At 32.2% G+C, this 123,748-nt stretch overlaps 2 protein-coding genes and 1 long non-coding RNA gene across 6 annotated transcripts; all 3 read left to right on the top strand.

Moving 5' to 3' along the window:
• Positions 1-3,057: 3,057 nt before the first annotated feature.
• Positions 3,058-71,005, top strand: LOC139515473 (sortilin-like). 4 transcript variants are annotated; one of them, XM_071305049.1, is made up of 24 exons: positions 3,106-3,398; positions 7,639-7,698; positions 8,151-8,218; positions 8,953-9,061; positions 10,889-11,056; positions 12,891-12,917; positions 14,338-14,408; positions 14,778-14,860; positions 18,104-18,234; positions 28,633-28,716; positions 31,178-31,238; positions 31,658-31,908; positions 34,511-34,613; positions 34,968-35,044; positions 49,012-49,303; positions 50,956-51,073; positions 51,467-51,541; positions 55,104-55,220; positions 55,606-55,738; positions 61,802-61,954; positions 64,557-64,663; positions 65,239-65,350; positions 66,492-66,629; positions 67,887-71,005. In XM_071305049.1, exons 1-24 carry the CDS (start codon positions 3,171-3,173, stop codon positions 67,899-67,901), a joined length of 2,781 nt encoding a protein of 926 aa, XP_071161150.1. In that variant the 5' UTR covers positions 3,106-3,170; the 3' UTR covers positions 67,902-71,005. The 4 variants fall into 4 exon arrangements, with proteins under 4 accessions (XP_071161157.1, XP_071161166.1, XP_071161161.1 ...); XM_071305056.1 differs by lacking the exon at positions 12,891-12,917 and having other exon boundaries at positions 3,058-3,398; XM_071305060.1 differs by lacking the exon at positions 61,802-61,954 and having other exon boundaries at positions 3,103-3,398.
• Positions 35,774-46,749, top strand: LOC139493813 (uncharacterized). The gene is made up of 4 exons (XR_011657088.1): positions 35,774-36,030; positions 39,697-39,858; positions 41,725-41,832; positions 46,677-46,749. It is a non-coding gene; the product is annotated as an uncharacterized lncRNA (long non-coding RNA).
• Positions 71,006-86,272: 15,267 nt separating the features above from the next.
• Positions 86,273-96,135, top strand: LOC139493797 (ATP synthase subunit gamma, mitochondrial-like). Its single transcript, XM_071282047.1, has 7 exons — positions 86,273-86,386; positions 89,479-89,513; positions 90,202-90,333; positions 90,729-90,930; positions 91,394-91,537; positions 92,579-92,799; positions 95,924-96,135. The coding sequence occupies exons 1-7, from the start codon at positions 86,352-86,354 to the stop codon at positions 96,022-96,024; spliced, it is 870 nt and encodes a 289-aa protein (XP_071138148.1). The 5' UTR covers positions 86,273-86,351; the 3' UTR covers positions 96,025-96,135.
• Positions 96,136-123,748: the final 27,613 nt, after the last annotated feature.

Here is a 123,748-nt window from a genome sequence, read left to right as displayed (position 1 = left end):
TGGACAATTTCAAATGAACCAAGAATTGTTAACTGATCCTCAGACACGAACACCATATTGTCAGCTGATCATTATACACCCGTAGTACCAACTGATTCCTCTAAACCATCCAGTGTCAACTTATCCTTGTAAACCACCACCTATTGTGAAATGATCCTTATTAGCCCGGGCCGTATCTACATTTTGTGTCGAGCGGCAGATATTTTACGATATCTATACGAAGAAATCCCAAATATCTGTGTGTCGTTCTATTACAGTTATCCCCCCTTTCTAAAGAAAGTTGTAACCCCTGTCAGTCCGTCTTTCCTCGTTATGATATGTCGTCTCCATGAACATTCAAACAATAAATAATTTCTATTAATTGAGCCAGATAGCTGTTCGTTCTAAACAAAATGACAACAAAGCAACCAAAATTAAGCTTTTTGTACCGTATAATGTCTATTTATTAAATTATGAGTAGGGTCTTCTTTCGTAGAATTAAGTTTGCAATTTGGGATTATTTTATTTTGCCCATGGTCACGAGGAAACATACCGTCGTCGATTATACCAGACAAGTGCAATTAAAATACCGAATTCCAAGGCAAATTCAAAAATAGCACGTCAACAAAAACTAACATTATCAAACTCTATTAACCAACATGACAAGTGAAAAACAACTGCCATATTCCTTACTTGGTACAGGCATTCAAGTCCGACAAAAATGTTGGTTCAGACATGATTTTATAGCTAGCTAATCCTTCTATTTGTATGACAGCTATTTCTATATAGTTCCGTTATAAAGGATAAAATTGGGTAAGCAACACAAAAAAGGCAGTACATGTTTAATGTGACAATGTGAGAAATCCAGCAGTCAAAAACTGTGTTAACAATTAAACATACATCACAGATATACAACACAACTAACTAAAAAATCAAGCAAACATACAAATTAATAAGTGCTTTTATTATGGCGATTCAACAATGTTCAACCGAGTTATGTACTGATGCAATAAAATTTCTTGCAGTTAAACCGAAAATCAATCGTTTAATCATTTGTTTACAACAAGAATCAAATTGTTTTCTCTGTAATCTCATACATATATTTTATAAATGTTTATCTCAACATATGCTGTATTCAATATTTACATATTAAGAACGCATTTTAAGTCCTGTGTAGTAGAATACAGTAGAGTATTTTGAATGTCGTTAAATGTCGAGAAATACTCACTGAGTAAAAATAGTCAGCATAAAATTGGAGAAAAAAATCAAACAGTTTCATTTGGAGTTATTACCCTTGAGGTTACGTATTGACCCTATGAATTTTAAACCTAGCTAGAGTGACATTTACTATGAAGGTCTGGATGGGGGTCTCTCAGTTCTTTATTATTTTATTTTATATCATTTTTCTCTAGGCCTATGAATTGTGTTGTATATCTGTGATGTAAGTTTACAAAGTTTTGACTGCTGGATTTTAAACATTGTTACGTTATCCACAGGCACTTGTCTTAAAAAAATTTCTATATACATTACTATAATATGTGTTGGAGCATCTTTTCTAGCCAAGGGTAACGATTAATTTGCCAGGAGGGAACAAGGGAAATGGATCGCAACCCTTGGTTAGCGAAATTGGAGTTGGAGGTATTGTCTTTGAAATCATTATTTTTTGCAGTTTTGGTCTGTTATCGTGAAATTGTTTCTGGTGTTTACAGATTTAAGTTTAGAAATCTTGCTTATATTTATATGTACACATTTGTGTGATGAATAGGTTCAGATTATGCGTGAACCAACTGACTCATTGACAGCCTTTTCACCGAAGCAATTTAATAAAAAATGCCTTTGTTGCTAGGATATACATTATGATTTATTCACTTGTAAGCAGAATCGGAAATAAGGATAATACAAAAGTCACAGAAACGCGAGTTATATTTCAGACGGTACAAGAAGGCATAAAACTTTCCTCAGTGCTCGGAGCACAAAAATCATGCTCCAATCAAATTGCTGGATTTCAGGTTTTGAGCATGATTTTTGTGCTCCGAGCACTGAGCAAAGTTTTATGCCTTCAAGGCCAGCAATTTGATTTGTTGTTTTTCGAGTCTGAGTACAAAAATCATGCTCGAAAGTTTTATGACCGTGGATGCTTCATTTCTTGTATATTATGCAGATAACTCGTGTTACAAAGTTTCCGTTTGACATATATGTCCACCCTTGCCCTCATTCTCATGGTTCAGTGCTCATGATTGCTGTAATATATTTTTGTGGATAATGTTTGCAATGTGAAATACTCACTCGTAATGAGTAATATAACACAACAAGCAAGGCCTACATGCCCGTCAGACAGTTCACCTGAACGCAGCATCAATTTATGGATTGATGATCAAGGTGAAGTTTTTGTCACTATTTGGTTATCCCTTTGGTCATATAGCCCCGAAGTATGATTAATGAATAACAAAAACAAATTAATATTACAGAATTTTGGAATAGACAGCTGGCATCGGTATAAAATGCTTTCATAAAAATGAAAATAAGGTTCTTTGTTCTTGCTATATAAAAATGTTCTGTTCATATGCAACCGCAATCATCATGGATACAAAGCAAAATTTATAAAACAAAGACTAAAAATTTTTATTTTCACTTTTTAAAATGTGTAACAGATTTATTGCATATTCCTGCATTATAATTGTATGGGTTACAACTGACTTAATTTAAGCATGCCAGGACCGATTATTTAGAATGTTGGTCGACCGACCGAGCGACCGACCGAGAGATCAACCAACCGACAGACCGACCGAAAGACCGACCGACCGACCGACCGACCGACCGACCGACCGACCGACCGACCGACCGACCGACCGACAGACCAACCGACAGCGCACTTGTCTCTGATTATCTTTTTTATGACTCTCAGTATGTACATACCGTAACGATCTATAATATGTCTCTCATCTTGATACTAGGAGTAAGCAATATTTCTTTATAATAAGTTGTTTAGCGAAAGAAATTAGACAAAATAGCATTTCAAATGAACATTAATATTTGAGATTGTAAAACTTAAGAAGAGGTGTCCCTTTATACATCGGAGGCACACAAACATAAAGGAGAAAAAGGGTCGATAATTACAATATTATTATAGGTGTCGCTAATATTTATCTTTCACGTGAAACGGAAACGTCGTTGAACATTACCACGGAAGAATGAAGTTACATCTTTGGTTTGTTTTGGCTTTGACAGTCTGTCAGAAGTGTCATTGCAGCAGGGAGTTTGTACATCATTTCGAAATACAACAAAATAGCATACCCTTGAAAAGTCATGGAAGCCATACACAAACACGATTTCGGCGTGATGCTGACTCAACTTGCCAATCACAAGAAACAACATTTCTTACTGATGTTCTTCAGAAGAAGACACAAATACTTGAAAAGGTATACAATGCAAACAAAGTATTACTTATATATAAAAAAAAAAAACCAAAAAACACACCCAGCAAAGTTTGAGGAGAGAACCAATATATACTTAAGTTTTAACAGTAAAAAGTAAAAAGAGGCCCAGACCAGTGGCAGTGAGTTCTATCAACAGATCTGTATGTACATGTACAAAATGTATATATTTACATTATTATTGATACATCTTATTGCTATTTGGAAATCTGCATCTGTTGACCCAAGAATCTGCACCGCTTGAACTTTTGTCATCATACAACAATACACTTAATCGCTATTTATTCCATTCCAGATAAGTTCTAAAATTACACAACTTTTTCATCCAGTTGAAGCTATTTGGGACCCTGTTTAAACAATTCACCATGCATGATACTTTTTAGTGAGACCCGTTTAAACTACGGTAAATACTTCAAACAAAGTATTTTTTCATTTCAATTTTAATTTCGAAAAAGTGGATCTTACTTTATTATAGCTGCGGAACCGTAGCTTTAAGGTCCTTATGTTATCTTTTGACTATTTCCAGACCATAGATATGGTCCCCTTGTAGTCAAAAAATAACATAAGGACCTAAGAGCTACGGTTCCGCAGCTAACTCTATTAAAGTATTTTAATGATCACTTTCTAAAGTTTTTCCTCCCTCAGCTCACTACTGATGACCTCTATTTTCAGCGGCCTGACCCAAGCAGAAAGTTGTATAAATGACATAAACAAAATATCCTGTTTGTCCTTTCTTGGCTTGACATGTACAGAGTACTGGTAGTGGGCCACATTCCTCTTGAAAATTGATACATATGTTTTATATACAATTGTCCCACTAAAGTCTTGTGCCCTATGGTAAATGTGGGCAAAGTAATTAATAAAATGCTGATAGTATTGCTGCATGCTGATCTCAGGTCATGACTTTACTGATGTCAATAAAGTTGTCTATGCAAATGACAGCTAGTGTGATTGTTGACATTTTGTAAAGGTTGGAAAAGGAACAAACAGGAATTCATTGAGCCTTCTCAGGTACTCTTGCATGTATTGACGAAGGTAACAATATTCAGGCCTTGCAAAAATGAAAAGTAAGGTTCATGTAATAATGCAGGAATGTGTGCACTTATTTATATAGGGTATACAGAAATTGGGAACTGTCTGTCAGTCATTGAACTATCCCTGGTCAAATAATGAAGACAAACTCTATCTCATTATACCAACCAACAATATAAACATTAAAAAGACCAATAATAGTATACTGTGTCTGTTGGATACCAATATAATTATTCATAGATTTCATGGGAACAGGTGAACCACAAATTTAAATGTTCAACAAAATATAATATACAATTTTCTATAAGGTTGTGTGCAGTCTTTGTTAGAACCACAAAGAGGACTTTGCCATGCCCTATAATGTAGATATATAATACATTGTACATGTACTACTATATTGGTTTGGACCTGTGTTCTTGTACTATTAAAGGGCAGATTTGAGGAATTTTACAATATCGGGCATAATATGATTAATGTAGTTGCTCATCCCTTCAAATTTTTGAATTATTACATTTGAAGAAATGTAGTAGATATTGCTTCATTCTAAAATCTCTTTATTAATTATAGACATGAGCAGCCGTCTTTCCCTGATTTGACTTTTGGTGTTTTAGAGCAAAGTTACTTTACAAATGTATTACATGTATCCAGTAGAAAAACAGTCTCTCATATAATTTTTTTTTTAATTTTAATCGCTATGGGGTCATGATATATAATGAACATATTTTACAAGTTTTAATTCAGTGTATAAACATGATGTCTTTTTGTTTGATTTTTGGCCTACATGTAATCAAACCAGGGACTTTGAAATCTGTCTTTTCTGTCGTACCACACATCAGGCATTGAAAGGTAAAGACTGGATGGCTAAGAGTTATAAATGCTAATGACGTTATGGGTATTGTGTTTTAGAATGGTGATATATGACTTCTTGGATACTGAAAATACCTTTGTATGTGAGCTATCATGTTAAAAATCATGTGTCTTAAGTTACTAGCCACTGTAAACATCCATCTGTGACCTGTGATTGCATACATCCATATCATTTGGGCTCTTGTGAATAGCTGTTGTATTAGGTCTCCTTATTTTTGTATCAATAAAGTTGAGATAGAACATTCTACAAGTCCAATTTCTAGAATGTTGTTTTGATTTTTCACATTAAATAAAAGTTGGGTCACAAAACAACCTGTGGACTGATTCAGAACAAGATTTACTCTATTGTTGGTTACAAAAATCTTAGAAGATCATTTACTGAAAAATATACGATTTGATTTGCAACATATCACTGGTCCATCAGCATGATAAAGCCAAGTGAGCTAAAAAACATTAGATAAAACTTAAATTAAATTATTCACTTTTTAAAATAGTCAATCACATGATTTTCCAGTCATGTGATAACACTTACATGTAGATATAATCTAAATCATTCTCATATAAAGTTGGATGGTAACAAATGTTAAAAAAATCCTGTTATATTTACTGCATGACTGAATTTTATTTATTAACTTCATTGATTTGTTTTTAAAAAACCTTTAAAAGCTCAATATATGTAATGTTATTAGGATATATGTGAGCTAAATATACTTAAATAATACTTATATTCCTCCCTATTGTTTGTAAATGTAAATATTGTATAATTCCACAAAGGTTAATAATACCAAACTTTAAAAAATCAATTAAAAAGTTTTCATTTTAAAGGTAGTTATACCGGTACATAACTGATTTCTACTGATCTAGAAATCTGCGTCTGAGTGTATTTTGAATAAACAGTTAAACAGTGTTAAGTTCAAGTTCAAAGTTCATCATCTCTGATACATAAGTACATGCTTATGTGTAACATAAGGCAAATATTTGATTTCTTTTTCAAAAAGAAACAGAAATTACCTCATTAAGTATATGTACTGCATTTAACACACGTAATGTTATTTTTAATTTAATCATTCCCTTGCAATTAAGTTCCATGGTTCAAAAGATATACATGTACTACATTTTGATACATGTATATATGGAACATTATATTTGCAAGGGCCAAGTGTGTAAATTCAATACAAGTATTCTGTATTTCCAAACTTCCAATGTCATGTTATTGTAAAAAATCAAGTCTGTAGATAAGTTTATATATAAATGAATGAAAAAAATCCCTGTATAATGTGATGAAATGATACATGTCTATTATCAGACAATGAGAAATTAAGTCACTGACTTATGTGCAGAGTGTTCTCAGAATTTTGTTTCCTTATAAAACAATTAGAAAAAAACTAAAACAAATTCAAAGGTCAGATGTGCATGTCTGTGTAGTGCACTCTCTAAATGAATAAGAAAGTTTTTAGTTGATATGCATCAATTTATTGACTAATAAGGAAAATATACAACATCTTTTCATTTTTCTTTACAAAGATTCTGCAGTTTAGTATTAAAATTCATAAGAAAACCGTGAATCAAAGGTTTGATATATCCTAGTGTGGTTCTCAGATATCTACTGGACATTCTGCCATTTAAAGATTATTGATGTTTGCTGATACTTTACAAATGTATAACCATGATAACTGAATGTTAAAATTCTGATTTTTTCCAGGACTTTTGTTTTGAAATTATTGTTTTTCTGAAAACGAAGTATTACTGATAATTTTACCAAGTATACCCAGGAACATATATATTAACGTTAGATATACTGTTCTCAGGTATACCATACTGATTGAACTTGCTTCCAATTTCTGTTTGGTTTTAATTTACAATTTTCAGGTGGCACACATAATAAAATTTGAGCAGTTAGCACTGCGAGACCAAAATATAGTATATGAATTCTCACATGTAAAATAAAGCAGCATCTTAAAGAATTCACTAAGATTCAAAGATTTTAAAATGTCATGGAGACAAAATTCAAAAATTAAGTTCAAGAAAAACATGTTCATAGTTCAATAGAATTGAAAACTGAAATAGAAAAGAATGCATAAATAGATGGGAAAAATATGTTGCAGTTATACCCTCCCATAAAAAACAGATTGATAGTTTCAATGTTCCATTGATGCTTTACCAATATGAATTTAAAAATAAGGAGATGGGATATGATTGCCAATTAGAAAACTAAATGAAGTAGTAGTATTTTATAAGCACATATGCATATTTTATACTCTGTGATCTATTTATTGGAATGTTCTATCAAATGATATATATATATAGTGATGTTTTTTTGTTTCAGAGAGTATTTCAGAATGATAGTAATACAGGAATGGCTTTGGCCTGGGCTGGTACCCATGGGGTATGTATAGATTTGTTTTAATTAATATAAATTTACATGCTAAAAGAAAATATTATGAATATTTACATCATCCACTTGGTGTAAGAGAAATAATTTTAAAAAAAAATGAGATTGAATTATTTTATTTTGTTTATGTTCATAAATAACCAGATTATAATGTTTAGAAATTAGAATATAAAAAAAAAAATTAGAAGCTTAAAAAACATTCAGAAATTTACACCAAACAGGACATGATTTGTATTATACAAATCAGCTGCATAGACTGAAAATGAAATCAAAACATTGACACCAACTACACTGAAAGCAAAGAGTACAATAAAATTATTATTGTTATTAACATAATTATTACATGCTTTTGATGGCTAACATGATCTTCCATGTTTCATCTTCTGTCCAGTAAATATGTTGTTGAATGTGAAAAGGCATGACTCAATATATTTTGTCCTTTTCAGACCATGATAGTGGTGACAAGTCAAGAATCTTTTGGTATAGCAACAGGTGCCTCTAATATATATAGAACGTAAGTTACTGGTTTATCTAAAATTAGTAGATTATTAATCATTTATGCCATAATCATTCAGCGAGCTTAATTCATTAGTGCCTCAAACTCTTAAAGAATGTAGGTCAGCAATGAACTTAAGGGTTACCCAACACTTTGATTAAAATAGTCTTCGTTTAATTTGGACAAAATATTTACACAACTTTCAGGAAATGATACATGAGGTATAGGGGCCAGCTGAAGCCTGCAGGTGCAGGATTTTCTTGGTGTGTTAAAGGTCTGTTTTAAATTTCTACTCTTTCGTTATGCTGTTGTCTCTTTGACAAATTCCCTGTTTCTATCCTCAATTTTATCAACAATTTTATCAACAATTTTATCAACAATTATGAACAAAGGGAGATAATTCTGTTCAAACGATTGTCTTATTTCTTTTCCAAAAAAAAAACCCAATATTTCCCCTGTACTTTCAGGTGCAGGGATATGTATTTATATAAAATAAATAATGCTTACCATAATGATGCTGGTTTCAAGTACATTGTATAAATTATAAGATACCTTTGAGTCAGACTATATATTGTCAAGTAAATACTTATTATTACAGCTCTAATGGTTGTGATGTAATGTTTATTTGTCGGCTTAGCAAAATGATTTATTGTAGAATATATGATAAAAGTAATTACTTTGCGTATGTTTTCAAATTTAATTACTTTGCATATATATATGTTTTCAAATTTAATATCTGTACATTTTTACAGAGAAAATTATGGTTTGACATTTGAGAACATTACTAGTAAACTAACTAAAGAGCCAACGTTCATCAGAAAGCATGCTGGGATATTTAGACATACAGATGATACAAATAGGGTAAATATTGTCATGGTGAAGGGGTGAGCATTGGACTACTAACACAGAGGTTCCTGGTTAGATCCCTGCTCCAGTGAGAAAATTTCAGGGACTGGATTTTCAGCTCTCCCTTGATACCATGAGAAAAAAAGATAGTCCTTCGGAAGGGGGGATCAATTGCTGACCCATGTTAAGAGAGAGCCATATCTCTTGCACAAAAAAGACACCCTTGTAAATTTCGAAAAAGAGCAGGCTAATGCCGCTACAAGGCAGCACTCGCACATGAAAGTGGAAAGGGATTTATATAAGTTACAGTGTATTGTTTCCCAATCCACTTGAATAAATATGTTTAATCTAACTTATTGTCCCTGAAATGAACAAACCTTTCAAATTGTGTTCCTAGTTAGATTTTTATTACCTATTTATTATGCCCCATTTATAGTCTATGGTCTGAAAATTGTAAAAAAAATATGATATGGACCTATGGAAATACCGCCAAACCTTCCTTAACAACCACCTGCTGTTACTGACCTATTTTCACCGTCTTAAAAGCCCACAATTTACTTTGAAGGATCAGCAACTTTCTAAAAAGTGGAATTGTACTACCATTTTGATGATCAATGTGGACTTTACTTTCATTTAATCTTGGCTGATTTTTTTGCAAGGGTTGCATAGTCTAGGATTGCGGAATGTTCATAAAAAAAGATAGTCAGGAAGCCTCTTACCAAGCCAAATATCACTTATAGCTAATTACATTTATTTTAAAGTTCAACTCGATTGGATTGAACAGAGCTATTGTCAGTACAATGTAATGTGATTGTGACAAAATTGCTAAAAATGATGATGATGACGTTAATGATTTCATAATATAATTAGCATGTTTAGAAAAATAGAATTTTCGTGACAGTAATATAGAAACAAGCGATCAATCATCAAACTATATTTTTAATTGAATTAAAAATATTTGTAAGACATTGCATGAGGAGACAATTTATATAAAATATTAGTCTATTTAGTATGTGGGGGCTCTACATCCTGGGGTATTTTCACAGGAATAAGATTGGACATAATAATAAGAACCTTGTTTTGTGATTTATGAACAAATACAAAAATACTGAAAGTCCAGGAAAACATTTTACAATATTATGATCAGTTCTCATAATTAGTCATATTGGATATATAGATATACAAGACCAATGTAGAATGTTTTTCTTGCACTAAAAGTTCAAAAGTTATAATGTACATAAATGCATATATATGCTTCTTTCTATTTAAAATGGGGAACCTGTATTAAAAACAACCTGTATTACAAGACTACTTTTGTCTCCTCCTTTGAGTGGTCTTTTTAAAACATGTTTGACTGTATAGCTGAAATATAATATTTGTATTGATACATTTAATAAATAAATAATAACCTGTTTATGAATATTTGTGTTTGATAAACAGGTTGCTGTTGGAGATGACTTATATCACCATATTTCTCATCATAATGATATTGATAGTAATCACTTTTTATTTTACGAAATTTTCATTTGATCTTGCTGACTGATAATTTCCTTTCTTAGCGGAGTCGAGTGATATGTCAAATTATCCCTAGAAACTAAAAGGCATATGGCTTTGTCAATAAAATTTACATGAAATTGGCAACATCGTCATAGGTAAAATAGCAATAAACAGTTTATCGTTGGTCATCTCAACTCAATTCCTTTTCTCACTTTTGCCGTACCAGATCAAGTGAGAAAATCAATCTAGTTGAGATGATCAACAGTAATCTATAATTCTCTTTGCAAAATGTTTTTGTATCATACTTTATAATTTGCTTGACACAGATAATTTCTAATTTTACAGGTCTATTTAGTATCTGTTCGTCCAAAAGGAACTGTACTGTATATAACAGAGGACAGTGGAAAAAGTTTTGTATCTGTAAACCTTGACTTCCAGATAGATGGACAATTACATTTTAACCCTAAAAACAAAGATTATTTGATGGCATCGTCAAGTGTTCTTACAGTAAAGGTTTGTTTTTATTTTATTCCCACATTATCATTATGGATGTTTTTTTAAATAATCAGATTTTTTACAGATATTCAAAAAAAAAAAAAGAAGAAAAAATTGTTATTATTAGATGTTGGACTGGTTTTCAAAATGTGAGTTGCTATCTTGCATGTTTTGATGATAGGAAAGTAATATCAGATGTATCTGGATAGATAGCCAATCATTGAGAGCCATTCAAAGTGTTGATCAATTCATTGTGGAATTTATATTGGAGATAATAAGAATATAGTGAAGAAATGTCTTTAAAAAAAATATAGTGAAGAAATGTCTTTAATAAAAATATAGTGAAGAAATGTCTTTAATAAAAATATAGTGAAGAAATGTCTTTAATAAAAATATAGTGAAGAAATGTCTTTAATAAAAATAAAGTGAAGAAATTTCTTTAATAAAACTATAGTGAAGAAATGTCTTTAATAAAAATATAGTGAAGAAATGTCTTTAATAAAAATATAAGAAATGTCTTTAATAAAAATATAGTGAAGAAATATCTTTAATAAAAATATAGTGAAGAAATTTCTTTAATAAAACTATAGTGAAGAAATGTCTTTGATAAAAATATAGTGAAGAAATGTTTTTGATAAAAATAAAGTGAAGAAATGTCACGCTAACATATTTTAACAAAAATATAGTGAAGGAATGTCTTTAATAAAAATATAGTGAAGAAATGTCTTTGATAAAAATATAGTGAAGAAATGTCTTTGATAAAAATGTAGTGAAGAAATGTCTTTGATAAAAATAAAGTGAAAAAATGTCACGCTAACATATTTTAACAAAAATATAGTGAAAGAATGTCACGCTAACATATTTTAAGAAAAATATAGTGAAGAAATGTCTTTGATAAATAAAGTAAAGAAATGTCACACTAACATATTTTAACAAAAATATAGTGAAGGAATGTCACGCTAACATATTTTAATAAAAATATAGTGAAGAAATGTTTCGCTAACATATTTTGATAAAAATATAGTGAAGAAATGTCACGCTAACATATTTTAATAAAAATATAGTGAAGAAATGTTTCGCTAACATATTTTGATAAAAATATAGTGAAGAAATGTCACGCTAACATATTTTAATAAAAATATAGTGAAGAAATGTCCTGCTAACATATTTTGATAAAAATATAGTGAAGAAATGTCACGCTAACACGAGTCTTGTGATTTAAGATGATAATGTGCTCCTATTTATATGTATGTTAGAGGTTCTTCCATCCTATTGACACAACTGGCATATACCATGATACATAGATACAAGAAGAAGATGTGGTATGAGTGCTAATAAGTCAACTGTCATCTATATTTATCAGGTTTGGATCAATCCCTGAACTTGGGGGTTCACTTAAATAAAAACCCTTTTGATATATACATAGTCAAATATTAATATTAGTTATATTACAACACAGAGTCTGTTTGACTGTCATCATGGTTTACATCTACCTAAGTTTACAAGTTTAAGAAAGAACAGACAGAATAGCTATAAATATACCAGAATATTTACTTTAAATTTCTTTTTCTTGATATTTGCAAAACACTCAACTCAACTTGGAGCACTATTTATTTATCTAACTTACATGGTTTACTAAATCAGATTTCATGTCATGTGGCATTGTAATAAAAAAAACAGAGGAAGATAAATATGAAACCAAGAGATGAATTTTAAGTGTCGGTCAACCAAGACAGCAACTTTTGAATGATTTAGTTGCTTATAATAATAGGAAACATTGTTCAGGGCTAAAAGTTATTTTTGTATAAATCTCTGATATTATGATCCGTGATAAGAATTTTACTGATTCTAGAAAAAATCCAAAGAAATAAAAAGACAGGTAAAGTACTATTTATCTCCCTTTATGTGTCGTCATTGCTTACCATTGTTATGTTTGTTGTATGTGCTAGAAAATTATATGTGAAAACAAATAGTTGTTCAGACTTGTCAAATGGTAAAAAAAATAACAAAAGACACTTACGGCATTGTATGTTTGTATGTATATATATATATAAACCAAATAGTTGTCCAGACTTGAGAATGATTTTCAAAAAACTAACAGCATCCTTAAGCAGTGTATTTATGTGTCAAAACAATTAATTGTTCAGATTATAGAATGGTGTTTGGTCATAAAATATGCATGAGATATTTGCTGCTAGTGACAACCAACAATCAATCAAACAGATTAAAACACTTGCAGCATCAATGTGATGAAATAATAAAAGTAGAGGTTCCTTTTATAATCATAAACAGTATGATTAAAAATATATTTCCATTTACTAATTATTTCATATATATCCTCTACTAATAATAAAAATGGCTGTGTTTGAGACAAAAAAACATTTTTTTTACCAAAGTAAACAAATTACAAACTACTTAGATATAATGAACATTCTATATGGACTGAACTTCCATTTATCAAGGGTCTGTTAAAGGCTCATTTGTAATGCAATGTGGTTGATATCAAGATATAGTTTATCATATATGTATGCTCCATTTAGATATTGTAATTTTTTAAGAAATAATGTCCAAACTTTTTGTGTTTCCAATGTTTAAGAATTTAATGTTGAACACTAAATAAGTATGTTAACAATGGATAGCAATGAATTTCCCAAAACAAAAGTGTTCTCCCGTCAGTAATGTATGCATTATGTAAGCACCATTATTGCATGTTTTATCCTTCCTGTAGTAGCTACTAAACACAATCTTGGTCCGATCACTGTATTGCACTGCACATATTTGCGTTATTTTATGTGTTGTAGGTTGAGATTTAAATATTTGTTACCGTAAAAGTAATACATGTATCCACATATTTTGTGGTAAGAAGATAGCCATATTTTTATGAACAGCATTTACATGAAGTCCTGAAAATGTCAATTCAATATCAAAACTTTAATTTTACAAATTAGCTAATTAATAATTACACTCAAGAACAAATGTAGTATATTTTGGGTAGGTTTGATTTGTTTTGATAGTAAGATAAAGTGAAATAAATAGTGTTTTAATTGACCTCATAAGACATTGCATTGCTGTACATAGTCTGAATATTTTCATTGCAAATGGTTGAAATTCCAGTTTGTAATGGTTTTCTTGCAGCTTCCAGAAGATCAAGTGTGAGTTAATTATAACAAAACTCTAAATTATCCTAGGTGTTTTTTATGCAACACTTTCTTTAATACCTATATTCCATACACACATGGGTAAAACTTTGAAGACGAGATATAAAAAGTTGTTCATATTTACCATTTATGACTTTTCAGAAAATTTTTGTGAGTGAGGATAATGGTAAAAACTGGAGAAGAATTGCAGACTCTGTCCAAGTTTTTAAATGGTAATTATGATTCAAAAACACATGTGATGTAAAAGGAGGCTCAGTGCAAATGGAAAAGCCATTGTTTGAAGGGTTGATTTTGTTTTAAATGACCTTAAAATAAAACACACAGCACATGTACATTAAAAGTCTTAATAGTTATAACGTTGCCACAAGTCTGAAAACTATAACACTGGACAATAGGAATATAAGTGAATGAAAAACATTATGAAGCTGTATTCCATAAATGTAGGTGTACAAGGAAATTTATTATAACAAAAAAACAGTGTTTTATTGCCAATTTTCGTTAGATTATACTAAGATAGGTAATAAGATATGATAAGAGGATAGTATTTTACTTTCCTGACAATAATATTTCCAACATTTCAGGGGTTTCAATTCAAAAGTGGATACCGATCAGACTATATATGCAGCAATTGATTCAGCTAATACTCATCCATTCTTTGCCACATGTAAGTTTTTGTATGTCATACCAATGGAGAGGTGTTTTTGGCTATTTCTCTTATACAGGTATTTCATCTTAATGTCATCATTACATGAGTTTTCAATTTTCCCAAACTGTAATATAGGATGACTGCCATTGCCTCTGATTTTCTCAATGTTATCTTAAATCTTAAAAAATTTGGGCCAAATTAGAAAACAAACTCTTTGTATGGTCTCCTTTCATCTCTAAAATCTATCCCTTTATTGACTCACTGATGATGACTACTTTATTATCTAACCGTTTGAGATAGTATCATCTTTCCTGAAATATTCTACTAGCAAAAATTGAACCAAAAAAAAGAAGGAAGCATTGGGTTCCTATGTTAAGGTACTTTTAGATTGGAATAGGAGTTTGAGTAGTTTCTGAGAGAATTTTGTTCTTGAAAATCCAGAAAATGATGAAAATCCCCTTCAAACCCTATATATTTAAATATAGATTCAACTGGAGGTTCATCTTTTTGTTAAAAAAATTGAGTTGGTCCTCATGTGCAAAAAGCATTTTTCATTTATTTTTTTTTTACTTGGAAGAATTTGAAATTTAGCTTGTTTTTTTTTCTTCGATTTTTTACTTTAACTGGACCTGCAACCCGAAATAGTTGTTTCCTATGTGTATTTAAATAATAAACACAATCAGTAGTTATATGCCCTTTGGTTTACACTATTTGTAAAAGTATTTGGCCACCCCTCAAAAAAAACTGTTATGTCCGATTTTAATTTTCGAAGTTCATATATGAGCTTAAAATGAACATTAAAACTGAGAAACATGACAATATTCACTGGGGTAAAACTGATGACCGTAACTGCATTCACGGTCATCCCAAGATGTCGGATGAAAAATTAGGTCAGTATCTGTATTGTCTGTTACAGTGTTTCTATATCATTTTCTTTACAAAGTATACATTGATACGATGTAAATTTATAAAAGATTCACACAGAAATCACAAATTACTACCGAAAAATGTTCAGGAAACGCGAAATTCAATTTGAAATTATTGCTAAGATGTCCGTAAATCATTATCAAAATATTTTCAAGATGACCGTAACATAAAACAAGGATGACCGTGATTGGTAAACAGATGACCGTAACTTGTAAAAGATGACCGTAATTTGTAAAGAATGACTGTAACTTATAAAGGATGATCGTAACTTTTAAATGATGAACCTCAATTCTAAGAATATCCGTATTTGTATTCATAGCTTTTTGTTGTGTTTGTCTCGATAGGGACTTAGTTAGCGCATATAAACATGTTTCATCAATTTATTTTTAACTATTTGCCGTATTTTGAGTTCATGACAATGATAGTAAATTGCAAATTCTCGTAAACAATAAAATATTTATTGATAACGACTTTAAAATTTTAATACAAATTGACAGAGATACGATGAAAAGTTGAAGAAACAAGAATGTGTCCCTCTGAGGTGTCTCTAGTACATGCCTCATCTACACTTTAATTTTCTATGTTCAGTGGACCGTTAAAATGGGAAAAAACTGTAATTTGGCATTATGATTAGAAAGATCATATCATAGAAAACATGTGTACTAAGTTTCAAGTTGATTGGACTTCAACGTCATCAAAAACCTCCTCGACCAAAAACTTTAAACTGGAGGTGTGACAGACGGACGAACGAGCAGACGAACGGACGAACAAACGAACGGATGCACAGACCAGATACATGTTAAGCGTCATTTAATCGCGCTTTTGTTGCATGTTTTCCTCACTTTTGCATGTGCATGTGCATGTCTTGTTGTATGTTCATTTTAAAAATTATACCCTCTACCGTAAAAAAAGATATATATGGTGAACTTTGTATTTAAAGCACCTCTTATTTTCTCCTACCTATAGGATAATACTCTCATATAAATACGTTTTATATCAACACCATTACTCATTTGATACAAAAAAAGTAGTTATACAAATATGGATATTTCTTAGAATTGACGATCATCCTTTAAAAGTTACAGTCATCATTTAGAAATTACGGTCGTCCTTTACAAATTACGGTCATCTTTAAACCAATTACGGTCACTCTTGTTATGAATTGCTGATTCTGTTACGGTCATCTTGGCGATTTTTTTAAATCGAATTTCCTGTTTCATGCTCATTTCTCGGAAGTAATTTGTGATTTCCTTGTGAATCTTTTCTAAATTTACATCGTATCAATGTATACTTTGTAAAGAAAATGATATAGAAACACTGTAACAGACAATACAGATACTGACCTAATTTTTCATCCGACATCTTGGGATGACCGTGAATGCAGTTACTGTCATCAGCTTTACCCCAGTGAATATTTAGTGTTTAATTGAGGAAACATGCATACACTTTGAAATAAATGGCATTACGTTGACCTCCAAATGTATGGAAAGTCATTTGAAACAAATAACAGTGCTTTGGGCATGACTGTTATATTTAGGCCCCTGTATGGTAATGGTTAAGAATTATAAGCAAGCAACAATCAATCAATCAAATAATTATACCCCTGCTTTGAAAAAGGGGGGTTTACTGTTTTACCTCTGTCTGTTCTTCCATCAGTCCGTCTGTCCCATTAATATTTTTGTCAAATTTTTCTCAGGAACTACAATACAAGGATTTCTGAAATTTGGTTTCAGGGTTTATATAAGTTAGCTATACTGTTTAGGAATTAAGGGTCCAAAACAAGCATTTTTCTACTTTCAGGATAATAACTTGTGTATAAGTATTTCAATTGCTCTGAAATTGTTCCACAATGTTTAATATCTCTAGTAGAAGGTTTGGATTGATATTGGGGGTTAATGTGCCAACAGTTTAGGAATTAAGGGCCGAAAAGGGGCCAAAAACAAGCATTTTTGTAGTTTTTGGACACTATCTTGTATGTAAGAGTATGGATCTATCTGACAAAAGGAAGGCTGGTATTGAGTTTTGGGGTTATTGCCCCATTTATGAAGGCCAAAAAGGGCCAAAAAACGAGCATATATCTAGTTTCCAGATAATAACTTGTATTTAAGTGTATGGATCTCTCTGAAATTGTACTACAAGGCTGCGCTCAGCTAAGCGTTTCATATTTTTTTTACTGAAACTAATATAATGAAAATGTGTCACAATTAAAGCACAGGCCTCTTAATCATGTAATGGTTAATAGAGATCCATTGTGAGGTTTTTGAAAAATCTGTTATGAAACAAGTAATTATTTGTTTTTGTATCATTATGCAATGATTTTTCTTTACATTGCAGTTTTTGTAATCAAGTATGATTTAAAGAAGTCGACTGACCTTGGCAAAAGTTGGACAATTTTAATGAAAGATGTGATATCATTTGGACACCAAGACAAGTTTCTTTATGTAGCTGTACCAGAAAAAGCAGGGGTACTTAATAATGTTTCATGTTATTTATGTTCTTAGATTTAAAGTGGTCCACAAGATTATTTTTTAAACCAGATAGTTCTGTTGATAGACAAATCTTTCTCAGTTGCAGACTTGACTCTCATGTACAAGTAGATGTCTTGACTGTTTTTCATGGATAGATTGTGAGATAGTCAAGTGTCAACTGATGTGAAAACATATTAATGTTGCATATTTTAGAAAAAAAGACTTACTAAACATAAAGATGTCAAAATTTTGTTATTAAGGTCTTTCCTTTCTTAAATGGAAAGACCTTACTGTATTTCGTTTGTTTATCATTAAGGTCTTTCCTTTCTTAAATGGAAAGACCTTACTGTATTTCGTTTGTTTATTATTAAGGTCTTTCCTTTCTTAAATGGAAAGACCTTACTGTATTTCGTTTGTTTATTATTATTATTATTATTCTTTTTCCTCGTCCGTTTTCAAAGTCAAAAATCAAGAAAAGTACGCAACTTATCCAAATGATCTTTAGTATCATGTATCAGGGGTATAATATCTATCTTGTATTAGAATAACCAAGGTTTACTGTTTACTTTATAGGAGTTATCTCCCCAATTACAAAAAACACTGTTATCACTACTCCTCATAAACTATAAGACTTAGCGGCAAATGGTTTTTTTTAAAATGTTTCTTGCCAAAAGTTACAACTTCAAATAACTTTAACCGAAGTGATCCAGTGACCTTTTATAGGAGTTATTTCCCCTTGAATATTTAAATTTTCGATATGCATATAAATCTCATGAACCGTAAGTCATAAAGACTGCGGGTCTTCAGATTTGAGTTCATTGGACCAAAACTAGAAAATATAGGTCAAGGTCAAAGGTCAAGGTCATATTTTAGATTTTCAAAAGTTTTTCATTTCCCTATAACTATTGAACGGTTATAGATACAGAAAAATTAAGCAGTTGAAAATGATTGGTACGTCAAGGGGCAACTTTTTTACATTATGACTATACTGATTTTACCATCATGTAAGGGACATAACTCCCATTGATGGTTTTTAAAAAGCCATTTTTAGGCAAAACTCTTTAACAAAAGGTCCTTGACCCATACGGTCTTTTGCAATGACCTTGTGGAGTAATGACCTTGACGAAGGTCACAAGGTCAAAGGTCAAGGTCATCAAATTATGTGTTTTTTGGCACTATTTAAACAGTTTTATGTGTGTTTGAATTCCAACCAACCAATCAATCAATCAATCAATCAATCAATCAATCAATCAATCAATCAATTAATCAATCAATCAATCAATCAATCAATCAAAGCAAGTTTCCGTTTCATGTGTTTAATACGGGATCCAAGGTCTCTTTTTTTCGCTTGTTTTAATTGACACTTTCCAACGTGTTTAACCAACGTGTTTAACCAACGTGTTTTACCAACATGTTTTACCAACGTGTTTAACCAACCAACCAATCAATCAATGCATGTTTCTGTTTCATGTGTTTCATACGGGATCCAATGTTGTTTTTTTTCGCTTGTTTTAATTCAGCCTATCCAACCAACGTGTTTAACCAACGTGTTTAACCAACGTGTTTAACCAACGTGTTTCACCAACGTGTTAAACCAACATGTTTAACCAACGTGTTTAACTAACCAACCAACGTGTTTAACTAACCAATCAATCAATGCATGTTTCCGTTTCATGTGTTTCATACGGGATCCAAGGTTTTTTTTTTTCGCTTGTTTTAATTGAGCCTATTCAACCAACGTGTTTAACCAAAGTGTTTAACCAACGTGTTTAACCAACATGTTTAACCAACGTGTTAAACCAACATGTTTAACCAACGTGTTTAACTAACCAACCAACGTGTTTAACTAACCAATCAATCAATGCATGTTTCCGTTTCAAGTGTTTCATACGGGATCCAAGGTTTTTTTTTCGCTTGTTTTAATTGAGCCTATTCAACCAACGTGTTTAACCAACGTGTTTAACCAACGTGTTTAACCAACGTGTTTAACTAACCAACCAACGTGTTTAACCAACCAACAAACCAATCAATCAATGCATGTTTCCGTTTCATGTGTTTCATACGGGATCCAAGGTTTTTTTTTTCGCTTGTTTTAATTGAGCCTATTCAACCAACGTGTTTAACCAACGTGTTTAACCAACGTGTTTAACCAACGTGTTAAACCAACATGTTTAACCAACTTGTTTAACCAACGTGTTAAACCAACATGTTTAACCAACGTGTTTAACTAACCAACCAACGTGTTTAACTAACAAATCAATCAATGCATGTTTCCGTTTCATGTGTTTCATACGGGATTCAAGGTTTTTTTTTTGCTTGTTTTAATTGAGACTATCCAACCAACGTGTTTAACCAACGTGTTTAACCAACGTGTTCAACCAACATGTTTAACCAACGTGTTTAACTAACCAACCAACGTGTTTAACCAACCAACAAACCAATCAATCAATGCATGTTTCCGTTTCATGTGTTTCATACGGGATCCAAGGTTTTTTTCCCGCTTGTTATAATTCAGCCTATCCAACCAACGTGTTTAACCAACGTGTTTAACCAACATGTTTAACCAACGTGTTTCACCAACGTGTTTAACCAACGTGTTTAACTAACCAACCAACGTGTTTAACCAACCAACAAACCAATCAATCAATGCATGTTTCCGTTTCATGTGTTTCTTACGGGATCCAAGGTTGTTTTTTTTCGCTTGTTTTAATTGAGCATATCCAACCAACGTGTTTAACCAATGTGTTTAACCAACGTGTTTAACCAACATGTTTAAATAACCAACCAACGTGTTTAACCAACCAATCAATCAATGCATGTTTCCGTTTCATGTGTTTCATACGGGATCCAAGGTTGTTTTTTTTCGCTTGTTTTAATTGAGCCTATCCAACCAACGTGTTTAACCAACGTGTTAAACCAACGTGTTTAACCAACGTGTTTAACTAACCAACCAACGTGTTTAACCAACCAACAAACCAATCAATCAATGCATGTTTCCGTTTCATGTGTTTCATACGGGATCCAAGGTTTTTTTCCCGCTTGTTTTAATTCAGCCTATCCAACCAACGTGTTTAACCAACGTGTTTAACTAACCAACCAACGTGTTTAACCAACCAATCAATCAATGCATGTTACCGTTTCATGAGTTTAATACGGAATCCAAGGTCTCTTTTTTTGCCGCTTGTTTCAAGAGACCCTTTATCAAGTGTTTAATTAATAAACCAATCAACCAACCAACCAACTAATCAATAAATTAATCAATCAATAAGTATAATATATTTATTTATGACAGTATAATTCAAAGAAAATGGAAGGAAAGACCTATCAATTATTCAAGAAGAATTGAACTTTAATTATTATTATTATTCTTTTTCCTCGTCCGTTTTCAAAGTCCAAAATCAAGAAAAGTACGCAACATATCCAAATGATCTTTGGTATCATGTATCGGAGGTATAATATCTATCTTGTATTAGAATAACCAAGGTTTACTGTTTACCTTATAGGAGTTATCTCCCCAATTACAAAAAACACTGTTATCACTACTCCTCATAAACTATAAGACTTAGCGGCAAATGGTTTTTTTTTAAATGTTCCTTGCCAAAAGTTACAACTTCAAATAACTTTAACCGAAGCGATCCAGTGACCTTTTATAGGAGTTATTTCCCCTTGAATATTTAAATTTTCGATATGCATATAAATCTCATGAACCGTAAGTCATAAAGACTGCGGGTCTTCAGATTTGAGTTCATTGGACCAAAACTAGAAAATATAGGTCAAGGTCAAAGGTCAAGGTCATATTTTAGATTTTCAAAAGTTTTTCATTTCCCTATAACTATTGAACGGTTATAGATACAGAAAAATTAAGCAGTTGAAAATGATTGGTACTTCAAGGGGCAACTTTTTTACATTATGACTATACTGATTTTACCATCATGTAAGGGACATAACTCCCATTGATGGTTTTTAAAAAGCCATTTTTAGGCAAAACTCATTAACAAAAGGTCCTTGACCCATACGGTCTTTTGCAATGACCTTGTGGAGCAATGACCTTGACGAAGGTCACAAGGTCAAAGGTCAAGGTCATCAAATTATGTGTTTTTTGGCACTATTTAAACAGTTTTATGTGTGTTTGAATTCCAACCAATCAATCAATCAATCAATCAATCAATCAATCAATCAATCAATCAATCAATCAATCAATTAATCAATCAATCAATCAATCAATCAATCAATCAATCAATCAATCAAAGCAAGTTTCCGTTTCATGTGTTTAATACGGGATCCAAGGTCTCTTTTTTTCGCTTGTTTTAATTGACACTTTCCAACGTGTTTAACCAACGTGTTTAACCAACGTGTTTTACCAACATGTTTTACCAACGTGTTTAACTAACCAACCAACCAACCAATCAATCAATGCATGTTTCTGTTTCATGTGTTTCATACGGGATCCAATGTTGTTTTTTTTTCGCTTGTTTTAATTCAGCCTATCCAACCAACGTGTTTAACCAACGTGTTTAACCAACGTGTTTAACCAACGTGTTAAACCAACGTGTTTAACCAACGTGTTTAACTAACCAACCAACGTGTTTAACTAACCAATCAATCAATGCATGTTTCCGTTTCATGTGTTTCATACGGGATCCAAGGTTTTTTTTCGCTTGTTTTAATTGAGCCTATCCAACCAACGTGTTTAACCAACCAACCAATCAATCAATGCATGTCACGTTTCATGTGTTTCATACGGGATCCAAGGTTTTTTTTTTGCTTGTTTTAATTGACCTTTTCCAACGTGTTTAATCAATCAACGTGTTTAACCAACGAGTTTCACTAACATGTTTAACCAACGTGTTTAACTAACCAACCAACGTGTTTAACCAACCAACCAATCAATCAATGCATGTCACGTTTCATGTGTTTCATACGGGATCCAAGGTTTTTTTTTTCGCTTGTTTTAATTGAGCCTATCCAACCAACGTGTTTAACCAACGTGTTTAACCAACATGTTTAACCAACGTGTTTAACTAACCAACCAACGTGTTTAACCAACCAACCAATCAATCAATGCATGTCACGTTTCATGTGTTTCATACGGGATCCAAGGATTTTTTCCCGCTTGTTTTCATTGAGCCTATCCAACCAACGTGTTTAACCAACGTGTTTAACTAACCAATCAACTTGTTTAACTAACCAACCAACGTGTTTAACCAACCAACCAATCAATCAATGCATGTCACGTTTCATGTGTTTCATACGGGATCCAAGGTTTTTTTCCGCTTGTTTTAATTGAGCCTATCCAACCAACGTGTTTAACCAACATGTTTAACCAACGTGTTTAACTAACCAACCAACGTGTTTAACCAACCCACCAATCAATCAATGCATGTCACGTTTCATTTGTTTCATACGGGATCCAAGGTTTTTTTTTTCGCTTGTTTTAATTGAGCCTATCCAACCAACGTGTTTAACCAACGTATTCAACCAACGTGTTTAACCAGCATGTTTAACCAACGTGTTTAACTAACCAACCAACGTGTTTAACACAACCAACCAACCAAACAATCAATGCATGTCACGTTTCATGTGTTTCATACGGGATCCAAGGTTTTTTTTCGCTTGTTTTAATTGAGCCTATCCAACCAACGTGTTTTACCAACATGTTTAACCAACGTGTTTAACCAACATGTTTAACCAACGTGTTTAACCAACATGTTTAACAAACGTATTTAACTAACCAACCAACGTGTTTAACCAGCCAACCAATCAATCAATGCATGTTTCCGTTTCATGTGTTTAATACGGAATCCAAGGTCTCTTTTTTTTTCGCTTGTTTCAAGAGACCCTATATCAAGTGTTTAATTAATAAACCAATCATCCAACCAACCAACCAACCAACTAATCAATAAATTAATCAATCGATATATATGATATATTTATTTATGACAGTATAATTAAAAGAAAATGGAAGGAAAGACCTATCAATTATTCAAGAAGAATTGAACTTTAATATTGTTCTTACATCTCTTCTGAAAAAAAAAATCCACATCCTTGTTATCAGTTGAACTCGGACACTACAAGTCCAATCGACCCCAAAATTTGCAGTCAGCAGGGCATACATGTACTTAAGGTTCATAAAACAACGTGGTGCAGATATCTCTCAAGACTTTTCCTAGAGAAAAAAAATTGCAATGCCGTATAAATTGCTTGCTAGGTCCGCCAATCTCAGTGAAATGCTACAATAAAATGTCCGCTCCTAGATTAAAATACTAATCTGTGTTACAAACTGGTGCTGAAAAATGTACATTTTAAGAAAATAATCGTTAAATGTGTATTAAAGTTCCACCGGTTCAATTAAATCCAAAACATGCACTGCTGGTGAACTGTGATCAAAATGTCAATTTCCTACAATGACAAAAGAAATTACATTGTGTACATTCCGTCTCTATACATGTTGTCTGTTCAACATCCCGACCTAAAGAGAAATAAAAAGACTAAGTTTTCGTTATTATAAACCCAAGTCACGTGGTGTCTCCTCAATCTGGCGCGCGCGCTGGACCTAAAATAAAATAAAAACTTTCCAAACTAAACATGAAACTTCCCCGGAATAATATAGACCCCTTACACAAAGAAAGAAAGAAAGAAAGAAAGAAAAAAAGAAAGAAAGAAACAAACAAACAAACAAACAAACAAACAAACAAACAAACAAACACACACACACACACACACAATCATGTTTCAAAGGGGGGAAAGACCGTTTACAATTGCTTTTTAAAAGCAATTGATTTATATTTATTATTCTTTTTCTTCCGCCGTTTTTCAAAGTTAATCGTCGTTAAAAGTACGCAAGATATCAAAATAATCTTTGGAACCAAGTATCGGGTTAATAAAAGCTATCTTGTATTAAGGGCACGGTAGTGTACTATTTACCTTATAGGAGTTATCTCCCCAATTACAAAAAACACTGTTATCGCTATAACTCATGAACTATAAGACTTAGCGGCAAATGGTTTTTTTTTAAAATGTTCCTTGCCAAATGATACAAGTTCAAATAATTTTAACCGAAGCGATCAAGTGACTTATTATAGGAGTTATTTCCCCTTGAATATTTTAATTTTCGATATGCATATAAATCTCATGAACCGTAAGTCGTAAAGACTGCGGGTCTTCAGATTTGAGTTCATTGGACCAAAACTAGAAAATATAGGTCAAGGTCAAAGGTCAAGGTCATATTTTAGATTTTCAAAAGTTTTTCATTTCCCTATAACTATTGAACGGTTATAGATACAGAAAAATTAAGCAGTGAAAAATGATTGGTACTTCAAGGGGCAACTTTTTTACATTATGACTATACTGATTTTACCATCATGTAAGGGACATAACTCCCATTGATGGTTTTTAAAAAGCCATTTTTAGGCAAAACTCTTTAACAAAAGGTCCTTGACCCATACGGTCTTTTGCAATGACCTTGTGGAGCAATGACCTTGACGAAGGTCACAAGGTCAAAGGTCAAGGTCATCAAATTATGTGTTTTTTGGCACTATTTAAACAGTTTTATGTGTGTTTGAATTCCAACCAACCAATCAATCAATCAATCAATCAATCAATCAATCAATCAATCAATCAAAGCAAGTTTCCGTTTCATGTGTTTAATACGGGATCCAAGGTCTCTTTTTTTCGCTTGTTTTAATTGACACTTTCCAACGTGTTTAACCAACATGTTTAACCAATCAATCAATGCATGTTTCCGTTTCATGTGTTTCATACGGGATCCAATGTTGTTTTTTTTCGCTTGTTTTGATTCAGCCTATCCAACCAACGTGTTTAACCAACGTGTTTAACCAACGTTTTTAACCAATCAATCAATGCATGTTTCCGTTTCATGTGTTTCATACGGGATCCAATGTTGTTTTTTTTTCGCTTGTTTTGATTCAGCCTATCCAACCAACGTGTTTAACCAACGTGTTTAACCAACGTGTTAAACCAACATGATTAACCAACGTGTTTAACTAACCAATCAATCAATGCATGTTTCCGTTTCATGTGTTTCATGCGGGATCCAAGGTTTTTTTTTTCGCTTGTTTTAATTGAGCCTTTCCAACCAACGTGTTTAACCAACGTGTTTAACCAACGTGTTAAACCAAGTGTTTAAACAACGTGTTTAACTAACCAACCAACGTGTTTAACCAACCAACAAACTAATCAATCAATGCATGTTTCCGTTTCATGTGTTTCATACGGGATCCAAGGTTTTCTTTCCGCTTGTTTTAATTCAGCCTATCCAACCAACATGTTTAACCAATGTGTTTAACCAATGTGTTAAACCAACGTGTTTAACCAACGTGTTTAACTAACCAACCAACGTGTTTAACCAACCAACAAACCAATCAATCAATGCATGTTTCCGTTTCATGTGTTTCATACGGGATCCAAGGTTTTTTTCCCCGCTTGTTTTAATTCAGCCTATCCAACCAACGTGTTTAACCAACGTGTTTAACCAACGTGTTAAACCAACGTGTTTAACCAACATGTTAAACCAACGTGTTTAACCAACGTGTTTAACTTACCAACCAACGTGTTTAACCAACCAACCAATCAATCAATGCATGTTTCCGTTTCATGTGTTTCATACGGGATCCAAGGTTTTTTTTTCGCTTGTTTTTATTGAGCATATCCAACCAACGTGTTTAACCAACGTGTTAAAGCAACATGTTTAACCAACGTGTTTAACTAACCAACCAACGTGTTTAACCAACCAACCAACCAATCAATCAATGCATGTATCCGTTTCATGTGTTTCATACGGGATCCAAGGTGTTTTTTTTTTGCTTGTTTTAATTGAGCCTATCCAACCAACGTGTTTAACCAACGTGTTTAACCAACGTGTTAAACCAACATGTTTAACCAACGTGTTTAACTAACCAACCAACGTGTTTAACCAACCAACCAATCAATCAATGCAGGTATCCGTTTCATGTGTTTCATACGGGATCCAAGGTGTTTTTTTTTTGCTTATTTTAATTGAGCCTATCCAACCAACGTGTTTAACCAACGTGTTTAACCAACGTGTTAAACCAACATGTTTAACCAACGTGTTTAACTAACCAACCAACGTGTTTAACCAACCAACTAACCAATCAAGCAATGCATGTTTTCGTTTCATGTGTTTCATACGGGATCCAAGGTGGTTTTTTTTCGCTTGTTTTAATTAAGCCAATCCAACCAGCGTGTTGAACCAACATGTTTAACCAACGTGATTAACTAACCAAATAACGTGTTTAACCAACCAACCAACCAATCAATCAATCAATCAATCAATCAATCAATGCATGTTTATGTTACATGTGTTTCATACGGGATCCAAGTTTTTTTCTGCTTGTTTTAATTGAGCCTATCAAGGTGTTTAACCAATCAACGTGTTTAACCAACCAACATGTTTAATCAACGTGTTTAACCAACCAACGTGTTTAACCAACCAATCAATCAATCAATGCATGTTTCCGTTTCATCTGTTTCATACGGGATCCAAGGTCTATTTTTTTTCTTCGCTTGTTGTAATTGAGCCTATCCAATGTGTTTAACTAACCAACGTGTTTAACCAACATGTTTAACCAAACCAACGTGTTTAACCAACCAACCAACCAACCAATCAATCAACCAATGCATGTTTCTGTTTCATGTGTTTAATACGGAATCTAATGTCTCTTTTTTTTCGCTTGTTTAAATTTACCCTATACAACGTGTTTAACAAATGTGTTTAACCAAACAATGTGTTTAACCAACCAACCAACCAATCAATCAATGAATCAATCCATTCCATTAATTAATGCAAGTTTCCGTTTTATGTGTTTAATACGGAATCCAAGGTCTCTTTTTTTTCCGCTTGTTTCAAGAGACCCTATATCAAGTGTTTAATTAATAAACCAATCAACCAACCAACCAACTAATCAATAAATTAATCAATCAATATATATGATATTTTTATTTATGACAGTATAATTAAAAGAAAATGGAAGGAAAGACCTATCAATTATTCAAGAAGAATTGAACTTTAATTTGTATTTATTTTTCTATTTTTCTATTAATGCTCTTTTTGTCATTACAAGTAGGGCATTTGACACATTTGTTCACAACCCGTGTTGCAAGCTTGTTAATTTTATATGACAGACCAGTCTTTCATTCTTTAATCAATCGATAGGCTTTGAGGCTCTAAATTCTTTAGGAATACCTTGGAAAAACTAGAAGCTTGCACAGATAGCTTAATTGGTTTAGATGGCTCATTTCTGTAATATATAATTCTTTCTAATGTACTTAAAATCATATAATGAAAATGGATTTTAAAGCTTAACCTAAAAATAGCAAATTAATATCCCAAATAACTGACATTTTCATCTTTTACAGAGTTCTCAAAGAAAAATGTTGGTATCAACAGATGGTGGAGCAACATGGGATAGAACGTACTTACCAACTATGAATGGAGAAAGGGTAAGAATGATTATATTAACGACCAGAGGCCAAAATACTGAGCTCTACAGTAGTCAGATTGTCTGTCTAATTGTCTGTCAGTATTAACAATATCATTCTATGGAATAGTAATTGTTGGCAGGACCTTTATAGGATATTTGATTACAGCGATTTCAATGAGTGTGTAGGCAAAGGTAATATCTTTGGATAGCTTGCTTGCTAGCTGAACCGTGAAGTTTTTGTTAGGTTAAGTAAACAACCCTCCTTTAAGAGTAGCCTAGTCCGACAGATAACCAATCTATCTGTCTGTAGGACTAGGATAATTTGAAAGGAGGGTAGTACACCTTACCTAACAAAGACTTCACAGTTCAGCTAGCAAGCAAGCTAACCAAAGATGTTTTAGCTACACACTCATTGAAATCGGCTGTAAAATATTCAGAAAGGGATGGTTATCAAGTATTTGTAAGGCTTAAATTAAGTGTGTTAGACTATATAAAACTTTCTGTAATCATGTAAAAATAAATCATAGAAATTGATTTAAACACTTAAAAAGATAACCTTGCATTCAGCACAAGAATCCGGAAATTTTTTCATCTCATTTCGGTCATTTTGATACAACTTAAAAAGATTGTCAAAATCACATTACTGCATGAATATGCCAGGGACAGTATAGAAAGTCCCTGAGTATGCTCATACTCGTCGCATCAACAAACTTGTTTAACTGTTGCATCGCATTAACATCATGATTTTACCTACCATTTTCCTAAAAATCGATCAAGAGCATTTAAGAGAAGGCAACAGTTTAAAATCAATATGATTTTAATGACTTAAAACGATAATCTTCTCAGTCATCGCTCACGTTTCTTTCAATTTTGAAGTCAAATTTCATACTGGATATTTTACGACAAAACTAAAACGAACAATTCCGGACTCATTTCCGGGATTAGTTTTGTTTATCAAATTCACAGGAAATCATCGGCTTTTTAATTTTCTACCTTTGACAGTGTTTGACTATTAATGATAATAGTTACAGTTGCTTTATTAAGTATGCAATCATTTTAAATTTATCTTATAAGTCTTATCTGCGGAAGAGAATTTCAAGCATGCGTATTACGAAGTAAACAAAGCATGTGTGTTAGTAGTGAAAAAATACTTTTTTTAAATCAAGTTTTAATTTAATTTTAAATCATAATTGACAATTGTTTTTGCTGAAAAGTAATTAAATAATGAAGATAGTTGTTATGGAATTTTGATTTCTTTATAATATTAGTTCTGAGCTTATGATTAATAGCCAGGTGCTAATTAAAAACACAGGTAAAGAGATTAGCGATCATTAGCCAATAGCTCCCTGAGGCATTAATATAGTTATTAGGAGGGCCCTCAGGATTATAACACTTTACTGGAGTGGCAGTTTAATTACAGGAAATCGATAAAAAAACCAAAAAGATGTTCAAAATGGCGATTTTGAAACTCGATCTCAACGAAATGACCAAATTTATTTCTGTTGAAAAATAAAATTTGTCCTAAATCCCAATTACTCGTTTAGGACAAAATACTTTCAGTTTAGGACAAGACTGGCAAATATGACCATTTCCGGACCCTTGATTCAGCATTTTCTTCATTTTTAATAATTTTAGTTATGACATCCTCACATCAAAAATCTTGTTTAATTCATTTATATTTCATAATATTATGGTTTCCAAACATAATGTGCAAATTTGAAATAGTTATCAAAAACTTTATTTTCTGGAGCCAAAAATGGGTCACCATGCTTCTTTGTAGAAAATAACTATTCAAAAATACTGCCCGACTTTAACAATGAAATAATAAAAAAATTAGAAAGAAGGGTAAAAATCCTCTTTCTACTACAGGAAGCTATCTAGAGTTGTTGGTTAAACATTTTATTATACCCCCTGCAATCAAAGTTTTATAGGAGTATATAGGTGACAGATCTCACACTGTCTGTTAGTTTGTTTATATTCTTTGCAGGTGGAATTACTTAATAGCTAGACATATATTGAGGAAATTTACTCATTTGTAGAACTTGTCCTTAGGATTTGCATGAAGGAATATAATCCAAGTTCAAGGGGAAATAATCAAATTTAACCATACTTATAATATTCCAGGCAAGGGTTCTCCTTGTGTGTGTTCACTTACAGTTCTAATTGACCTTGTAAATGCATCATCACTTAACAATTGAAATGTTCTACAAAATTAGAACACCCTATAAAGATGTGCATCAAGAGAAATAGTTATGATCAACCATCTTGATGATGTACACTTTAATCTTGTAAAGGGAGATAATTGGAAAGGCATGTTTCATTTTCTTAACTTTATCACAGTGCTGGTAGATATTACTAGACAAATAAAAGCTAAAGAAAATATTGGGAAGGACAAAATATGTTTTTGCTTACATATTTAATATATGTATTCCAATTTTCTGTGTTTGACATAAATGAAGGATTGATTTTAATTATTTCAGTTTTTCTCAGTCTTGGATATGAATGAAGGATTGGTATTTATGCATGTAGATAATCCCGGAGGTATGTGTGTATTACTGTCTGTTTTGATAAGTTTAGTGCCATATATTCCTAATACAATGTATTCATAATTTGCTAATGATATTTTATTTCCGTTACTAGATTAACTTTGCTCAACCAAATGTAATGAAACTTATACACAATACATTTTACCACACCACTCAGATCAATTACAAAATTTGAAAAGTGTCACTTTTACCATTCTTCAGTGATGTCCCTTTATAACTTTTTAGGTTTTTGATAAAAACTGTAGTGTATACAACCTTTGAAGAATGTATCACACAACAGATATCATATTAAATGACTGTTAATAAATTGAATAGCATTTATTACATGTTCATTTATTCAACACTGTTTTAGTTGCATTAGTTTAAACAAGAATAAGAAGTTCTGGGTGACTACATGTTATAATTTGATTACAGATACTGGTCATGGTACACTGTACACTTCATCAGGGAAGGGAATGTTATATTCAGAATCATTACAGAAACATTTATACCCTAACTATGGAGATTCTACTGATTTTTTCCGAGTTCAGTCAATGAGAGGAGTTTATCTTGCCAGTCAGATGAGAGATGATAATAGTATTCATACAGTTATATCATACAATCTAGGAGGAACATGGCACCCAGTTCCCAAACCTGAAGGGTCTACATGTAAAGATCCGAAGAAGGTATAGTTATATATTATATTCTATCTTGAGGAACATGGCACCTAGTTCCCAAACATCCATTGAAGGCACTCAGCCTTTTTTCCACAAAATTTATTAGACAAAGTCTATTAAATGAAACTCGGGTTATTTTAAATCTTGTGTGAAGCTTTGCAGTATTTACATGGAAAAGCCTGTGATGATTGCCAATGAGAAAATGAAACAGAAATTAACAACTATAAGTCACTGTACTGCCTTGCCCTGAATGACAAATGTAAAGTTATTCAAACAAGAAAACTAACAGACTAATTTATGTATAAAATAATAAATGAAAAACAAATATGTTACACAGCAACAAACAACAACCACTTGATAACATGCAGGCTATTGATTTGGGACAGGCACATACAGAACGTGTTTGTGATAAAAACTAGTTTGAAGGAGCCAACTCTCTGCTAACCTTAATGCTAGCAAATTTTTCATTTAAGCATGAAAGTTTTCAAAAAAAATCCATTTCAAATATGACTAAAATATAAATTTTGCACTGCTACAAAAATTCCCTATTTTCAAAGCCTCTTTTTTCTTATGAAAATAGTATGGTAACCATTTTTTGGTGCATTTAGAGATACTATTTCTCCCAATAACATATGTCAGATTCAAACTCAACTTATTTTGATATCCTGGTACAAAATTATGGACAGGATCAAATGAGAAGACCTCTGATAAAATACAGAAAATATAAGATATTGTTCTTATGAAATTCTTTTAGTGAATGCAATCTGAAATGTAAATAAAAAGAAGGTATATTTGGCATTTCCAAACTAAAGTATTAACATGAATTAAAAAAGGGGCTTGTTTTAATAACAAGCAAGTATAAAAAGATTGCTTCGCTTGAATCGAAGAACTAAATCAGAACCAGAAATTAAAAACAGATACATTTTTTTTTTCAAATCAAGGAACTAAATTGTAACCAGGAATTAAAAATAGAATGCATCTTTTTAAATCCAGGAACTGAATTATAACCAGGAACTAAAATATAATGCATCTTGTAAAATCAAGGAACTGAATTGTAACCAGGAACAAAAATATAATGCTTCTTGTAAAATCCAGGAAGTGAATTGTAACCAGGATCTAAAATTGTAATGCATCCTGTTAAATCCAGGAACTGAATTGTAACCAGGAACTAAAATTGTAATGCATCTTGTTAAATCCAGGAACTGAATTGGAACTAGGAACTAAATTGTAATGCATCTTGTAAAATCCAGGAACTGAATTGTAACCAGGAACTAAAAATGAGAAGGCTTCTTACATTATCCAGGAACTGAATTACAATGTACCAAGGAATTAAAAAAATCTTCTATTTAAACAAATTAAATGATAACCAAGAATTAAAGAGGATAACTAATAGAAATAGAATGATTTATCTGGGCAGTTTTATTTTCAAGACTAAAATGAATTACAAAGAACTTGTTTGATTAATCAACAACTAAATTAAAATTAAAAAGAACCAGAATGAATAACTTTTAATAAACAAATTGTACACATGAATTTAGTAACAACACATTAAAATAGAAGAAGACTTAATCTAATGCAAACTTATATATACTTGAGATTTGATGACATCTGCTGCCAATATCTAGGTTGATGGTCCAGATTATTTGCAACATTGCAAGAGTCACACAGTAAAACTTTGTGCAATCTAAATTGATGCTTCCAGGATATTTTAAATGTTTTTATTCTTCAAATTAACGGTACATTTAAAAATACAACTTAATAAGTTGTATACATGAAGTTATAAAAAGCTTCCTATAGTGGGACATTTCAACAACATCAAATATGAAAACAAAACGTTATAAATTTCAGGCATCTGAAGTGCTTTTCTGAATTTACCTACCATGGTTATGCAAAAAAACAAACTTCCCCAATTGAAATGTAATTGATAGCATTTTTTTTCTGGATACCAAAAGTTTCCCCTTAATGAACTTGCAGAGTCTACCTCAATAATTTATGATTGGATGTAACATACACACACATATTAGTGGTTCTTAAATATAGTTGTAATTTCAAGTCCTTTACATTTGGACCTTCATTGTTATCATCTAAGACCTTGAAAATTTGACTGTCAGTGGGTTTGTTCTTCTTTGACCTTGATAATTTGACTGTCAGTGGGTTTGTTCTTCTTTGACCTTGATAATTTGACTGTCAGTGGGTTTGTTCTTCTTTGACCTTTACAATTTGACTGTCAGTGGGTTTGTTTTTCTTAGACCTTGAAAATTTGACTTTCAGTGGGTTTGTTCTTCTTAGACCTTGACAATTTGACTGTCAGTTGTGTTTTTCTTTTAAGACCTTGACAATTTGACTGTCAGTGTTTTAAATCATCTGAGACTACTGTATGCTTTATCAGAAGTAAACCATGTATAGTTATTTAAATTGTCAAGTTCTGGGATGGTAAAACACATTGACATTCATACATGGCTCTCAATAACAGTACTAACAAAACATTAGGATTTAATTTGGATGGATCCTGTGTAATAGAAAAAATCCTTGCATTAAAACCTAATAAATTAAAATGGAATTGGTGTATTTAAATGACAAAGTAATAATTTATATTGTTCCTTTATTGTAGGAATGTGCCTTGCAGATTCATGGGACATACAGTAGAAGCAGAGGGATTATATCAGAATTACCTCTTAGTGTCCCAAGTGCTACAGGTGTCATTCTAGCTCATGGTAGGTATTTTCATAATGAATTCATCAAAAAGCAAAAGTTATTATGAAATAGAGCTTGTTATAATGATTTATTTATTAGTTGTTATTTTCTTCAATCTAGCTTTCAGTAACTGCTAGTAATTTTAAATTGGTACTGTGTGTCTTTTGTCCATTTATTGTTTTTTGTTGTTGATTATAGTGCTTCACGCCTATCTAATTTTCCACTTGATTTTTAGTTTATACATATTTTCTGTGACACCACTGTCCCAGGTGAGGGGAAGGGTGTCCCACCTGCATCATTGTTAAGTTTTAAGTTCTCTTTTTCATTAAATAACTCTTTTGTGCACATTGTCACACATGTTTTGTATTATGCAGGTCATGTAGCTGATGCTTTACAGACGACCAAACCAGATGTGTATATAACTACTGATGGTGGATATAAATGGAGAAAGGTCTGTCACTCTCATAAATATAATAAGGAAATTTACTTGAATAAGTAAATGAACTCTTTGATTCAATAGGTACACAGGAAAAATTGCAACATATGTTTATCATATGTTTTCAAAACATATGAAAAACATATGAAAATCATATGTTTTTCATATGTTTAGGACAAACATATGATAAACATATGTTTACAATCATATGTTTACATATGATTTGAAACATATGAAAACATATGTTAGCAAACATATGTTAACATATGTTTTATGACATATGTAAACATATGTTTACAAACATATGAAAAACATATGATTTTCATATGTTTTCATATGTTTTAAAATACATTAATGAAAATTGGAGAAAATGTCTAAATTAGTATTGAAGCCTATCATCCTAACAGCAGAGCTTTCTGATTAATTTAATAAGAATTTAAAATAAGTGAATGAGTTATGATTAATAGATACTAATATGAATAATGAATAAATATTCTTTACTTTTTATAGTTTGTTCTTTATTCTAAATTAATTTTTTTTATTGATTATCCCATTATTCTCTCTCTGTTCTTCATTATTTATTTTTTATTATTTATTCTGCATTTTTTTTCTTATTCCCTTTTCTTAAATCCCTAATTTTGATTCCAGACCCTCGTATTACGTACTTGGCACGTCGAATTCGAAAAACCGGGAAAACTCGGAAATATTTTCACCGTTATTGTTTTGTGCACTATGTGACGCAAACCATGGACGCTCACGCGATCATCTGCAGCAGTCTACAGCTGTTTATTTAAGTTTTAAGAATGGACAGAGATAGATTCTACTTCTTCTTCTACTGATAAACAGATAAATTGAATTGAGTGACTTGTCGATTAACTAGAAGAAACCGGGGAACGAAACATAGAAATGAAAGTCTAGAGAAAGTCAACGCAACGAAATGTCGAAAGTGTTTTGTTTTCATGGATTACGTACAATTATGTACCTTAAAAGGGCAACGAATGGTAAATATAATAATGCACCTTTTTTATTATTATAATTGGCCAAAAACAGGAAGATGTGTGTGCAAATTTTTCACAAAAAAACTATTTGACTGTTGATTGTAAACCGGAGAACCGGTATATCACAATACCAGCTCTGTCTTAAATATACTTGATCACCTACAGTGGCCTACCTTAGAATTGAGACGAATACAAACAAGACTGGAGTTAACCGATAAAATTAGCGGTTAACCGACATAAAAGTGGCGGTTAACCGACATAAAAGTAGCGGTTAACCGATAAAAATACCTTTTGAACCAAATGGTACACCATAATTCTATAAGATCATACACCAACACATAGCAATTTACCCTAAAGATCTTCTTGTTAAATCAGACAGTAGAACAAGACATAAACATACCAACCACTTTACACTCAGCCACCAAGGCCTGCCAACAATTATAAGTTAGAATACAAGTACAAATGTAGTCTATTAAATAATAATGAAGTCTTGAAAGCTATTATACTTAATTTTATTTACATCTATGTCGCAGAATGGCTGCGTCAATGCAAAAAAAGACGTCATAATAATTTGGACTACATGTTCATTTGTATCTTACAAGTTGACTTCAACAATGAGCAAAGTGCATAATGCAAAGTCAGCTTTATAAGTCAAATGAAGGAACTTACAGACTGATAATGATTTTTAAACAAAACAAGGAACAAATAAACAAATATGATATACTAGTATACAGGGTTGGCAAAAACCCAGGTTTTATGAGTAGTGCCCAGTCCAGTGGGAAATACTGGGAAAACCCGGGTTTTACTGGGTTTTACTGGATAATACTGGGCAATACTGGGTAATATAAGATACTGGACTGAATTTTAAAAAGGATTCAGTAATCAAACACAAATACAATACATTTAAGATATATATATAAACCTATTTTTAATTATAAACAAGTTTACTTGTTTGAGTCTTATGAAATATACATGCATGTACAAATGTATAAATTTGAGAAAGAATTATTCTAACCGCTCTGAAATTTTTTTCTTCAACTAAATATAGCTAGTATAAAGTATTTAAAAATTACATGTAAGAAAGTATAAATGTACAAAACTCATTAATAAGTCATTATTCAGATATTAGAACACAGATATGTTTATATAACAATAATCAGCCTTTTCATTTCTATAAGAATTAATGACAAGACCCTCTAGGGTGTTTGTTTAGCAATCATAATTGCATATATATAGCAATTTAATTTACATTCCTCATAAACACTGCAATAAAATGTTTAGATTATTGAAACAAAGCCTTAAAAATTAACAAGGAATTGGGCAAATCTTGTATTTTGCCTACATAGAATTTAAGTGAAGAAGGAATGAACTTGAATTTTTAATCTGCTAGAAATGACTCTCTATGGTTATCTGTATAAAATGTATATATTTAGCTATAATACTATAATGAAACTAAAACAAGTCTTTATTATTTTGTATGGAAATAAGCTTAAAAATTCATATTGCCCAGTATTACCCGTTTCTGGGAGTATTGCCCAGCCCGCCCAGTAAAACCCAGGTGGGTAATACTTTGCCAACCCTGCTAGTATAGCAACAAACTACAACATAAACTTCTAAATAACAGGCTTCTGACTTGGGACAGAAACATACAGCATGTACAGGATGTGATGGAGTCAAACCAGTTTGTTGGTGCCAAATTAAACCCCCTCCTAACCTTGGATAGTGGTGTGAAAAGGGCATAACACATTTGCCATCAGATATGTACAAAGCAAAAAGACATCTAACAAAAACATAAACCAGACAGGGTATTTATACATCACCAAAGGCACAACAAAAATAACCTCTTTAAGTCCAGATTTGAGAGTTACCTCTTAGTTACTGATAACTAGTTCAAAGCTAACAACAAGTTATTTACCACCAAACCTTGCCTGGTTAAGGTTTATTCCAGATACTAGTAGTAACTACAGCATACAAAATAGTTCAGGTTTTGGTGTAAAATGTATGCAATAATTAAAATAGGGCATGAATAAGTCTGCAAGTCTGTGTCTATCAACATGATCAAGGTTCATTTGACCTTGTCTTGATCTCATTTACATGTACACTGACCAAATTTAAACATCATTATGTATACATGTACATGTAACTTCAAATTTCAAAAAAGAGTGGAAACAAAAAATCAACAATTTTATTAATTCATTTGTAAAGGAGCATAACTCTTGAAATGTATAAGCAATTCCTATAGAATTCAAAACTTGATCTGTGTTACAAAGTGTAAATTTTATGTGGTTTAATATAAGCATTGTGTGTAATTTTCGTTGCATTTGGTCAAAACAAACGGAAACTACAATAAGAAAACGGAAACAAAAAAATCAGTCATTTTTCAATTTGTAAAGGGTATAAATCAAGAACAGTAAAAGTGATGCCACCAAATATGAACTTGATCTGAATTTATAAATGTGGAAATAAGCGGTGTGTATATAAGTTTCATGACATTTGGTTGAGGCAAACTAAAATTAGAGAGAAAAGAACAATAAAAATTCAGCAATGCATAACTGAAGAAAGGTAAAAGTAACACCAGTGACCACTAAATTTTTTGGGACATACAACAAAATGTATGTACTGATGGATGGACAAGGTTAAAATTTAACACACCCTTGCTTTTCAGTAATTACCAAACTGTCTCATATAAAACATGTAATACATTAATACATGTCTGTAATAACCATGATAACTAGGCCTTACATGTTATACATGTACAAATGTTACAGGTAAGTTTAATCCCTTGAAATCCCTTGTCTCATTGACTAAAGAAGTTACCATGGTTGATTAAAAATGTATACATTTAATTTGAAAATTAGTTATAAAGGCTGTGTATTAAGTTACTGCACATATAAAGTTTCAAAAATTCCCTAGTGCACACCAAAAACAATAAATATATGTTACTACCGAAGAAAATTTTAGAAATGAAGAGTTGACAACTCATGAAATTATCTGGCATAACAACATTCACTAATGATTAACTTATTTAATATAAAAAAAAGATGTGGTATGATTGCCAATGAGACAACTGTCCATATGATAAGAGACCAAAATGACACAGAAATTAACAACTATAGGGCACTGTACGGCCTTCAACAATGAGAAAAGCCCATACTGCATAGTCAGCTATAAAAGGTCCCTAAATGACAATATAAAACAATTCAAACGAGAAAACTTAGGGCTTTATTTTTGTACAAAAAATGAACACAAAACAAATATGTAACACATAAACAAACGACAACCACTGAGTTACAGGCTCCTGAATTAAGTTATCCCCTTGACTATGTACATTTGTACTGTTAACTGATGAAAAAGATTGGCATTATACATTTGTAAATAATAACAAGAACTAATTTAGTCAGAGATCAAATTTAACCACTTTGATACACCATTGAATTCATACAACAGGCATATGGATTTAATAAGATGGATTAGAACATTTAAATAATTTAATACTTTTATAGTATACATGTATATACTAGTATAATTTTTTTCCGGGCAAGTCTAGATCTGTTGGTCTTGTTTTAAAAGATCAAAATAAGCCAATTTTGCCATATAACATGTATAAAAATATTTAAGGCAATTTGTCAGATATTTTAACTTAATTTCATTTTACATTATTTCTTTTAGCATTTTCTATGGAAGTACATGTACTTCAAGAAGAAGAAGAAGCTAAGCAACAGAATGGAATTCTCTGAGGCATTGCTTTCTAGATTATATGATGGATTCATAGATTTTCATATTGATTTATGTGCATATAAAGAGCAGCCGGCAATTATTTTATGACGAGAGGTATGTACATGTAATAAAAAGGATAACTTTGTTTGAATATTTTGTTGTTGTCAGACTATCTACATGTTACACATTTTGATTTCGTGTAAGCTGTGAAAAAATATTTTTTCTACTGGACCATTTTATTGAAAATAGCATTGGAAGCTCTATATACACTCCATTGCTTGTTCTTTTTATACGACCACAAACAATTTTTTGGGATTGTATAATGGTAAGGTGTTGTCGTTATCTGCAGCGTCCGAAGACACATTGGTTTCCGAACAATAACTTAGGTTTAAGTGCATAAATCTTTATGAATTTTGTTTAGAAGGTCCAATACCACAAAAAAAGGTTGGGATGATTTTGGGGAAGATGGTCGGAAGTCCCAACCGTTTAGGAATTAGGGGCCCAAAATGGGCCAAAAACAAGCATTTTTCTAGTTTCAGGATAATAGCTTGTTTTTAAGTATTTCAATTGCTCTGAAATTGTACCACAATGTTTAAAACCACAAGTACAAGGTTTTGATTCAGTTTAGGGGTCATGGGGCCAAAGTTTAGGAATAAGGGGCCAAAAACAAGCATTTTTCTAGTTTCCAGACAATAACTTGTCTGTAATTGTATAGATCTCTCTGAAATTGTACCACAATGTTCCATATAACAAAGGGAAGGCTGGGATAGAGTTTTGGGTTAGTTGCCCAAAATATGCAGGAATAAGGAGCCAAAAAGAAGCATGTTTCTAGTTTCCATACAATAACTTGTGTTTAAGTGACTCATACATGTAGGCGGATTAAGGTGGGAGGCCCAGGCAGCCCTGCCCCCTCCAACCCCAACCCCCCTCTTTTCTGGGAAAATTTTGGTTGATTATATAGGGAAACACTGAAGCATGTCCGGATCAGTCCCCCTCTTAGGCAGTCACTGGGCCCCCACATATGAAAATTTCTGGATCCGCCATCGAGTGTATGGATCTCTCTGAAATTGTACTACAAGGTTCCATACTACAAAAGAAAGGATGGGATTGAGTTTTAGGGTTATTGCTCCAAGGGGGATTTTAATAAGTTGAGGGGGGGATAGTTTGTTTACAACTTTTTTAAGGGATTCCATTTTTTTTCAAATTTTTTCAAATTTTTGATTTTTGAAAAGTTTCATGCAATAATGTTCAGCAAAGTAAGATCTACAATGGTCAACGTAACCAAATTTGCAATGGACAGGATCCCTTAAGCAGTTGTTGCCCTTTATAGTCAATTTTTAACAACTTTCTCGTAAATTTTGCCATCTTTTCCTCTTTTGTGTATTGAGCAGGAACCAAAGAAGATAAAGAGAAACTTAACAGGCTATTAATAAAATATGTTTACAGGAGTTTTGCCTCTTGGAAATAGATATTGAATTTGTAAGGAATTGCATCCCACACATGTCTACTTTTCTTGTAGATTATTTTTTATAATTTAATGTTAAAAAAAGAACATACTTATTTGTTGTGGTTATTGCTTTTTGACAGCAAATTTTATATATCCATCAATTGGTGAGGTACATTGAAACAATGTTCTTTTATTAAATGCATGAAGTATACAGATGGTAACACAAATGACAACATGTTACATGTATGTTCATGAGTTTAATATTTATATATAAACGTTGTATTTCAACAATTTTGCCTATGAAACAGCAAATCAAGATTTAATTAACCGGAGTTAATGCCTAAATGGATTTTTTTAAACTTAGGCAGAAAAATAGTTTATTATATATACATGATATATGAGAAAGTTCATGCTATACATATATTTGTTGTTTGTTTATAAATTGTTTCCATTAACTCAAAATTAAAAGTATTAATTAGTGAGCATCAGTTTTTGTCTGGACTTTTGGATTAACTTAAAATTTATAATTTTAGCTTGTTACCAAATGAAAGGAAAGTGCAGTATAAGAATCACTGGTGTACATGTTATGATGTTCATGTACATGTAGGTGCAGATGTCCTGTAAAAAAAACTGGTATCAAAGTAAGTTCATATGTAGAATTGCATTTGATTTAAATAATTTAATGTTATCTATTCAAAACTTTTTCAAGTGTAATTGTACATGTATACAGTTGTTTATTTTTCTGTCTTTCTGATGTCAAGTATGATTTGAGGAATCCTTACCAGTCTCATCTGCTTCTGCTGCACACGCATGAGAAATGAGAAGCTCAAATAATTAGTATTTGCATCACAGACTGTATATTATGAATTGTATATTTAACATGATCAAAAGTTGTTCTCGTCTTGAATATACATTAGATATTTGCCACTGTACATTAAAATAAACAAGAAAAATTAATTTAATAATTTTCTTTTAACCGTAGAGCGTTTTGAAAGAACTAGAATATTGATATAAGGAGATGGGGTATGATTCTCAATGAGACAACTCTCAATTAAAAAACTAAAGAACGAAGATAAAACATTTACTGGTCACTGTTGAAGTGTTCAGCAATGAACAATAATCAAAATCCATACCATAAAGTAACCTTCAACTTGTTTAAGGATGCAAAATATGAACCATTGAAAAATTAAAACTACATATTGTATGGCAGCCATTAATTAATATGTTTATAGAATGATTGTAAGGTGTTTATATTTGTCTTGCAGGTGCAATTCTTGCCAGATTTTTTATAAAACTTATACTATAGATACTTTAATATCAGCAATATCTTGGTCAAGTTCACTACTTTTGACCGAATGACTATTTTTGAAAGAGTTATGCCCCTTGAAAATATTAAATAAAGGAAAATGGCCTTGTAACACTCTCATCGGTTCATTTTTTAGCTCACCTGGCCCAAAGGGCCAAGTGAGCTTTTCCCATCACTTGGCGTCCGTCGTCCGTCGTCTGGCGTCGTTAACTTTTACAAAAATCTTCTCCTCTGAAACTACTGGGCCAAATTACACCAAACTTGGCCAAAATCATCATTGGGGTATCTAGTTTAAAAAATGTGTCCGGTGACCCGGCCAACCATCCAAGATGGCCGCCATGGCTAAAAATAGAACATAGGGGTAAAATGCAGTTTTTGGCTTATAACTCAAAAACCAAAGCATTTAGAGCAAATCTGACATGGGGTAAACTTGTGTAACAGGTCAAGATCTATCTGCCCTGAAATTTTCAGATAAATCGGATAACCTGTTGTTGGGTTGCTGCCCCTGAATTAGTAAGTTTAAGGAAATTTTGCTGTTTTTGGTTATTATCTTGAATATTATTATAGATAGAGATAAACTGTAAACAGCAATAATGTTCAGCAAAGTAATATTTTCAAATAAGTCAACATGACCGAAATGGTCAGTTGACCCCTTTAGGAGTTATTGCCCTTTATAGTCAATTTTTAACCATTTTTCGTAAATCTTAGTAATCTTTTACAAAAATCTTCTCCTCTGAAACTACTTGGCCAAATCATTCCAAACTTGGCTACAACCATTTTTATACGACCGCAAAATTTGAAAAATTTTTCGTCGTATATTGCTATCACGTTGGCGTCTGCGTCGTCGTCGTCGTCGTCGTCGTCGTCGTCGTCGTCGTCGTCCGGCGTCCGAATACTTTTAGTTTTCGCACTCTAACTTTAGTAAAAGTGAATGGAAATCTATGAAATTTTAACACAAGGTTTATGACCACAAAAGGAAGGTTGGGATTGATTTTGGGAGTTTTGGTCCCAACATTTTAGGAATTAGGGGCCAAAAAGGGCCCAAATAAGCATTTTCTTGGTTTTCGCACTATAACTTTAGTTTAAGTGAATAGAAATCTATGAAATTTTGACACAAGGTTTATGACCACAAAAGGAAGGTTGGGATTGATTTTGGGGGTTTTGGTTCCAACAGTTTAGGAATAAAGGGCCAAAAAAGGGCCCAAATAAGCATTATTCTTGGTTTTCGCACAATAACTTTAGTATAAGTAAATAGAAATCAATGAAATTTTAGCACAAGGTTTATGACCACAAAAGGAAGGTTGGGATTGATTTTTGGAGTTGAGGTCACAACAGTTTATGAATTAGGGGCCAAAAAGGGGCCCTATTAAGCATTATTTTTGGTTTTTGCACCATAACTTTAGTATAAGTGAATAGAAATCTATGAAATTTAAACACAAGGTTTATGACCATAAAAGGAAGGTTGGGTTTGATTTTGGGAGTTTTGGTCATAACAGTTTAGGAATAAGGGGCCCAAAGGGTCCAAAATTGAACTTTGTGTGATTTCATCAAAAATTGAATAATTGGGGTTCTTTGATATGCCGAATCTAACTATGTATGTAGATTCTTAATTTTTGGTCCCGTTTTCAAATTGGTCTACATTAAGGTCCAAAGGGTCCAAAATTAAACTTAGTTTGATTTTAACAAAAATTGAATCCTTGGGGTTCTTTGATATGCTGAATTTAAAAATGTACTTAGATTTTTAATTATTGGCCTAGTTTTCAAGTTGGTCCAAATGGGGGTCCAAAATTAAACTTTGTTTGATTTCTTCAAAAATTGAATAAATGGGTTCTTTGATATGCCAAATCTAACTGTGTATGTAGATTCTTAATTTTTGGTCCAGTTTTCAAATTGGTCTACATTAAGGTCCAAAGGGTCCAAATTAAACTAAGTTTGATTTTAACAAAAATTAAATTCTTGGGCTTATTTGATATGCTTTATCTAAATATGTACTTTGATTTTTGATTATGGGCCCAGTTTTCAAGTTGGTCCAAATCAGGATTCCATATCAAGTATTGTGCAATAGCAAGAAATTTTCAATTGCACAGTATTGCACAATAGCAAGAAATATCTAATTGCACAATATTGTGCAATAGCAATTAATTTTCAATTGGAGTTATCTTTCTTTGTATAGAATAGTAGTTGATAATATATGTTGGAAATTTGCCAGACATGACTATGATGTCATTTTCTATTTTTATTTGCCAATAACTTTATGTAAATAACTTCATTGGAAATTTGCCAATATAAAATGTTGCTGATGAAGCTTTTTTTCCTTATCTTATCTAAAATGTTTTAGATAATGTATGTTGGAAATTTGCCAGACATGACTATGATGTCATTTTCTATTTTTATTTGCCAATAACTTTATGTAAATAACTTCATTGGAAATTTGCCAATATAAAATGTTGCTGATGAAGTTTTTTTTTATTGTTTTATACAATAAACAATGTATATTCACTTTTACTACCAACCAATCTTTACCATTCAGTGATAACAAGCACTTTATTTTACATTTTAATATTTTATGATGTATTTAAAAGAGTAGTTATTGTTGCAAACTCCATTAGAAATTTGAATTGATATCAGTTTTGGAAAAAGGGAAACGGGGATGTGAAAAAAGGGGGGGGGGGGTTAAATTTTTCTCATTTCAGATTTCATAAATAAAAAGAAAATTTCTTCAAACATTTTTTTGAGAGGATTAATATTCAACAGCATAGTGAATTGCTCAAAGGCAAAAAAAAACTTTTAAGTTCATTAGACCACATTCATTCTGTGTCAGAAACCTATGCTGTGTCAACTATTTAATTTTAGATTTAAATAAGAAGAAATCTTTAATTGATTTGTAAAATCTTGACATTTGTTTTGTGTAAAAAAACCCATGTAATGTCAAAAATTTGATCACAATCCAAATTCAGAGCTGTATCACGCTTGAATGTTTTGTCCATACTTGCCCCAACTGTTCAGGGTTCGACCTCTGCGGTCGTATAAAGCTGCGCCCTGCGGAGCACCTGGTTGGGGTATGTAGTTTGAAAAATGTGTCCAGTGACCCAGCCATCCAATCAAGATGGCCGCCATGGCTAAAAATAGAACCTTGGGTAAAATGCAGTTTTTGGCTTATAACTCAAAAACCAAAGCATTTAGAGTAAATCTGACATGAGGTAAATTTGTTTATCAGGTCAAGATCTACCTGCCCTGAAATTTTCAGATGAATTGGACAACCCGGTTTTGGGTTGCTGCCCCAGAATAAGTAATTTTAATGAAATTTTGCTGTTTTTTGGTTATTATCTTGAATATTATTATAGATAGAGATAAACTGTAAACAGCAATAATGTTCAGCAAAAAAAGATTTACAAATAAGTCAACATGACCGAAATGGTCAGTTGACCCCTTTAGGAGTTATTGCCCTTAATAGTCAATTTTTAACCATTTTTCGTAAATCTTAGTAATCTTTTACATCTTCTCCTCTGAAACTACTTGTCCAAATTACACCAAACTTGGCCAAAATCATCATTGGGATATCTTGTTTAAAAAATGTGTCCGGTGACCCGGCCAACCATCCAAGATGGCCGCCATGGCTAAAAATAGAACATAGGGGTAAAATGCAGTTTTAGGGTTGTAACTCAAAAACCAAAGCATTTAGAGCAAATCTGACAAGGGGTAAAATTGTGTAACAGGTCAAGATCTATCTATCTATCTTTTTTAACAATTTTCACTAATTTGGTAAATTTTTGTAAATTTTTACAAAATATTTTTCACTGTATCTAAAGGTCCAAGTTTATTATAGATAGAGAAAATTCTAAGTACCAAGAATGTTCAGTAAAGTAAGATCTACAAACACATCACTATCAGCAAAACACAATTTTGTCATGAATCCATCTGTGTCCTTTGTTTAATATGCACATAGACCAAGCCAAGGTGAGCGACACAGGCTCTTTAGAGCCTCTAGTTTATAAAACACATAGTATACTGTAAGTAATGCCCTTGAAGGTCTGTTTGAAATATTTCATATACAAGAAAAAGAACTTTTTTATTTATAATTTTATTCAAGTGCCTTTTTTTAAATTATTGCCCCTTGATATATAAAATATGTGCAGCTCAGTGGACATTGAAACTCTGTTCTGTTATTTTTATTTGCAGGAACTGAAAAGTAAAGAAAAAGAACCAAAGAACATTCATTTTAAATTAATACAATATTGAACTCAAAAGTCAATCTAGTTGTCTTTCTTAATTATAGATATAATTATAAGAAGATGTGGTATTAGTGCCAATGAAACAACTCTCCATCCAGGTCTTAATTTGTAAAAGTAAACCATAACAGGTCAAAGTATGGTTTTCAAAACAGAGCTCACACGAAACAGCAAGCCATTAAGGGCCACAAAAGGGGCTGCATACACTAGCACCTGTAATAGCTAGCAGTGTAGACAATTACATATCAATGTGTATGGTGATATAGCAATAGAATTATCACATCCATCAGAGGGAAATAGAATTAATACAGTAGAAATATCACATCCATCAGAGGAAAATAGAATATAGACAATAGAAATATCACAGACATCAGAGGAAAATAGAATATAGACAATAGAAATATCACAGACATCAGATTAGAATAGATTATCAACAATAGAAATGATGTATCTCACAGAGACAAACATATGAAAATAGAATATAGACAATAAAAATTTGGTATGTCATAGAGATGAAAATAGAATATAGACAATAGAATTAGGGTATGTCAAAGAGGCAAACATAGAATGGGGTATGTCAAAGAGACAAAACTATGAAAATAGAATATAGGCAATAGAAATGGGATATGTCAAAGAGACAAACATATGAAAATAGAACATAGACAAAAGAAATGGGGTATGTCAAAGAGCCAAAAATGTGAAAATAGAAGAGACAACAACTTAATAAAAAAAAGTTTTACTAGATATACAAAACAAATTATGGAGCACTGACTGTGATAATTATTTTTCTGCAAAAAAAGGAATGCTAATTTATACAGTTGTTTTTTTATATTTGTTAGAGCTTTTGATTTTGCCATGTATTTTCTGTGGAGTCAAGTATTTGGGGTTATTTACTTTTCAAAACAACAAATCGTCATATTGAAGTATTACACTCAAAATGAGTTCCTGACAGAAAATAAAGATGATGAAGAAGAAAAACATCAAAAACATTACCATTAAAAACAAACCAAACAAAAATACATATACATTTTTGTACATGAAAAAATAAATGCATTTGAAAAATTAAAAAAAAAAACATAAAAAAACATATATTTAGGACCAATATAAAAACATATGAAAACATATGTTTGGGCCGAACATATGAAAACATATGTTTAGGCCAAACATATGAAAACATATGTTTAGGTCTGGGATAAAAACATATGAAAAACATATGAAAAACATATGTTTTTCATATGTTTACATGGATATGTTTTTCATATGATTTTATAAACATATGTTTTTCATATGTTTAACATATGTTTTTCATATGATCAAAAACATATGTTTTCATGTCGGGCCTAAACATATGTTTACATATGTTTTCAAACATATGAAAAACATATGTTAAACATATGAAAACATATGTCGCAATTTTTCCTATGTACAATCAAAATAAAACCATAATGCATGGTAGGAGTTAGAGACAATATTTCTAGAGGCATTTTGTAATTATATAATATAAAAGGTATATAAAAATAGAAAGTTGTGGTATGGTTGCCTCACTCTGGTGTCAGAGACCAAATGATGAAGAAGGTTAGCATCTACAGGTCATCATACAGCCTTCAACAATGAGCAAAACCCATACTGCATAGCAAGTATTTATTAATATATATGCAAAACTATAAACAGAAAAACAAATATGATATACATTAACAAATGACTCCACTGAATTACTGGTTCCTTTGGGACAGTCATAGACAGAATGTGGTAGGATGGAACATGCAAAAGGGCCTTATTTGGTGTTTTCCTTTTATATTTTAGTTTAAAAGCCACTGCAAAATACCTGAAAGTGCTTAATAAAATTAGCATGCAGAAATTATTTGCCAATTTAATAAGTATCATATATCAAGTGAAAAAAAAACCCAGTTTGATGAAAGCTTTTGTCAAATAATTATTCATTATTTCATGGTTTTGACACTCAATCCAAGCTATAGAAAATGTGTAATCTGTTTTACATGTAAATTCGTGGTTCGACTGTACCCACAAAATACACGAAAATTGATATCCATGAATAATGAATCCACAGTATTCGCAAATGATAATACAAAGGCATGTTTGAAATTGTTTTCGAAAATTAACTTGTACAAATGTGATAGGTAGAGTATTCATATTGATAATATATAGGCATGCTTGAAATTGCTTTCAAAATTAACATGTCACCCTTTTCTTATTATGATTGAACATCTTAGAGTGACCACTTAGATAAAAAAAATCTGCAGTATATCTATTACTCTCTATTTCAGGCTTTAGATGGTCCACATCATTATCATATAGCAGACAGTGGTAGTTTACTAGTGGCAGTCCCAGCTGATACAACTCAACCTAAATTAATCAAATTTTCTACAGATGAAGGAAGATGTTGGCATACATATGATTTCATTGATAAGGAGAGTAATGAAACCATCATGTTTACTGGACTGTTAACAGAGCCAGGGTCCAAGGCCTTGACTGTCAGTATATGGGGCTATAAACCAGATACAAGGAAGTGGACTACATTTATCATTGATTTCCAAAAAATATTCAAAAAGAAGTGTGGTATGTTTCATGAATTTGTGATACCCAATCTTAAGTTCCCTGTGTAAATTGACTTTTCATCTTATTTCTTTGGACAAGGAAGTTTCTGTCCTTTCTTTGCCTCTAACCTCCAAATTTTATTTAAAAAATAGGTATGTTCAAAAGTACTTGAAATATTTTTATTTCTCCCAAGAACTGTAAATAATTCATTGTAAGATATGTTTCTACACTTATAGCATATCAATTCAAAAAGGGAAATAAATAATATTTTCTTAGGTCTTTTCTTTTTGTATTGATTCACCATACCCATCAAATAAAACCTAAAGTAACCAGATCTGATGTTATCAAAAAATTGTTTAAGCGACCCCTTAATGTCTTTAGTTTTTTGTGTTGTTTGGTTAGTATATATCATTGATATATAACTGTATATTTTCTTTTCTTCATATATTTGGGGTTTTCATTCATTTTAACTATACAATATAGTTATAGAACCACTAAACTCAGGCCCCATCATAAGTATCATACAAAAAGTAGTACATATTTTAAACTAAATAGTTCAGCTTTGTCAATAAGTAAAATATTTAGGTTGCTTTGGTATCAAATGAAAGTTTAAGGACTTTAGATCCCTGTAGAAGCCTTGTTTTCCTTTTGAATTATTAAAAAATATATATGAAATTTAAATAGGAGGGCATCTTTGCCTTGTAGCTCTGATCAAGAGTACCTTTTTTTGTACTACCAAACTTCAGGGATGGTATGCTCTAATATGCAATTAAGGGTATATTAAATTCTTCAGCACAAGCCAGGACAAGGTATACTGTAGTTCATTATTTAATGACTGTCACTTTAATTGAACTAAAGACAAAATAGCTAAGAATGCTTGAAATTACAGAATTTAACATGGATTGCAATGGGTCTGTGAATAGGTGGTTTTATTCCAAAACATTATTTTGGAAGGCATTATTAACCCTTTCTTCCATGGCATTTTTTTTTTAAATAGTTGATTTGCATAGGATTTTTTCAATAAAAAAAAATCATCAGGTTTAAAGTATTAATGCATTGCTAATTACAAATATTTCATCAAAAAAATTTTATACAGATATTCTTATGAATATCCTTTTCATATTGAATACAAATTTTATTAATGTTGTTGCAGACATTTCATAGTCATAGTATTTCAACTGAGGTACTACACAGGCGTCAAAAGGCGTCATTATGGAGTAAAGGGGTGGCGTAAAAGGCGTCATTATGGAGGAAATGGTTAAACCCCTTGTACATATAATGTTAATTCATTTTCATGATCTCATTATACTTGGCAAGCTAATGTTTTATTGCTCATACAGCTGAAGATAAAGCTGATGTTATTTGTATGACTGTCAACATTACATTTGAGTTATAGATTATCGTTGGTCATCTCAACGAGATTGATTTTGTCGCTGCGAAAGTGAGAAAAGTAACTGAGTTGAGATGACCAATGATAGTCTGTTTATCACTATTTTACCATTGACAATGTTAACATTGTTAATTTCATTGACAACGGCACATGTGCCCTTAGTTTCTAGCAAATAATTTCATATCACTCTACTCTACTATGCTGAGAAAGGAAATAATCAGTCAGTAAGATCAAAGGCAAATTTCTTTAAATAGCGCTAATTGATTTTGTTTTATTTGAATAGATACTGCAACTGATTATGACACATGGGTACCCCACGAAACAAGTAATGAAAAAGGAAATATACAAGGATGTCTACTGGGAAATAAAGAAACGTTTAAGAAAGTAAAAAAAGACTCATGGTATGTAAATAGTGTTGAGTGAATTTAGATTTTCTTTAAATGGGATGTGTATGTTTGTTTGTATTAGAATGATATGTTAAGAATTAAAGCATGCCATACAAAAAACAACCAATTACTATCATCCAAGGTAGAAAAAATAAAAATAGTTATAAAAAAAAGATTATTAAGGCAAATATAATATATATTTATATTGTTTGCAGATGTCAATCTTTATTACAATGCTTGAGCAAAACATTTATTTATTTAAAGCAAGCAAACTAACCAAAGTTGTGCTCTACAAGCAATATGAAATTAGCTCTAATCATTTTATTTTGAAATGATCCCTTATGTTCAAGTTGAATAGTTCATCAAAAGAAAAATTATTTGATATGTCTAAATTTTGTCCTTATGAAGGTGCTATAATGGTGCAGATCACCCATTGGAACATACAGGAGAAGCATGTACATGTGTCAGGGATGATTATGAATGGTAAGATCTGAATAATGGCTAGTGTATTGATATATTCAGTTCATTGTCATAATAGTGACACCAGAGTGAGCCAAATTATTAAAATTTTATATTATATACAGAAATATCATAAGGCTCGCTAGTTATATTTTAATCATTCAACTTTTCAAAATTTTTCTAATTTTCAGCAAATTTTCAATTATTGGTTAAAATTTTTGATGGATATAATTTTGAAATAAAGATTTTATGGATAATAAATTGATAGATGTGGCACAAAAAAGGATGTTGTACTGACTTTTCCTGAGATTTCTTTGAAGTTCCTTATCTCTGGTATTACACATGATGTTTGTCTTTAATAATGGACTAAATGAAAACATTTTTACATGTAAATAAATCTTATATGATTTGCATATTTTGAAATACAGTTAACTCTCGTTGTCTGGAACTCGGTTGACTCGAAATTTCGGATGAGTCGAAGTTTTCACGTGGTCCCGAACTTTGTTCCATATGAATGTATGTAATTTGACTCCTGATGTGTCGAAATTGGATGTGTTGAAATTTCGGTTGAGTCGAATTAAATTTACGATCCCAAGGTGAACAAAAGCATTCAAAATTCATTATTTATCTCGAACTAAAACACATATGTCAAAACATGACCTCCGGCATTTAAATGGATTGAAAAGTTAATCTGACAATACACGTGTAATTAAATTTCCAGTCACTGACCACTGTATTGATTTATGACATGCTATTTCCACGAGTGTTTACCTAAGATTATCTTTTCTAGAATTTTTATGAAATATTAGTGATACATTGTTAATGTTCATGAAAAAGTATTTAAAATGTTTACAAAACAATTAATTGTGATTTACACTAATGAGCTTGGGTGTGTATAAAGTAATGATTATGACTTCCATTGATGATCACCTAAAAACTACTCAATCGGCGTCTTTAATCTTGTTGTATTTTCTTTTATTAAAAGAAAGAGTGAGATACAACAAAATGAAGAGGAATCTTAATTTTCTAAAGTCTTTTGTATCCAAGAATAAACAATTTTGTCAACTTTAAACAACCTGAATAACAAAACTATCGATTGGAAATTACTCTCTCGGATAAAAACCATAGGAAACAATTGTAACTGAAACAATTGAATAAGTAAAACAATTTTATTATAATAACAAAAGACCATGTGACATACAAATACATCGATCTGATACTAGAATATCGATCCCCTTCCAATATTCACCCGGATTTATTTTAGCTTTACCATGCTAAGCAAGAGTTGTATCCCTTGTTCAGTCAAACTTCCGGTTCTCGTTTGAGTCGAACTATGTGTATCTCGAAATATTTCTCCGGTCCAGCTGACTTCGAGATAACGAGAGTCGACTGTATGTTAATATGATTGGCAGAAAAGTCTTCTAGTAGTTGTTATTAAAGTGAAATATTTTTGGGGAAAGACGGCTTCAAGCCGTCAATTCCCTAATGGGGTTGGCCAGAGTATCATTCCCTCACGTCAATCATTTTGTTTTGATAGTTTGGAAACCCCCTCAAAATGTCATACTGAAATTGATGACAAGGAGAACAGATTGACTTTAAATACATTTTTTACACATTTCCTTCTGTTACTCGTGAAATTATCGTATATTGAGCTTTCCCTTACACTATATACGTTTCTTTTACAGTCCGGAAAAATCAGTATTACGAAATATTCTAAATATATCTAACCTAGTGACGTCATTGTTGGAATGCCACACAGGGATATCCTTTATTCATTATAAAAACCAGTCATAGTATTTGTATACTAATTTAAAATCCGTATTTGTTAAATGTAAACCTAATGATGTTTGCTGTATGTAGTGTAGATCATTCACACACCAACATGCAATGCTTTAATCTGAGGCTATAATCAGATAATTTGTAGGTCAACTTTCGCGGTAAACAATGTCAATGGGGATACATGAGATTGGGGAGAGAAACGACAGTTTTCATTGTTTCTGTAAAGTTCTGTTTTTAGAATCTTCCTCCAATTCAGGAGCACCTCCATTGATGAGTAATTATACACTAAAATCAAAGTAAATGTTTCTGAACACTTAAAATGTGACATTTAGTATATGATAAGTAGTCTTCTATATAAAAAAAATTTGTGTACCAACATAATTATTAAAATGGTTAAAAAAAAATAAAAAAAAATTAAATGTTGCTTTTTGTAGTTTATACCTATTGAGATTGGGGAGAGCAACTGCAGTTTTCATTCTATCTGAACACTAAAAATGTCACATAATGTATATATATGATAAGTAGTCATCAATAAAAAAGTAATTTTGCGTACCAACATAATTATTGTAGTGGTCATTTTTTTTTCATTTTTTTTTTAAATATTGCTTTTTGTAGTTTAAAGCTATTTATTCATGAATTTTACAGATATATCAAAATATGGGATCTGGAAACAAACTTCACACAGCTTATATCAATCATATTTGATTTTATAAGTAAATGTATCCCTGTGATGAGAGTTGTAACTTGGAACTTTATCAATGGAAAATTAAAACTGAATAGATTTTACAGTCCTCACTTTCTTGAGAATACTGTCACAAAAAATTGAGAATGGTCTTAGCCTGCCGTTCAGTTGTACATAATTAAAATTCTAAAATATATTGTAGTAGTTGTTAAATTCAATTGAATTTTAGATAATTAACTCCTAACTTTAATCAAATGTTTTGATTTAGAAGGTGCAGATCTCATTGGTCCAAATTGTCTCTATGATGAATTCTTGACTAAGGAAATGAAATAACAATAAACAACAATTAGTTTCATTATTGTTAGCCTTTCTATATGTTCTAGTTGTTCTTTTGCTCATTCTTTGTTTGTAGACTATCAAAAGATACCCCCCTAAAAATTGAAACAATGGCCGTCTTTTCCCTCAGAGCTCTTCAGCTCTTTGATTGTATTACCATGTTGACATTACTACTTTTATATAACACATTCTTTATCTGCCATTTTAAAGAATTATAAGGAATAAGCACCTTTCAAAGGGAATTTCTTGGTGTATAAACTGGACCAAGTCACTCAAAAACAATTTCCAATATTACAACTTACAAGATGTACAATCTTTCCTTTATCTTACAGTTAATGCACTAATGCCAAATAATAGTAATTGTGCAATATTTTGGATTTAGATGAAGTTTCGTATGCACTAAGAATATAATTGAACTGCATCTGAAAATAGAAAAAAAAAATAGATGTAGTATTTATGATTAGGTACAAAGATTGATTAAAAATATCTGAAAAAAGGTCTCAGATATAAAAAGTGTATGTTAAAAGCAGTTAAAAATGTACAATTCACATTAAAATTTAAATTTCCTGGAATTCCATTCACAAAAATTTTGAAAAAGGTTGCAAAAACAATTACATAGTTTAGAGGAATAATAAATAACTGAAGAAGGCCAATGGCCGAAACGTCTGAACAATTGGTTAATTTATACAATTATAAAATACATTTAAGTCAAGCAGATTAAGATAAAACGATATTTACTGCTGTGTGAAAAAACAAAAAAATAATGCATGCATTATATGAATATTTCAGTGATTATGGGTTTTACAGACCTGATGGTAGGGATGATTGTGTAGAACAGCCTAATTTTAATTTACCTAAAGTGGATGTATGTAAGCAAGGTCATGAAGAACAAGTTATAACACAAGGGTATTTATTATTATTTTAATTTAATTTAACTGAAGTTAATATATGGAAGCAAGAGTCTCTCCCTCATTAACATAAAGGTAAATTTTATCTGAAATTTACATCACATAATAAAAAATATTTATTGTTTCTTAAAGCAAGTGAGAATTTGTTATCAGCTCAAAATTTTTAATTTCAATATGATAATAAAAATATGTCCTATTCTGTTTCAAACTTTAACCACACATGTCCATTGCCATAGATATGGGCACATTTCCATAGTAAGACGTTGTAGAGGAAGAAGATTGATTGCTCAATACATAAAAAGACTTTCCAGACTATGAGGCAGGATGCATTGGTTATATTGATAACAGAATTGTAATACAATTTTTTTTATTTTTTTTCACAGATATAGAAAAATACCAAATGATAAATGTGTAGGAGGGTTTTCACCAAATGGAAAACTGATAAATTTAGGTGAGCAGTGTGCATCAAAAGATGAGGGTCAAATAGCTGTGGAAGAAGTACCACAAGAAACAAAGGTAGGGATATTTCATCACTGTATATACTGTGGATTCATTATTATTCGCTGGATACCAATTTCCGAGGATTTGGTGGATACAGGTAAACCACGAAATAAAGTGTTCAAAAAATGTCAAATTTTTTATAGGCTTGTATGCAGACCTCAGCAAAACCACAAAATTAAATATTCACGAACTTACAAGTTTTTCGTTATCCACGAAAATTGGTACCCACAAAAATAAATGAATTCACAGTATCAAGATCTACCAAGGAGTTGTTTTGTCAGTCTTTATTTTTTTCTAAGTTTTTGGGACTTTTTTTTTTGTGGTAATATATTGAACATGAAAATAAATCAGTGGCAAATATTGTGAAGAAAACACTTTTAAAAGTGTATCACTACTGCTGAATTTGGAACCCGGATTATGCAATGCTGACAACAATCATACACAATTAGTATGTTGCAGAAAACAGAATCATATTTTTATAGAATGAATAATCCAAGTATTCAAATGAAATTACATTTCAACAAGTGACCGAACAACACATTGATTCTTTATAAAAATAAATGTCCCCAAAAATGCTATTAACTACAAGACTTTTATTCCTACAAAGCATTATAGATGACAACTCATTTTGCTGTCAAATATGACTGCTTTATTCCATTGAGAAATTTAGCACATTTTTAGCTCACCACCTGGTCCGAAGGCATATCAGCCAACCAACCAAGATGGCTGATATGGCTAAAAATAGAACATAGGGGTAAAATGCAGTTTTTGGCTTATAACTCAAAAACCAATGCATTAAGAGCGAATCTGACATGGGGTAGAATTGTTTATCTGGTCAAGATCTATCTGCCCTGAAATTTTCAGATGAATCAGACAACACATTGTTGGGTTGCTGCCCCTAAATTGGTAATTTTAAGGAGATTTTACTGTTTTTATGCCCCACCTACGATAGTAGAGGGGCATTATGTTTTCTGGTCTGCGTCCTTCCATCCGTCCGTCCGTCCGTTCGTCCAAATTCAGGTTAAAGTTTTTGGTCAAGGTAGTTTTTGATGAAGCTGAAGTCCAATCAACTTGAAACTTAGTACACATGTTCCCTTTTGGTTGATCTTTTAACTTTTAAGGCCAAATTAGATTTTTTACCCAATTTCACGGTCCATTGAACATGGAAAATGATAATGCGAGTGGGGCATCCGTGGACTTTGGACACATTCTTGTTGGTTATTATCTTGAATATTATTATAGATAGAGATAAACTGTAAACAGCAATAATGTTCAGCAAAGTAAGATTTACAAATAAGTCAACATGACCAAAATGGTCAGTTGACCCCTTTAGGAGTTATTGCTCTTTATAGTAAATTTTTAACCATTTTTCTAAAATTTTAGTATTCTTTTAAAGAATCTTCTCCTCTGAAACTACTGGGCCAAATTCAACCAAACTTGGCCACAATCATCATTTGGGTATCTAATTTTAAAAATGTGTGGCGTGACCCGGCCAACCAACCAAGATGGCCGGCATGGCTAAAAATACATAGGGGCGAAATGTAGATTTTGGCTTATATCTCTGAAACCAAAGCATTTAGAGCAAATCTGACCTGGGGAATATTCATATTTTCTTTGGTATTTTGATTTTATCAATAGGCATGTCTTGACTACTTTCTAAATTATATCTATCAGCACTATTATCATTTGTCATATAACTTAAACCTGAAGTTATAGATGACCTTATGCTCCTCTTTTTCTCTTTTTAGCTCACCTGGCCCGAAGGGCCAAGTGAGCTTTTCTCATCACTTGGCGTCCGTCGTCGTCCGTCGTCCTGCGTCCGTCGTCGTTAACTTTTACAAAAATCTTCTCCTCTGAAACTGCTGGGCCAAATTTAACCAAACATGGCCAAAATCATTATTAGGGTATCTAGTTTAAAAATTGTGTCCGGTGACCCGCCCAACCAACCAAGATGGCCGCCATGGCTAAAAATAGAACATAGGGTTAAAATGCAGTTTTTGGCTTATTACTCAAAAACCAAAGCATTTAGAGCAAATCTGACATGGGGTAAAATTGTTTATCAGGTCAAGATCTATCTGCCCTGAAATTGTCAGATGAATCGGACAACCCGTTGTTGGGTTGCTGCCCCTGAATTGGTAATTTTGAGAAAATTTTGATGTTTTTGGTTATTATCTTGAATATTATTATAGATAGAGATAAACTGTAAACAGCAAAAATGTTCAGCAAAGTAAGATCTACAAATAAGTCAACATGACCAAAATGGTCTGTTGACCCCTTTAGAAGTTATTGCCCTTTATAGTCAATTTTTAACCATTTTTCGTAAATCTTAATTATCTTTTACAAAAATCTTCTCCTCTGAAACTATTGGACCAAATTAAACCAAACTTGGCCACAATCATCATTCGGGTATCTAGTTTAAAAATTGTGTTCGGTGATCCGGCCAACCAACCAAGATGGCCGCCATGGCTAAAAATAGAACATAGGGGTAAAATGCAGTTTTTGGCTTATCACTCAAAAACCGAAGCATTTAGAGCAAATCTGACTGTAGTAAAATTGTTTATCAGGTCAAGATCTATCTGCCCTGAAATTGTCAGATGAATCGGACATTTCTTTGATAGGTTGCTGCCCCTGAATTGGTAATTTTAAGGAAATTTTGCTGTTTTTGGTTATTATCTTGAATATTATTATAGATAGAGATAAACTGTAAACAGCAAAAATGTTCAGCTAAGTAAGATCTACAAATAAGTCATCATGACCAAAATGGTCTGTTGACCCCTTTAGGAGTTATTGCCCTTTAAAGTCAATTTTTAACCATTTTTCGTAAATCTTAGTTATCTTTTACAAAAATCTTCTCCTCTGAAACTACTGGATTAAATTAAACCAAACTTGGCCACAATCATCATTGGGGTATCTAGTTTAAAAATTGTGTCCGGTGATCCAGCCAACCAACCAAGATGCCCGCCATGGCTAAAAATAGAAGATAGGGGTAAAATGCAGTTTTTGGCTTATCACTCAAAAACCAAAGCATTTAGAGCAAATCTGACATGTGGTAAAATTGTTTATCAGGTCAAGATCTATCTGCAACAACAAAAGAAAGAGAGTTTTTCACGACCTCAGCTGGCTATACAACCCTTGCACTGGTGGCAAAGGGGGGGATTACGCAACAACAAAACTACTTCACAACTTTCTCATTACTTTGCATTTCTTGTTAGATAAATTTTACAAAAATTCTCCCCTGAAACAACTGTCGAATTTAAACAAACTTGGTTTAAATCACCACTAGGATATCCAGGGACCACTGTGTATGATGACCCTGCCTGCCCACATGGCTGAAATAAAACATAGGTTTCAAATGCACTTTTTAGTATTATATCTCTGAAACTAAACGACAGTACAACAGTTGCATTTATCATGCAACAATTGTAAATAAAAATATCAGGTGAGCGACATAGGGTCCTTGGACCCTCTAGTTTTTCTTGGTTTGCTAATTTTCTTTTAATACAATCAGGATCACATTAAAATATTTGTGGAAGATGTATCATGTTATTGTTTATAACGGTTATAACCATATGATACTTATTTCCATATTTTAAGTCCTAAATTGTTTTATTATGAAAACATTTCCCTTTTTAAACCCTTAGTATAGATTTATGTACTGTATAAATAATCCTATTTCATCTATCGCTAAAATACTTTTAAAACTTATAAAACCCTACATTTCCCTAAGAGTGGACTTAAACAATTGCATCAATTTTAATCATTTAGGCGCTATTTTCTGAAGATAGGTCCGCCGTTCTTTAAAAATACCACAATAACTGTGCGAAAATAAAGTTTTGGATTCTTAATAACATATAATATTTTGTTTCTCTAAACAAATGTGCTTACGCACTTACCCAACTGCGTCAACCATATTTAAACAACCATATGATTATAACATCGCAGAAATACCCTTAAATCCGTTGCCAAAAGGTTCTTGAATGAAACTTTCTTATACCAATGTATATAAGCGCGTATATTCTAGAATTACAGATCGTCTCTTCAGAAAACAGCTCAAAATATGAATCAAAAATGAAATTATTATATTCAAAATCAAGATATATTAAATGTTTTAATATTATCATTATTTAGGCAGTTAAATACTTTAAAATATAACCAACATCTTTAAAATATTTTTACCTATTGTTATTTAATTTAATATTCAAGTGTTGTTTTTTTTCTTATTTAAATATCTATTCTGTCTTTTGAAAAACAGCATATAAAAACTTCTCATTATATCATTACAATATATACGCAAATCTTATATTATATATTGACTTATACTCTCAATTACCTAACACAGTTGCCAGTCTTTTATATTGACTAAAACAATCAAATACCTATTATAAGTACCTTCACCCTTATGATAATGATTAAAAAAAATATCAATAAAAAAATTAAACCTTCACCATTGATTCATAAAAAAAAAATATAAGTCAATTATATACAGTGTATTGACTTATACTATCAAATACCTAACACAGTTGCCAGTCTTTTATATTGACTAAATAAATGAAATACCTATTATAAGTACCTTCACCCTTATGATAATGATTACATAAAAAAATATCAATAAAAAAATTAAACCTTCACCATTGATTCATAAAAAAAAATATCTACATTTTCGCTTAAAAAAACATTTTTAATAAAACATTTTTTTTAATGAGTTAATCAGCATCTTGATCATGAACAATTGTGCTCACATCTGATACACCTATTCCTAATTTGTCAAATTAATGCCGTTTTTAAATATCTTTTGAGTGAGACCTTGAACTTGTGTTTCTAAATTGTGAAAAACAGACCCTACATTGAAATCTTGTCTAGCCGTTTTGAGAAATAAAATAAAGAGTATCAAATAAAAAGTCACTTTACCTTAATATCCTTTGGTCACGGTTAACCAAAAATAACCACATGTAACACAACACATGGTTATTTTGAATAGTAGTGTATTAAAGCCTGTCTGGACCAGTGTCCATAACAGACCATCTCCCCTATACAGTCAAATACATAAGTATATATACAGAATATAAACAGTGTCGAGGTTTCTTTTAATTTGACGATTATTTCACCACCTGGTCTGCATGTAAACATGTTATATGCAACCCAGCGGTCAATTGAACAACCTTTTACAAGGTCATGTTTTTCTTAATAGATATTCCCCTGTATTTATTTTATTCAATTTAATAAACATTTTGAGAATATATAATCATAAATATAAATATATATTTATATATATATTTTAAGCCCATCATATTGTCACATTCCTCCCTTTCTTAAGAAATATAATTTTATATTTTAGTTAAAATCGGTGACAATATGAATGCTTGCAAATTTCCCTAAAAACAACAAAAATTTTCATAAATAAAATCATTTCAAAAGTTCAACAACATCTAAATGTTCAGCAGTGTATAGTTCATACAATTCTTGTGTGAATAACTAAGTTCGTAACATCAAATATCGGAACTTCTTATTTTAAGAAAAAGGCGCAACCATCAACTGCGGACCGTCTTCATAACCCCGACTCCAGTGAACTGCTCCTCTGATCGTCGTTGTCAACTCCAACAATCCATTTGTTTATCTGCAACGCCCGTCATTTAGAAGTACTGCAATTACTCCGACCTGCATGTGATCCACCATTCGTCGTTGAAAACTCCGATCTGCATGTGATCCACCATCCCTCATTGGAAAATCCGACCTGCATGTGATCCACCATCCGTCGTTGAAAACTCCAACCTGCATGTGATCCACCATCCGTCGTTGAAAACTCCGACCTGCAAGTGATCCACCATCCGCCGATGATAACTCCGACCTGCATGTGATCCACCATCCATCGTTGAAAACTCCGACCTGCATGTGATCCACCATCCGTCGTTTATAACTCTGACCTGCATGATATCCACCATCCGTCGTTGAAAACTCCAACCTGCATATATATATATTTTAAGCCAATCATATTGTCACATTAATTCAGACCTGATGGTAAAGCATAAGGCTTTTATGATGTCCACCTTACTTGATAATTTTTGTTTCTTGCTTCCACAGGACTATGCCGACAAATACACAACCTATAAAGTCAACAACATTGACATAAGCACGGAAACGGCGGATGGCAAGGATACTTTCCATTCTATGACTAAAGCTGTTTTCCAACTGCAGACTGAAATGACAGATTCAACCGCTGTACATGCTGAACAGGTAAAAATTAAACGAGGATAGGAAAAATCTCTACCGGTCGACTAGCAGATAATGTCTTTGATAAACTGTGTACCATTCAACAAGCAAAAAGAGCGTCATGAGCCTCCCCGTCGTGAGAATGCATATAGTGACATACAATCTTGTTCTGAAAGTTGAGAAGCTTCTTTAGACTCCGTCTGCGACTTCTGTTCAGAGAAGTTATTAAATTTCCAATGGAACTTGAAAAAGAAATTAAACAAGCAATCCCTTTCTAGACTGGTCTCAGAATCACTTCCTTGTCGGACACTTGTTACCTATGCACCAGTTGTTGACTCGAAGCAAAGTGATATGTCACCCGTTTATACAACAATGAAGAAATATATGGACATTTCAAAAGAAGTAGGACAGGACTTTGCAATACAGACGTTTGATCAACAACTTTACGCAGTTGTCAGGAATATGACAGTTCTTTTCCATTTGTTTTTGATGTGTTTTGTCATTTGATTTTGCCATGTGATTATGGACTTTCCGATTGGATTTTCCTCTGAGTTCAGTATTTTTGTGATTTTTACTGTTCACAACAAGTGAAATTATCTATGCCAAAGGTTTTTCAATCCCATATTTTGAGGCTTGGTGGATTTCACACACTTTCTTGTTTTATAGCTTGTATTGGAAAATTGCGGGCAGATGGAGGTCTTCGGGATCTTATAGTTGATTCCGGTGTTTATGCCGGATGCACTGTTGACCAGATGCTCTTAGGGAAATAGTTTTACCAATCAGTTCGAGATTTTACACTCGTATATGAAGCATTACGATCGCTTCGTTTTTCAGATGGTGTGAATAAAATGATGGTATTGATGTATTGATGCAATACCAAAGGATGTATTGGTAATGCTGTCCGAATGTCAAGCAAAGTTTGCAGATGAATCGGAATCTTACAAATATGTACTAAGGAGCTAATCCATCTGTATACCACTCATGTATTACCATTAACAGTTAGATTCAGGAACTGGGAATATCTCGAGTCCCCGACATTTAAGTACTGGGATATGTTCCTGAACGCGGATGAAGTAATGCTCCAAAACATTTGTGCAGAACGGGAGGGTTTGTGGTCATTGCATTTACATACTACTACTGATATGTTGCCATACTTCTTCATAACCAACAGAACAAATTACTCCAGACGGACCCCGGTTTATATTCTTGATATGCTTGATATTCCTCATAGAGTCCAATTAGCATTTGATTCTGGTGCATTGCAATTCACCAGAAAATCGCCAAGTCTGCTATTGGATCGCCTCTGCAGTCTGGTTGGAGAGAAGGAAAGTGTTGAAGGTCAAATGTCATCTTACTTCCTTCAAGATTTGGTGTGTACGTGCAAAGGAAAATCAGTTTGCAGTAAAAGAGGGACGAAAGATACCAAAGGGACAGTCAAACTCATAAATCTAAAACAAACTGACAACGCCATGGCTAAAAATGAAAAAGACAAACAAACAACAGCACACATGACACAACATAGAAAACTAAAGAATAAACAACACGAACCCAACCAAAAAACAAGGGTTAATCTCAGGTGCTCCGGAAGGGTAAGCAGATCCTGCTCCACATGTGGCCCCAGTAAAAGTTGTGTGTGTTTTGAACAGAACTTGTCCTGTACTGACATCAATGTCAAGCATCAGACCTTTGTAAAAATATCAATACACACCTGACAGATATAGATGATGATGATGATGCTATCCTGACCTATTTAATTTTACGTCTTAACAATGCTAATTCATATTATAAACTTGTTTTGCCTTCAGTTGTTGTCCACTTTTTCTGTTATTTTAATATACATTTAGTTTACTTTGACACTGAAGCTATTTCCGTTTTTATGATAGGACAATTGGGACATTCCGAATGTAAAAAAATGTCAAAAAAACAAAACGTTGATATGATCCTAATATATTGCATAAATCTTATATAAATACATTTTGATTGTACAACAAACATATTGATGACAGTTTTTTACTAAAATAACCATCATGACCATTGCAACTGAAATCAATTAAATCAACTTTCATCCCTCCATTACCTGACTTAAAACTTTTGTATAGTAGCAAGTAGTGTTCAGACTTCATTTTGATGGAAAAAAAATATTACCAAAGTTCAAGGTCATCCTTGTATGGAAACTAAATGAAGTCATAAATAAACAAAATGTATCATATAACGAAAAACGTCAATTTTAACGTTAAAAATGATGTATTTGAAAAAAATATGGTATTCCCAACAGGCTGCACATATGCTAAATGAAATGTTGTCCTCTGTTTGTTCAATATGTTTAATGTTCCTAAGTTTAGCCCAAAATTGTCAGTAAAGGCAAAATTTTGTAATATTCAATTGTTGACCTTTGACCTCAATTATGCAAAATTTCGACCACTTCTCATGCTTACAGCATCATTAATATGAAAGTTGACAATTTTATCTTTTCAATAATATATAATTTAGCCGTGTGTTCGGTGTATGCATTAAAAAAAATATTTTATGATTGTACCGCTGGTCCAAATTAGCAGTAGCTTACAGTTTCACTTGTTTATGAAGTATTTAAATGTGTTAACTATATATTATTATGTTTTTCTTTCAGAAAACTCACAATGCCAGTGCTATAGTAGCTGTGTTTGTGATTGTTGCTTTAATAGTAACAATTATGGTGGGATTCTTTGTTTATAAATATATCATATTACGGAAACAGTAAGTATAATGTGTACATAAACAAGTAAACAAAACTTACGTGTTTCACGGAACCCCCAGTAAAAACTATAAATGAAAAATTGTATTGTTAAGATGATTATTTGTTTATCTGTCGGTATTTTGTGATATTTAGATTTACTTATATTTATAAGCAATCAAACTTGATTAACATCTTCAAGTCTGTAAATACTTTTATAAAAAACATTCATTTGATCTATTCAAATGTGAGATTTATTAACTATTTACCAAATGTTTGAAATTTACATTTGTCACTCAGGTCATCTGGCCTTGATTAAGAAAACGCTAATCACCATAAAAATTATATAAATCCTGAAAATCACCACGTAAACTTGGCATTTGATGAATAATCAGTACCTATCAACTTTAACCAATGTATTTTGTTATTAATATTTTTATTATTATAACATATAAAAATTATTCTACTTAGAAAAACAAATAATATTTTCTTATGTTGTTTATGATCACTGATATTGATAATTTTATCACAAATTTGTTAAATTTTATGGAGAAAACTACTTTCCACTGCTTTAAAAATAATTTGATTTTTTTTTCAGTAATGTGACCTATAGATATTCATTACTAAACCAAAATGATGGTGTAAGTTATGATGATGAATTAGAAAATGCATTAACTAAAGCAGGATTATATCATGATTCAGATGATGAGGTAAATATAAATAAGAAGATTTGGTATGAGTGCCAATGAGACAACTCTCCATCCAATTCACAATGTATAAAAAGAATGGTTAAAGAAGGAATACAAGATATATGTAATTCTGGGAAATACCTATGGCATTTTTTGCTGTTCTTCATCTTAACAGCTTTATTAACAAAAACAGAGTAGACACTATCAGAGAATTATGTGATATTTATACATTATCAATATTTTTTCAAACAAGATTAAGCTTCTCAGCTACAATTTCATGGGAGGACGACAACCCTGAGATATAAAGATCGAGCCAAGAAATATCTTTGAAAGACTTTTTAAAATCTGTTTATAACTTTTTACCTACCCAAAGTCAGTATCATCAGGATCCCACTCTTCTCGACTGAAAACTATTCATTCTTGATATAATGATAAGAATAATATATGGATTATTGTATAAAAAGAAAACAGATCAAAGCAAAATTTATGAACATTCTGATACATATATGTATAAACAGTACTACAATAAATGAAAAGTTTAGTAAATAGGTTGTAAATTAAAGGTTTCGAAAAGTTTTCCTATAGCAGCTGTAATTTCTTTCATGACAATATAATAAATTTGAGCTTTACTTCATATGATTTGCATATGTTTCTGAAAAATACACATCAAATATACCAACAAATTGGAAAGTTAAAACAGGATAACTGCGTGAATAAGGTAAAGGGTTTTTTTGTTGGATAATTGATTTTAGATCTGTGAATTTGTAATAAAAGTATCAAGTAATTAAGGGAGCTACCATTTGATTTTTAGGGGGGGGGCTAGGATGAAAAATTTTGTCCTGCATTTTTTTTTTGCTGTAATCTCTGTCCTGCCTTATTATTTTTACTGTAATCGGTCCTGCCTTTTTTTTTTTTTAGTTTATCCTGACTTTTTTTTACCTAAATTGTCGTCCTGACTTTTTTTTTTTTGCAAGTGTCACATCCTGCCTTTTTTTTTTACTCAAAACTCCTGTCCTGCTTATTTTTTTCAAATTTCATCCTAGCCCCCCCATAAAAATCAAATGGTAGCTCCCTAATATGAAAATGACAACACAAATAATATTATAATATTATAATGGAAGTATTGACTGTGATTTGGAAAATGTATTTGAATTTTCATTAGGAATTAAATTCTCCTGCTGTAAAGAAACAGAATGATACGGCCAGTAATGGTGGATCACGTGTACCAAAAGAACAGAGACCATCAAGGTCAAATCAGTTACAGAGTGACATACAATCATACCATGATGATTCTGATGTGGTGAGTAAACACACAAAATACACAATAAATTGATTATGTACAAACCATCAAGGTCAACTCAGTTACAGAGTGACATACAATCATACCATAATGATTCTGATGTGGTGAGTAAATACACAAAATACACAATAGATTGATTATGTACAGACCATCAAGGTCAACTCAGTTACAGAGTGACATACAATCATACCATAATGATTCTGATGTGGTGAGTAAACACACAAAATACACAATAAATTGATTATGTACAAACCATCAAGGTCAACTCAGTTACAGAGTGACATACAATCATACCATAATGATTCTGATGTGGTGAGTAAACACACAAAATACACAATAAATTGATTATGTACAAACCATCAAGGTCAACTCAGTTACAGAGTGACATACAATCATACCATGATGATTCTGATGTGGTGAGTAAACACACAAAATACACAATAAATTGATTATGTACAAACCATCAAGGTCAACTCAGTTACAGAGTGACATACAATCATACCATGATGATTCTGATGTGGTGAGTAAACACACAAAATACACAATAAATTGATTATGTACAAACCATCAAGGTCAACTCAGTTACAGAGTGACATACAATCATACCATGATGATTCTGATGTGGTGAGTAAACACACAAAATACACAATAAATTGATTATGTACAAACCATCAAGGTCAACTCAGTTACAGAGTGACATACAATCATACCATGATGATTCTGATGTGGTGAGTAAACACACAAAATACACAATAAATTGATTATGTACAAACCATCAAGGTCAACTCAGTTACAGAGTGACATACAATCATACCATAATGATTCTGATGTGGTGAGTAAACACACAAAATACACAATAAATTGATTATGTACAAACCATCAAGGTCAACTCAGTTACAGAGTGACATACAATCATACCATGATGATTCTGATGTGGTGAGTAAACACACAAAATACACAATAAATTGATTATGTACAAACCATCAAGGTCAACTCAGTTACAGAGTGACATACAATCATACCATGATGATTCTGATGTGGTGAGTAAACACACAAAATACACAATAAATTGATTATGTACAGACCATCTTTCTAAAAAGTTATTGTACTGCAGAATTTTTTTAATCCAAAGTTTACCCTTTAGAAAAAAAAGCTATTTTCCTTCTGTTTCATGTTGATTCGAATATCTGCCATTTTAACATTCTGTCTGCACTGGAAAAATTGTAATAACTAAGATGTTAATTTGACTAATTTTAGGACATGATACAATAGACAAACTGTGATATGGACGGAGCAGAATTCTCAACATTCCCAGATCTCATTCTCCAAAGGATGAGAAATCCAGGACAGGGAACAAACATATACAATCCCATTTATACAAATCCATTCCAGTGTTGGGATTTCATTGAATACTCTTCATTTAATTGTATAGCAATGATAATAAGTATTAAGTTATTGTTAAATGATTATATTTGCTTTTTTCTTCATCTTTTTATTAATTACGAGAAGCAAAAAAGTTTTTTTTTATACTTTCAAGAAGGAGATATTAATGTTTTTATTGTTGCTCTATTTATGTTTTAAACTTGTCATTTGACAAAACAGGATAACTTCCACAACACTTTTCCCAACACTCTCTTCAGAATTAAATTTAATGTTATCAACACATTCCATAGAAAATATGACTTTATCATAATACTCTTTAGAAACTAATGTCCTTTCTTGTAAATTTTCATTGAAACAAATTCACTTCTTAATTTTCTCAATAGAAACAATCTGCCTATCTAAACTCTCTATAGAAAAAATATGAAGACACACAGACAACCTTGGGCTAGAATAAGGTTGACAAAGAGTTAACCTTACCAAATAAGAAATTATGTTTTTCTTTACTATATTGCTTCATGTTATTCATGGTATATTTTATGCGGGACAGAAACAAATCTTTAAGTTATATCTATAATGTTAACTGTCTTGACATTATGACGGGGAATATTATTTTTTCTTAAACAGTTGTTTTATAAGAACTTTTAACATGGCTTCATTTAAGTGTAAAGATTACACACTTTTAAAAAGAATGTGGCATGATGGAGTTATGCATAGATATATTAATAAGAGTTCTAATATTGTTTGCAAGATAGAAATTTTGAAATTGTCTTTCATATTGTGTATGTAAAAATTGAGAAAAATGTATATATGTATGCCAAAAATTTGTTGAAAGTTAATAATTGTTAGTAGCACATATGTAGGGTCATCTTAAACTGTACATGAAGTATATACTTTTGTGTACAGTCTACAAACGTGTTTAGAGTGATCAGTGAGTGTACTAATATATAATATTCAGAACATGTCATAGTTATTTATTTTTTAGGGTGTAGAATATTTGTTATGTTATTTATAATGAAAATTCACCTGTTTTTATATGTAGTATCTTTGATACTTGATACATCTAATAATTTTGAGAAAAATAGTAGATCAATTTTATTTTAATGTAGAAAAAAAAAAGATAATTGTTAAAATATTTCTTTAATTTGCTTATAAAATTATATTCACATTGAATTACTGCATACATAACTATACTTTATCTAATGCATATCATTTCATTATGTTTTTTTATTTAAAGACTTATTTTTTGCTTTCGTTTATATAATCTTATATATATACTTTAGGCTGTTCCCAAGAAATGTATATATATTCTAATTGAAGCATTTGCTTTTGGTTATATAATCCTATATATACTTTAGACGGTTCCAAAGAAATGTATATATATTCTAATTGAAGCATTTCTACTGATATATATATACATTACGGATTACAAATGTGTCGAGGTTTGTGATTGGATAACAACACAGAGATGTCAGTATATATTCAGGAAACTGCTGGGGTAATATACGACGTTTTTATCCCCAATTGGAACCTCATAAACGTCATCATAACACCAATTACTATGTGACATAGTCAAAAGCTATACAGAACACTCAGGAATGTCAGAGGCTCACAGAGGAAAATAATGACGTGCTTCAGTCAATAATACATTTTTAATACAAAATCACACAATTTACACTTTTAATACTTAAATTTAATGTTAAAAGTGTTATAATAAATTATTACATACACGATAAAATTATGTTCACAGCAAATTAGAAAATCCTTCACGTATGTCGAACATATCATGTTGGGTGTTTAATATATGTGTTGTATATATATGTTTACTAACTAAAATTTAGCTGCTTCTAATGACTAATATATATTTTTTGGGAACAGTCGTTGTCATAATGTGGACAAATCTGTATCAAGTAAAAAGAATAATATATGACTTGAGATAAATCATATGATTGGCCAAATGGCTTTGGTATACATTTAATATTGCACTATGTTCACATTAGTAATAAAATGAAATCCACATTGTTTGACAATGATTACATTATGTCATAAAAAATTTATACATAAGAACATCATTTCTTTATGGTCTAATGAACTCTAGTCTCTAGTTTCTTGTATATATTTTATGGTTTATTCCTAATGTGCTACCAAACTTTAAAGTTAATGTTTTTATAATAATTGGGTAATTTGTCTAACATGTACAGTCATACCAAACCCCAACAACAGAAACTGTATTAGGTTGGTTCTATAAGATATGTAAAATTTATAGATTTCAGTATTTGTGGATTTTTTTATTGTAAGAATAGTAATTATTTGGTATGAGGCATCTTCTCTCTCCATAATTTGTGAGGACTAGCTGTATATTCTTCATGTGCCAAATAATAACAACATGCAATAAAATCAGCAATATAGTTGTTTACAAATATAACAATGTGAGAAAACTTTGATATAAATAGAGAACTTTTGGTAGGGGATAATTATTTATGCGATTTATTGCATTTTATGCATATAATTGTAAAAATATCTTATTAAAAATTTGAACAAAGTAAACTAAAAATGACATGCTCAAAGATTTCAAAATTTCATGGTTTGTGGGAAAAAATACTTTTGTTTTTATTTATTTATATGCTTAATGTGATTGAGATGAATGAACAAAATTGAATGTGATGAATATATATGAATGTGTATTAGGTTTATTATTACTATATTATACTTTATTTTGAAGAGGTTTTCCTTTACATTTTATGGAATGGGCAATTCTGAACTGTTTTACAATGTTTGAGAAAAATATGAAACTGAAGAATTTTAAATCTTGCTTCCATAATTGTTTTTAATGAACTTTTTTTTTTGCTTATTAATATTTCATGTTTTTCCAAACATATCAATGTTGATCATAGTCCATGGCTTCTGGCTGTTCTATGTGCATGTCTGATTTGAAAATATAAGGCATGGAATTTACCCAGAATACAAACGTTTGAAAAATAATGTTATCTGGGGGGGGGGGGGGGGGGGGGGCAAATTAATAAATTAAAGTAAGTTGGCTAGATGTGTCCAGTAATTGCAGACAATCATTAAAGCTGGGGTCTGAAAGAATAATGTTGTTTATTTTAGACTTGCAGAGCTTCGGAGCTTTAGGTTTTATCAGTTTCATATTTTTTTTATTCACAATTGTCCAGATATGTCTAATGCTTTATGGTTTACAGAATGTCAGATGTACAATTTTCAGCTTTAAAAAAAAATATTTCTGCAGCCTATTAATACTAAAACTGTTAACTAACTCTAGAAGCATAATATGTTAAACTTGCCAATACATAACTCTTTAAAGAAAATGGTCTTTAACCGAAGGAAGATTTAACTGGGTTGAATAATCAAATTCATGTTGATTGTTAAATAGTTGTACATGGAAATAATAAGTTGAACTACATGGTGTTTTTTTAAAGTTTGCAATCAGGAACATTTCTAGCAATATATGTTTTTTCTCCTTTTGTTTTAAAACTAAAAATGCATTTTTTTATGTCCAATTTATTTCACTAATTTAGTGGTATGTTTGATTTTAAAGGTTTAGACGTAATGAGTTCATTTTGTTACAAATACATTTTGTTAAATTAATGAATTAAGTTAGTATTTCAGAATTATTGTGTATGCTTTATACAAAATTATAAGAAAGAAATCCTAATGTGCTTCCAGATATCAAAAGAAAAAAGAAAGCTTTAAGTTTTACTCAGGTGTTTAATTGTGTAACTGAAATAAGAATTCAAGGACACATGTTGTTAATATGGATACAGCAATGTACCTGCTGTATTTTAAATCTACTTCATGACAAAATTTTATGAAAACTGGTAAGGGGTTATACCAGTCTGTAGCTACTAAATGAAAATATATTATATTACACTTTATTTCAGTAAGCTATTTTTTCAGTTCAAGCTACCTTGACATACATGTCCATATTTCTTACCAGTACAGCCCCATTTACCAACAATGAATAGAAGTAGAAATTATAATAAATAAGTATGAAAGATTATTTTTTCTACTGTTTTAAAATTTAATGTAAATTGAAGTAAATGATATTTTTAATTCATCAAACACACAACATTTTTATGTTAACAAAATTTATTTGTAGAAAATTACCTAGTATAATTTTGCATTAATAATTTTTCAACCATAGTTATTAAAGATTTAATTAAAGGTAGTTATTAGCTCATGTTATAGTCTGTAGAAATTTAAGACACAATTTTCATTAATGTTCACAGTTGGACCATAAACTAGTAATTCATTTTCAAATTGTCAATTTTGTTTCTCTATTTCATATGAAAAAAAAATTGGTAAAGGAAATAACACCTGTAAAGGACAAACTGTGTCCCTGCCTACATTTTCATAACTGTGGAAACAGCAAGTTGTAATGAGTAGGATCTAAAGATAATTTTTGTTTCCTAATTGCATTAAACATTTATAGTAAAACGGGAATGTAAAATAGCTAAACATCTCAAGAAAGATAATAAATTTTTGTACATGCATCAAAACCATTAGATATGCTCTTTCCTTATGGTTTGTACAGACAGGGATACAGTTTGTCCTACCTAGGTGTTGTTACCCTTGGCAGATAATTCTTTTATTGGAAACTTTGGTAATTTGAAAAAAGGTCATTACAATAAACATATGAATATCCTTTAGTAGAATAAATTTACACTTGATTATGAAGAAGAATATTGTCATAAAAAATAGACATCATTTTTTACTTGACATATCTGGACATAATATATAATATATTCATTTTCTTTGGTGTAAGTTAAAATGGTTTTGATTTACATTAAACATTTTCTATGCAACTTGACTTTTGTTTTATTGTGTCCTCTTTATTGATTGACCATTAGCTAACAGAAATAGAGGGATATACAATAGTTGTCAGGTCAGTTAACTTTTCCATTATTTGCTCCTTCAAGGCTCTTCTGTTCAACTTCTATTTGTGAAAAAAATGGAAATTGTCCAAATTTCTTCTTATGGCAACACCTCACACACACTAGGATGTATTCCAACGATTGTGCATTTCAAAGTGTTTCTACAGGTGTATCTAATTGTATGCAGGATTGTGAATTGCCCAGTTTACCCATTCAGTCTATATTTGTTCAGGATTGTGCATTGCCCAGTTTACCCATTCAGTCTATATTTGTTTGTTACCTTGATTTGTGTCTTAATTGATTTATGTGATTTGAACATCGGTTATCTACTATTGTTTTTAACTGGATTTTTGTAACAAAAATGTCGGTTATTGATTTGGGGATGTACGACGGGCAGCCGGGCGGTCGGTCGGGTAGTCAGTCGGTCGGTGCGGGCGCCAATCAAATGTTGTCCGTGCATTAACTCATGAACCGTTCAACCAAAGCTTTTAAAATTTTAATATGTTGTTACTGACAACTAAATGAAGGTCAAGTTAAATAATGACAATTTTGACTTTTATCGTTCAGGAGTTATGGTTCTTGAAAGATTGAAAAATGGTGTTTCAAGTCGTGTCCATGCATTTACACATGAACTGTTCTACCAAAGCTTCCCAAATTTAATATGTTGTTATTGATGACAAATTGGAGGTCAATTCAATAATGACAATTTTGACTTTTACCGTTCAAGAGTTATGGTTCTTGAAAGATTGAAAAATTGTGTTTCCAGTCTTGTCCGTGCATTTACACATGAACTGTTCTACCAAAGTTTCCCAAATTTTAATATGTTGTTACTGATGACAAAATGGAGGTCAAGTTCAATAATGACGATTTGGACTTTTACCGTTCAGGAGTTATGGTTCTTGAAAGATTGAAAAATGGTGTTTCCAGTTTTGTCCGTGCATTTGCACATGAACTGTTATACCAAAGTTTCTTAAATTTTAATATGTTGTTACTGATGACAAAATGGAGGTCAAGTTCAATAATGACGATTTTGACTTTTACCGTTCAGGAGTTAGGCAGCAACCATTTGATTTTCTGGGGGGGGGGGCTATGGTTTATTTTGGAAAAAAAAGTTTGTTTCCAGTTTTTGGAGAAAAAAATAATTTGTTTTTGATTCTGAGAAAAAAAAATTGTTTGTTTCACCCTCAGCTGCCACTATATGTAATGCTAAAATTGAAAGAAAAAAATTGTTTTCGACTTGTCGTGAAAAAAATAGATTGTTTTTCGCCGTAGGCGAAAAAAAAAATTTGTCCAGAAAAAAAAACCATAGCCCCCCCCAGAAAATCAAATGGTTGCTGCCTTATGGTTCTTGAATAATTGAAAAATGGTGTTTCCAGTCGTGTCCGTGCATTTACACATGAACTGTTCTACCAAAGCTTTTGAAATTTTAATATGTTGTTACTGATGACAAAATGGAGGTCAAGTTCAATAATGACGATTTTGACTTTTAACGTTCAGGAGTTATGGTTCTTGAAAGATCGTAAAATGGTGTTTCCATTCACGTTGTTGCATTTACTCATGAACCATTCAATCTAAGCTTTTCAAATTTTAATATGTTGATACTGATGACAAAATGGAGGTCAAACTTGATATTGACGATTTTCACTTTCACCATTCATCAGTAATGGTTCTTGTGATATTGCCAGGACACAAATGAATGTTAATAAATCTGATTTGCTGTCGTTGTGACAGCCTCTTGTTAATACAAAATATGTTGGTTATCCTCTACACAGTCTGCAAGAAGTTGTTCAACTGAAAAGTAAAATAACAAAAATACCAAACTCCAAAGAAAATTGGAAGTCCCATGACAAACTTCAAAATTAACATGTAACAAACGAAAAACAACTATCATATTCCTGAGTTGGTATAACAACCCTGTAAAATTGCATTGTATTGACATCAATTTTTGAGCAAAACAAACAGATGCATTTGGTAAAAATGTCAAAAATTGGGGTACAGCAGTCAATAGTGTGTAAATAACTTTAACATCTTGATGTCAACAAAGAAGAATAAAATGGCATATAGATACTCTTTAGACAAAGCACCCAAAAATGAAAGACAAGAAAACAAAAATAACTGGCACAATATATATCACGGTAGAGGGCTTTATGAATAACATGCCACGACAAGACAACATTTTAGAAAATTGACTAAACAGTAAAGGTTAAAAATATACAAAGACAAATAAAAAGAACACATAATTAAGGTAAACAAAAAAAACGTACCTAGAATATATACTTTAAGACCATCATGTATTATTTGTGAAGTTGATACTGAACATTTAAGTATCTTCCAATCAACTTTTTTAGAAAAAGGAGAAGTTTTTTTATATGACCGCATAAATTAAAAATTTTGGCATCATGTCAGCATCGTCAGTGTCGTCTGAAGACAGATGCTTTCAGGATAATAACTTCAGTATAAGTTAATAGAAATCAATAACATTTTAACACAATGAATAAGGTTGGGATTGATTTTGGGGGTTATGGTCCAAAGGGTGTAGGAACTAGGGGGCCAAAACAAGCATTTATCTAGTTTCAGGACAATAAGTTGTTTATAAAAGAGGGACGAAAGATACCAAAGGGACAGTCAAACTCATAAATCTAAAACAAACTGACAACGCCATGGCTAAAAATGAAAAAGACAAACAAACAACAGCACACACGACACAACATAGAAAACTAAAGAATAAACAACACAAACCCCACCAAAAAACTAGGGGTGCCGGATCTCAGGTGCTCTGGAAGGGTAAGCAGATCCTGCTCCACATGCGGCACCCGTCGTGTTGCTTATCTGATAACAAATTCGGTAAAAAGTCTAATTCGGTAGGTCACATTCATGAAAGGGAAGGGGATTGTAGTTACGACGTAAGGAACATATCCAATATCATTTGTGATACGGTTATTCCATAACGGTCAACCAACTCGTGAAGGCGTCCGTAAAATTTACGAAGGGATGATTTCAACTTCACCATTTGGAACTCTTGGTTTAATAGCTTCCTTGTGAGCAGCAACCCCCTATCAAGAAAATCATGATAGGAAAAAGTAAAAACACAAAAATACTGAACTCCGAGGAAAATTCAAAAAGGAAAATCAAAAATCAAAAGGCAAAATCAAAAGTCCAAACACATCAAACGAATGGATAACAACTGTCATATTCCTGACTTGGTACAGGCATTTTCTAATGTAGAAAATGGTGGATTGAACCTGGTTCTATAGCTAGCTAAACCTCTCACTTGTATGACAGTCGCATCAAATTCCATTACATTGTCAACGATGCATGAACAAAACAAACATACTCAAAGAGTAAAAATGTCAAAAATAGGGGTATAACAGTCAATATTGTGTTATCATCTTAATATCACTACATAAACAACAAATGTAACAAAGTAGCACAAAAAGGCATACATCAAATTTAACATTCTCATTTTGCTTTTCTTATACGGCTGAATTTATCTATGTAAAGTCTACCCATAAATGAAAGAAGGTTTTCATTACTGGTGTAAAATTGCGCGTTTGAAATTCGCAAAGGTAGACATAAAAATAATTTTGTCGTATGACGGAATACATAAATGCAGACTCACGTAAAGTAGATATAACAAAAAACAGACTTACAGTAAAAATAATAAATAAAATAATGGTGTGGTTCAAAGTATGACGGGACACATAATGCAAGCAAGGGAATATCTATCAATTGGGAGATATATACCCCGTATGCAGGTGCTGCTGGAATGTTGCTACTTAGAAATGGAAAGTTCACAATTGGAAAGATGAAATCATCTCTTTTGTCGTAAAGCTTTGTTTTCAACCGACCCTCATTGTCAATTTCTAGATGTAAGTCAAGATATGAGGCCGACGTAACTGTATCTGTAGTATCCTTTATCTTTAGCTCGATTGGATAGATGCGTTCCACATAGTCACCAAATTTTGAATTATTTAGTGAAAGAACATCATCTATATAGCGAAAAGTAGAGTTAAGGGATAGTGCTAACTTCTTATCTTTCTTCCTAAGAAGTTCCTGCACGAAGTCAGCCTCATAACAATAAAGAAACAAGTCGGCAAGTAGAGGGGCACAGTTTGTTCCCATTGGAATGCCGACAGTCTGTTGAAAAACACGTCCTCCGAACGTAACAAATATGTTGTCAATCAAGAAATCAAGCATCTTGATAATATCAGTTTCAGAGAATTTTTTGTTCGAATCAGAGTGATCCTTTACAAAGTAGGATTTATCCCTCCCTAAGACAAGAAACTTGTATCTACGTTGGCCATTCTTTTTTACGAAGCAAAGCAATACCAACTCTTTCAATTTGTCTTTTAGTTTGGAATGTGGAATACTAGTATACAGAGTAGAAAAGTCAAATGTTTTAATACTGTTACAAGATGAACGAGAGTTAGATTGTATGTACTCTAAAAGATCTTTGGAAGTATTTCAATTGCTCTGAAATTGTACCACAATGTGTAATACTCTAAGTAGAGGGTTTGGATTTATTTTAAGGGTTATGGGGCAAACAGTCGAGGAAATAAGGGCCAAAAAGGGGCCAAAAACAAGCTTTTTCCTAGTTTCTGGACAATAACTTGTGTGTAACTGTATGGATCTCTCTAACATTGTACCACAAGGTTCCATTTAACAAAGAGTTTGGATGTAATTTCCCGGAATATGTAGGAAAAAAGGGCCAAAAAGAAGCATTTCTAGTTTACGGACAATAACTTGTGTTTAAGTGTATGGATCTCCCTCTTTGAAATTATACTACAAGGTTTCTTACTACAGAAGGAAAGGCTGGAATTGAGTTTAGGGGTTCTTGCTCCAAGGGGGGTTTCAATAAGTTGGGACCAACAAGGGGCCCAAAATGGCATGTTTGTAGTTTCCAGTCAATAACTTGTGTTTCAGTGTGTAAATCTCTCTGAAATTATACTACAAGTTTCCATACTACAAAGGAATGATTATGGGGAGTTAAGGCTCAAATCATTTAGTAAATAGGGGCAAAAAGGGGTAAAAACAATGGTTTTTCTGGTTAAAGGTAAATTTAGACAATTTAAAAGCAGTGTAAGGGAGGTAATCAAATACCAAATAAAGAATACTGTGATATATATATGTATTTGATTACTTCCCTTACAATGCTTAAAAATTGTGTATTAAGAAATGATGACGGTCTTGAGATGATTAGCTGTAAAAAAAAACTCTTAGAAGTAACTCTTAATTAATATTAATTTTATGTATTTCAGTTTATATTTTAATATTCTATGATGTATTTAAATGAGTAGTTATTGTTGCAAACTCCATTAGAAATTTGAATTGAGATTATATTTGGAATAAGGGAAAGAGGGAGGTGAAAAAATGGGGGGGGGGGGTACTATTATTCTCATTTCAGATTTCAGAAATTAAAAGAAAATTTGTTGTTGTTGAGGGGATTAATATTCAACAGCATAGTGAATTACTCAAAAGCCCCCCAAAAAATAAGTTCATTAGACCACACTTGTTCTGTGTCAGAAACCTATGCTGTGTCAACTATTTAATCACAATCCAAATTCAGAGCTGTATCCAGCTTGAATGTTGTGTCCATACTTGCCCCAACTGTTCAGGGTGCGACCTCTACTGTCGTATAAAGCTGCGCCCTGCGTAGCATCTGGATTAACATAACCCTGGTTAATCATATTTGTGCTCATACACTGGTGACGTTTTATAAAGACTGAGCAGCAGCTCGAGGTTTTGAATGCCAAATGAGTGTGGAAATCTTCTAGTATATCCTCTTGTTTGCAATAGATTCTGGTAATGAGATGACCACCCATGTCTAATTAAATGTATAAGTTTAAAAATGAAGTGAAGGAAGCCGTGTATGTTGCTTCTTTTCTTTCTAGTTCTGGTATAGATATCAAAAGAACATCATCAATATATCTAAATTCATTTAATTTTTGTCACCTACATGGTCATGTATTGCTTTCAAATGAAATAGCCATAATTGCTACTAGACAAGAACTACTCTATATAAACGAGTAGACCTATATAATCATACAAATATATGGAAGACGGAAATTTCTATTGATTTATGGCAAAGTTTTATGCAAGGAACCGAGCAGTATGTAGTATGGCTAAGTCGGTTTTTTTTTTTAAGAATGAAAGCAATTATTAATATCCTAACGATTCCTACATGAAAATTTGGAACACTTTCTTAGTTTCAGTTAGAAGCTGTTGTGGCTGAGACTCGCGTCGAATGTATAATTGTTATATCTATCCAAGGATTTGTACAGTATTATACGGAAGCGTATTAGGGACATAGAAAAAACAAAATTGGCATTGAACTTTTTTTTCAAAGTCAAAATTTTGACTTTTCAAATCTCGAAATTTTGACTTTAACTTAAAATTTTGACTTTTAAAATCCCGAAATTTTGACTTTAAATTGAAATTTTGACTTTCTAAAGTCTTAAAATTTCTACTTTTTGAAAAGTCGAAATTTTGACTTTTTTGAAACTCGAAATTTCGAATTACAAAAAGTCGAAATTTCCACTTTAAACTCGAAATTTCGAGTTTTTTGAAACTCGAAATTTTGACTTATTTAAAACTCGAAATTTTGACTTAGAATTAATTGCATAACAGTGTGGTCGACAGTAAAACGTTTGTAGGTTGAAACTTGTTTGTCAACGGCTATGATTTTATGCTCACCCAGTCTGTCAGAGGCCTTCCAGTGGGGATTGAAATATTCACTTGTTACACATTCCGATACATAAAATGAAACTTTCTTTTTACAAAGCTTGAAAGGAATTTGTTTTAAATATTTATTATAATCATCACATACAACCGTGTCATTTATAAGAATAATAATGTTCAGAGATGATATTATTTAATAATAATAAAAAAATAGGTTTATCCATTGTAAAAAAAAACTATTAAGTTGATGGGGTTAATTCACAAAATATCTCATTGATTAAGAGCACAACTACTTCTACGGTGTGATCATTTAAGAATGGCCTACTATTTATTCAATGCGTATACATGTGGGTTTTGTTTGTTAAGAGTTCTGGATAATTAAAAAATCATTTGATTTCTTTGTTTAATACCATAAAACGATTCATTCTTTCAGATATTTGTCACTTTGCCTTATCTTCAAGTCCAACACAATTTCTCACGTTTCTTACAAAACTTATATTCTTGTGATGTATTCTTTTGTTGAAAAAAAATATGTATAGATATAGATAGATATAGGAAGATGTGGTATGAGTGCCAATGAGACAACTCTCCTCCCAAGTAATAATTCATAAAAGTAAACCATTATAGGTCAAAGTACGACCTGCAACACGAAGCCTTGGCTCACACCGAACAGCAAGTTATAGAGGGCCCCAAAACTACTAGTGTAAAACCACTCAAACGGGAAAACCAACGAGAAACGAAAAACACATATGAACTACATAAACAGACGACATCATGCATTGGAACTTTTAAAGCCAATTAAGTAAAAAAAAAAATCTGAAAGAACGTGCGATATCATATTAGGAAAATTGATGGTCAAACCATAACAAAAAATCAAGTAAAGAATTTTAAGTATTCAACCTTTATAGCTTGCTGTTCGGTGTGAGCCAAGACTCCGTGTTGAAGGCCATTTTTATTTATTTTCAAATTACAAAGGTTATTCCTGATTAGTATTTTTAATTATTTTATTTAGGCGTTTAGAACCTTTGGTGACCTCACAGTTTAAATTTCTATGATAAGTACGTCGTGAGCAGTGGGCATTACAGACGAACGTTCACCTAATTTTCCCCAGTCAATGAATGGCCATAGCTACACTGTTATGAATTTCATTCTATTCAAAACTCAAAATTTCGATTAATTTAAAACTCGAAATTTCAACTTATTTTAAACTCAAAATTTCGACTTTTTTAAAACTCGAAATTTCGACTTATTTTAAACCCGAAATTTCAACTTATTTTAAACTCAAAATTTCGACTTTTTGTAAACTCAAAATTTCGACTTTTTGTAAACTCAAAATTTCGAATGTTGAAATCGCGAAATTTTGAATTTTTTAAAATAATTTTAAAACTTTGATGTTAGTATTCAAACACAGTTATTACAATTTTAGAAGGAGTAGACATGGACGCAAATTATTAAAGCGTCTTCCACACATTTTGTCAATTTATATTCAGAAATTTGTTTTGTTCTTAAATTAAGATATGGATCAGCATTTAATATTGAAGAAATCATTCGTAAAAAGAATGAACATGCATGTTGACAGAATCCCCCCCCCCCATATTTCATTTTTTAGTTTCCACGACACTGTCATAGGATCGTCAGATCTGAGGACATTTAGCATCACAGTTTCAAAGGCTTGTTTGGTATCCCAATAGCAAGTCACTGACTTTGCCTTGTTTAAACAAAATGCCATTCATATTCAGGACGACCAATGAGTTGCTCAGTTTTCTAGTTTTGGAGTTTGCATTCTTATAACACAACTATTAACCCTTGTCTTTATATATTAGACTGTTGAATAAAAGTATGTCGTAATATAGGTGTGTCGGAATAGCGGGGGTGTCTTGATACACATATCTGAAGTTCAGACTTGAAGTATGTATTCGAACGTGAAACATATTTTATTTATATTAATCTTCGCCAAAACAAGATTTTCTATCTAAAATAACCTCTCTAACATGGTTTAGTTTATTAAAATATGCTTATGAAGTTTGTGATGTATATGACTCTCCGCCTTGCTGATATAAATGACTGTGAATGTGGTAATCGCAAACGTATAAATACTGAGGAAAAGTCGAAATTTTAAGTTTAAAGAAAGTTGAAATTTTGAGTTTAAAAGAAGTCGAAATTTCGAGTTTAAAAGAAGTCGAAATTTCGAGTTTAAAAGAAGTCGAAATTTCGAGTTTAAAAAAAGTCGAAATTTCGAGTTTAAAAAAAGTCGAAATTTCGAGTTTAAAAGTCGAAATTTTGAGTTTAAGAGAAGTCGAAATTTTGAGTTTAAAAGAAGTTGAAATTTCGAGTTAAGAAAAAGTCGAAATTTCGAGTTTGGAGAAGGCGAAATTTCGAGTTTAGAAAAAGTCGAAATTTCGAGTTTTAAAAGAGTTGAAATTTCAAGATTTTAGAAAGTCAAAATTTTAAGATAAGAAAAGTTAAAATTTCGAGTTAAAGTCGAAATTTTGAGATTTTAAATGCCAAAATTTTGACTTTGAAAAAAAATGTCACACCAATTTTATTTTTTTCTATGTCCCTAATACGCTTCCGTAGTATTACAAAATTATAGATTATACAAATCTTTGATTAATAACCCAAGTTAATGATTGTGGGATCAATGTGGTAGCAAAGAACTTGCTACTCTGTGGGCATTCCTATTTTTATGGTTCTATTGGGTAATATAATATTGTCGCTTCAGAAACGACTAATAATCCACCTGTGAGGGAAATGTCATTTCTCACGAGATATGCATGCATTCCAAATTGACAAACAATGAGACACTTCTTATGGATTGTAAAATATCAGAATGGTCAATCGTTTGATTGGTCGAACTTTGATAAAACTTGTGATCAAGTATCGATCAATCTTCTGAATTCCTGGTGAAAAGTATAAAAACTGTCCACAAGGGACAATGAAGGACAGGTGCGAGGAGTATTTAAGACCAAATATAATTTATATCAGACTTAGATATACAAAACTTGCTTTAGAGATAAAGTAAACAGTCTTTTCGTAACAAAGAAAGACAGCTTCGAAATCTGATCCTTAAACATAAGGGAGATTTTTCCGAAACTGATAAAGATCTAGGGGGAACCATCATCATAAACATCACACAAATACAGGTGATTTGCCTGGTTTGGTTATGCGGGCCAACGGTAACCAGGCGTAACCCTGACCATCTACGAAATTAGTTGAATATAACATATTGTTTAAATATTGGTGACTGATGTGATCAAGACATCAGATCGCCCTTGTTTAACATGAGTTGTGCTTTTAAAAAGAAATATGGTCGTATATGTTTCGTGTTGACTATAATTTCGCCGTTTTAAAATCTAATGTATTCTGGGTAATCATTTCCAAAAGCGTACTCCAAAACGTTGTAATTGGTTTAAAACGTAATAAACAATAGAAGTGCAACCAATGACGTAACGTTATTTTCATTTTGGTGTACGAATAATGAGATTACCCTTTGTCCTCTGATAGATTCTGGAAAGGTGAATTGATAGTTGTGGATGATGTTTATCTCTTTTTCAGGAAAAATGATTCCTTTGAAGCTTTTATGGAATTTATGGTTTTCTACCCTTGATTTGTGCAGAGGTTTTTTGCAAGTTAATTTAAATCGAGCAGATCTTTTCAGGACATTTTTTGAAGAGGGCTACTTAGATTGTGATATACTGAGCATGTCTGAGTTTCTGATGGAGACAATTGCGTGTTGGAATCCAGTGGGATATATGCATGATTATTTGGACGACATCTTATTTATTTGAAACATTTTGAAAGTAATACAAAATATGATCGGATTTCTATAATTTTGATATAATTATGTAAAAATATTAATTAGAAGGCGCAGGCGTTTTTTTTCTGTTACTGTCTTAAAGAAATGCACTGCGAAATAACTCTAACTCGTGTCTTATGTTCTATTAATTGCATTAGATTAATAATTTACCACTCAAAATAAAGAAACATTGTTATACTCATTTTCTTAAAAATTGTATGCAAGTCTAATAGTTAGTTTTCTTTCTGTGGTTGTAAGAATAAGAAAATTTAACCATAACTTTATCAATAATTGCCATTTATTGTCATTTGTGTTTGAATGATTGAATTATGTATGTACTATATAACAGGACTTAGTATAAAAAGTCCCTGGTACTAGTAAAACATATTGTAATATATATTGGTGTCTTCTCATTTATCCAACTTTTTAAAATAAGGCATTCTCATTTAGCCAACTTTTATTTTTGTTAATTATTGAGTTGTTTGTTTAGTAATTATAAGGTGTTTTTTCTATAATTTGACAGTAAATTTGTTCCTGTATGTTTTTATATTATTTAAAAAATGTATACATAAAATATAGGCTATAGTAAACTTCTTACATTTTATATTTGAATAAAATTTAGTATATTTTGAATAAAATTTAGTATATTTTGAATAAAATTTAGTATATTTTGAATAAATTGAATCTTTTATACAGAAGAAACCCACAATCAATAATAATTTTATATTAACATTTTATTGAGTAAATATGATGTGTTTATTACTTTTTTTTAGACTTGTTAACTTTTATTTGTGGTGCTGATTCAAAGTGATTACCAAATTAATCATTGTTCGTGTTCAGCATATTTGCTCATCAATGCAAAAATCTAAACATTTTTCACAACCCAATCACATATCTCCAAGTGTTAAAAATTAAAACTATGGAATACTACTCAGCAATCTTTCCAAAACATGTGAATGAATGAATGAATGAACTCTATTTTTATAAAGGGGGTCTCATTGGGGGGGTTCCGATCCCGGATCCCGCTTACTGTTTTGTCAGATTCCCGTATCCCGCTTACACTATGTACGTAAGCAATTCTCATTTTTTTGTCATTTCCCGGGTCCCGCAAGACCTCATTTCCCGTTTTCACGCCACAATAATTTGACTTTCACGTGTCACGCTTACAAAAAATCAGCAATCCCGCGTCACGCTTAGACCCCAATGAGACCCACTATAAAGAATATTTCTTAGTTAAGCTCATGGTTAGTATATACAAGTACACACCCGTGATATCGCGGGTCCGTGACTGAATTAAAGTATATAACTATGCCTAATCCTTATTTTAGTAATTGTTATTGTCATCTGATAAAGTCATGTCGATTATAAGATACACAGTTTTCTCTGCCTTCAAATCTTTCTGTTTGAACCCGTCGACCTGGAACAAAAGGTCCAGGCTATCCAGGAATGGGGTATTTTTTAATCAACAGCATTGTCCTACATTAGTTATCTTAGAAAGTCTTGCTGATTGCTGAATAAAGCTACAATAGTGAACAATTTGACAATGATTGAATTTAGTAGTGTCAGCCCTTTGATTATGACCCGTGTATATAGCAAAATCCTAAATACACCGTTGGTGGTGCGCCTGTCAAATGCGGAACGCACAGATAAGGTAATAGCTAACAGGTGAATATACTATTGGTATCGGTATCGGATTAGACCCGGAACTTGTTAATTATTGGCAATATTAATTATGTGGAAAACAAAAAGGGTCTGGAGTGGTGTAATTTTTAATCTACACCATTGTCCTATATTAGTTATATATAGAGTTGAATTCTTTGATTTGTCGTTTTTACCCGATGACGGCTGACAAATTGGACCTCGTAATTTTAGTATTATAGATGTAGCCATTTAATCCGAAATTTCATTATTGCACAAATGGCAAACGCACAAGTAAGAGTACAACTAATACCTCATGACAGAGGTCACTACCTAGCAGTTGCAGGCTACAGATTTAATAAAAAAAAATGTATGATGTGTGTATCTATAGTGGACATTTTTTTAATGCCATTGTATGTTGTGTGAATCTACTGAACATTCATTTAGTCACGGTGTGCGGTTGATATTACTGTGCCAGTATTTTATAATCTTTGTTCTAGAATTGCGTGTGCTTTTTTTATATATATGTATGCATATATGTTTTGTGAATTTTGTTCTGTTCAGTCTTTGTGTAGTAAAACGTATTCAACTTATATTTTGTCCTATTTGGATCATTTGGACAGAAGAACAGAAAAAAATGAACGAAGAGGATCTAATATACAAAAAAAGCTCCATCTCATTGACAAATCCCTTCATGAATAAAAGTGCAACTGATATTTTTCTATCCAATTCACATTTTAGTTAACGGTTAAATAACTTAAAAATACTTTCAAATGATTTACATTACATTAACTAAATGTCAGTTGCACATTTTAACATGCTATGCTAAATAACACTACACTGAGAAAATTTAATCCTGGTATAATTTTCAGTCTTATTTTTCACCTGTCATTCAACCAAACTCTAATTGGAAAACCCTTTGTTCTTGATTACCTTTGATCTCATCTATCCAACTTTTTTTAGCTGTACTACCTATATTTTAAAAAAGTTGGATAAATGAGAATGAACCTATATATTGTATTTAAATGTTTGAAAGTACGAATGTTAACTGTAAACATGTATTTTGTTTGAGGGACTCAGTTGAATTACTCTCTTTAAATAAAGAATTTATAATTAATATTTTTTATTATTATTATTATTATTATTATTATTATTATTATTATTATTATTATTATTATTATTATTATTATTATTATTATTATTATTATTATTATTATTATTATACATTGAGACAAGCTTTTTCAAAAGCTGATAGTTGTTAATTTATGTGGAGTTGTCTCCCTTAAATAGCTTCCGCACAGTGCCTCGCTTTGGGAGAAGTTCCATCAAACAATCATCATGTTCTCCCGAACAACACAATTTATCCCACAATGGTTAGTGCAATACAAATTAAACCAAATAATTCCTAAAATAATGAATCATTTAATCTTTAGGAAAACAGGAACAAGCCGCTCTCATGTGGTACTTGTTGTTTTTCAACAGCAATCTAACCGGCTTTGTGACCTCTGTCAAAGTTGACAAAAATAAATCGGTCTTGCTAGTTTTTAGTCCAAATAATTATGACGTCTTGGAAGGCTATTTTAAATTTTTGCTTTGACACCTTTCTGCGTCGATGTAAGGTACCAAAGAAAAAAAATATAATAGCTTTTCAAGACGTTATAATTATTTGGACTAGCTAGTTATATGCCTTGATTTTCAAAAGAATACATTTTGTACTTTAGTTTACTGTCGCACAGTTCAGCTTTCAAAATCTAAGATCTTCAATGAGTTATATGAGACGAATTGACATTAAAGCGTGCCTGAATACAGTACTCGGTAGCATCATTGCCATTAGTCCAAATATTATGATGTCTTACAAGAGGGGGGGTAGGAGGGGGTCCTGATCCCGAAATCCCGGGCTTAAAAACACTAAATCCCGAGGTCCACAAATTAATTAAAGTAAATCCCGGCATCCCGAAATCCGAAAAAAAGAATTTCCGGATCCCGAAAGGGTCAATCCCGAAATCCCGAGCTTAAAAACAGTCGATCCCGGAGTCCCGATAAAGGTCCTATCCCCCCTCTTACAAGGCTACTTAAAGGTTCATTTGAAGGAATTGAAAAATATGGCCATTTTTACACCCAAAAATCTACTACGAGTACAGATAAACTGATGCATCTAGGAAAGTTTTAAGGCATGGCAGGACCTAGGTATATAAAAGTTAGACCTAGTGAGTCTCGGGATCTAAGTGTGACACAGGATTGTCGATTTTTTGTCAGCGTGACACATGAAAGTCAAATTATTGTGTCATGAAAACGGGAAATGAGGTCTAGCGGGACCCAGGAAATGACAAGAAAATGAGAATTGCTTATGTACATAGTGTAAGCGGGAAATGGGAATCTGACAAAACAGTAAGCGAGATCCGGGATCAGAACCCCCCCCCCCCCCCCCCCCCCCCAATGAGACCCCCTACCAGGTCTATGTTTTAAAAAATGAATTTCTTTCCTGGATTTTTAGGTGCCTTTCTTTCCAGTCTGCAGAAGATAGCAAAATAAACAAACACACGAGTTTCAAAATGAATATCAAAATCCAAAAAAGTTTATAATTTTCTGATCTATAAAATGCATTTAAAATTTGATTATCTAGATCCAGCCATGCTTTAAAACTTTCACAGGTGCAGTGCACAGGTTTCTCTGTACTCGAGTAAATTTTATGGTGTAAATACAACCATTTTAGCTTAAAAGGTTATGATGAACCTTAACTTTTTTCTTGGATGCCTTCCTACGACGTATTGCAACTATTTTTAAGCCTGTGACTTTGTCACAACAGTAAGACATAGCAATCCTACAATCCATCCTTTGCGTCGTCCACAAATATTCACTTTGTTGTTAAATTTTTAGAAATTTTAATATTTAATAACGTTCTTAAAATATCTTTGATTTTTACCAAACTTGCATTGGACAGAAGCTTGTTTATGATCATAAGATAGGGTATCTGGTCTGTTCACCCTGATAACATATTTTTCTTGGTCCGTTCACCTTAAGTTTGTTCATCAATGATCACTTCTCCCTATTTTTATTTTAAAATAATTGTATAAGCCTAAGGGTATTAAAATTGATCTTAATAATATATTTCTGACTCAGATTGTTGTATTGAAATAACTGCCTTTGGTGGATTAATAATAATAACAACATTTTGTTTTGACAAACTAAGTCAGCTTGAAATGAATAAAAACAATACTGTATGTAGTGAAAATTATGATGAGGATTGATAAGTTCATTTGTTATTATACTGCATATATCATGTATATTGACTGACTGGAACATTAAAATTGGTAATTTTAAGGAAATTTTGCCGTTATTGGTTATTATTACCTTGAATATTATTACAGATAGATTTAATCTGTAATCAGCAATAATGTTCAGCAAAGTAAGATCTACAAATAAGTCAACATGACCAAAATTGTCAGTTGACTCCTTAAGGAGTTATTGCCCTTTATAGTCATTTTTTACCAATTTTTCGTAAATTTTGTAATCTTCTTCAAAAATCTTCTCTGAAACTACTGTGCCAAATTTAATCAAACTTAGCCACAATCATTATTAGGGTTCTAGTTTTAAAAATGTGTGCGGTGACCTGGCCAACCAACTAAGATGGCCCGATGGCTTACAATAGAACATAGGGGTAAAATGTAGATTTTGGCTTATAACTCTGAAACGAAATTTAATGTATTTAGAGCAAATCTGACAAAGGGGTTAAATTGTTTATTAAGTCAATATCTGTCTGCCCTGAAATTTTTAGATGAATTGGAAAACTGGTTTGGTAATTTTTGGTTATTATCTTGAATACTATTATACATGTAGATAGAGATAAACTGTAAACAGCAATAATGTTTAGCAAAGTAAGATCTACAAATAAGTCAACATGACCAAAATGGTCAATAAAAATATAGTACACTATATATACCAATACACATAATTAACAGCGCCTGGTGATGTTTCATAGCCTGACTGGTTTCGGTCCAAAAAGGACCTTCATCAGAGGCAGAATGGTGGATTAATGTTTGCACCCTATTTATATAGATATGGTAACCGGCGGTTGAGATTTAACCGGCGGTTGAGTTAAAATGATCAAAATGGTCAGTTGACCCCTTAAGGAGTAATTGCCCTTTATAGTCAATTTTTATAAATTTTCATTAATTTTGTAAATTTTTGTAAATTTTTACAAAATATTTTCCTCTGTAATGAAAGGGCCAAGTTTATTATAGATAGAGAAAATTGTAAGTAGCAAGAATGTTCAGTAAAGTAAGATCTACGAACACATTAACCATCACCAAAACACAATTTTGTAATGAATACATTTACATCTGTGTAATTTGTTTGATATGCACATATATCAAGATGAGCAACACAGGTTCTTAAGAGCCTCTAGTTATTTGTATTATTATTTTTGTTGTTATTAGTTTAATCACAATTTTTTTTTCTATTTTAGCACGCAAGTGCGTGGGATGGCAACATTAAAGGAAAGTAAGTTGGAATATTTTTCTTATCATTGATATTTCATTTCAATTTTGCATTTTGACATAACAATTAAAATTATTTTTTAATCAGGACACAGTCAATTCTAGAAAAAAAAGATGGCACATATCATGTATGTGCTTATTGATACATGTGTAGCTAAAAGCAGAAAAGATTTTTTTTTCAATGTTTGAAATCCTATTTTCCCTTTTTGGGGCATTTTAAGTTAGCAATACATTCTTATTACTACATCATAATTGAGGCATTCCTGTGGTACATGTACCTCACTCTATTACCACGTCATTTATTGAAACATATTAAGAGTAACAACCATTCTTCATTTGCCTTGAGCTTAATGTTTCCTTTAACACTGTAGATTTCACATTCTTCAATTAAAACATTGTTTCACTTCAGAAACTGATTTAACAAAATTATAATGTTTTCTACAAAATTTGAATGCTACATTATCTGACGGCCACCTGGTATTTTATTATTTTCTGTTAATTAATTATCAGTTTTGTTTTGAAACAGTTGTACATGTATAATGTATGACACAAGACTTAATTATTTTAAAAAAAGGAGGATAATTTAAAGGTATTTCAAGAGCATCCACACGCATGATAAATTATTTATCTTGTAAAAATAGATGTCTTCCAGACTTTGCTTAAGTGAAAAAAGCCATATTTACATTTTGTAGTTCGTGTTCGGTTGAAGTCTGTTACAAATATCCAAAAGATCACCAAATCCATGAAGATGGTGTCAGCAGCTAAATATGCCAGAGCTGAGAGGGATCTTAAAGTTGCCAGGCCATATGGACTAGGAGCTAAAGGTAAGCTAAAATATCAGGGTTTACATAATTAGATTTGTCAGACCAAAGGGACTATGAGGACAAATTATTATTGTGTTACAAATAACATGTAACATAGTATAAACAATAAGGTTTGTAAGACATGTGAAGGGCAAATATATAATTTAATATCTGTTACCAGGCTTTTTCGCTTTTCAGAAATCCAACAGCTTTACAAATGTATATTGTGTGATGCATTTGAAATTTTACAATTTGTATATGATTAAAAAAAGTTGATAATGTTTTTATAAAGTAATTTATTAATTTAATGTCTTGTTAATACAAATTTAGTGTTAATTTATAGTGGATATTAATGGATAACATACTTGTTGGGTAATTCACTTTGTTGACACTTGTCTATTGTTGTTTATTTCCAGCATTTTATGAGCAGGCTGAGATAAAAGGTGACAATACTTCACCTAATCAGCTTCTAGTGGCAGTAACATCAGACAGAGGTTTGTGTGGTGGTGTACACTCCAATGTGTGTAAAGCTATTAAAGCCATTATGAATGAGATGGAAAACACCGCTGACACTAAACTTGTACTCATTGGTGACAAGTCCAAGGCAATGTTATCCAGGTATTTATTATTATTTAGGCAGAATGTACCTGCACTTAGTCTTATCTCTGTTAGTTCAGCACAATTAACAACTTGTCTGTCAAAGGGATGTAGGGACTATTTGTATTATTAATAAAATGAGATATGTAACGGTGTATAAAACATTATGACAGAAACCTAAAAAAACCCACATACAATACAACTACTGGTAGATGTAAATTTATGATCATTATTTCAATTTCTTGGCAGGATTATCAGGTTTACATTTACAATACTCTCTCTGTTTAATAGAATCACAGGTTTTTGGAAAACAAGTATACAATTCATCAGAATTATATCATTGAAGATATTAGGAAATTATTAGCTGATATTCTGAAAAACAATTGTAATAAAAATTTTATGTGATAGAATAATTTGTGAAATGGGGATAACTTTCTGACTAACTATTCAACACTATTTGAATGACTTGTGTCTTACTTTTCAGACTATATGCAAAGAACGTACTCATGTCATTTAATGATATTGGAAAGAAATCACCAACATTTGGAGATGCCACTCGTGTAGCGCAAAATATTCTAGATTCTGATTATAAATTTGATAACGCCAGGATGTTTTATAATGTATTCAAGTAAGTATTTATCTTTACCTGTTATGAAGTTTTGAGGTTTTTTTTACATTGTCAGATGTCAAGTAGCCTCAAAATGTAGTAGTTCTTTTCATTGTTCATTATAATTATTCTTGTAAAACCTTAAAAGAATTAAAAAGGTAATGTAACTAAAATAATTATTTGGATTTTTTTGGGGTTCATCAAGTTCTGCTCCTTTGCAAATCCTCACTTAAGCTTATAAACCATTAATGTCACTAAAAAAATGTTTATGTTAATCAGTTAATATTGTTTTAAAATCCTGGAGATATTTGGTTAAAATAACTTGGTAGCAAACAAGCTAGACTGAAAAACAACTTTAAAAAGAGTTAATTTCTAAAGTTCCTATACATTCAGGTGAACAGTTAAACAACAACTGTCTTCCAACCAATTGTTTTTATTAGCTTTGGTTACCGTGTATTTAATTGGGAGTTACCAAATTTTCATGCATGAATGCTATGTTAAAATTTATAAGTATTCAGTAAACAGAAAATTGATTAGTGGTAAACCTGAAACTGCATCAAACAGTATAGCATGTTCACATAAAGCCTGCTGACAGATTTAAAATGTGACAAAAATTTCCTACATGGCTATTATATGTTAGAATATATAAAGTATTTAAAAAAAAAAAAATTGATGAGTGACTATAAATCTGAAAAAGCATCACATGTTATATATATACATGTAGCAGTCAAGAGGGGGGCTTTGAGGAAAGTTATATTGTTGAATTCAAATTTTTAATTAATGTATTTGCTATTGCCAATCTGAATATTTAAACAATAATGATTGTTTTAAATGATTGATTAATTTGTATTTAATGCAACTTTCAACACTATTGTGCTATTTTGTGGGGGTCAGTTTTTATTGGTGGAGGAAGGCAGAGTAATAATGTAGGATGAATTAAAGCAACAGGCTGTACATAATAAAAGTGATGTTTATGTTGATTCAAAGGGAGACCAACTATTTTTCTGAACTCTCACTTGTAAATATACACAGAGGGTACAAATGATGTCTTATCTATTACAGGACTGTGGTTTCATATAAAACAACTGAGCAGCAGATTCATCTTAAAGAATCCATTATGAAATCAGAACAATTTTCAGTGTATGACAGTGTAGATGATGAAACTGTCACTAATTATAATGAGTTCCAGTTAGCTAGTTTGGTTTACTTTGCTATGAAAGAATCTGCTACAAGTGAACAAAGCTCTAGAATGACAGCCATGGACGGAGCCAGCAAGAATGCTGGTAAGTCTTGTGTCAATTTTAAACATATTAGTATGAAAGTGACAGGTCAAATAATTCAAAATCTGAAAATAAGTTTAATAGTTGATTTGTTTATTTCTAAATAACTAAACATTATGGGTAAATGTTTTTAATTGGAATCATTATCCTATGTTTATTGAGGAATTTACCAGGTTAGCATGAAGTGAATTATCATGTTATTAAGTAATAACAAGATGGGAGGTGTATCAATTCAAGATAGCAATATAAAAAACAAACCAGGAAAGACCTTTTGAGATCAATAAACAGCGCTAAACAATTGATAATGCCACCTTACCATATCTGAAACTCTAAATCACCCTGTCGAGATCAATAAACAGCGCTAAACAATTGATAATGCCACCTTACCATATCTGAAACTCTAAATCACCCTGTCGAGATCAATAAACAGCGCTAAACAATTGATAATGCCACCTTTCCATATCTGAAACTCTAAATCACCCTGTCGAGATGAGGAATGAACACTCAAAACTTTAGTATCAGATTTCAACACATGGTTTGGAAGTTACAAAAGCAAAATTAAGGCCAAATAAAAATATATGTGTGGTTCCAGTTACATACTTTTAAAAAATAGGGTCAGTAGGTCAGCAATTTTATTTTATTTTTAATTTTTTTTTTAAATTGTCAAAATCCGGAAAAAAATCGTATGTTTACCAAAATTGATTCTGGTATTATACATGCCAATACCAGAAGTTTGCCATTTTACATGTTTTTTTTGTTTTTTGGTAGTAAAATAAACAGTTGTGTTGCATTTTGAGTTAATTTTGTGACATTCTGTTATGAATCATGCAATTTAGCCATAAAGGATACTTCTGACGGAAATTCAGATGACAGAAATCTATGAATTTAATAATTTAAATTCACAATCCTTAAAATTTGATCGTTTGAAAAATTATTTTTGAGAAATGGTCGCGGGTTTAAACTAGGGAGGGTCGGGTAACTGAAACCAATTCAGGGCTTTCCCTTGAAATTGAAGTAGAAGGTTCAATTAAAATTATAGGCGGCTGTAACATGCCTTCGGTGAAGCTGGACGCCCACTAAGCTGTAAGCTTCGTGCCTTACGGCAGGGGGTCTTGGGGTCCTTGAGCGGCCCCCAGAAGCTCTGGCATAAATAGAGCAAAATCCTGCATTCTCACAATCTCCTGACATCTAATTTCATCTTTCAAATGACCATTTTTTATGTATGAAATTAAAGAGAGAAAAAAAATCTCAAAGAAATTTCATTTTTTTTTTATGTTATACTGTGGATTCATTTTTATTCGTGGTATACCAATTTTCGTGGGTTTCGTGGGTCACAGTGAACCACGAATTTAAGAATTCGATGAAGAATAATCCCGAGAAATGTGTATGGAGTCGGTTGTTTATTTCCGGTTATGTTATGCAGTTCTAGTATAGTGTTGACCAGCGATAAACATTGTAACATAACACATGTTCTTTATTGAAAGAAGATACAAGTATTTTGATTAAATCTATAATAAATATATCGAATATCAGTGATAATTTACTTTTTAAAATTGATTAAAACTGTTCATGGAAAATAACTGCAAGTTGTTAATTACCGTGTCATAGTTTGGTTTACCAGTGATTAAAAATCAATAGCATTAAGTACGGGGATATTGCCCGTAGGTAATATTGTTTATGACAGGAACATTTATTTTCACACCTTATACTTATATCACTGTTTATTATATCGTGATAAGGGAAATGAGCTTTCAATCATAAAGTTTTGAATGCCTTATAGAATTTAGACAAGAATTTATAAATTGTAAAACAACAAATAATTAGTTGTCTCTGTCCATTATTGTAATCGAAGTTATCAATGAACACTTTAACCTAGAATGACCATTCACAACTTTTTCAATAAATTCCTTCTTTTTTGTTTTGTTTTATTATTGATCAAACTAAGGAGGTTATATGATCTCCTAAATCAAAAAGAAATCCAAGAATTATGTATCTATTTTTTTGTTGTTGTAATCAGCGATCCACGAATTTACGTATACCACGAAATGTCTTTTTTTCTCTGTCCACGAAAATTGATACCCACGAAAATAAATGAATCCACAGTAGTTTTTTTATTCTTATAACCTTATGCTTAAAATTCATTTACTTTTAAAGGAGTTTTATTTATATAATAATCCGGTTTGATAAGAAATCTTGATCGATTTATTTTGCATAACTACGTGCATTTGTAAACAAATGACCCCCCTTTTCTCTCTATAGACTGTTACACGTATTTTTAATCATACAATTATTTCTCAAGCATTGACAGAAAATTGATATATCCTCTGATTTTCTCTTTATTTTTTGTAAACTGTTCAATAAGTCGGATACATAAATCATTTTGGAATGTTTGATATTTTAGGCCGAGTCGACAGTATTGTACTTTCGTTTTTGACCTTGATTCTCTGAACACCACGTGGGCTTTGAAAAATGAACTTCAAAAGATACTGTTTTCCAGATTCTGAACAATATGACCTACTACACTTTCTTTAATTTGACTGATATTATTCCATAGCATAAGAATTTCATCCTATCTGATTGTCTTTACGTTTTATAAGCTTTAAAAAAGCCCACGAGTTAATAACCATCGGAACTTCTCTATTGTTATCCTTCAATGACCACCGGAACGTCTCTCTGGTTATCTTTAAAAAGAAACGATACATTCTGACTTTAAATAGACAACCAATCAGTGACCTGAATTCATGTGAACTATATTTAGCCCAAGGTAAACACTGACTTTTCATTCCTTGTTTATCGTGACCACGACAATACGTCTCTTGGCTGCCTGTAAACATTTGAAAAAGATATTTATTTCTTTTTAAATTTATATTTTTGTCAGTGAAGAAGCCGACACTTGAAGCCACCGCAAACGGCGGATTTCCACCGGCTACCGGCTTCAAAGGAAAGCCCTGCCAATTATATATTTTTATTTGGACTAAGTAAAAAAATATCATTCCTGTTGGAACCAGTTATACAAGGATTCAAATATAAAAGAACTAATTTCAAATATCAATGGACACTTTATTGTATTGTATTTCATGCTTATTTGTATATATACTGTTAAAAGTATTTCTATATTCATTAATAGGTGAAATGATTGAGAAGCTGACTATGACCTTCAACAGAACCAGACAGGCAGTAATTACAAGAGAGTTGATAGAAATTATCTCTGGTGCATCTGCATTGTAATGAACTGAGGACATTTTAGTGCTATTTCAGTGGACCATCTTGTCCTGTTGTGATAGATTTATTTTGAAGTTTGACAGTAAACAAATAAAAATAAAAAGATGAAAATTTGAACAGATTTTGTTTTGTGTGTAAAGATGGAAATGAACAGTTTATAAATACTATTCCTTTGATTATACATGTATATAAAAAAAGATATATCATGATTTTTTGTGTACTTATGAGCTTACATCAAAAAAGCAACTTGGATGCATAAAATAGAATTTTGATAAGGCCAGCCTTTTTGCTCTTATACAACTATCAAAAACAATGACATCTTTCAGATATAAGATATAAGGATGTAAAGTCCATGGATGAAAAAAAATTAACAATGGAGGAACTTTCACCGTGAAAATAATCTGCATCCACAGCTTGGCATGATCAAAATTATTTAATTCCTCCATCAAAATATTTCCATATAAGCAATGGTGAACAGACTGCTATTTGTCCCCTGCATAGTGTGTTGCAGGGGACATGGTTATACTGGTCGTCTGTCAGGTCTTGTTGGCGCTCTCATGGCTACAATTCTGGCCAGATTTTTATTAAACTTATACAATAGGTTAATACCAACAATATCTTTAACAAGTTCTAAAATGGGGGATTAATTGATTTTCATACAACTGCCAAATTTTTATTGTTCTTATAATGCTATGATGTCGTCTGTGGTGTCGTTGTTGTCAGAAGACACATTTGGTTTCTGGTCAACAACTTAGGCAGCAACCATTTGATTTTCTGGGGGGGGCTATGGTTTTTTTTGGAAAAAAAAGTTTGTTTCCAGTTTTTGGAGAAAAAAATAATTTGTTTTTGATTCTGAGAAAAAAAAATTGTTTGTTTCACCCTCAGCTGCCACTATATGTAATGCTAAAATTGAAAGAAAAAAATTGTTTTCGACTTGTCGCGAAAAAAATAGATTGTCCAGAAAAAAAACCCATAGCCCCCCCCAGAAAATCAAATGGTTGCTGCCTTAAGTTAAAGTGAATGGATTTCAATGAAATTTTACAATAAGGCGGACTACCACAAAAGGAAATTTGAGATAGATTTTGGGGGTTGTAGTATCAACAGTTTAGAAATTAGGGACACAAAGTTCATTTTCCTGACAATAACTTGTGTGTATGTGTATGGATCGCTCTGAAATTGTACCACAAGGTTCCATACCACAAAGGGAAGGCTGGAATTGAGTATAGGGGTAATTTCTCCAAGGGAAGAGGAGGGGTCAAAAACATTAGTTGTGGAGATTTTGTATTTAGAATATGTGGAATTCAGATTTTTTGAAAAGTTTGAAAAAGAAATCTTCAATTGCACAGTATTGCGAAAATTACTTTTAAGATCTTTGACCACATTTATTTGTGTCAGAAACCTATGTTATGTCAAAAATCTGTTCACAATCCAAATTCAGACAGTATCAAACTTGAATACAGTGTCCAAAATTGCCCCAACTGTTCAGGGTTCAACCTCTGTAGTTGTATCAGGCTGCGCTCAGCAAATCATTTTATTTAAAAAAAAGTTATGCTCCTTCAAAAAATGAAATATATGAAAATGGCCTTGTACCAGGTAATTGCTCTCACAGGAACAACTCTTGTCAGATTTTTATAAAACTTCTACTGTAGATTAATATCAGTAACACCTAGACACTGATGCTTCTCTTTTTAATGAAGTCTGTCTTGTGTTTTTTTCAGTTTAAAAGTAATTAATAGAGTTTTTCCATTCACTGCAATTGGATACAGTTTAACAATGGGTCATGTTTTGTGTCCTATGTAAGTTCTCGTTACGCCAGATCTGAAGTGTCCATCGTTTCCCATCACCTGTTCCTTGATGTTGATGGTTTTCATTTGCTTGTTGGTAACATGTCTTCCTAAATATTAACTGCATTACCAGTGTTGATTGCCCTATTATTGTTTACTGTAGTCTGACACGAGATATTCCTTTTTACAACCGTTTAAAAATTGGAGTTGTCTTTCTCTGATTACTCTGACGTCCAACGGCTGTTTTGCCAGACAAGCTGCAAATAAAGTTGTTCTATTGTGTAGAAACATCAGAAATCACTGTATGAGGAAGATATTTACGGCTAATAAATTGTTTAAATGGTTATATAAATGATTCTTCTACAACTTGTAAGTACAGGTACTACAGATGAAGCACATGTCGGAAGCAGGACAAATCGCCCCACTGGCAAAACGCCCCACACCAAATCGCCCCACTTTTTAACCAGCTCGCCCCACTTTTTAGAAAATCGCCCCAAACTGGTTTACCAACTCGCCCCACTTTTTAAAAAATCGCCTCACTTGTGAAAAGGGTTAAATCCCGTTAATGTTTCCCCTGTCAACTCGCCCCACTTATTGAATAAAGGTAAAATCTACTTCAATATATAATTTTCAGGTCTACCAACTAGCCCCACTTTAAATGAAAACTAGTCTACACTGTCACAGAATACCCCAAAAAACGAAATTTATTGAATCATAATCATACAAGTGAAGGATTTCAATTAACAGCAATTTGATTTATAGCACTTCACTAAGGTTTTCATGGGTATTGAGGTGGGGCAGGGGGTCCGTGTAACACTTATCAATTCAAAGTTTTAAAAAGTTTTGAAATGTTAGATTTTTGGAATTTTGATCAAAGTTTTAAAATATCAAAATTTCAAATTGTGTTAAAGTTTTGAAATTTTGAAATTTTAACCAAATTATTAAAATATCAAAATTCTAAATATCGTTTATAAATTTGATAGTTTAGAAATTTGATCAAACTTTTAAAATACTAAACCTAACGCGCAATTTTGATTATTTCACTTTTTTAAAGTTTGATTTTTTAAATGTTTGCTTAAAATATCAAAATAGAAAATGGCAATAAGAGGGATACCTGTAAAAAGCGAAACGAAATAAAAGCGGAACGAAACGAAACAATATGAATTAAAATATACTGATACTTAAAAGTTTATGTATGAAATAAAAAGGACATTTGTAAGCGGTGAAAAATTGGATGACAAAATTAATATTTCTTAAAAGAAGATAATCTATTTAAAAACCAGACGTACGGCTCTGATATTGACCATTTTACCTGCTGGTTTTATGATACTGAATGCATGGTGTCCTAATTAAGGTTGTGCTAGTCCACAGTGTGGGAGGTTTTTAATATAATCTTATTTACGCTGAAATTAAGACGGTACTAAGATCCAATATCAGAAAATTGGAACCAAGATACTGTTACACGGTATCTACATAAACTCATCATAGATGGATACCAGAATATAAATTTTGCAGGTTTTTGCGCCAGACGCGCGTTTCGTCTACAAAAGACTTATCATTGACACTCGAACTAAATGAAGTTAAAAAGGCAAACAAAGTCAAATAAAATTGAAAAGGCCAAATAAAGTAAACTTTTAAATCCAACGTATGGCTCTGGTTTTGTAAAAGTTGAAACCTTTCATATCATATATAAACGTATACCATAAACATTATTTTCACGAGCATTCATATTTATGTAATAGTTACCGCTGTACTACATTAAGCACCCAACTTGCATTCATGTTTATGTAATAGTTGCCGCTGTACTACATTAAGCACTAATCTATCCAGTAATAGGTGCCGGCATTTTGAAAGATGAAAATTGTGTTCAAAAGTTTCTATCAGCGATAAATGATAATCTTCTGGGGAACCAATATTTAGATAGTCCCTGTTTTTTACTTGATACTACCACTAGGGGCTTCGATAATGGTACATTAAAATATTCTGATCCCTAATTTGATGATATAATATTCTGTGCCAGCAGAGGACAAAAGAAAAATTATCCATGCCTTTTAGTGTTAAATTTTAAGCCAGACAAGTTGATTAATAGCGATGAAAAACTTAATAAAATTGTTAGTGCTTCGACAAAACAACCTCACCCCACTTTTAAAGTTAAATGGTTGCTACCTTAAAGACAACGTTAAGACTGGTTATTATACACGTAGCTCCATTATAGGTTCTAAAAGGTTCTAATCAACCACTGTTTTATAATAGTAAACAAAAGGAATAGATTTTTTTGTATTAAAGGATATTATTGTCCCGTATTTGCATTTTGTTATTTGGGTATTTTTAAATTATCGTACGACAATCGACTTTGAGGAAACTAAAAGTACACATGTACATCCAGTCAGAATGGGGCATGCAAAGAGAAGCCACACTGTCAGCTGCATGATGGATTTTTTCCATTTTTGGCCGTACATCAATGTTGCTCTCGAAAAACCAGTACAATGTAAAACGATGAATTTTAAGTAAAGAGTTCACCTACGGAACGCTATAACTGAAATTTGAAATTCAAGAAAAATAAGAACGAAACAATTAAAGATGTGTTTGACCAATGTGAAGTTAAAACATATTTAAATCCATCTACATATAAGGGAAACTTTGTCCTCGGAAGTTGAATCTTACGTTTCTTCGTAATCTGTATGTAAACAACCTATTTTAAATTATCGATTTTTTTTGTTGCCAGTGAGAAATATTTCATGAATGTTCCGGAACACATTAGCAATAAATGCAACAGGGAGAGAGTGTGCATAATGAAGACATATAAAACCTTTCAAATAGTTTAGTTGAGGTCTGAAGCTGGCGTATGATAGTAACTGCTAGCCTTATATATATAGTAGTCCTTTGTTATTTTATTATCATTGTCATGTTGATTAGTTTCTTAGTTTGTTTTCTATTTTGACATAGGACTTGTATTTCCTATTAAAGTGCGTTTTACTGTTCGTATTACTGTGTGTTTTTCATTCTTTATTGGCTAGAGGTATAGGGGGAGGGTTGTGATCTCACGAAACATGTTAAACCCCGCCGCATGTGTGCGCCTGTCCCAATCCAGGAGCCTATGTCCTTCTAAGTCTTGTATGATTTTGATTTTAGTTCATTGTTATATTTCGGAGTTTAGTATTACGTCTATAATCACTGAACCAGTACACTTTTTTGTCTAGGGGCCAGCTGAAAGACGCCTAGCACAACTTTCATTGCGATGCTATATATTAAGTACTGGTGTTATATAGTCATTCTTCCCCCATGCCAGTTTTTCCCCCGTGGGAAAGACTGGCATGAGCCAATCTTTCTCCCAGGGAAATTTTGGATCATTGTGATTTTTCCCCTGCGGAAAAATGACAATACGTATACATATAGTAACTTTTTCCCCATGCCAATCTTTCCCCCATCATAGATTTCACTATGTTTATATAGAGTCTGGAAATTAAACCTAACAATGTTAGAATTAGATTTATTTATTAATATACAAATTTGTTGTTCATTTACATTTACACAAATCTGTCTACAGGTTTATCAGTCTGTCTTTCTGTTCAACAGTTGTCTATGTGTCCCCTAGACTTTTAACATTTTTAAATGACTGTCTATATATGTCCACATGCAAGGAAAAAACTACTGACTGACCAGAAGTGGTTAAAGTAATTGTATTTATTTGGTCAATGATACCAAGGGTCCACGAAAGGGAATGGATGTGATCACTGGCCACATCAGAATGTGCTTCGTGTGAATAAATATATATAATGTATATAACATGTATATAGATATAGGAAGATGTGATATGAGTGACAATGAGACATATCTCCATCCAAATAACAATTTGTAAAAGTAAACCATAATAGGCCTTCAACGTTGAGTCTTGAGTCACTCGAACAACAAGCTATAAAGGGCCCCAAAATAACTAGTGTAAAACCATTCAAATGACAATACGTATACATATAGTAACTTTCCCCCCATGCCAATCTTTCCCCCATCATAGATTTCACTATGTTTATATAGAGTCTGGAAATTAAACCTAACAATGTTAGAATTAGATTTATTTATTAATATACAAATTTGTTGTTCATTTACATTTACACAAATCTGTCTACAGGTTTATCAGTCTGTCTTTCTGTTCAACAGTTGTCTATGTGTCCCCTAGACTTTTAACATTTTTAAATGACTGTCTATATATGTCCACATGCAAGGAAAAAACTACTGACTGACCAGAAGTGGTTAAAGTAATTGTATTTATTTGGTCAATGATACCAAGGGTCCAAGAAAGGGAATGGATGTGATCACTGGCCACATCAGAATGTGCTTCGTGTGAATAAATATATATAACATGTATATAGATATAGGAAGATGTGATATGAGTGACAATGAGACATATCTCCATCCAAATAACAATTTGTAAAAGTAAACCACAATAGGCCTTCAACGTTGAGTCTTGAGTCACTCGAACAACAAGCTATAAAGGGCCCCAAAATAACTAGTGTAAAACCATTCAAACGGGAAAACCAACTGTCTAAGTTATATATAAAAAAAAACGAGAAACGAGAAACACGTATAAATAAACAAACGACAACTACTGTACATAAGATTCCTGACTTAGGGCAGGTGCAAACATTTGCAGCGGGGTGATACGTTTTAATGGTACCAAACCTTCTCCCTTTTTCTGAAACAATAGTATAACATCAAAACATAGAAAAACACATATAAATACATAACAAATGTATATTTACACGATGAAGCTTTGGTAACTATAAACTGAGAAAAAAGTTACTATCATTTAAAAAATCTTATCAGGACGTCGCCGACGTTATATTACAAGGCGGAAAAGTTAGCTTGTCATGCTACTTACGGGGGGGAAATTGGCCTGATCCTAGTTTTCCCCTTATAATGCTGAGGGGGAAAAGTGGGATCATGCCAATTTTTCCGGGGGGAAATATTGAATCGATCCAGCCTTTCCCCCCGGAAATTTTGGCATGGGGGAATAATGGCTATTGGACACCGGTAATCCTTCCGTATCATTTCTTGGAACTGAAATAAATAATAAATGGCAATATATTATCATCATGCAATCGATTAACAAGAAAGGAAAACGTTTTTAAGTTGTATGCGACCGCAGCGATTTTTCTGGATCTACCTTCATCAGGAACGTAAAAAAGGCGAATAATACTATATGGTTTAATGCGAGTTGGTCATTTTTCACTGATACTTCTAAATGTTGGGCACTGGGAACACAAAATAGCTTTGAATTATTTATCTCAAACGCTAAACCTTATATAAGAGATTTAAATCAACGTAGTTGATTCCGGTTTAAATAGGTTTAATTATATATTTTTCTTGATAGATGCACAACCTTAAAATTTCAGGATACTGTTATCCCATGTGATGTCTAATATATTTCATAAAAAAAACCGACTTCTTCTTTTCATTTTTTATTTTGTTATTAAGAATGATTTGATATATTTCATGCTATTTATTTATAACTAAGAATAGTTCTTATCAGAGCCGTGTTTACATCAGTGATTACAGGTACCCTTCTTGTCGCCCCTTTATATTTTTTTATATTTTAAGCAAACATTTAAAATATTAAACTTTCAAAAAGTGAAATAATCAAAATTGCACGTTAGGTTTAGTATTTTAAAAGTTTGATCAAGTTTCTAAAATATCAAATTTATAAACGATATTTAGAATTTTAATATTTTAATAATTTGGTTAAAATTTCAAAATTTCAAAACTTTAACACAATTTGAAATTTTGATATTTTAAAACTTTGATCAAAATTCCAAAAATCTAAAATTTCAAAACTTTTTAAAACTTTGAATTGATAAGTGTTACACGGACCGCAGGGACATAGATTTACTACGGGATTGCATCTTTTTTCCTAAGTGGGTCGAGTATGCACTAACAAATCATCGTGGTTTTATCTCTTTGTCATGAGTGGGGCGAGTTGACAGACCTCATGTCTGCGGGATTTTAAGCCTTTTCATAAGTGGGCATGTTATCCAACCTATTTGCAATGGGATTTTAGCCTTTTTATACGACCGCAAAATTTGAAAAAATTTTCGTCGTATATTGCTATCACGTTGGCGTCGGCGTCGTCGTCGTCGGCGTCCGAATACTTTTAGTTTTCGCACTCTAACTTTAGTAGAAGTGAATAGAAATCTATGAAATTTTAACACAAGGTTTATGACCACAAAAGGAAGGTTGGGATTGATTTTGGGAGTTTTGGTCCCAATATTTTAGGAATAAGGGGCCAAAAAGGGCCCAAATAAGCATTTTCTTGGTTTTCGCACTATAACTTTAGTTTAAGTTAATAGAAATCTATGAAATTTTGACACAAGGTTTATGACCACAAAAGAAAGGTTGGGATTGATTTTGAAAGTTTTGGTTCCAACAGTTTAGGAATTAGGGGCCAAAAAAGGGCCCAAATAAGCATTATTCTTGGTTTTCGCACAATAACTTTAGTTTAAGTAAATAGAAATCAATGAAATTTAAACACAATGTTTATTACCACAAAAGGAAGGTTGGTATTGATTTTGGGAGTTTAGGTCCCAACAGTTTAGGAATTAGGGGCCAAAAAGGGACCCAAATAAGCATTTTTCTTGGTTTTCGCACCATAACTTTAGTGTAAGTAAATAGAAATCTATGAAATTTAAACACAAGGTTTATGACCATAAAAGGAAGGTTGGTATTGATTTTGGGAGTTTTGGTCCCAACAGTTTAGGAATAAAGGGCCCTAAGGGTCCAAAATTAAACTTTGTTTGATTTCATCAAAAATTGAATAATTGGGGTTCTTTGATATGCCGAATCTAACTATGTATGTAGATTCTTAATTTTTGGTCCCGTTTTGAAATTGGTCTACATTAAGGTCCAAAGGGTCCAAAATTAAACTTAGTTTGATTTTAACAAAAATTGAATCCTTGGGGTTCTTTGATATGCTGAATTTAAAAATGTACTTAGATTTTTAATTATTGGCCTAGTTTTCAAGTTGGTCCAAATGGGGGTCCAAAATTAAACTTTGTTTGATTTCATCAAAAATTGAATAAATGGGTTCTTTGATATGCCAAATCTAACTGTGTATGTAGATTCTTAATTTTTGGTCCAGTTTTCAAATTGGTCTACATTAAGGTCCAAAGGGTCCAAAATTAAACTAAGTTTGATTTTAACAAAAATTAAATTCTTTGGCTTATTTGATATGCTTTATCTAAATATGTACTTTGATTTTTTATCATGGGCCCAGTTTTCAAGTTGGTCCAAATCAGGATTCCATATCAAGTATTGTGCAATAGGAAGAAATTTTCAATTGCACAGTATTGCACAATAGCAAGAAATATCTAATTGCACAATATTGTGCAATAGCAATTAATTTTCAATTGGAGTTATCTTTCTTTGTATAGAATAGTAGTTGATAATATATGTTGGAAATTTGCCAGACATGACTATGATGTCATTTTCTATTTTTATTTGCCAATAACTTTATGTAAATAACTTCATTGGAAATTTGCCAATATAAAATGTTGCTGATGAAGTTTTTTTTTATTGTTTTATACAATAAACAATGTATATTCACTTTTACTACCAACCAATCTTTACCATTCAGTGATAACAATTAATCACTTTATTTTACATTTTAATATTTTATGATGTATTTAAAAGAGTAGTTATTGTTGCAAACTCCATTAGAAATTTGAATTGATATCAGTTTTGGAAAAAGGGAAACGGGGATGTGAAAAAAAGGGGGGGGGGGGGGTTTAAATATTTCTCATTTCAGATTTCATAAATAAAAAGAAAATTTCTTCAAACATTTTTTTGAGAGGATTAATATTCAACAGCATAGTGAATTGCTCAAAGGCAAAAAAACTTTTAAGTTCATTAGACCACATTCATTCTGTGTCAGAAACCTATGCTGTGTCAACTATTTAATTTTAGATATAAAAAGTTTGAAGAAGAAATCTTTAATTGATTTGTAAAATCTTGACATTTGTTTTGTGTTAAAAAAAACCATGTAATGTCAAAAATTTTATCACAATCCAAATTCAGAGCTGTATCACGCTTGAATGTTTTGTCCATACTTGCCCCAACTGTTCAGGGTTCGACCTCTGCGGTCGTATAAAGCTGCGCCCTGCGGAGCACCTGGTTCATAAGTGGGGCGAGTTGGTAAACAAGAGTGGGGCGATTTTTCAGAAAGTGGGGCGAGTTTGTGAAAAAGTGGGGCGATTTGCCAGTGGGGCGATTTGTCATGGATTCCACATGTCAATAGGCAGATAAATACACCTCTCTCATTTGCATTACGGTACTGTCCATAGTCCGAGATTACTCTGACGTCCAACTGCTGTTTTGCCAGACAAACTGGCGCTTACATTTATTTCCTGGTTAAACTCTCATTGATGAAGGAACGTTGAGGAACCTCGTCATGACTCAAATAAAAATATTTTCTTCCGCGTAATTGTGTTCAAAATGTACTGGTGCTATTCAATTCAACTACATATCAACATCCAAACATGCTTGGATGGTGCTTCTTGTTGCATTTTAGCCATTTATAGATGCGAATTACATTCTTTGGCGAGATCCGATCCAAGACAATTTAAACACAACTTCTTAAGCGTTACTACTGCAATTCTGTCGATGAGGTCTTTTACTGACTTTGTACATTCATTAGAATGATGTGTGTCCGTAATAAAATACGCAAGCATGTGACTCCTTTGGCCTTTTTTGTCTGTATGGTCATAATGAGGTTGTAGTTCCATTTCGCTCTGGCGAAAAAAAGTAACGGTCATGTGATTATTTCCGTAATCTGTAGTCTGGTCTACTTGTAGAATTTCTTTGTAATTCAATCTGTTGTTAAGCAAAGGACCAAAATATAGATATCCCCAGTCCATCAACTGGAAAAACAACTTAAAGTTACTGATGGATGCAGTTGATTACTGTGCTAGAAATTGGATAAAGCGTGAACCAGACGATCCAGAACTTAACACTTTGTCAGAATGGATCAAAGCTATTCGATCATGCAGAAACTACGATGTACTATGAACACAAGGTTTTCTAACCTATTCAAGAACCCGGAGGTTGTGGATACCTTATCCTCTTTACATGACAAATATGTCGTTGTTCCAGCAGATAAAGCTTCCAATAATATTGTCTTCGTATGTAAACACAATTATTTGCAATGTCTCACAAAAGAGCTTGCCAATGGAATAAACAGCACAACTGGTAATCCTACATTTTCTTTATTACATTTACATATGATGAAAATATACCAAATCACAAAACTATTCTTGTATCTATTGGTATTAACATCAAATAAAACGAAAAAAAATTACTGTCATTATACTGGATACCAAAACTTCAAGATCATCAAGATTTTCCACTAAACATCTTTCTGAATTACTGACTACTTTTCTTTCTACAGTAAAATATGGCCTTTGAAAATATTGTGATGAGATATATTCTACCAATGAGGTTAATCAGATGTGGATTGAATTTCTCAAAAATTCCAAAGATCCACTGCTAAATCTTGGATCACAATCTTTGCAATTTTGCAGCAACATTAAGACTTGTGATGTTTCTACGCTTTACACTACAATAAGTCATGCTCAACTGCAAGATCGACTTCACGATCTCATTAAACAGAGCTTTTTCTATAAAAATTGGATTCGTAAGTACAAATTTCTTGTCTTTGATTATGGTAATTCGTATTTTGTGAAGAATTACATTTAATCTACAAGAAAATATACTGACGATCATATTATCAAAATGCTGGACTTTTTCATCGACAATATATTTGTTGAGTTTGGAGGATAGATATTTCATCAACTAGTCGGTATTCAAATGTGTACTAATTGTGTACCCATACTGTGGCCGATTTGTTTTTGTACTCGTATGACGCAGAATTCATCCAGAACCTTCTAAAAAAGAAAAAGAAAAAGCACTCTGCGAAATTTTTTAATTTTACTTTCAGATGATGATGTCCTAACACTGAATAACCCATATTTCAGCCAGTACGTTCACCTCATATATTCAAGTGAACTTGAAATTAAAGATACTACTGATACTAGAAGACTGATTCATACCTTGATCTCTTCCTCAATATTGACACAGATGGGAGACTTCACACTAAGATCTATGACAAACGGGACGACTCCAACTTACAATTATTAATTTCCCATTTCTCAGCAGTAACATATCATCTTTCCCCTCGTATCGTGTTTAAATATCTCAGTTGATACGTTATGCTCTTGCATGTTCACAATATACGGACTTCATATACAGGAGTGTTCTCCTTACACAGAAACTGTTCCAACAAAATTATGAGGAGGAAAGATTAAAAATGACACTCCGTAAATTTTATGGACACCATCACGAACTGTAAAAGTACAGATAATTACTCACCCAGTTCATTTGTATGAATTTAGTTTAAAGCAACTATGTGCACAGGATATATTTGTTTTACGCAGTTTGATTTCCCAACATAGTCAGTTGCATTCTTACTAACACAATTCTATATGGGTCATTTTCAAAAATGTCGAATTTTGAAATTGAAAAATTTATTAAAAGTACTTCAAACAACCCTCTACATTAGCAAATCAAAGCAAACAGTACTTATAGAACAACATATTAAAAGATGCCATCTTACTAATGTCATACAAAAATATCTTGAAACATTTTTTGATAGGTGGTACAATATTTTGTCTCTCCTGTTACCATGTTCAAAAGAAATTTATTTATAAAAGGTTTAGATAAAATTTTAAACTTGTTTTTCGTAGCCATTCAGATGGTTTTCAAGAGTATAAACTTCTATATATATTCTTACTGTGAAATAATAGATTACTTGCAAATATTTCAGGTTGTACTGAAAAATGCCTCTAAAAATTGGTTTTTCAAGGTTATAAAAATTACCACCAGTAATGCAAGTACTAGATATCAATTCATATAGTTCAGCATTTTTTCTCTCTTTTAAATAAACCCAACATCAAGTTAATCCCTCACATGTAAGTTTACTTTTGTCTTTATTTCATTTGTAACAGGAACTTACGTTATTGATATATATAACACAATATAATTTAAAAGTTCTATCCTGTTACCTTTTTTCTGTCCTGTTACCGAAATCAGTATTGCACCTTAAAATGCTAAATTGTGAAAATTAAGTCGTTATAACCTTAAGATGATTTCAAACAACGAAAGATTTCATTATGTTTGCAACTATTTTTTTACGATAAATGTTTTAGAGACGTTTCTGTCTACAATTGTCTCTCCTGTTACTGTAACCATAGTAACAGGATTGGCTTAATTAACAGATCATAACAGGATATACAAGTTTCTTCATTTTTGAATGCTGTTGTGAAATAACTACTTCCTTTGGTAAAGTGACAAGTAATAGCTTTTCTAAAAAGCTTGCCGTATTTTAGCTGATTATATTGAGATCAGTGGTTTGTGAGTAGTTTATTTTTATTGGAATATTGCACTTCAAGAAATATGAAAACATGCGCTTTTTTGTCATTTTTGGTGTATTATTGGTCTACCCGTGTTATAATGGAAGGAGATTTTATAAAATTGAGAATGGAAATGGGGAATGATATTATAATAAAATGTATTTTGTGTCTATAATCAACTTGATAAAAATAGCATATAACCTACAAGTACTTTTGAGGAGTACTACTTGACAAGATGGACAACAACAGAAGGAAGTGGCGGATCCAGAGGGGGATGTATAAGGCGTACACCCCATTCCCCCCCCTTTTGCTCATTTTTTTTTTTAAATGATTAATCATACTAGACTATGTGAACTTTGCGATTTCCTGTGTACTCTATTTTTTTATATTTATGTGACAATTCTTTACTTATAAAGATATTTTTGGCTGGAATTTACTGATTGTCAAAGTAATGTGATTCGCTATGGTAGAGTTGACCAGTGCTTCGAAAAACGTCACTCAGTTGTTTTGAAATTCAAATTACAGTAACACATTGCTAAGTCTGAGGATGACAATCATGACACCTTCAAAGCGACATAGGATTGAGCAAGAACGTATTGACTTCTATTTAACTATTCCACCGAACAGGAAGTAATACTCTATAGACTATAACACTCTCATGAAAAAATTCTGAGGCAATATTATTTACCTACGAGAACATGTTTAACCCCAAATGCCATTGTCATGATTGATTGAATATATAAAAGTGCTGCTTTGCGTCGAAGACTAAACTCCAACCTTTAATAATTTACTTTTATAAATTGTGACTTGGATAGACAGTTGTCTTTGGTACTTACATACATGTATATGAGATCCAGTTATATCTATCTACAAGATTGAGCACACATTTTTTTTGTAATAAATTTAAAAGATAATTATTTCTATAATATCTGATAATATGTATCAGTTATTTGTGATTTTTCATTTGATGTGTACTCTCTGGTAATGTCAGTTTCAGCATGATCAGTTGATTGGTTGTGATAGAAAAAATGGGGCAGTTTGCAATTGTCATGTGCAGGTACACCACATGTGGATCTTCTTTCCCCTCTCATTTATAAAATTGTGCATGATATCTATCACAGAAACGCACCAGAATTTTGGTAAATGAAACACTTGTCATATTAAATTAAAGTCAGGGGTGGAATTAAGAGGGTTTTTCAGGGGGCCTGGGCCATCCCTTTTGTAGGAAAATTTTGTTTTTTTATAGTGAATCACTGAAGCATGACTGGAGTTGGCCCCTTCTTAGGCAGTCAGTGGGCTCTCGCTTATGAAAATTTCTGGATCCACCACTAAAAGTTTGAGTATAGTTAGATAAGAATTTATGACATATTATGTTGAAATTTGCACAGATAATGAATGAAAAATAGAGTAAATTAAAAAATAGGCACTATTATTAAAAGCTTTCCTTGCTTATTCACAAGGACATATAATATCCTCCATGCTATTCCCAATCTAATTAAAAACCAATCTCTCATCGCTCCCGTTTTCAGATATGTTGCGTGGGAGATCTAACGAAACCGGCTTTGAGGTCACATGTGAGTGAACTAAAAGTTATGAATTTATAAAGATATGCAAATGAGTTGACAACCTATTAATAAGCCAATCAAAAAAGTTTATGAATTATTATGACTGACGATTTCGTCGTAAATAAAATGAGTTACATCCCTTTGCCTTACGTTAAACTTCCAAGATCGTGGAAGACTCAATTTCATTGGTCGAAAAAGACACACCTACGAGGTCACTCACATGTGACCTCAAAGCGGGTTTCGTTAGATCTCCCACGCGACATATCAGAAACAGGAGCGATGAGAGATCGGTTTTTAATTAGATTGTGCTATTCCGATCTTAGTTTCTATTCATACATACATTTACATGTAGTCTGGTGCTGTTCCAAGTAGTTTTCTTTTTTCTGTTTCTTGAGAAGTATTTCTTTTACCTGTTCAGTCACTGTAAAGTGTTACAATTCCTATTTAAACGCAACACATAAATAGTGACCAAAAAGGTACAGCTATCACATGAGAGAAGCTAGAAAATAGTAAAATGTATACATTTTAAACATTTTTGTAGGACCATGAAAATGTGGTATATAGATAGATATGCATAAAGAGACCATAGAACAAATAAGCAAACAAATTCAAAGGAGATGTACAAGTACATGTAACATGAATTATTATTATTAAAAAAAAAGTCATGGCATGGCCAGAGACCCCAAACTTGACAGCATTTGGTGTTGAACAGGTAAAATGTTTGCATTGACAATAAATATAGCCTTTGTTTCACCCAGGTCGCCTTTCCCTAAATCAGCTATATTAAAGGTAACCACATATTTCTGGGCCGGGTTGAAAAATAAATGAAAATGACTTTGAAAAAAGCTTATAGAAAGACACCAAATTTGGGAGACATCTATAAAAATGTTTGAAATAATAAGAAAGTTGACAAGAAATAAGCTTTTTCAGATAATATAGAGACTATTGCAGTCAGCCGCCTGAAATGTTTGCTTATACACTTTGCTTTCCTATAATGATTTAAAATCAGTGTGATAGTTTTCATGAAGAACACTGAGCGTACAGGTATTATGACGAGATAAATGTTGTGTAACATGTATCTACCCAAATAAGTAAAATATGAAAATTCTTGCCTCCAAAACCAGTGATTGATCTCCTGATTTATATCTCATCACTCTATGCAGATGCTGTGTGAAAAAAAAATTGACTAAACAGTATGCTTCTATCCATTGAGTTGATTTATTATTAATTATTTTGCTTTGAATACACCTTATTGCTACAATATGAATACATTTGTATGTCCACCATTACAAACTGTACATGTACATCACAAATATTCCATGTAAAATTTTGATGTTTTAATACAAAATATATGATGCCACAATGGAAAAGTAATTGTTGTACATGTATGACGTTAATGGTTTAAGAACGGACATATTTTTAGGTCAGGTGGGACAATAAGGGGGAAGGGGGCGACTTCTCCAGTCATGCTTCAGTGATTCCCTAGATAATCAACCAAATAGTAATGTTTGTTACGAAAAAATATACTAAGTGTAAAACCTGATGATGTGAATAAATTGAAATCAGACATATCAAATAAAATTTTCAGTGCTTTTGATATATCAATGGGCAATCTGATGAGTTAAGACTTTTTTGACTGATTTTTATAGTTCGTTCTTATGTTGTACTGTTATACATGTACCACTGTCCAAGGTTTGGGGGGGGGATCAGAATCCCGCTAACATGTTTACCACGCCACATTATTTATGTATGTGTCTGTCACAAGTCAGGAGCCTACAACTCAGTGGTTGTTGTTTGTTTATGTGTTACATATTTGTTTTCGTTCATTTTTTTATATAAATAAGGCTGTTGGTTTTCTGGTTTGAATTGTTTTACATGTCATATCAGGGCCTTTATAGCTGACTATGTTGTATAGATTTTGATCATCATTGACCTATAGTTGTTCATGTCTGTGTCATTTTGGTCTCTTGTAGACAGTTGTCTCATGGGCAATCATACCACATCTTCTTTTTTTATAATGACTGCTGATCACCACTGTGTTCATACTGGGACTATTATGGTCCAACAACCAGTGGCGGATCCAGAAATTTTCATGAGTGCAGGCCCACCAAATTTCCCCAAAAAGGATTGCATGCCCCCTGGCCCCCTTCTAAATCAGTCTCCTGACAGCTACAAAGAATAAATTATCAGGTACGAGTACATCAAAGATCATTAACCTATCTACCCCACATGCAAACATCTATTTGGGAGTTCACTGTATTGCAAGTTTTTTTGGGGGGTTCGAAGGATCGTATAAATCATTGCATTGGGGGTCATTGTCAAAATATAGAGCTAAAGATAAATTATATAATTTGCAACAGCTGACACTATATATATATAGTGCACTGAAACCCTTGCAAATAACAATACAGTGTCAGTGGTTCTTGGTGTAGGCTTCTTTGCACATAAGAAACCATATTGCTCACCTTGTAATTTTTGTATTCTTCTAATAAGTATCGTCGGGTTTGTTTATTTACACCAGAAATCAATGAAGCGATGAATGCTGGAAACGAAATTACATCTTCGGTAAATTCCATGATTCTAATATTTTCTAATCAATATGTCCAAGCAATGAAAAATAAATCGTTATTATTTTTATACATAGAGCATACGTTTTATGTATTTACTATTTAAAATCTAAGCTTACGAAGAAATCTAACACAAAAGTATCTCAATGCTCGTCGATCTCAATCTTTTAACCGTTTTAATACGCAGTTTAAAGTGTAAATTATACGCATTACTGTTCTATTTTTAGAGAATAGCAATAATACATAAATGTACAGTTTCTTAACAAAATAGCAACATAATTACAAGATTAAATCACCACATTGTCACAAGATTATATAATCTGCACCAAATTGACAGTTTGTCGTGAGTTATCATCATAACTAATCACTATAGCAAATGAACACTTTATCATAATATGTACATATAACCTAGTATCATGATTTCAATCCGACCCCACTTACGGACGCGTTGAACATATAATGCATGCCACTCATTAATAGCCAATCAGACGTTAAAAAGACCTTCATTTCCCAAAGAATCATTCCGGAAACATCCGCGAAGCAGTATTTATAACCAATGAAATAACAGAAATATCGTTAACAGATTTACCCGAACCTGACGTTTAGCCTCTGACCAGAGACATGTATACTAAAGAGATTAGCGACTTGTAAATCTCGCTGACTTCACGCGTGTAAACTCGTACCCAGCATCCTCTAATCATATGATAACGAGATTAGCGGTAGTCTAGGCAATCGATATTAATCACTCGGAACACCCTGTTGTTTTTCTTTGTATTAAGGACCAGGACAAAGACCACAGGCACTTGTTTCTATCCATTGGAAGAACCGGCACTATCAACGTACTATATTTTCTTCCAATGGATAGAAACAAGTGCCTGTGACAAAGACTTTCAGAAGTAAAATCTTGTATTGTAAACAAATTTGCAGGTGAATAATAATGACACTGTTTACATGTAGCATCAATCGGTCTGTTAATTAGGGGGTCCCATGATTAGGTACATGTATGTGGAAAATTATTATCTTTGCAAGAAATAACTCTGTAATGTCGAAGATGTCAGCAAGCGAAATTTCCCCTTTTAAAATTAACTTTCAATCATCTCAATATTTATATCTATATTAAAATTGATGCTTGGTGGTTGTTGTGATATTCACGATGTCCAAGACAGATTTTTTATCATTGGACGACGATTTATATTTAGATATATTGTTAGGGGAATACACAGACACTGACCCAATTGTAGATAGTGACGACGACTTTGTTCTAGTGACAGGTGTGCACCCCCCAAAAAAAGTCAAGGAAATTGACAAGAGTTTAAGTGCAGATGTTTCTGCTATACTTTGGTTACAAATGTCCTGACTTTAACAAGATTCTGAAATCTATCTCTGGGTTCCGTGGACACACTTCAAGACACATGGAAAACAATTGAAATGTAATTTAGGCGAAAATGTTATTTTTTTCTTCATCCTTTTAACAAGGACGCATTTGTTAAAAAAAAAAAAAAAGAATATATGCAAAAGTACATGTCCTTTAAAAGTATTTAAGGTCCTGTCCATGCATGCTGTTATGCTTTTGTAATACTTCCCTAAGAAAAACTTTAAGAATCATCAATTCCGCCAAGATTGAATAATTATTTATATGAAAACAAAATGTTAAAGTGGCTTGGTACTTAATTTAAATGGCTTCGTGGTGCATATATGACTTATTAAGCATAACAACTTGACAAGATATGTCAGGCTACTTTACACTGTGATAAAAAGTTTCAAGTTTTAACACCAGGGGTTCACACTACCTTGTTTATGATGTTAATAATTAATCTAGAAAGACTTCATCAATTTGTTAACAACAGGTGACATTTCTGCATGTCCAAGTGGTTTAATTACATGACTTACTAACTTATTAAGAGGAAGAATCATACAACTACTGATAACCTAACATGTTTGATCTTTACTTCATGTACCTTACAGGATGTTTACTTATTAATAGGTGTCAAGTTATAAACAGTTTTATTACCATGATCAAGATTTTTAATTAGCAACATTAAAACCGGCCTGAATCAATGGAGCTTAACAACACGAACATTAGCATGTGTTTAGTAATTTAATAATCATTGCTTTAATTTTCAAGTAAAAGAACATTATGACTCGGAAGCCATTTTGAGACCATTCAAGTAGTTTTGTTATCCAACGATCATTTTATTCAGGATTATCCTAGTCAAACTATAATAGAAGAAACCGTTTTATAAAGCTTATATGTCATTGTTTAAACAAACACAACCTCAAAATATTGCTTAGTTTTATTTATTTTTGTTCCAAAAGTCGGGAGCCTTATCGAGTACTTCATCTAAAATTTGGGCTTCTTGAATCGGGATATAAATTCGCCTATAATTTTATTAACTATTACTAAAGAAAGCTTAAAATTACAAATAAACTATGCCACTTCATAAATTTAAGTTATTTTTAATTGAATTGTGTTGTTATAGATTGTATTTTATTATAATTTGGTAGTTTTCTGTACGTTAAAGCTGTTTGTAAATAATCAAAGGTCTTCCGGTGAATGGTGAATGGTGGAGGGAAAATTTCTAGAGAAGATTTTTTTTACATTTTAGTGTCGTAGAATAGTCATTTTACAAAACATTATTGTTTTATAATCTCGTATCGAAGTCCTACTTCATTTTATTTCATTTAAATAATTTTCGTGTACATATTTATGTGATTTATGTGATTTTTACCACGCGGCGTGTGGTGAGTGTTGGTAACTGTCGTCTGCCCTCATTTGCGTCAAGTTAGTGATTGCTAAACTTTGAGACATTATATGACTTTTATCGTTTTAAGTTAAGCCATATTTTTATTGACAATTGAACATTTTAAACTTGAATTACACAAATTTTCTTGTTTTAAATATGGCGGCTGAGTGAAAAGTCCGTGCAGCTGATTGGCGCCATTTTTTGAATTTTGTTTTTATATTTCTGTTTTCCGCTTATATATCACAGACAATATATACAATACACTGCTTTATTAGAGCCTGCTTTGATTAACCAGCTTACATATATATATATAATAGCCAACTATAGCCAAATATAGTGATATATCATATAACTTGAATAACAACAATATATATAATCTATGACTTCAAACAAGCTCCGAAAATACCTTGCTAAAGTACAACCTTCTGTGCACGGTGTTCAGCGAAGAACGCCACTGTTGCTTGCAGATAGCAAAGGCTCCCGTCTTGAGAGGGAAATCTCACCAACAAACATAATACATCAAAGCATCCAATTTCGCTGTAAATCTGGTGCAAAAACACATGAATGCACAAACTGGTTAAGACACCATATTGAACAAGAAATCCAAACCCATGGTGACATTCACATATATATTTGGGCTGCTACTTGTGATCTAACCACAAAAAAACAAGACCATAGTATTGAATTAACTTCAGAGTCGAATGACATTGTGAATAATATTATCACGCAATATAGAGAAATTGCAAGTATTGTCAACCATTATACATCCTCAAGAGTAACATTTTTATCCATACCAGCATACTCAATTGTAAAATACAACAAATACAATAGGCTTCCGATTTTAGATAAATACTACGATCAGGACTCAATACTTCTATTTCAAATCCACTTACTGAATGAACAGATCGGTGAATTAAATAAACTTCAAAAACAAACTTCACCCGATTTTAGTAAGGATTTATGCAGAAACCCGAGGCATACTACATGTAGAGGTCAAGAAAGATATACAAAACTGGATTATAACTTTGAATTATACCAAGACGGAATACATCCCCGCTTTATATTAAATAAAGTGTGGTTACACAAATTTGCACTTCAAATTCAACACGATTGCTGGTTTCCACTTGACTAAATCTGGTTAGTGTGGATGTCACCACGCTACACCAAACTTTAAACCTTAACCACCGACATTCTTCCTGGCTTACCCTTGCAAATACTCTAGAGAAAATATAATTATATCTTAAAAGACTAACAGAGGAATAGGATTCTAAATATATACCAAAACAAATAGTGGCTGGTAAGTGTGGAAGTTGCCACGCTAAACCATATTTTATCTGCTTATTGACAACTTTATATATATTTAAACCAAAAAAATACTGCCAAGCTCTTTTACAACTTTACTTATACTAAAACCAATTTGGATAACTGGTAAGTGTGGGAGTTACCACGCTATACCATAATTTACTGCCTGAATTGTAATTCGAAAAATCTATATCGCCTAGCTCTTTTACAACTTTATTTATACTGATACTAACTTGGATAACTGGTAAGTGTGGGAGTTACCACGCTATACCATAATTTACTGCCTGAATTGTAAAAAAAAAAAAATCTGTACCGCCTAGCTCTTTTACAACTTTATTTATACTGAAACTAATTTGGATAACTGGTAAGTATGGGAGTTACCACGCTATACCATAATTTACTGCCTGAATTGTAATTCGAAAAATCTATACCGCCTAGCTCTTTTACAACTTTATTTATACTGAAACTAATTTGGATAACTGGTAAGTGTGGGAGTTACCACGCTATACCATAATTTATTGCCTGAATTGTAGACCGAAAAATCTATACCGCCTAGCTCTTTTACAACTTTATTTATACTGAAACTAATTTGGATAACTGGTAAGTGTGGGAGTTACCACGCTATACCATAATTTACTGCCTGAATTGTAAACCGAAAAAATCTGTACCGCCTAGCTCTTTTACAACTTTATTTATACTGAAACTAATTTGGATAACTGGTAAGTGTGGGAGTTACCACGCTATACCATAATTTACTGCCTGAATTGTAATTCAAAAAATCTATACCGCCTAGCTCTTTTACAACTTTATTTATACTGAAACTAATTTGGATAACTGGTAAGTGTGGGAGTTACCACGCTATGCCATAATTTATTGCCTGAATTGTAGACCGAAAAAATCTGTACTGCCTAGCTCTTTTACAACTTTATTTATACTGAAACTAATATGGATAACTGGTAAGTGTGGGAGTTACCACGCTATACCATAATTTACTGCCTGAATTGTAATTCGAAAAATCTATACCGCCTAGCTCTTTTACAACCTTATTTATATTGAAACTAATTTGGATAACTGGTAAGTGTGGGAGTTACCACGCTATACCATAATTTACTGCCTGAATTGTAGACCGAAAAATCTGTACCGCCTAGCTCTTTTTCAACTTTATTTATACTGAAACTAATTTGGATAACTGGTAAGTGTGGGAGTTACCACGCTATACCATAATTTATTGCCTGATTTGTAGACCGAAAAATCTGTACCGCCTAGCTCTTTTACAACTTTATTTATACTGAAACTAATTTGGATAACTGGTAAGTGTGGGAGTTACCACGCTATACCATAATTTATTGCCTGAATTGTAGACCGAAAAATCTGTACCGCCTAGCTCTTTTACAACTTTATTTATACTGAAACTAATTTGGATAACTGGTAAGTGTGGGAGTTACCACGCTATACCATAATTTACTGCCTGAATTGTAAATCATAAAATCTGTACCGTCTAGCTCTTTTACAACTTTATTTAAAATACTAAAACTAAATTGGATAACTGGTAAGTGTGGGAGTTACCACGCTATACCATATTTATTGATTGAAATTGGTGGCTCGTCATAAGCATCGTAATGTCTGATCCATTAACAGCTCTGAGACCAAGAAGGGATCGTATCCCAACTCAGGTTTATACCCCATCAAAAGTAAATACCAGTGCAAAAAATTATATCTTAAATGAACAGAAAGCCCTGGATAAAATAGCTGATACTACTCTCAGACCAACTGATGTCAATGTTCAGTACAAAAAGGGGAACATTATATTAGAATTCACCGCAGCCGCATTCCTGCACTTCAGTCAAACTTTAGCTCAACATTTTTATTCACACCCAGATGTCACAGCTGAATTGCATGACATGCAGGATGGTAGAGGGAAAATTGTTGAACAGTCCTTTTCAATAAAAAACCAACAAAATCAAAGACAAATCTACAGAATAAACCTCTATAATACAACATGTAGAGCAGAAATAAATGGGAGAAACCATCAACAATTCTTTAGTGAACTTCAAACCATAGCGACAAAAATGAACGTTATAAAAGACTACTCCTACATGAATGAAACCATAAGAAATGAATGCTTGAAACATGCAAAAGCATCATCCCTTCATGAACCAAACAGTGTGCAGAGTAGTGACAAATGCATTAAAACCCAAACTAGACCAAACTCCAACACTGTGCATACCTATGATCAACCTACGTCAAATCATAATGAGACCTGTCCAAAATGTAATCGCAGGGTTCTATCAAGAGGGGTCTTATGCGCAAAAGGTCTACACTGGATACATTATGCGTGTGAAAAACTTAAAAAAGTGGACATTGACAAGCTCGAAAATCAAACCAGTGACAAGCACTACATCTGCTCTCATTGTCTTGACACAGATAATAGTCTTATGACTCATAGTCCAAAATCCAAAGAAGTCTCAAAACAAAAGACCACTGACCAATCCTCGATTTCCTTGCCCAAACAACCTAATTATAAAAGAACAATGCCAATAGCTTTGAACTCTGTGTACACACCAGACAAACATGTTAAGGGCAACCCAATACATGTACATGTAAGTCCTATGGAAAAACAAACTATCACGTCAGCAAAAGCTTTACTAGATGAAGAGCTATCCCTTATGACTCATTCAGTTGAAGGTTTAAAAACACCAAACGTACCTGTACTTCCACAGCAATCCATGAGCCGTAATCAAAAACTCAATGGGACTTCATCTGAGACAGGCACAACTGATAAAGAGCTACGGCAAAGAGAATCAAAATTAAAGAGGTTAGAAGAAGAACTAAAAAAAGAAAAAGCCTCTATAAGCGACACCCTTAAAGATCAATCACGGCTGAAAACATACTCCGTAAACATGGAAGCCAAAGTTAAAGAGCTAGAAAATAGTAACCGCATATTGCGTATGAAAATAGTTGGAACTCAAAATCAACCTTCAGACTCTCCTACAAAAACTAGAAATAGCCTACCACAGAACTCAAACAATGAGACAAAACTCAGTATAGAATCTCATATTTCATCTTTGGAAAATAATTTGTTAAAAGATAGAATAGCACACATAGAAAATACTAGGACTTTATACAGACAGATGCAGGATATGGAAATACAATCTATCCAAAATAGACTTAAAAATTTAGAAATGGCTTTTGAACAACAGAAATCTTACCAACAATATCAACCATTTCAAACTCCTCATTCCATTCCAAATCATCCAGCATTTACCATGTACAATCCTCCATTTTCAACGTTTAATCCACAGTTCCACCGACTCCCTACTCCAACGAGTGTCGGCATGCAACATCTCTACAACCCAGCACAACAAATATATGCACCAGGCAATTTTCCTTATGGTTTACCTCCTCAGGCAATGAACATACCACCACCGTCATATGCTGGCCAACAGCCAAGGGGTGTATCTGATCCAAAATTTAAACCTGTACCTCATTTTGAAGGAGCACAAATAAAATACAATTGCAATAACAACCAGAACAGGTTAAATACTCTACAAGCTCGCAGAACTGAAGTAATACCCAACAATGAAATTAAAGTTTGTCAGCCTGAACTAAAACAACCTAATATCACTGAAACAATTGAGATTTCAGATGAGCCTGTTGCTCAACCTGGAGTTCCTAAACATGACAATCTGTTAACTGACACTTGTGCTGTCAGTACTGAAATAGGAGAAAAACAAATTGTAGACTTCAGCAAAGATTCAATTACTGAAGCAGTGACCACCATTGAAGTTGTTGATACTTCAGATTCTTCCGATCTTGAGGACACACAACAAGAAATCCCGCCAGTTGATGTACATACGCAAGAAACAACTGAACAGAACAGGTCTTTTTTAGCAAAGGGCGGTCAGAACCTAATGATAACTTAACAGAAACCTCTTCCGATCTGATAAGGATATCAACTTTTAACTGTAAAAATGTATATAATTCTCAGGACTGTATAAATGATATTTTAGATTTTACTGATTTTATTTGTATTCAAGAACACTGGCTTTTTAAATTTGAGCAGGAAAATATGGGAACTCTTTTTAAGAATGTCTCCTGGTCGATTAAATCTGTAGATGATAATAACCCAATACCACCAATACAAAAACCGAGAGGTTATGGAGGTGTTGCTATCTTGTGGAAGGATAGTCTAAATCATATTGTCGAAAAGGTAGATGATGGCTCAGAAAGAATCGTTTGCATTAAACTGAATGTAGAACCGAGGCCAATACTTTTAATTTGTGCCTATATGCCATGTCGTGGTACTAAACATGCAAATGAAGAATTTAAAGACTGCCTTGACCAACTTCATGAAATAATAGTAAAATACTCGGGTAAATACACCCCCGTTCTATGCGGTGACCTAAACTGTGACTTAATAAATGGCTCCACAACATCAGCCAGACAATCGTGGTTGAAAGAATTTATCGAAACATCAAATTTGAAATTCAGATCTATGCCACTCACTTTTATTCATCCAAACGGTCACGAGTCTTCTTCTATTGACTACATCCTTACTCATAATTCCATCAATGCACAAGTCTATAATACAATACGACTAGATATGCTTCATAACAATACATCTGATCATTACCCACTTTTAACAGAAATTGAAATGGAACTAAAACTTAAACATCAAAGTGATCAACCAATCAAACCTCAAAAAGTCAACTGGGATAAAATCGACATTTCTAAGTACGAGGCTGAGTTAACAACTAGACTTGATCGTAATCCAATTGATTATACTGCTGATCCTTTAGCCATTGAAAAACTATTGGACATCATTAAACAATCACAAGATTCAGTTGTTACTATAAAGAAGCCCTCAAAACAAAGAAACAAACACATTTGGAATGATGAAATTGGTCTGGCACTTATAGAAAACAAAAAGGCACTTTATCAATGGAGACAAGAGGATAAACCTGTTGATGGAGAAACAATGCAAAAGCGTAAGAAAACAAAAAAGGCACTTCGAAGAGCTAGGCGGCAGGAGATTGCTAAACAAAGAGATGAATCTATGCAAGCCATTATGACGGCACAACGTAGTGACAGTAAAATGTTCCATAAATTGGTAAATGCGCAAAGAAAATCAGGAAAAACCATATTATCAGAGCTTAATGTACAAGGAGAAATTCACACGTCAAAGGACGACATTCTTCAAGGGTGGAACAAACACTTTAAACAACTTGCAACACCACAAACGTCAAACGAAAATGTGGAATATACAGATAGAGAATTTGATATTGACGTTATCGAAGAAATCTGCAAAAACAACGCCTCACCTATAATTTTTACAGAAGAGGAAATTTGTCAAGCAATCGGCAAACTTAATACCAAAAAAGCTCCAGATATTTACGGCATCACGGTAGAGCATATAAAATTTGGAGGAGATACATTAATAAAGGCAGTTACAGCAATAATCAATCATATATGCTCAACAGCATCAGTACCTGATTCCCTGAAATTAGGTATACTTACTCCAATTTTCAAAAACAAAGGCATACTATCTGAAGCAAAAAATTACCGTGGAATTACGGTTCTACCAGTTATAGGGAAAATTTTAGAATGTCTACTCCGTGATCTTATCAGGGACTTCATCAAAATTCTACAAAACAGGCTTCAAAGGGGATTTACTCCCACAGTCTCCCCGCTCTACAGTGCTCTTATTCTTCTTGAATCTATTTTGGAATCTCTCGATCAAAAAACATCAATCTTTATAGCTCTTTTGGACGCAAAGTCTGCTTTTGATGTTGTGAACCATAACAGCTTGTACCGAAAGCTATTCCTGTCAGGTGTAGGAGGTACACTCTGGCTACTAATACGACAGCTAAGTACTAATGCACTCACTTCTATCAAATGGGACGGTCTTACCTCTGAACCGTTCCTTATACAACAAGGAGTTAGACAGGGTGGAATTTTAAGTACTGAACTGTATAAACTTTACGTGAATGATGTACTTGACCAACTAGAGGACAACGGGTTAGGAAAATATATTGGAGACATCTACTGTGGAGCACCAACATGTGCCGATGATATTGCCTTGGTAGCAAACTCGCCAACAGAACTCCAAGTAATGATCTCAACGGTGGAAAATTACAGCAAACACGAAAAATATGTTCTTCAACCTACTAAGAGCGTCGTCTTAAAAAACAAAGGCAGTAACAGTAGCGCCAGTTCTCTCCAAGACTTCTCAATTAATGAGCAAGCAATTATTCAACCAGACTCAGCGGTACACCTGGGTATTAAACATAATGCTAACTTTAAGAAGACCATCAC

This window comes from Mytilus edulis, chromosome 1 (assembly GCF_963676685.1).
Source record: "Mytilus edulis chromosome 1, xbMytEdul2.2, whole genome shotgun sequence".
Lineage (NCBI taxonomy): Eukaryota > Metazoa > Mollusca > Bivalvia > Mytilida > Mytilidae > Mytilus > Mytilus edulis.
Note: the sequence above shows the minus strand (reverse complement) of the source record. Positions and strands in the feature narration are given on the sequence as shown.

Bases quoted from the DNA above. Each gene is read 5' to 3' on its own strand.
- LOC139515473 (XM_071305049.1), top strand. From the start codon at position 3,171: ATGAAGTTACATCTTTGGTTTGTTTTGGCTTTGACAGTCTGTCAGAAG. The intron at 3,399-7,638 runs GTATACAATGCA...TTTTTGTTTCAG, and splicing joins AGACACAAATACTTGAAAAG to AGAGTATTTCAGAATGATAG. The intron at 14,409-14,777 runs GTAATTATGATT...CCAACATTTCAG, and splicing joins TCTGTCCAAGTTTTTAAATG to GGGTTTCAATTCAAAAGTGG.
- LOC139493797 (XM_071282047.1), top strand. From the start codon at position 86,352: ATGTTCTCCCGAACAACACAATTTATCCCACAATG. The intron at 89,514-90,201 runs GTAAGTTGGAAT...TACATTTTGTAG, and splicing joins GATGGCAACATTAAAGGAAA to TTCGTGTTCGGTTGAAGTCT. The intron at 92,800-95,923 runs GTAAGTCTTGTG...ATTCATTAATAG, and splicing joins CGGAGCCAGCAAGAATGCTG to GTGAAATGATTGAGAAGCTG.